This window comes from Oncorhynchus tshawytscha, linkage group LG24 (genome assembly GCF_018296145.1).
Source record: "Oncorhynchus tshawytscha isolate Ot180627B linkage group LG24, Otsh_v2.0, whole genome shotgun sequence".
NCBI classification, from domain to species: Eukaryota; Metazoa; Chordata; class Actinopteri; order Salmoniformes; family Salmonidae; genus Oncorhynchus; species Oncorhynchus tshawytscha.
In genome coordinates, this window is record NC_056452.1 from 10,302,870 (window position 1) to 10,428,171 (window position 125,302).

Below are 125,302 nucleotides of genomic sequence, written 5' to 3' on the forward strand. Positions count from 1 at the left end.
TTTTAGTTGGCCAAACTGCTTTGAGACTGGAAAGACTCTTGGCAATTTCTTCAATAAATTACTTTGCCTATTGGTCTTGGGTTAAATACAGTGGGGCAAAAAAGTATTTAGTCAGCCACCAATTGTGCAAGTTCTCCCACTTAAAAAGATGAGAGGCCTGTAATTTTCATCATAGGTACACTTAAACTATGACAGACAAAATGAGAAAAAAAATCCAGAAACTCACATTGTAGGATTTTTAATGAATCTATTTGCAAATTATGGTGGAAAATAAGTATTTGGTCACCTACAAACAAGATTTCTGGCTCTCACAGACCTGTAACTTCGTCTTTAAGAGGCTCCTCTGTCCTCCACTCGTTACCTGTATTAATGGCACCTGTTTGAACTTGTTATCAGTATAAAAGACACCTGTCCACAACCTCAAACAGTCACACTCCAAACTCTACTATCGCCAAGACCAAAGAGCTGTCAAAGGACACCAGAAACAAAATTGTAGACCTGCACCAGGCTGGGAAGACTGAATCTGCAATAGGTAAGCAGCTTGGTTTGAATAAATCAACTGTGGGAGCAATTATTAGGAAATGGAAGACATACAAGACCACTGATAATCTCCCTCGATCTGGGGCTCCAAGCAAGATCTCACCCCGTGGGGTCAAAATGATCACAAGAACGGTGAGCAAAAATCCCAGAACCACACGGGGGGACCTAGTGAATGACCTGCAGAGAGCTGGGACCAAAGTAACAAAGCCTAACATCATGCTTTGGGGCTGTTTTTCTGCAAAGGGACCAGGATGACTGATCCGTGTAAAGGAAAGAATGAATGGGGCCATGTATTGTGAGATTTTGAGTGAAAACCTCCTTCCATCAGCAAGGGCATTGAAGATGAAACGTGGCTGGGTCTTTCAGCATGACAATGATCCCAAACACACCGCCCGGGGAACGAAGGAGTGGCTTCGTAAGAAGCATTTTAAGGTCCTGGAGTGGCCTAGCCAGTCTCCAGATCTCAACCCCATAGAAAATCTTTGGAGGGAGTTGAAAGTCCGTGATGCCCAGCAACAGCCTCAAAACATCACTGCTCTAGAGGAGATCTGCAAGGAGGAATGGGCCAAAATACCAGCAACAGGGTGTGAAAACCTTGTGAAGACTTACAGAAAACGTTTGCCCTCTGTCATTGCCAACAAAGGGTATATAAAAGTATTGAGAAACTTTTGTTATTGACCAAATTCTTATTTTCCACCATAATTTGCAAATAAATTCATTAAAAATCCTACGATGTGATTTTCTGATTTTTTTTCCCCCCTCATTTTGTCTGTGATAGTTGAAGTGTACCTATGATGAAAATGACAGGCCTCTCTCATCTTCTTAAGTGGGAGAACTTGCACAATTGGTGGCTGACTAAATACTTTTTTGCCCCACTGTATGGCTGTGGTATCTATCAGAGGTCACCTGTTTCTGACCTCATTTGAAAACAGTATAAAACAGGTGTCCCCTACAGAATGAGAGCCTGCATTCAAGAGCACAATACGTAGAAAAAGAGCAAAGCAGGGTTGTGTTAATTAGGACATGTAATGGATGTTTTAAATTATTTTGCAAAGGAAAAAACTAAAATTAGCATTTCTTATTGGATGCCGAGGTAGTTTCATCCCGTTTCGGTGTGCATTCTTCTGTGCCTAATGAAGACTACCCAGTTCTCAAGGCTCAAGAAGCCTCTGGTTGTCACAGTGACTGATAAATATAAAATCGACCACTTTCTCTGATGGTGCCAACCATAACCGGTGTGGTGTTAACGGTTTGCATTCCTAAGTACTGACCAACGTTAACCGCTCACATAGTTCTCTCCTCTGTGGACGACTGGATGTCTAAATCAGGGTTTTGTGTCTTGGCTGAACTCTCCTTGACTGATTGAATACGGGCTCGAGCTCCCGTGTGTTTTGACAGAGAAGACTGCCTTTCAATCCACCGTTGTATTCCCATTCCTCTCTGATCCAGTAACACTTGGGATCAAGTTGACTTCACAGAAGTTACTTGTTATTCAGCTGATGTTGATTCACAGTTTATCCATAATCAACAACCTTCTGCCTTTACCAATATTCACAAGGATTCCTAAGTGTGTTAGTGTGAGGGGGTTATCAAAGCCAGAATTTGCATCACTTGGAACAGACGAAACCCACAGCAGATTAGCAGTGGAATGCATTATAAAAAAAAAAGTGTTTGTGTACTGAAAAACAAATGTTTGTACTGGTGAATGCGCTAGTAAAGTACAGTGAGCTCCAAAAGTATTGGGACAGTGACACATTTTCAGTTTTGGCTTTGTACTCCAGCACCTTGGACTTGACATTATACAATGACTATGGGAGGTTAAAGTGCATTGGGACAAATTCACATGTTTTAAAGTAGTAAAAGGTGAAGTATTTGGTCACATTCCATTGACCACATCAAGCTTTTGACTCTATATATGTGTTGGATGCATTTGCTGTTTGTGTTTCAGATTATTTTGTACCCAAAATAAATGAATGGTAACTAATGTACAGTATGGTGTCACTTGTGTGTCTAACTTTCTCACCTATCATTATTCACGATTCATTCAGGGTTATCCGTAATCATGGTAGCATCCACGCTAAATGTAGAACTTTTTAGAAACCTTCTCTTATTTTCAATACAAGTGACTCCAAAATGACACAGTATATTATTAACCATTCATTTCTATTTATTGGGCACAAAATAATCAAAACACAACTGCAAATGCATCCAACAAGTTTGTAGTGTCACAAGCTTAATGTAATCATTGCGTGCTAGGAATATGGGACCAAATACTTTTACTACTTGAGTTTCTTCTTTTTTTTATTTCACCTTTATTTAACCAGGTAGGCAAGTTGAGAACAAGTTCTCATTTACAATTGTGACCTGGCCAAGACAAAGCAAAGCAGTTCGACACATACAACAACAGAGTTACACATGGAGTAAAACAAGCATACAGTCAATAATACAGTAGCAAAATAAGTCTATATACGATGTGAGCAAATGAGGAGAGATAAGGGAGGTAAAGGCAAAAAAAGGCCATGGTGGCGAAGTAAATACAATACAGCAAGTAAAAGAATGGAATGGTAGATTTGCAGTGGAAGAATGTGCAAAGTAGAAATAAAAATAATGGGGTGCAAAGGAGCAAAATAAATAAATACAGTAAGGGGAAGAGGTAGTTGTTTGGGCTAAATTCTAGATTGGCTATGTACAGGTGCAGTAATCTCTGAGCTGCTCTGACAGCTGGTGCTTAAAGCTAGTGATGGACATAAGTGTTTCCAGTTTGAGATTTTTGTAGTTTGTTCCAGTCATTGGCAGCAGAGAACTGGAAGGAGAGGCGGCCAAAGGAAGAATTGGTTTTGGTAGTGACCAGAGAGATATACCTGCTGGAGCTCGTGCTACAGGTGGGTGCTGCTCTGGTGACCAGCGAGCTGAGATAAGGGGGGACTTTACCTAGCAGGGTCTTGTAGATGACCTAGAGCCAGTGGGTTTGGCGACGAGTATGAAGCGAGGGCCAGCCAACGAGTGTACAGGTCGCAGTGGTGGGTAGTATATGTGGCTTTGGTGACAACAGATGGCACTGTGATAGACTGCATCCAATTTATTGAGAAGGGTATTTGGAGGAGGCTATTTTGTAAATGACATCGCCGAAGTCGAGGATCGGTAGGCTGGTCAGTTTTACAAGGGTATGTTTGGCAGCATGAGTGAAGGATGCTTTGTTGCGAAATAGGAAGCCAATTCTAGATTTAACTTTGGATTGGAGATGTTTGATGCGAGTCTGGAAGGAGAGTTTACAGTCTAACCAGACACCTAGGTATTTGTAGTTGTACACATATTCTAAGTCAGAACCGTCCAGAGTAGTGATGCTGGACGGGCGGGCAGGTGCGGGCAGCGATCGGTTGAAGAGCATGCATTTAGTTTTACTTGTATTAAGAGCCACGGAAGGAGAGTTGTATGGCATTGAAGCTCGTCTGGAGGGTTGTTAACACAGTGTCCAAAGAAGGGCCAGAAGTATACAGAATGGTGTCGTCTGTGTAGAGGTGGATCAGAGACTCACCAGCAGCAAGAGCGACATCATTGATGTATACAGAGAAGAGAGTCAGCCCAAGAATTGAACCCTGTGGCACCCCCATAGAGACTGCCAGAGGCCCGGAAAACAGGCCCTCCGATTTGACACACTGAACTCTATCAGAGAAGTAGTTGGTGAACCAGGCGAGGCAATCATTTGAGAAACAAAGGCTATCGAGTCTGCCGATGAGGATGTGGTTATTGACAGAGTCGAAAGCCTTGGCAAGGTCAATGAATACGGCTGAACAGTATTGTTTCTTATCGATGGCGGTTAAGATATCGTTTAGGACCTTGAGCGTGGCTGAGGTGCACCCATGACCAGCTCTGAAACCAGATTGCATAGCGGAGAAGGTGCAGCAGGATTCAAAATGGTCGGTAATCTTTTTGTCGACTTGGCTTTCAAAGACCTTAGAAAGGTAGGATAGATATAGGTCTGTAGCAGTTTGGGTCAAGAGTGTCCCCCCCCTTTGAAGAGGGTGATGACCGCAGCTGCTTTCCAATCTTTGCAATCTTTCCAATCTTTGGGAATCTCAGACGGACAATACGAAAGAGTTTGAACAGGCTGTAATAGGGGTTGCAACAATTTCGGCAGATCATTTTAGAAAGAAAGGGTCCAGATTGTCTAGCCCGGCTGATTTGTAGGGGTCCAGATTTTGCAGCTCTTTCAGAACATCAGCAAACTGGATTTGGGAAAAGGAGAAATGGGGAAGTCTTGGGGTACAGTGCTGTTGACCAGGGTAGGGGTAGCCAGGTGGAAAGCATGGCCAGCCGTAGAAAATTGCTTATTGAAATTCTCAATTATAATGGATTTATTGGTGTTGACAGAGTTTCCTATCCTCAGTGCATTGGGCAGCTGGGAGGAGATGTTCTTATTCTCCATGGACTTTACAGTGTCCCAGAACTTTTTTGAGTTTGTGTTGCAGGAGGCAAATTTCTGTTTGAAAAAGCTAGCCTTGGCTTTTCTAACTGCCTGTGTATATTGGTTTCTAACTTCCCTGAAAAGTTGCATATCACGGGGGCTGTTCGATGCTAATGCAGAACGGTTAAGGGCAGTCAGGAGAGAACCAAGGGCTATATCTGTTCCTGGTTCTAAATCTCTTGAATGGGGCATGCTTATTTAAAATGGTGAGGAAGGCATTGAAAAAAAATAACCAGGCATCCTCTACTGACGGGATGAGGTCAATATCCTTCCAGGATACCCGGGCCAGGTCGATTAGTGTTTCAGGGAGCGTTTGACAGTGATGAGTGGAGGTCGCTTGACCGCGGACAAATTACGGATGCAGGCAATGAGGCAGACATCCCTGAGATCTTGGTTGAAAACATCAGAGGTGTATTTAGAGGGCAAGTTGGTTAGGATGATATCTATGAGGGTGCCAGTGTTTTCGGCTTTGGGGTGGTACCTGGTAGGTTCATTGATAATTTGTGTGAGATTGAGGGCATCAAGCTTAGATTGTAGGATGGCTGGGGTGTTAAGCATGTTCCAGTTTAGGTCCACCTAGCAGCACGAGCTCTGAAGATAGATGGGGGGTAATCAGTTCACATATGGTGTCCAGAGCACAGCTGGGGGCAGAGGGTAGTCTATAGAAGGCCGCAACGGTGAGAGACTTGGATTTTTAAAAGTTCAAATTGTTTGGGTACAGACCTGGATAGTAGGACAGAACTCTGCAGGCTCTCTCTGCTGTAGATTGCAACACTGCCCTCTTTGGCTGTTCTATCTAGTCTGAAAATGTTGTAGTTAGGGATGGAGATTTCAGAGTTTTTGGTGGTCTTCCTAAGCCAGGATTCAGACACTGCTAGGACATCCGGGTTGACAGAGTGCTAAAGCAGTGAATAAAACAAACTTTGGGAGGAGGCTTCTAATGCTTCTAACATCCATGAAACCAAGGCTATTACGGTTACAGAAGTCATCAAAAGAGAGCGCCTGGGGAATATGAGTGGAGCTAGGCACTGCAGGGCCTGGATTCGCCTCTACATCACCAGAGGAGGAGTAGGATAACGGTACGGCTAAAAGCTATGAGAATTGGTAGTCTAGGACGTCTGGAACAGAGAGTAAAAGGAGGTTTCTGGGGGCGATAAAATAGCTTCAAGGTATAATGTACAGACAAAGGTATGGTAGGATGTGAATACAGTGGAGGTAAACCTAGGCATTGAGTGATGATGAAAGAGATATTGTCACTTGAAACATCATTGAAACCAGGTGATGTCATCGCATGTGTGGGTGGTGGAACTGAAGGGTTGGATAAGGTATAATGAGCAGGGCTAGAGGCTCTACAGTGAAATAAGCCAATAAACACGAACCAGAACAGCAATGGACAAGGCATATTGACATTAAGGAGAGGCATGCTTAGCCAAGTGATCGTAAGGGTCCAGTGTGTAGTGAGGTTGGTTGGGGTCACAGCTATTCAGACAGCTGACTGGGCCATCGGTATAAAGCTGGCAGAGGATGGAGGTCTGTTTTTAGCCACCTCGTGCATTTCCGCTGGTAAATTAGTGGGGTTCCATGTGGTAGAGGGGACCAATCCAATTGTCAAAATAGATATAGTTATAGTGACCCAAGAAAATTGTCTGATAGACCTATTCAGATAGCAGCCCGGTAAGACAGCTAACGATTAGCGGGCCACAGATGGGCGTTCAGGTAACGTCGCGATGGAGGGGCCAGTTCGATAACTCCCTCGGGCAGATAACGTCGGTAGTCCAGTCGTGAAGGGGCTCCGCGTCGGCAGTAAAACGGGTCCGGATATGTGATTGTGGCCCAGGAGTGGCTGATGGAACTCTTCAGCTGGCTAGCTCCGGAATAATTTATGTTTGCTCTGGGACCGACGTAAGCCAATAGTCACTTGGATAGCAGCTAGCAGGCTGCAAGATACAGGTGTAACTGTCCAGAGCTTGCGGTAGAAATCCGGGGATATGGTGAGAAAATAGGTCCGGTATGCTCTGGTCTGAGTTGTGTTGTACATAACTGGCGAAAGCATTTCAAGCTAAAGGATAGCTGATGACCACCAACCGTGGTTCGCTGGATACTAACGTTAGCCAGTAAACTGGCTAGCTTCTATTGTGGATTTCAGATTTGAGGTGAATAATACTTTTTTTTTAATTGGTGAGGCGGGTTGCAGGAAAGTGTTTTGAAGTTGAGATTTTTAGAAAAATATATATAAAAAGATATGCAAAGAAAATATGCAAATATATATACACTGCTCAAAAAAATAAAGGGAACACTTAAACAACACAATGTAACTCCAAGTCAATCACACTTCTGTGAAATCAAAACTGTCCACTTAGAAAGCAACACTGATTGACAATAAATTTCACATGCTGTTGTGCAAATGGAATAGACAACAGGTGGAAATTATAGGCAATTATCAAGACACCCCCAATAAAGGAGTGGTTCTGCAGGTGGTGACCACAGACCACTTCTCAGTTCCTATGCTTCCTGGCTGATGTTTTGGTCACTTTTGAATGCTGGTGGTGCTTTCACTCTAGTGGTAGCATGAGACGGAGTCTACAACCCACACAAGTGGCTCAGGTATTGCAGCTCATCCAGGATGGCACATCAATGCGAGCTGTGGCAAAAAGGTTTGCTGTGTCTGTCAGCGTAGTGGCCAGAGCATGGAGGCGCTATCAGGAGACAGGCCAGTACATCAGGAGACGTGGAGGAAGCCGTACGAGGGCAACAACCCAGCAGCAGGACCGCTACCTCTGCTTTTGTGCAAGGAGGAGCAGGAGGAGCACTGCCAGAGCCCTGCAAAATGACCTCCAGCTGGCCACAAATGTGCATGTGTCTGCTCAAACGGTCAGAAACAGACTCCATGAGGGCCCGACGTCCACAGGTGGGGGTTGTGCTTACAGCCCAACACCGTCCAGGACGTTTTTCATTTGCCAGAGAACACCAAGGGTGGCAAATTCGCCACTGGCGCCCTGTGCTCTTCACAGATAAAAGCAGGTTCACACTGAGCACACGTGACAGTCTGGAGACGCCGTGGAGAACGTTCTGCTGCCTGCAACATCCTCCAGCATGACCGGTTTGGCGGTGGGTCAGTCATGGTGTGGGGTGGCATTTCTTTGGGGGGCCGCACAGCCCTCCATGTGCTCGCCAGAGGTAGCCTAACTGCCATTAGGTACTGAGATGAGATCCTCAGACCCCTTGTGAGACCATATGCTGGTGCAGTTGGCCCTGGGTTCCTCCTAATGCAAGACAATGCTAGACCTCATGTGGCTGGAGTGTGTCAGCAGTTCCTGCAAGAGGAAGGCATTGATGCTATGGACTGGCCCGCCCGTTCCCCAGACTTGAATCCAATTGAGCACATCTGGGACATCATGTCTCGCTCCATCCACCAACGCCACGTTGCACCACAGACTGTCCAGGAGCTGACGGATGCTTTAGTCCAGGTCTGGGAGGAGATCCTTCAGGAGACCATCCACCACCTCATCAGGAGCATGCCCAGGCGTTGTAGGGAGGTCATACAGGCACGTGGAGGCCACACACACTACAGAGCCTCATTTTGACTTGTTTTAAGGACATTACATCAAAGTTGGATCAGCCTGTAGTGTGGTTTTCCACTTTAATTTTGAGTGTGACTCCAAATCCAGACCTCCGTGGGTTGATAAATTTGATTTCCATTGATCGATTTTGTCAGCACATTCAACTATGTAAAGAAAAAAGTATTTAATAGGAATATTTCATTCATTCAGATCTAGGATGTGTTATTTTAGTGTTCCCTTTATTTTTCTGAGCAGTGCATATACATGGGCCACGACAAGACGAGGACAAAGGACGTCTGACTGCTATGCCATCTTGGGGAAGAAGAAAAATGCACAATTAATACACCATTTTTCCCAATACTTGAGTCCCCTAACATGGGGGGGGTGGGGGGAATTTATGTACAAAAAGTACTGTAATTTCAAAACTGTTCACTCTATTTGGATTAAAATACCCTCAAATGAATGCTGAAAGTCTGCACTTTATCCTCAGTTATTGTATCACTTCATGTCCAAAGTGCTGGAGTACAGTCAAAACGACAACAAATGTGTCACTGTCCCAATAATTTTGGAACACACACAGCCATTCAAAAGTTTGGGGTCACTTAGAAATGTCATTTTTTTTAAAGAAAAGCACATTTTTTGTCCATTTAAAATAAATGTATCAGAAATACAGTGTAGACATTGTTAATGTTGTAAATGACTGTTGTAGCTGGAAACAGCAGATTTTTAAAATGGAATATCTACATAGGTGTACAGAGGCCCATTATCAGCAACCATCACTCCTGTGTTCCAATGGCATGTTGTGTTAGCTAATCCAAGTTTATCATTTTAAAAGGCTAATTGATCATTAGAAAACCCTTTTGCAATTATGTTAGCACAGCTGATAGCTGTTGTCCTGATTAAAGAAGCAATTAAACTGGCCTTCTTTAGACTAGTTTAGTATCTGGTGCATCAGCATTTATGGGTTTGATTACAGGCTCAAAATGGCCAGAAACAAGACCTTTCTTCTGAAACTCGTCAGCCTATTCTTGGTTTGAGAAATGAAGGCTATTCCATGTGAGAAATTGCCAAGAAACTGAAGATCTCATATAACACTGTGTACTACTCCCGTCAAAGAACAGTGTAAACTGGACCTAACCAGAATAGAAAAAGGAGTGGGAGGCCACGGTGCACAACTGAGCAAGAGGGCAAGTACATTAGAGTATCTAATTTGAGAAACAGACGCCTCACAAGTCCTTAACTGGCAGCTTCATTAAATAGTACCCGCAAAACACCAGTCTCAACGTCAACAGTGAAGAGGTGACTCCAGAATGCTGGCCTTCTAAACAGAGTTCCCCTGTCCAGCGTCTGTGTTCTTTAGCCCATCTTAATCTTTTATTTTTATTGGCCAGTCTGAGATATGGCTTTTTCCTTGCAACTCTGCCAAGAAGGCCAGCATCCCAGAGTCTCAAGAAATAGGACCTGATGGCTCTCTACTTGGTACTCAGCATAAGGCCCCGTAATAGACTAGTGTCTGGACCAGTGGGTGTACTTGTTCATCAAGCTGCTACAGGAGATAGGGGCCTTTCTGACTCCAACAAAGCTACTTACTCTTACAGCAATAAGAGATGTGTGCCACTTTCGTGTGTGTATTATATTTTCCCTCACAAAGGGTGGGCACACTTTATGTAGATGATGTAGGACACACCAATGTTTATTTTTTCACTCATAGAAAACATCCCATTACATTCAGTTGCCTTACATAGAAAAGCCCTGAGGAGTGTACACATATCAATTGTCAACGCGTTTTACATATGTAGTGCAAAAATGTTTGAGGATAACGTAGTCAACCACTCGCCAATAAACCCATTGTGAAAAAGTACTGGAAGCAAAACGGTGCAACGTTTTTTAAAAGTTATTTTTAACCTAATACAGTATCTAAGGGGGCTTTCACACCCAATTGTTTGAGCGTTTTTTCCCGATTCAATTTGTACCGTGGTGCGGTTCGCTGCAGGCGAGAACGCAGTCCAGACCAAACACAGGGAAATAACCAGAGTCGCGCAGTATTAATGGTTGTTTGACTGCGACCATTTGATGAAATCCACGCAGCATCATAACTTTGTATTTCTGAAACATTCTCTGAGTAGCAGCGCATCTGATGCAGATTAGTGGAGAGGGCTATACTATGGAACACCGTTTGGGTCTTTGCGTGTCAAAAAAAGAAAAAAAAGATGTCAAATAAGCTTGTTGACCAATCGGGACCTGAATGACTGCACGTCACATACATTTAACGCGTTCATAATTTTTGTACGTGGTTATTACACTATCACTCATCTGTCACAATGATTCATCGATACGTATGCTATGATGCTGGTAGAGTTGTCTCGCGCACCGACAGTGCTGGTCATAAAAAAGCTAGCTAGCTCATGGATGCAAACAATGTTCTTCCCCAAAAACATAGCAAAACGACAATCTGTTTCAGTAGCTAGAGTTAGCTAGCTAGCTTGGGGTCATCTAAAATAACCCTAATTTATAAGACCGTTCTTATTTGATTAACTGTGGTCAGACCCATCTATGTGAAGCTAGACACAATAGTGGACTTTGCGGTTAGCCTTCAAAATAAAAGTGTAATTGACAGTGATGCAAATGAATACAAATAGTAGAATTATGACATAATTGAATAGATCATGCTAAACGAGGTTGAAATGTTATAAAATCAACAAAAGACAATCTGTTTAATTCACACTGGATTTAGAATAGAATTGCAATTTAGAATTGCATTAGGGGCATACTTATTTCACTGTACAGCATAAAATTAAAAAAAAAAAATATATATAACCTTTATTTAACTAGGCAAGTCAGGATGGCCTAGGAACAGTGGGTTAACTGCCTTGTTCAGGGGCAGAACGACAGATTTTTTACCTTTGTAGCTTAGGGAATCGTTTACTGGCCCAACACTGTAACCACTAGGCTTACATATGGATCATTGACATGGAGTATCAGTCTACTCAGTGACACCCAGAGAACATTAGTGTCATTGGTCTTATTGTGGGACTCTGACAGAACTGTGAATTGAGCCACATTTATTGTCAACTTGTGTGTATTGAACACTATTCCAGAGGAAAAACAAGTCTGATAACTCTGAGGAGGACATTGGGGAAAAATATCTTGGGTATTGAGTAGACTGATACCCCATTTCATTGATCCTCACTCCTTAGGTAAAGCTGTACAGTGCAATATGAATGTCAATACACACAATAGGCTGACTGGGGAGGTGATTTCAGTCACAGTCCCACAATAAGAGCTACAATGCTAATATTTGTGTAAACTCTTCACAGTTGTGTTCTGTGGGTGTCACCAAGTAGACTGGTAACCCATTTCATTGCTTCACATTCCAACCTTGTTTGACATGATCTAGTCTAAATAAGGCAGGATTCCACCAATTGTAACCTTCTGCATCACTTTCAAAAAGGCAAACCGCAAATTCCACTATTGTGCCTAATCGTTGTTGTGGCTAGCTTCACAACACAACCCGGTCTGGTCGAGCATCATGAAGCTAGCTGGCTGCTTATAGCGTTAGCTTTGGGCAACAGGGTTTCAGTAGCTGGCTAGCTATTTCTTTTCATGAACTGAAGAATACCAGAAGTTGCGGTCCAACAGAACATTCTGCAATTAAACTGTGTTATTTGATGTAACAAATACTCAAACTCTGATTCGAACTGTAGATCAAAACTTTGTGAAAACACCCTTATTGGCAAGTAGCTCAAAGGGGATTGGCTACGGACCATGTTCCTTTGTTTGTTTAGTTAGATGCCTTGTAAGTCACTTGTCAGGACTTTCACTTGTGTCTTTCAGCAGCCCCAAATACCCCAGCTACATGCTGATGCTGTTGTATTTTGAATCATTTCTAATCAACCTGGTTATTCTTTTGTGGGTATGTGGCTCTCTGTAGGGACGTGTGGGTTCAGGCTACCGGACCTTAGACAGCAGTGATCGGAAGTTCTCCAACTCTCTGATGCTGGTTGAAATCCTGAAAAATAAAATGTAAACCTTTTATTTTACACAATGAAGTTCCTGTATGAAATGGGTTTGAGTAGAGTTAAGAGTGGTTGAAAGTTAAAATCTATATGACCCCCACTTCTTTTATGTTGATTTGAACTTTTCGAGTATATCTAATTCTATGCCAGGAACTATTGTACCTTCCAAAGGCATTGAGGAGAGACACTATCTCTTGGCGACTGAGCTGGAAAGTGAGCCGGGCGCTGCCGGATTTGGGCAGAGCCTCGATCTGTCGCTCGGAAAACAAGATCTTCAGGGCTGTGCCTAACCCCTGAGTCTGCATGGAGTGAGAGTGTATACTTAGCATTCAAAACGACCTAAGTCACCTCAATCCCTCTACATTGGTCAAGGTGTCTACAATACAATATTACCTCACTAACTAAAGTAGATCTTTGTATCACCAAAATAAAATGTCTGAGCAGTCAAATATCAGACACACAAAGAGTTAAGAGGACTCTCCTGTTCACTCGCCTGTAGTTTTCCCCAGAGCCTGCACTTAAAGCAGCCCACACAGTCCATGATCCTGGAGATGTTGCGGAAGGTCAGCCTGAAATCCTCCTGATGTCAATGAAAAGAAAGAGCAATTACAACAGAAAGAGAAGCACAGATAGTGGTTTAGTAGTTCAACAGACATGACTACATAACGTCCATAGAGTTCAATGTGTTCTAAGAGTACTATACTGTAGGCCTATAGCATACTTACCTTGAGATTGGCAGCTTCCTCCTTATTCCCAGCAAACAGAGACGTCTCGTCAAAGTGCAAAGGGAAAGACCTGAGGGGTGTTAAAGAGTTTTTCACTGCGATGATACAACACAAGCAGGTACCTTTTAGAGTACATCAGCTTTTATGCAGCACTTTGAAATATCAGCTGATGTAAGAAGGGCTATATAAATACATTTGATTTGATGTAATATGCATATACATTATTTATGAAGCATATATGGAGTGCTTATGAAGACTGCATGAATATAGTACATTTATCATCAACTAGATTCAGCTGCGGGCCGATTCTTTCTTGAGCACTTGTTCGGGGGGCCGGAAAATAATTTCTAGATTGCAAATTGACCGCAAGAAGCCAAACCGATATAATGTTTGACTAAAACAATCATTTCAAACCTTGCTTACATTTGTATATGATCATGTGTCTCAATTATGAGTGAGAACACTTGGGAACAGATTTCTTGAATGAAAATCACTTGAAACTGATTTCCTGTTGTTTTTACAGTCTTTTATGTCCAACAAAAATGTTCATTTTTCCTCAGAAAACTTGGGGGGCCAAATAAAACCACCCGTGGGCAAAATTCAGTCCACCAGATTTTTATTTTTCCTTTATTTTACTAGGCAAGTCAGTTAAGAACAAATTCTTATTTTCCATGACAGCCTAGGAACAGTGGGTTAACTGAACGACAGATTTTGTACCTTGTCAGCTCGGGGATTTGAACTTGCAACCTTTCGGTTACTAGTCCAATGCTCTAACCACTAGGCTACCCTGCCACCACTAGGCTACCCTGCCACCCCTGGTGAACCCTGCTATAGTATGACTTTGTTTGTTTAACATGGTGTATCAATATACTGTTAATTCATCTGGACCGTGACCAAATACATATTTATACATTCTGCTTAGTGTTTAACATAATTGGATTGACCCAGTAATTCTTTGCCTGCAGTACACTCACTTGGCCACCTGGAGGAGCTCTAGGAGCACGCGTTTGTGTTGTCGGTCCTGGGTGGGTTGGCCAGTGTACAGCTGGAAGGAGGGGCGCTGGAGAAGAGGCAGGACTTTGGCCAGGGCACGCAGCTCGATCAGGTAGAGGAAGTAGAGGTTGCGCAGCCTCTTTGGGCCCTCGCCGTTGGTCAGCTGGGCATCGAAACGTTGTTGGAACTCAGAGACATTGTGACCCCACTTCTTCTGGAACCAGTTGTCTGAGAGGGAGGAGGAAGGAGGTGAGACTTTGGCCCTGTCCAGAAACAACCACTGGCCCATACCCCTTGGACACTTGTAGAGATCTGAGAGGATTTGATTTAATGAGTATCTTGCCACCTTGCCCTCTGATAGGCTTGCTTACATCTTGTCCAATCCTCTCAGATCTATCTGTCTAGGGGGAGGGGGTTGGGGCTAGCAGATGTTTCTGTGCAGGTTCTTTGATACACCCCTCATCAATGGACATATTGTAATACATATTCCCATTGCAGATATAAAGAGGTGAAAAGTAAATATGGTATAGGCATAACAGTTCATCTGGGCAACATGCAACTCCATCAAACATCTTTGGGATGAATTGGAACACCGACTGCGAGCCAGGCTTAATCGCCCATCAGTGCACGACCTCACTAATGCTCGTGGCTGTGGAAGCAAGTCCCAGCAGCAATGTTCCAACATCTAGTGGAAAGTCTTCCAAGAAGAGCAGAGGCTGTTATAGCAGCAAAGGGGGGACCAACTCCATATTAATGCCCATGATTTTGTAATGAGATTCTCAACAAGCAGGTGTCCACATACTTTTGGTCATGTAGTGTACCAACCAGCTTCCTCTTTGTGTGTGTGTGTGAGAGAGAGAGAGAGACTCACCATCTAGGAGGTACCGGGCACTCAGGTGTATGTTGATGCTAGAGTGGAGCCCAGAGACGAGCCTAAAGAAAGCCCTCTTTTCCACACACTGGCCTGGGAGGATATCGGGGATGATAGACAACAGAGGCTCATTGGTCAGTCAACCTAGCAACCTGTGCTGGCTCCAATATTTTATTTTCTCATTGTCCTTTTCTAGCACGTTAACCAAGACAGCTCGGCACAGAACAATAGTGTGAAAGGGGTAAATATGTATCAGAACATTGTGCTTTAAGATATTCATAGGACAATGAGTGGACATCATTGATTTACATTTTAGTAATTTAGCAGACGCTCAGAGTAATTAGCGTTAAGTGCCTTGATCAGGGGCACATTAGCAGACTTTTCACCTTGTCGGCTCTGGGATTCGAACCTCTCTAACTGCTAGGCTACTTGGTCAATGTTACAAGTGTTTTACTGCTTACCATCCAGCCAACTGTAAAATGTCTTCCCTGCAAAGACATGATATTATTAATTTTATGGGATACTCATTGAGCTCAACGAACAAACATTCCATGGTCCAAAATAACTATAATTGTAAACATGATCCTTACCATCAGTTCCTGTGGGTGGAAAGAAACAATAAAAGATCAATGAAAATCTTTGGTTGCAACTTGCAATACAAAATATATACTGTATATTCTTGAAACTTAGATCAATTTGAATTTATTCTTTAAAGCTAATTATTGCATTTGAAGATTATGGAATTACTACAGTGGGTAAATCAGGTGGACTTACCACTGTAAGATGCCAGAGGATTTAGAGGTCGCTTCACAGTGTATGGTCTGAGGAAAATCATATTGTAGCCTACTGTTAACATCCAAAATCTAAAGTGGCAACTGATTCACATCCAAGGGAAGCATTTATGAACATTTATAAGCATTACAACTCATAAGCATGTATGACATGCATAAAGCATTTCTAATGACTTATTCATGAAAGTTATTATAAAGTGTAACCAAACCTTACTTGAAGCAGTTCTCCTCATAGATGCTGTTCCAGATTTGCCAGGCCTCGGGCCCCTTGTATCCAGTGAAGCGCTCTGGATTTAGCAGTAGATCCACGTACTGGGAATCAGGAGACTCCTCATCTTAGAATAAACAGCGTATGAATGAACCTTCATAAAGAGGATGAGTCTGTTGCATCTATTCTACCATACTGCAGCCTACTATAGGATACTGTAGCCTACAGCACAAGAGGATGCTAAGAGGATGGAAGATTTAACATCCCTCTTGAATGAAAGGCTGTTGCCTCAGGCACAAATAATGTTAAGTCTAGCTGTCCTTCACAGATATTTGGACGAGTTTAACATTCAAAATATTTAAATTCGACAAAATCCTTCACTGAGAAGAGAACATGTTTGGCTTACTTACCATCAATCACACAGAATCGCTCTGCCTCGTCATCATGCTTGTTCCATTCCAGGAGGGCCTGTCTGGTCTCCTTACTGCACAGAGAAACAACCACATGGATGTCAAGTTATTGATCCAACACAAGAGATGAAGTAGTATCAGGCCCAGTCCTGGCCGTTCTGCCGCCCTAGGAGAGACAAAACAAATAGCTGCTTTCCGCAAAACTACAATAGTCCCAACAAGCAAAATACATATTTTCCAGATGTTGAAATCAGGTTCCGTTTTGGTTCTGAATGAAAGTTGAAAAGATGATTGGGTCAGATTTGGTCCAGAATCTATGTTAAAACGATGTCGATCTGTGCTTACTGGGGTGTAGCCTACAGCGATGGCCCGCAATATAATTGTATGAATGCCCATCCATGTGGTAGGACTACCATTTGTAACAGGCAGTTGCATTGACTTAATTAGTCCTGATTACTGTGACTAATCACAATAACTATTTAAGCTCTGAATATCAGCTACCCAACTTTATCAGGAGTTATCCTGAGCGTATTTGCATTGAGAATCAATGTGTTTACACAGCAGGAAATGCAGAAGTTGATTCTTTTTCTCTCATCAAAAATGTGCAGATACAAACTTGAAACCCACTGGTCATGACAATTTGCCCACAGGATGAAACTCCTGGACAGCAGTTGTAAAGTAGCCTGATTGTCCATTCCATAGTCAATTTTACTTTGACCTGGTTTTAAAATATGTTGATTGTTAACATGTCAGCGCATTATTATTCTTTTTTTTGGTTGTATTTTACCCACTTTTCGCCCCAATTTTGTAATATCCAATTGCAATCCAATTACGATCTTGTCTCATAGCTGCAACTCCCTAATGGTCTCGGGAGAGACGAAGGTCGAGTCATGCGTCCTCCGAAACATGACCGCCAAACAGCGCTTCTTAACACCCGCCAGCTTAACCAGGAAGCCAGCTGCACCAATGTGCCGGAGGAAACACCGTTCAACTGATGACCGGAGGTCAGCCTGCAGGCGCCCAGCCCGCCACAAGGAGCTGCTAGAGCGCGATAAGGCAAGTAAAACCCCCTGGCCAAACCCTCCCCCAACCCAGACAACTCTGAGCCAATTGTGTGCTGCCCTAAGGGACTTCCGGTCACGGCCGGTTGTGACACATCCTGGGATCAAACCCAGGTCTGTATTGATGCCTCAAGCACTGCAATGCAGTGCCTGAGACCGCTACACCACTCGTAAGGCCCAGCGCATTTTTTATTTGATGAGCGCCATTTAGGTTAGGCTATCTGAACGAGAAACCTGATGCATGATGTAAAAAGTGTCCGTTTATTCACATTATCATACATTTTATATCCAGTCTGTAGGCTACAGAAAAGACCACATAGGACAGATTATATCTGCTACATGTTTTATGTTCGATTATATTTTTGATGAAACATTGGTAGAGTGCCGCAGCGATTAGTCTGTCCAACAGCACCCTGGAGTGGCACGCTGGGAATGGACAAGCAAAATATTTTGCGCCCCTGCCTTTGACAAAGTTGGCACTGTTTATCACAGAGCGTCATCAGTGCTCACCTTGAAAGCCCATATGCTTTTTGAGAGAAATTGTCATTGTTTTTGGGAAGAATTATGTGAGGTTTTATTTGTTGTTGGAGGTGCGTCTTGGTCAGTTTAGCTCAGAAAATGCCACCCTCGTCAATCTGCCGCCATGGGCGGCCGCCTAATGCTACATCAGACTTGGCATAGAACTCGTACCTTACCTGAGGGAGCTGTCCACTGCTCCAAGCGTCTCAGCCTTCTCACACTCCTGGTTGTTTGCTTCAGCCGAGTACTACACGCATACACACACAAACATAGTTCAAATGTTTTAGCACATTTACACTTGAAGTCCGAAGTTAACATGCATTTAAACTCAGTTTTTCACAATTCCTGACATTTAATCCTAGTAAAAAATCCCTGTCTTAGATCAGTTAGGCTCACAACTTCATTTTAAGAAAGTGAAATGTCAGAATAATAGTAGAGAGAATGATTTATTTCAGCATTTCTTTCTTTCATCATATTCCCAGTGGGTCAAAAGTTTACATACACTCAATTAGTATTTGGTAGCATTGCCTTTAAATTGTTTAACTTGGGTCAAACGTTTTGGGTAGCCTTCCACAAGCTTCCCACAATAAGTTGAGTGAATTTTGGCCCATTCCTCCTGACAGAGCTGGTGTAACTGAGTCCGCTTTGTAGGACTCCTTGCTCGCACACGCTTTTTCAGTTCTGCCCACAAATCTTCTATAGGATTGAGGTCAGGGCTTTGTGATGGCCACTCCAATACCTTGAATATGTTGTCCTTAAGCCATTTTGCCACAACTTTGGAAGTATGCTTGGGGTCATTGTCCATTTGGAAGACCCATTTGCAACCAAGCTTTAACTTTAACTGATGTCTTGAGATGTTGCTTCAATATATCCACATAATATTCGGTCCTCATGACGCCATCTATTTTGTGAAGTGCACCAGTCCCTCCTGCAGCAAATCACCCCCACAACATGATGCTGCCACCCCTATTCTTTACGGTTGGGATTGTGTTCTTCAGTTTGCAAGCCTCCCCCTTTTTCCTCTAAACAGTTATATTTTTGTTTCATCAGACCAGATGACATTTCTCCAAAAAGTACGATCTTTGTCCCCATGTGCAGTTGAAAACCGTAGTCTGGCTTTTTTATGGTGGTTTTGGAGCAGTGGCCTCTTCCTTGCTGAGCGGCCTTTCAGGTTATGTCGATATAGGACTCGTTTTACTGTGGATATACATACTGTAGATACTTTGTACCTGTTTCCTCCAGCATCTTCACCAGGTCCTTTGCTGTTGTTCTGGGATTGATTTGCACTTTTCGCACCAAAGTACGTTCATGTCTAGGAGACAGAACGCGTCTCCTTCCTGAACAGAGTGAATTTTCTGGAATTCTCCAAGCTGTTTAAAGGCAGTCAACTTAGTGTATGTAAACTTCTGACCCACAGGAATTGTGATACAGTGAAATCATTTGTCTGTAAACAATTGATGGAAAAATCACTTGTGTCATACACAAAGTAGATGTCCTGACCGACTTGCCAAAACTATAATTTGTTAACAAGACATTTGTGGAGTGTTTGAAAAATGAGTTTTAATGACTCTAACCTAAGTCTATGTAAACTTCCGACTTCAACTGTAAATGGCCTAAGTGCACTACAGTAGCTATGTGATATGACCCTCATTTCAAATAATTCCCCTTCATAAAGTTCTTAATCATATTACCTTATTGTGATGGCCATTTGTTTTGATTCCCTCTGGAACCTCATTCTGTGGAACATGAGTACAATCTTAAAAGGTCACCTATGTAGCTTTATGGGCGACCCGACCATATATATATATATATATGTGTGAGTTATAGAGCCGTCATTCTCATTGAAAGCAAGTCTAATAAGCAGTAGAGCCGTTCTATTGCTATGCACTTAACTTATATGAATCCTTATTTGATCAGTGACAGAGGTAGGCCAACGTTAGAAAGATACTCACTGGTGGACATGGGATCACGGCACAGTTCTTTTGCCCACAGAGGCCACTGTCTGTCCAGAATGGACATGGCTTATTCAGGTTCACCTAAAGAACGGCGTAGAGATTTACAGATAGAGATTTTATCATGATATACTGTAGTTGGGACACATGAAGTGACAGGTGTGAGAAGTCTGACTTGCCTTATAAAACCTGAAATAGTCGGACTCAAGCAGCTTCTGAAGTTTGGGGAAGAGTCGCTCATTGTTGAAGGCATCAATTGTCTCCACATCACAAGCGCAGTCATCCAAGCTACCGGTCACCTGTGATAACAAAAGAAAGTGTACTTCATGAACTGTAAGCCTACTTCAACTGTAGGGCCTATAATTCATAATTCAAACTTTGATCTGAAAACAGTTTGCCATAGGGTGGAGAGAAATGTTTGCATTTTTATGTATCTGATCGAGAGTGACTAACAAAAGCAATGGGGGCCCTCCTAGTCAGTAATTCGATCATGATTACTACAAGTTTAGTTAGCTGGCTAGACCAATCTAAAAACATTTTGCCTGACATGGGGTAATTGAGTGACTGTCAGTGACTGACCTAACAAGAGGAAAAACTGCTGATGCACAACCACATTAAAAAATTGCACCTTGTGTATTCTACAATTTCAAAGGAAAATTCTACCCAAAAATGATATTTTGGCATTTGTTTCATTAGTCCATTATTGACATAGTCCCGAAATGTTTAGCTTATCAGCAATAAAGTTTTCAAGATATTTAAGTTTCAAAATACAGAAATCATCCCCTTATTATGTATTTTGGAAAATGCATATGATGCAAAATAGTTTTTTGGGGTGGAGTTTCCCCTTTAACTCTTGATTGATCAGTTGCCCATCCCAGTCATAAACAAATGTGACCCGATTCAGGAAACTAGGCGTATGTCACAAGTCACGACTTCACAGGAGAGCCATTTGAAAGTAAAAAATATTGTTTTATCAAAATGTTTTTTGGCAGAAATGCCTTCTTGAACATGTGAACTTTCATGTTCCTTAATAACAAACATTTATGCCATCTGTAAATACGAATAAAGTTGTTTAAAATTACAAGCCTTGTTGGTTTAGCCAAAGAAAAAGTCAGGAACCTTCCGGTTAGCCATGATTGGCTGAGATAATGACTGGGCTGGACATGCCGAGAGATGAGTTTCAGATTGTTCTGCGATGTAGCATCTTGTGTCTATAAAAAGGAGCTGCTCGTTTAGTGTAGATAATATTTTCTACTCCAGTTTTTTTCTAAAGATATAATGTTAGTCATGGAGAACTGCAAATATATTGCTACTGCTCTCAATTACATTGCAGCCCTGAATTTCAGGCGCTAACGACAAAGGTCAGTTGGATAAAGTTGTGATGGACTACTTTCTGGAGGACGATCGTGCCTCTCTGAATCAGACGATGAGGAAATCCCCGATTTCGGTCAAAGCATTTTCATTGAAGAAGACATTGTAGAGTCTTCTGATGACGGCGATGGGGAAGAAACGGCGATCAACAGTGTTGTTGTTTCACGGAAGAAGTTGATCGAGTTTTGAAATCAGTGGAACACAACGGGCCAAACAAGCAGTGCAAACTAAATGAAAATGACACAGGACGTCTTATTTAATGAAAGTGGTTGCAGTGTGCTGTGAAGCTTTCATCCATGTATATGGGTAAGAATCTAGCTAAAGTTTCAGATAGTATACGTTTCTAATTTTGTCAGAAAGTTGCTGTTAGCTAGCCAGCTGTAGTTCGATAGCTGGCTTGCTAGCTAATGTTAACATTGAACCTAATTTATTTGGTAAACTTTAGCTATGACAATCGGTTTGTATTGCTAGTAACGTTACTCTATGGATTGGGATTAGAGTACATTTTTTAGCTTGCTGACGTGACATGTCGAAACAAAAGACCAAGTTAAAGCTTGCTGTTAGTGATGTTTTCTCAGAATGCCATTTCACATTACTAGTTATAGCCTAATGTCAGCTAGCTAACGTTAACATTGAACCTAATTTATTTGGTTAACTCTAGCTATGACAATCAGTTTCTATTGCTAGTAATGTTACTTTATGGGTTGGGATTATTATTTTTTAGCTAGCTAATGTTACATGTCTAAACAAAAGATCCCAAGTTAAAGCTTACTGTGAGCTAGCTAACGTTAGATGGCTGGCTTGCTAGCTAACATTCATTTACGTGTATGAAGTGTGTGTAACATTAGTGAGGTTATCTCAGAATGCCATTTCGCATCTATTGTATAATAATGCAAAAATATTTGTATCTGGAATTTGTCTTTCAACATCAGTAGAACACACCGGACTCTCCTCCACCAGTCATACAAGGAGAATGGTCTAATGCCTCCCATCATAAAGAGAGCTGGCCCAAGCAAGCAAAGGCAGCAGCGCAGTCATCAACTACATGCACCATTTCTTCACCAACTATTGAGTTGGGGAAACAAGTCTGGTCCTGAATTGTGATAACTGCAGTGGCCAAAACAAGAACAGGTTTGTGCTCGGATATTGAGCCTGGCGGACCATGCACAAACTCCACCAGTCTGGACCTTGACTTCCAGATCACAGGCCATACCAAGTTTGCCCCCGGCTGGTGCTTCGGCCTCATCAAGCAGCGCTTCTGAAAGACAAAAGTGAACACTTTGTCTGAGATTGCTGGTGTTGTGAAGAACAGCACTGTGACAGGGGTCAACATCCCACAGCTGGCTGGACTGGAGGATGCTACGGTGCTGGTGGAAAGCTATGACTTGTTACATGTGGTCTTACAGACGGTATAACACCTGACTCCGTGCTTCAGGCCGCTGCCACAGATCAAGCTGTACCAGCAATTCAGGTCAAAATAATTTTCATGGCATTGTATGAGGTTATTCTTCTTATTTAAACATGAGAGGTGAATTGATGTTGTGCAGGGTTGCAATGTTTTCTGATTTTTTGTTTGTTATTATTCCATTTTACAGCTTCGATGCTCTGGAGTCTGGTGTTGTCGCCAAGAAGCGTTCGGGAACTGTCAGGACCAGGTTTCAGCTGCTGCACAATGCTGATATCCTTCCTCACATAGATGGTCTGCCTGTACAAGCACCACCTGGACTGGACACAGCTAAACAAACTTATCTTTATGAGAAGATGAGGGAGTTTTGCGACAAAGAGGCTATGGACATCACATACCCTGCACCAAAGTCAAGGGCAGGACAGAAACAGGCTCTCCGAATATAGATTCCCTTGTTCATGCGTGGTTCAGACGGACCAGTCATCAGCACTATCTGCAGTTATTCTATTCAAATGACTCTCTCCTAACACACACACACACACGCCATACGTTGCTGCTACCATTTATTATCCTGCTGCTCAGCCATTTTACCCCTGATTGTATGCATATAACTAAACTCAGCAAAAAAAAACGACGGCCCTTTTTCAGGACCCGGTCTTTCAAAGATAATTTGTAAAAATCCAAATAACTTCACAGATCTTCATTGTTTAAAACACTGTTTCCCATGCTTGTTCAATGTTCAATGAACCATAAACAATTAATGAACATGCACCTGTGGAACAGTTAAGACACTAACAACATACAGACGGTAGGCAATTCATGTCACAGTTATGAAAACTTAGGACACTAAAGAAGCCTTTCTACTGACTCTGAAAAACACCAAAAGAAAGATGCCCAGGGTCCCTGCTCATCTGCGTGAACATGCCTTAGTGATGCTGCAAGGAGGCATGAGTACTGCAGATGTGGCCAGGGCAATAAATTGCAATGTTCATACTGTGAGATGCCTAAGACAGCGCTACAGGGAGACAGGACAGACAGCTGATCATCCTCGCAGTGGCAGACCACGTGTAACAACACCTGCACAGGGTCGGTACATCCAAACATCACACATGCGGGACAGGTACAGGATGGCAACAACAACGGCCTGAGTTACACCAGGAATGCATTATCCCTCCATCAGTGCTCAGACTGTCCACAATAGGCTGAGACAGGCTGGACTGAGGACTTGTAGGCCTGCTGTAAGGCATGTCCTCACCAGACATCACCGGCAACAATGCCGCCTATGGGCACAAACCCACCGTCGCTGGACCAGACAGGACTGGCAAAAAGTGCTCTTCACTGATGACTCGCGGTTTTGTCTCACCAGGGGTGATGGTCGGATTTGCGTTTATCGTCGAAGGAATGAGCATTACACCGAGGCCTGTACTCTAGAGCGGGATCGATTTGGAGGTGGAGGATCCTTCATGGTCTGGGGCGGTGTGTCACAGTATCATCGGACTGAGCTTGTTCTTATTGTAGGCAATCTCAACGCTGTGCGATACAGGGAAAACATCCTTCTCCCACATGTGGTACCCTTCCTGCATGCTCATCCTGACATGACCCTCCAGCATGACAGTGCCACCAGCCATACTGCTCGTTCTGTGCATGATTTCCTGCAAGACAGGAATGTTAGTGTTCTGCCATGGCCAGCGAACAGCCCGGATCTCAATCCCATTGAGCACGTCTGGGACCTGTTGGATCGGAGAGTGAGGGCTAGGGCCATTCCCCCCAGAAATGTCCGGGAACTTGCAGGTGCCTTGGTGGAAGAGTGGGGTAACATCTCACAGCAGGAACTGGCAAATCTGGTGAAGTCCACGAGGAGTAGATGCACTGCAGTACTCAATGCAGCTGTTGGCCACACCAGATACTGACTGTTAGTTTTGATTTTGACTCCCCCTTTGTTCAGGGACACAATATTCCATTTCTGTTAGTCACCATCTGTTGAACTTGTTCAGTTTATGTCTCAGTTATCGAATATTATGTTCATTCAAATATTTACACGTTAAGTTTGCTGAAAATAAACGCAGTTGACAGTGAGAGGACGATTCTTTTTTTGCTGAGTTTACATTGTCTATCACTGATATCGTTATTGATATTGTTCTTGTACATACTGTATATTATTTTAACACTATCTATTTCTGATTTTGCTACTATGCAAGTAAACATTTGGCTGTACCGTTTACACCTTCTGTAGAGACCCATCCACTTAGCAATATAATTGATGTGTGGTTGTAACATGATTTTGTGACATACCACAATATGTGACTGTATCAAGTATTCACCACATAAATATATGGCGCATCCATCTGTTTATGTACTGTACATGTGCACCTCGCTCAGTTTTCAATTCAGGTAGCCTGGCCTTAACTTTCAGCATGTATGAAATACTAAATGTGTGTGTATCAGTATATAAAGTATGCTAATGTACTGGTGTGAAGGCATTTGGGCAGTGGTCAAAAGTACTTAAGTAGTACTTTACAGTATTTTTACTTCAGTATTTTTGGGGGGGTATCTGTACATTACTTTACTATTTCTGGAAACTTTTACTTCACTGTCTGTTTGTTCCCACACTCGGGATTCTGACTCTCTATTGGTTACAAAGACTGTTGGCCTCCCATCCTATTCTAACCAACTCTCGCCGGCTTTATTCATGTTACCTGATGAAATTGCTGTACAATATGATCTTGTTGCCATCTGATGCACATTCAGATGTCATAAATCAACACTGCAGAGCTATACCTGTACTATGCCTTGATTGTATTACTGTTGATGATATCTGGAAATGTGCATGTACACTCTGGCCCATCTACTGTTGCTAGCCCCAATTCTGACTTGTGCTCTGATATCTGCTCCACTGATTTCTGCTCTCGAAAAAGCCTGGATTTTTTGCACATTAACACTAGAAGCTTATTACCTAAAATGGATCAATTGAAAGTGTGGGTTCACAGCTCCAATCCAGATGTGTTGGTCATTACTGAGATGTGGTTAAGGAAGCGTGTTTTGAATACTGATGTTAACCTTTCTGGTTATAACCTTTATTCGGCAAGACAGCTCTTCCAAAGGTGGGGGAGTGGCAATCTTTAGTGCTCGGTTGTCTCCAAGTCTGTCCCCAAACAATGTGATTTGCTGGTTTTAAACTTTAAACATTCAAAATACCTCTTTGTTGACTGTTGCTAGGTGCTATCGTTCTCCATCAGCACCGGCCTGTACCCTAAGCTCTCTCTTGGCCTCTTACACTAAGTCTGAATTTGTCCTGCTAGGTGACCTAAACTGGGATATGCTTAAACCTCCTGACCAAGTCCTAAAGCAATGGGACTCCCTAAATCTCTCAGATTATCACCAATCCCACAAGGTATGACTCCCAACAACCAGAAAAGGCTACTCTCCTCGATGTTATCCTCACAAATAATCCTGATAGGTATCAATCTGGTATTTTCTGTAATAACCTTAGTGATCACTATTTTAAATTGGTATAGAATCAGCTAAGTTTGTTTCACTCACTGCTTTAGCACACTCTGAATCCTGAATCCTGGCTGAATCCTGGCTTAGGAAAACCACCAAAAACCCTAAAATCTCCATGGCTAACTATAACATTTTCCGCCAAGATAGAACTGCCAAAGGGGGCGGTGTTGCAATCTACTGCAAAGATTGCCTGCAGAGTTCTGTATTACTATCCAAGTCTGTACCCAAACAATTCGAGCTTCTACTTCTAACAATTCACCTTTCCAGAAACAAGACTCTCACTGTTGCCACTTGCTATAGACCTCCCTCTGCCCCCAGCTGTGCCCTCGATACCATATGTGAATTGATTGCCCCCCATCTATCTTCAGAGCTCGTGCTACTAGGTGATCTAAACTGGGACATGCTTAACACCCCGGCCATCCTACAATCTAAGCTTGATGCCCTCAATCTCACACAAATTATCAATGAACCTACCAGGTACAACTCCAAATCCGGAAACACGGGCACCCTCATATATGTCATGCTAACTAACTCGCCCTCCAAATATACCTCTGCTGTTTTCAATCAAGATCACTGCCTCATTGCCTGCATTCGTAATGGGTCCGCGACCAAACGACCATGCCTCATAACTGTCAAACGCTCCCTAAAACACTCCTGCGAGCAGGCCTTTCTAATCGACCTGGCTGGGGTATCATGGAATGACATTGACCTCATCCCGTCAGTAGATGATGCCTGGCTATTCTTTAAAAGTGCCTTCCTCACCATCTTAAATAAGCGTGCCACAGTCAAAAAACTTAGAGCTAGGAATAGTCCTTGGTTCACTCCAGACCTGTCAGCCCTTGACCAGCACAAAAACATCCTGTGGCGTTCTGCATTAGCATCGAATAGCCCCCGTGATATGCAACTTTTCAGGGAAGTTAGGAACAAATATACACAGGCAGTTAGGAAAGCTAAGGCTAGCTTTATCAAACAGAATTTTGCATCCTGTAATACTAAATTCAAAAAAGTTCTGGGACACTGTAAAGTCCATGGAGAATAAGAGCACCTCCTCCCAGCTGCCCACTGCTCTGAGGCTAGGAAACACGGTCACCACCGATAAATCCACTATAACTGAGAATTTTAAAAAGCATTTCTCTACAGCTGGCCATGCTTTCCACCTGGCTACCCCAGTCAACTGCCCGGCATCCTCCACAGCAACCCGCCAAAGCCCCCACCATTTCTCCTTCACCCAAATAGCTGATGTTCTGAAAGAGCTGCAAAATCTGGACCTCTACAAATCAGCCGGGCTAGACAATCTGGACCCTCTCTTTCTAAATTTATCTGCAGAAATTGTTGCAACCCCTATTACTAGCCTGTTCAAACTCTTTTTCGTATCGTCTGAGATTCCCAAAGATTGGAAAGCTGCCGCGGTCATCCCCCTCTTCAAAGGGGGTGACACTCTAGACCCAAACTGCTACAGACCTAAATCTATCCTACCCTGTCTTTCTAAGGTCTTCGAAAGCCAAGTCAACAAACAGATTACCGACCATTTCGAATCCGACCGTACCTTCTCCGCTATGCAATCTGGTTTCAGAGCTGGTCATGGGTGCATCTCAGCCATGCTCAAGGTTCTAAATGACATCATAACCGCCATAGATAAGAGACACTACTGTGCAGCCGTATTCATCGACCTGGCCAAGGCTTTCGACTCTGTCAATCACCACATTCTTATTGGCAGACTCGACAGCCTTGGTTTCTCAAATGATTGCCTCGCCTGGTTTACCAACTACTTCTCAGACAGAGTTCAGTGTGTCAAATCGGAGGGCCTGTTGTCCAGGCCTCTGGCAGTTTCTATGGGGGTGCCACAGGATTCAATCCTCGGGCCGACTCTCTTCTCTGTATACATCAATGATGTTGCTCTTGCTGCTGGTGATTCTCTGATACTCCTCTATGCAGATGACACCATTCTGTATACTTCTGGCCCCTCTTTGGACACTGTGTTAACGAACCTCCAGACGACCTTCAATGCCATACAACTCTCCTTCCTTGGCCTCCAACTGCTCTTAAATGCAAGTAAAACTAAATGCATGTTATTCATCCGATCACTGCCCGCACCTACTCGCCCATCCAGCATCACTACTCTGGATGGCTCTGACTTAGAATACGTGGACAACTACAAATACCTAGGTGTCTGGTTAGACTGTAAACTCTCCTTCCAGACTCACATTAAGCATCTCCAATCCAAAATTCAATCTAGAATCGGCATCCTATATCGCAATAAAGCATCCATCACTCATGCTGCCAAACATACCCTCGTAAAACTGACCATCCTCGACTTCGGTGATGTCATCTATAAAATAGCCTCCAAGACTCTACTCAACAAACTGGATGCAGTCTATCACAGTGCCATTCGTTCTGTCACCAAAGCCCCATACACTACCCACCATTGCGCCCTGTACGCTCTCGTTGGTTGGCCCTCGCTTCATACTCGTCGCCAAACCCAACTGGCTACAGGTTATCTACAAATCTTTGCTAGGTAAAGCCCTGCCTTATTTCAGCTCACTGGTCACAATAGCAGCACCCACTCGTAGCACATGCTCCAGCAGGTATATCTCACTGGTCACCCCCAAAGCCAATTCCTCCTTTGGTTGTCTTTCCTCACAGTTCTCTGCTGCCAATGACTGGAACGAACTGCAAAAATCTCTGAAGCTGGAGACTCATATCTCCCTCACTAGCTTTAAGCGCCAGCTGTCAGAGCAGCTCACAGATCACTGCACCTGTACATAGCCCATCTGTAAACAGCCCATCTATCTACCTACCTCATCCCCATACTGTATTTATCTTGCTCCTTTGCACCCCAGTATCTCTTCTTGCACATTCATCTTCTGCACATCTACCATTCTAGTGTTTAATTGCTATATTGTAATTACTTCGCCACCACGGCCTATTTATTGCCTTAACTCCCTTATCTTACCTCATTTGCACTCACTGTAAATATACTTTTCGTTCTCTTTTGTTCTACTGTATATGTTTTGTTTAATCCATGTGTAACTCTGTTGTATGTGTCGAATTGCTATGCTTTATCTTGGCCAGGTCGCAGTTGCAAATGAGAACTTGCTCTCAACTAGCCTACCTGGTTAAATAAAGGTGAAATAAATTTAAAAAATTAAAAATTTCAAAGACTCAGTCATGGACACTCTTACTGACAGTTGTGGCTGCTTTGTGTGATGTATTGTTTTCTCTCGATCTTTGTGCTGTTGACTGTGCCCAATGTTTGTACCATGTTTTGTGCTGCTACCATGTTGTGTTGCTACCATGTTGTTGTTATGTTGCTGCCTTGCTATGTTGTTGCCTTAGGTCTCTCTTTATGTTGTGTTGTCTCTTGTTGGGATGTCTGTTTTGTCCTATATTTATATTGCATTTATTTATTTTAATCTTATGCCCTGGTCCCCGCAGGAGGCCTTTTGGTAGGCCGTCATTGTAAATATTAATTTGTTCTTAACTGACTTGCCTAGTTACATAATGGTTAAATAAATAATAATGTACTATTTACACCATACATTTTCCCTGACACCCAAAAGTACTCGACAGGAAAATTGTCTAATTCACACACATATCAAGAAAACATCCCTACTGCATCTGATCTGGCAAACTCACTAAACACAAACGCTTTGTTTGTAAATTATGTCTGAGTGCTGGAGTGTGCCCCTGAATACCTGTCAATAATTTATAAAAATAGAAAATTGTGCAGTCTGATTCAATAAGGAATTTCAAATGATTTATACATTTACTCAAGTATGACAATTTAGTACTTTTTCCACCACTGGATGTGGCTGGGGGTTATAGCATTTCTTTCACATGACCCATCAATTTAGACAAGAGTGTCTGGGTAAGTGTCATCTAATATTTTTATCTGGACACTGTTTACCTGGAATATTTTCTTATTGTAGGCTACTACCACTTTTAGACTTACCTACACTACACAATGTTTAGCACATGGCCTCATGTGAATCCTTAGAGAGATGGGTGGGGCTGGCTTAAGAGGGTGTGAACAATGCTGAATGGGTGTAGACAAAGGAGAGCTCTCCAGTAGGTACCAACAATTCTAAGGCCATTTTCTCAAAAGTGAGTTTATAAGTGTATCAACATACAAAGCACAATTACGTTCCCATTGTTTCTAAAAAAAAAAATGCTTTGTATGATACATTTTGTAGCTCTGAGTCTCTACTTTTATCCAATGTAAACAAACCAATTTCAAATGTTGCTACATAAGACCGAATCCAGGTGAGTCACATTTTAAAGTTAAACATTGTTTACAGCGACTCTGAACAACAAAACCTAATGGAGGCATAGAACCTATTTTAGGTTATTATATAGTAAGACAGTAGTTGTACCAGCTCATTGATAAGTTATATTCCTCAAGAATCAATGGGTAGGCTAGAAATTGAAAATATCCCAGAATGTGTTCTAAAAGTTTCCGAGGCATTCGTCATAGTGCAACAAATATCAAACCAATAGAAATGTCTAGTAGACCGCAGCAAAATATTAGTAGCCGAAGAGCATTGATTACCTGGCAGAAACACCCGTGCGCGGCAGAGCTCGAGCTTGACACCTGGAGGTAATACATCGAAAGAACACCCAGAAAAACATACCGCTTCATTTGGTTGCAAATAGTTGTAATTCAACACTTTTAAAAGTTAAGAGATTGAAGCCAAACGTTGCCGTTAATTCGGAGGAAAATGCTCCAGTCACACCGAGGTAAGGTTATGTATGATTCATCAAGAGATTTATCCCATGCTCATAAGCAGATATGTTTTATATAATGACGAGACGCTCATGTCTCCGCCCTAACAATGGGAGTCATTGTCCCAAAGGCTGAAAGGCACACTACAAGTTAAGTTCCAAAAAAAAGTTCCATTAGAAACGCATTGGGTTGATTTTGGCTAGAATTAAATATCTCACTTCGCCTCTTCCGCTCTGTTATGAGCAATTGACAGCGTTTGGTAGACGCTTTTAGCATTGGTTATCCGTGGAAGTTTGAATATTCACTCCATGCAATGGAAAAGGCTCACCTGAACATATATTCAGCAACCTCAGTTTATCTGACATTGTTTAAACTATCGTGGACCAAATGGTCACGTAATTCACGTAGTCGAGTGAGGCAACCGGAAGCCTGCTTGCCTCACTCGATTACGTGAATTACGTGACCATTTGTATAGGCGTTATATGTTCCGTATTGTCAATTGTGACGTACTATTCAACTGACAGCAATATAGTGATTATTAGAATAATCAAACCGCTCATGTAGCGAGAACCGGAAGCGCCGACTGCCAGGGGAGGAGAGTGGGCGACTACGTAGAAATATCTGCGCAAGCGTCTTTGAAAGACATAATGTGAGTTACAGCGCTAACTGCTATGGAAGGTTGAGTGGGTACGTATGTGGTCGAATGTCTAGCTAGTGTAGTCCGGGGGACAGAATGGAAAAGGTCGGATGTTGTGATAACATGCTAAAATTGCTTAATTGTTTTGGTTGGCTCAGCATTTTAATTAGTTGGTATTGCTAGGTAGCAAGCTAACTGTATGCCAATAGCAGCGAAGTAAACTAGCTATCTACATTAAATTCGACTGTATTGTGGCTAGCTCGCTCTCACCATCTAGCTAGGCAATCTCAACTCAAGTCTATCGTAAGTCATGTTTAGTTAGCTTGGCTAGTTAGCTGTTTTAGATACTGACCAGGCCACTTCGTGTTTCTAGCTAAACTAGGTAGCTAACCAGTTATCGCAAACAAGGGGCTCAATAACTCAACTTTCCCACATTGTTACGTTACAGCCTTATTCTAAAATGGATTTAAAAATAAATCCTAAACAATCTACACACATTACCCCATAATTACAAAGCGAAAATAGTTATGACATTTTTGCAAAAAATATTCAGACCATTTGCTTTGAGACTCGAGCCCAGGTGCGTCATGTTTCCAGTGAGCCCAGATGCGTCCTGTTTCCATTGATCATCCACGAGATGTTTCTACAACATGGAGTCCACCTGTGGTACATTCAATTGATTAGAGATGATTTGGAAAGGCGCACACCTGTCTATATAAGGTCCCACAAGTTGACAGTGCATGTCAGAGCAAAATCCAAGCCATGAGGTCAAAGGAATTGTCTGTAGAGCTCAGAGACAGGATTGTGTTGAGGCACAGGTCAGGGGAAGGGTACCAAAACATGTCTTCAGCATTGAAGGTCCCCAAGAACACCAGTGGCCTCCGTCATTCTTAAATTTAAGAAGTTTGGAACCACCAAGACTCTTCCTAGAGCTGGCTGCCCGTCCAAACTGAGTAATCGTGGGAGAAGGGCCTTGGTCAGGGAGGTGACCAAGAACCCGATGGTCACTCTGACAGAACTACAGAGTTCCTCTGTGGAGATGGGAGAGCCTTACTGAAGGACAACCATCTGTAAAGCACTCCACCAATCAGGTCTTAATGGTAGAGTGGCCAGACGGGAAGCCACTCCTCAGTAAAAGGCACATGGCCGCTGGCTTGAAGGCTGCCAAAAGGCACCTAAAGACTCAGACCACGAGAGACAAGATTCTCTGGTCTGAAGAAACCAATATTGAACTATTTTTGCCTGAATGCCAAGTGTCATGTCTGGAGGAAACCTGGCACCATCCCTACGGTGAAGCATGGTGGTGGCAACATCTTGCTGTGGGGATGTTTTTCAGCGGCAGGGACTGGGAGACTAGTCGGGGTCGAGGGAAAGATTTAATGGCGCAAAGTACAGACATAATTGAGGAAAACCTGCTCAGGACCTCAGACTGGGGTGAAGGTGCTCCTTCTAACAGGACAATGACCCTAAATCACAGCCAAGACAGAGAAGAATGGGATAAAATCCCCAGATACAGGCGTACCAAGCTTGTCGCGTCATACCCAAGATGGCTTAAGGCTGTCAATGCTGCCAAAAAATGCTAAAACAAACTACAGAGTAAAGGGTCTGTATACTTGTGTAAATGTGATTTTTTTTTTAAATATATATTTTATTTTTTATAAATGAGCAAACAATTCTAAACCTGTTTTTTGCTTTGAGATTATGGGGTATTGTTTAGATTGAGGAAAAAATCAAATGTAATCCATTTTAGAGAGCTTAACGTCACAAAATCTGTAAAAAGTCCATGGGTTTGATTAGGATTTTAACGCCGATACCGATTATTGGAGGACCAAAAAAGCCGATACCGGTATCGGATGATTTTATTTATAATAATGACAATTACAACAATACTGTATGAACACTTATTTTAGCTTTATATAATACATCAATAAAATCAATTTAGCCTCAAGTAAATAATGAAACATGTTCAATTTGGTTTAAATAATGCAAAAACAAAGTGTTGGAGAAGAACGTACAAGTGCAGTATGTGCTATGTAAGAAAGCTAACGTTTCAGTTCCTTGCTCAGAACATGGGAACATGTTCTGAGCAAGGGACTGAAACGTTAGCTTGAAAGCTGGTGGTTCCTTTTAACATGAGTCTTCAATATTCCCAGGTAAGAAGTTTTAGGTTGTTGTTATTATAGGACTATTGCCATCTATACCATTTGTATTTAATTAACCTTTGACTATTGATTTTCTTATAGGCACTTTAGAATTGCCAGTGTAACAGTATAGCTTCCATCCCTCTAGTTAGCGCGCGCTAACTAGCTAGCCATTTCACTTCGGTTACACCAGCCTCATCTCGGGAGTTGATAGGCTTGAAGTCATAAATCGCGCAATGCTTGACACACAACGAAGAGCTGCTGGCAAAACGCACGAAAGTGCTGTTTGAATGAATTTATGTGCCTGCTTCTGCCTACCACTGCTCAGTCAGATACTTAGATGCTTGTATGCTCAGTCAGATTATATGCAACGCAGGACACGCTAGATAATATCTAGTAATCATCTCCCATGTGTAGTTAACTAGTGATTATGATTGATTTGTTTTTTATAAGATAAGTTTAATGCTAGCTAGCAACTTACCTTGGCTTACTGCATTTGCGTAACAGGCAGTCTCCTTGTGGAGTGCAACGAGATGGGCAGGTCGTTATTGCATTGGACTAGTTAACTGTAAGGTTGCAAGATTGAATCCCCCGAGCTGACAAGGTGAAAATCTGTCGTTCTGCCCTTGAACAAGGCAGTTAACCCACCGTTTCTAGGCCGTCAATGAAAATAAGAATGTGTTCTTAACTGACTTGCCTAGTTAAATAACGGTATAAAAAAATATATATATCTGCAAATCCGCGCCCAAAAATACCTATTTCCGATTGTTATGAAAACTTGAAATCGGCCCTAATTAATCGCCCATTCCGATTTAATCGGTCGACCTCTAGTCTGAATACTTTCCAAAGGCACTGTATATACACTATACTTCTTGAAATACTTTCCTATCTCTCTCTCTTTGGGACAGTGTGGTGGACCGTTGTGATGACACTGTAGACATGTCACCTGTGCACCAGGTAGTCAATAGAAGCTGTCCCTGTGGTGACACGGGCTGGAGAACATCCTACTGAGGCTGCAGACAGGTCTGAGGGACAACCAGACCTCACAGGACAAACACTCACAGCCAAGGTGAGCATACAATAGGCCAGGGTAACAGGACAGGAAGGTGAATATCTTAAGGGAGGGGGAAAAAGTGGGCGGAACCCTTTTTGGTGCTAGGCAGAACCCTTTGAAAATGGTTCTACCTAGAACCCTCTATGTAGGGTTCTTCATATAAGCCTCTGTATATGGTTCTATGAAGTGTTTTACTGAGAACCATTTGATCTTTGGAGTGTTCTTCCTAGAACCATCTGAACGGTTCCACCAGCCTTATTATTTTTATTTATTTTATTTTACCTTTATTTAACCAGGTAGGCAAGTTGAGAACAAGTTCTCATTTACAACTATTTTTTATAAATTTGTGCAAAACATTGTGTTTACATAAGTATACAGACCCTTTACTCAGTATTTTGTTGAATCACCTTTGTCAGTGATTACAGCCTCAATCTTTCTTGTGTATAACGCTACAAGCTTGGCACACCTGTATTTGGGCAGTTTCTTGCATCCTTCTCTGCAGATCCTCACAAGCTGTCTGGTTGGATGGGAAGTGTTGCTGCACATCTATTTTCAGGTCTCTCGGAGATGTTTGATTAGGTTCAAGTCCAGGCTCTGGCTGGTCCACTCAAGGACATTGAGACTTGTCCCGAAGCCACTCCTGCGTTGTCTTTGCTGTGTGCATAGGTCGTTGTTCTGTTGGAAAGTGAACCTTCGCCCCAGTTGGAGGTCATGAGTGCTCTGGAGCAGGTTTTCATCAATGAGCTTGTTTCTCATTGTCTGAGTCCTTTAGATGCCTTTTAGCAAACCCCAAGCGGGCTGTCATGTGGTTCTTACTGAGGAGTGACTTTCGCCTGGCCACTCTACCATAAAGGCCTGATTAGTGGAGTGCTGCAGAGATGTTTGTCCTTCAGTAATGCTCTCCCATCTCCGCAGAGGGACTCTGAAGCTCTGCCAGTGACCATCGGGTTCTTGGTCACCTCCCTGACCAAGGCCCCTCCCCCCGATTCCGCAGTTTGGCCCGGGTGGACAGCTCTAGTAATAGTATTGGTGGTTTAAAACGTCTTCCATGTAAGAATGCTGGAGGCCACTGTGTTCTTGAGGATCTTCAATGCTGCAGACATTTTTTGGTTACCCTTCCCCAGATCTGTGCCTCGACACAATCCCGTCTCTGAGCTCTACAGACAACTCCTTCGACCTGATTGCTTGGTTTTTGCTCTGACATGCACCGTCAACTGTGGGACCTTTTATATAGACAGGTGTGTGCCTTTCCAAATCATGTCCAGTCAATTACATTTACCACAGGTGGACTCCAATCAGGTTGTAGAAACATCTCGTGGATGATCAATGGAATAGGATATACCTGAGCTAAATTGAGGATCATAACAAAGGGTCTGAATACTTATAGAAATACTTTATCTGTAATTTTTTTATACATTTGAAAAAAATTCTGATCCTGTTTTTGCTTTGTCCTTATGGGGTAGTGTTTGTGGATTATTTTCTCTCAATTTAATCAATTTTAGAACAAGGCTGTACCATAACAATGTGGGTAAGGGGTCTGAATACTTTCTAACTGCACAGTGTATATTAATGTAATGAAATTGGTCACATACACATCTAGCAGATTTTGTTGCAAAATGCTTGTGTTCCTAGCTCCAACAGTGCAATAGTATCTAAAAATGATTCACAACAATGCACAATCTAAAAATAGAAGAATGGCATTAAGAAATATATAAATATTAGATTGAGAAATGTCGGCTTGGCATCGACTAAAATACATTAGAATAGAATACAGTATATACATGAGATGAGTAAAGCAGTATGTAAACATTATTCAAGTGACAAGTGATTCTATGTGTATAGGGGGTGTTCCCTTTATTCCATACATCCTGCATGTTAATTCATGGCCTTGGAAATGTAAATACTAAAATAATGTTTGGCTTTTAAATTCTTTCTGTTCTGAGGCCTAATGGAATGGATGAACAGCCATGTAAATGCCAATTATTATTAAATGCCTTATTCTTATCATGTCTTTCCAAATCCATTTTGATTACAATATCCCTGAGATGAATGTTGTATAATGTTATGGTCCTTACGGCAATGTAACTTGCACTTTGTTTTCAGGTTTGAATGACAGTGTATTCCCCTAAACTTATTTCAATAAAGTTGTTACTTGTTTATATGTAAGACCAGTTACCATTTGTAATTTGTTTTGGTGCAGATGTGTTAAATATACAACCCATATAAGTGTCTGTTCATGGAACAATACATCAGCCACTTAAACAGCTGTAAATTATTTTCTACCACATTTTTATTCAAGAGCATAGACCATATACACATCTTTGCTGTCTTTTAAAAAAAGAGTGTAATTACATTCATGTTAAGGGTACATTTTTGCTGTATAGAGCAAATATTTCAAGAGTCTTAATAAGAATACAATTTGGATAGAGACACAGAAAAACAACCTCAAATTACAGAATAAGACCAGTACGATATATCAAGAACTCTGACCAGACACCTTCAAATCAAATGTTATTGGTCACGTACACATTGTTAGCAGATGTTATTGCGAGTGTAGCGAAATGCTTCTAGTTCTGACAGTGCAGTAATATCTAACAATTCCACAACTACCTAATACACACATCTAAGTAATGCAATATATGGATGAGCAATGACTGAGCAGTGTAGGTAAGATGCAATAAATTGTATAAAATACAGTTGAGATGTGAACATTAAAGTGGCCAATGATGTCATGTATGTAGGCAGCAGCCCCTGTGTTAGTGATGGCTGTTTAACAGTGATGGTCTTGAGAGAGCTCTTTTTCAATCTCTCTGTCCTAGCTTTGATGCACCTGTACTGACCTTGCCTTCTGGATGGTGTGTGATTGTTGCAAGATTGATGTAATTCTCTCCATGTCAGCAAGTTCCCCGCATAGACCTAACCACGTCTTTTGAGGGTGCATGTTCATTTTTCCTGCAGTTTGTTACACATTTCATTGCTGCTGCTTAAAGAATCTATCAATTTAAATGGAGTGTATCTACAGGAACAATACCTAGAAGGAGATGGCATGGGTCTGGTTGAATTACACATGGAGAACTTCACACCAAAATATGCAAGTATCCCTGGCTGCAATGTGGACTGAGTCAAATGTTTGACCCCGCCCACCTTTTTGTCCATCTGATATGACAGTCGCACACGTTTGCGCAAGGCACACATTGAATTCAAGCTTATTTAATATTTAAAGATCGTGAGAAATATTATAAAGTGGTACCAGCAGATGTGTTAACATGTTATGAGACAAGCTACTGATGTTGTTGTGAACAGACTTAAGTATGTCATGTACTGTTAACATTTATCAACAATTTTAACTTGGAATTATATTCCATTGAGCATATACAGTTACTACCTATCCTGATTTATAATGCTATTTACTTTCCTCATGAGAATGGAGACAGCCTATACCATATAGACATACTGACAAGCTGAATGTGCTTTGTACATTAAGTTATACCAGCTCCAGTAAAGAGATCAAAGACTCGGGTGACTTCTACATCTTTACTAAACAACATAACACAATTTACACAGCAGACAAAAACAAGGTTTGGCCACTACTCAAAAATGTCTTTACTCCTGCTCCTCAGAAGAGGAAAAGAGTCATTTTCTTGTCAACTGCCTCCACATAGAACATCTCAATCTTTCTGTAACATGAATGGTTCCTTGGAGAATATGTTCCTCTTCATCCAGGCCATCATACAACCGTAGTTCTTTAAGGGTTATAATGAGGTCTTCCACGTCCATCCCAATTACACTGAGGGAAACAGTGCCTTTAAATGTTTGTCGTTCGCACCACCTTACTGCCTCTAAAGTGTCCCTTAGAAGAACATCTGCTTCCTTGAAGAAAAAGGAAGAATAAATATTAAGAGTAGTGCCTCATTGGGTGATCAAGACATATTACACCCCACTTTCACAATACCACCATGCAAACAAAGCCACTATTACTAAAGGGGTTTTCAGTGATATCTATAACTACTCAACAAGTCATTGCAACTATTATATCTTGCCATGCATCAAGTATTCAGTATTACACACAGACTTCTTACCCAGCTCACAGTTCACCATGCTACAAGCCTTCAGTATTACACACAGACTACTTACCCAGTTCACCATGCTACAAGCCTTCAGTATTACACACATACTACTTACCCAGTTCACATCTCCCAGTTCACCATGCTACAAGCCTTCAGTATTACACACAGACTACTTACCCAGTTCACAGCTCCCAGTTCACCATGCTACAAGCCTTCAGTATTACACACAGACTACTTACCCAGTTCACAGCTCCCAGTTCACCGTGCTCCAAGGTTCCAGTATTACTCAGACTACTTACCCAGTTCACAGCTCCCAGTTCACCATGCTACAAGCCTTCAGTATTACACACAGACTACTTACCCAGTTCACAGCTCCCAGTTCACCATGCTACAAGCCTTCGGTATTACACACAGACTACTTATCCAGTTCACAGCTCCCAGTTCACCATGCTACAAGCCTTCAGTATTACACACAGACTACTTACCCAGTTCACAGCTCCCAGTTCACCATGCTACAAGCCTTCTGTATTACACACAGACTACTTACCCAGTTCACAGCGCATTTTATTTTCAGTATCGTCTCGAAAGAAAACAGATTGTGGTCATTAAGTAATGTAAGGGAACCTCTAGGGATGTGTGTACAGGAATGCACCTTACTTTAGCTAATAGCCTTATACAGTACCTGGTCCTGCAGAGCTGGATGCTGATGTGACTTCTTGGGGAGACATCTACATCATCCTGAAATATATTGGAGAGGGGGGGTTAAGTCTAAACATTGGTTTAAGACTAGTACCACTCATCATGACACCTACCTGTAGTGCGTTTTGATTTCACCGCCTTTTTCGATCTTTCAACCGCTCTTCTTCAGACCTTAGTGAGTGAATGGCACACATTCACTATGAACATATACTCAGGTCAGCCTGGCCACAGTGAAAATTATTAAGAATGCAAATGAAGTTTAATGTTCAAGACTTACGGCATGGGAAAGTTCTGCAGGAAAAGTAGGCACCACCGTCGCCTAATTTGCAGCATGTTTTCCTTTTAAAAGAAAATCACACAATCGGATGAGTATCCAAAAAAACATATCCACTAGTGATGAGAATTTCATAATTTATACATACCTCAGTGAAATCACACTGTGCTTCCATAGCAATGTACAGGGCATAATGTAAGTTATGTTAGTTATTATAACTAATAATAATAACTCCCCTCCAGGAATATATTTCAGGATGTAGAAGACACAGCATGTCACAGCATCCAGCTCTGCAGGAGTTTGATGTATGAATTGTGTATGTAGTGTAAAAACTGTAGGAAATAGGTCCCAAAAAATGTCAAGAATAATAAACAAGAAAGTATGAGCAATAAGTGTGCTTTGCATGCTGCAAGCACAGAAAATAACTTTTCAGATGTTATAACAGAAAATAGGACTTATAATAGAGTGAATAGCCAGCATCTTACCATCAAAACAAACACCCCACAGTTGTTTGAGCAACCTTGCTTTGGTAGGCCCTGTGGTGTGAACAAGGTACAATTTTCAATAAGGGATGACAATCAAATGGTACAGTTCAGTGGTATAATTGGAAGGAATATCTAACCTGATCATCCACACAAAGTCCTCAGGGGACAAGATCTGAACAATGTTTCTGAACACAGTGTATGTGAAAGTAAAGAAAAAGTACATTAACAGCTTTTTATACCTCAGCATGCATAACAGTTTTGAACACAGTTGGAACTGAATTTGCCAAAGTTTCTTTCACAACATGTATGGGTGTTGCTCGACCAGAAAATGTATTTGACTGCAAACACACCATTTCTCACATCAATGCACTCGCATACCAAAAATCTTTCCTTCGACACGGTTTCAAAACAATGTGTATGCTTTCTTCATAAATGTGTTTGGAAGTTTTTAAATTACTGTTTGCAGTGTGGACAAGTTACAATGGCTTTTCTTGACTTGCCATGTATGTTGGGACCAGGTGATTTCATTATTGTATATACTATGTGTAGGCTGTGTACATAACTGTACATGTAAACCTAGGCTTACTGCTCAAGTAGGTACATTTGTCCAAATAAGATTCCCTCATTGTGAGCAATTAGCTAGCTCACGTGCAAATGGGCTCCAATAATGACCATAAATCCAGGTAGTTTCAAGTCCTTAAGAAGGGGTCGCTTCAGTAGTCAATGTGGATTGGACAATGTTTCGCAGTAGATTTAGGCTACTGTTACTTCTTGGGCCTTGATTCCTTCGCTCTCACTCCTGGGCCCAACAATTTGCCACTTACATGCTGACCATACTGCTTGCGTCGCGTGAGCTGCAAAATAAATTGAAACATGTTATTTAATTATTGCACCAACGAGCGTCTGCGTTGCCAAGCCCTAAAATATAAGTCAGTTCTATTTGTGACGCTGAACGTTGTGCAAGTCCTGCCTCTCCCATCTCCTCATTGGTTATACCCACATGGGTGATTGAAAGATGAACTGAGTTAGATCTGTCATCGTGGTAACAATGAAAGTTAGATGCCATATAGTCCAAAGAAGAAAAAGCCCGGAAGGAGGAGAGATGACTAGAAATTATTCGGTTGACCATTTGTGTGGATTAATTGTCGGAGTAAAGGACCTTGTGCATTTCATGTAAAATAACAACTCAATGTTATATCCCAGGACAAATTAGCTAGCAACAGCAAGCTAGCTATATAGGACAAATTAGCTAGCTAGCTAAATTGGCATAAGTGTTTAATGCTTTTCGACCTGTCCCCAAATTAATATAATTGGTTCAGAGTTTGTTTTGATATTTCAACCAGTGTGTCGTGATCACGTTTGGTGTGGGGGAACAAAATCAATTTGCGCACATAGGCGCGCAGCCGGTTTGGGTACGGTGTTAGTCGGCGCATTTTTTTTGCCGTTCTGTGGGCTGTCTCCATGACCAAAGGTGTAGCAGCATTGATTTCCAAGAACTCTCTCAACATCTGGTCCACAAATGTAGACATTTTCTGCCCTCTTTCTGCATTGGTTGAGACCCCCAAAATGTGAATATATTATTATGACGCAAAAGGTTTTCCAACAATTCTCCCTTCTTTTGCAATTCCTCTACCTGGCCCGTTAAGTAGTTAATAGCCGGGTCTTGTTGTATTAGCGTTTCGCCATGATCCTCATTTTACTTTTCAATGTGGGTCATCCGGTTATAATTTGTCTCGAGAGTAGCCTTCATGCCATTGATAGGTTTACATTTTGCAGATTGAGGTGGCTGTTTGTCGTCAAAATAACTTCTGTTCTGGGCCTGGGAAACTAGGAAACCGAATGTCAATTGGACATTCGGTTTCCTAGTCCAATTGATGATACGGCACGTATAACGTCTCATAAATTTGGTCTACAAGAGTTTAAACAATGTCAGATATCCTGAGGTGGTTGACGATATGTACAGCGCTTTCCATTGCATGCATTAAATATTACAACTTCAATGGGTAACCAATGCAAAATACCACTTAGCCATTGTAAATAAGAATTTGTTCTTAACCGACTTGCCTAGTTAAATAAAGGTTACATTAAAAAAAATACAGAGTAAACTTCTGTTTCAATTGCCAGGACGAAGAGAAGTGAGAAACAGACTTCATGCTACTTCGATACAGCTACTAGAAGTGACTTTCATAGCAGGTTAGGAGACTGAGGTTAAGGTTAGGAAAGGGGTGAGTGAAAAAAAGCGGCAATAATACAGTTTGTCCCTCGAGTTGCCGTAGCAAGTGTGTACTTAATCAAAATAGTCTGAATTCATCTAACTCAAATCTAATTTACATTCTTAGGTCACATACAAAAAATCTTAAATTGCACCATCTAACCCTGCACTAATACACTATTCCCCCCCAAAAAAAAAAAAAACCACGATCCTACACCAGGCCATTGCCGATGGGAGGATGTAACCCCATTCTCTCAAAACTTCTTGAAGATTTTCTACACTAAAATCTCACCCAAAAATATTTATCTTTTGCTGCAACTACCACATACAGTATCTTCTGTGATTTCTGCTCCGCAGTGCAGTTGATCACCATGGCTATAAACGAAAGAAATCCAACCTTACTAAAACTCACCCTCTCTAGATCTCTCTCAGGCCTTCTCACTGGGGGGCTTCCAGTTGAATCACCCACCCTTGGGCTATCCTCTACTCTCTTCACTACCTCAGCATAGTAAACTTTCATTCCCACTCAAACTCTGGCAATCTCAGCCTGTCTTTCTCTCACAGGGCACTTCGGCCCCAGCTACATGGGCACCCCCACAGTTGACACACAGTGCATTCTCTATCCCAACTACACTCCCTCTGACTATGCCCTCCTGCACATTTCTACACACTGCTGCAACAGGTCTGAATCCTTGCCACGTAAAGCACAGTAGCGGGTTTGGAACATATGCCCTGACAGAATAGAAAATATAAAGTAATCAGGTAGACACTGTGTCAAAGCTCAATAAGACAGACAGGGTATTCTCAGATTTGCCATTGCCACCGGGTCCACGTCTCACTAAACGGCCTGCGTCACAAACACCAGGAACATTCTTTTTTAATTTGATCCACCTCTACACTCAACGCTACCCCTTTGAGCGGCGCTCTGTTCATTCTGGAGAGCAAAGCACGCCACAGGTTTCCTCTGGGTGGAGGATGCACAAAAAATAAACAAATCCACTTCTCAAAACTTTCGAGAAGTTTTCCCTTTACCCAGCTTGACACAACGTATGGGTCGGCCAGAAAGTAGCAATCCACTCTTTCCAAAAATCTCACTCCCACCATTCCAAAATCTTCTCCGGTAGGATTCACAGGGCAAACATTGGAAGTCTTTACCACACCGGTCGCTGCAGGTAGGCCCACTTCATCCTGGTCTGGCTCAAACTCAGAGAGCTCACCACTGCCAACCGACTCCATTTCCAGATACTCAAGAGAGCAAGAAGACCTAAAGTAAAATGACTTGGTTTGTATTTAGGAGACGAAGGTACAGTATACACTCTGGAGTCAACGGTCTGAACTTACCGCCATTCTTACGCTTTTGCGTCATCGCACCTCCTTTGCAACAATGTTGCAATGTGTCATCGTCTCTAGTTCAATGACAACCAACACTTCATTGAAGAATCCCTACTGCTGACCAATCACCGACGAATTTAACAGATAAGCACACAAAGACTACAAGCAACAAGTTTTTCTCCTGAATAAAAACATAGCCACAAAAAAAAAACATAGACTTTGGCTACCGAGGTTCGGCTTGCCTCATGTAAAAATCTTGTGTGCACGAACACCCGAAAAAATGCTTGCATAACACCAAAACAGTGACAAAAGGTAATCAATCTATGCACGCCATAAACTGTTTTGGATGAGAAGCATGCGGACGCCTTAATACCCACAAGGTGGCGTCCAAACCTCAGGCCTGCTGGAGTTCATCCATTGAGGAAAACAGCCTGTTTCCACCACATACTATTGCAATACTACTATCATTATTTCAAGTAAGAAGTAAAATTTTACTGGATATTATTCGCATGCTTTTTTGAAGGACTGGGCACCAAAAATATCTTCCAAAATGAACTGCACTGGGGAAAAGAAAAACAGAACAGGCGTAGGTCCAGGCCTGGGGATTGCATAGGCTTACTTGAGTAAATAGTTGTCATTTTAATCATTCAAAACATACTTTTCAGCAACCAATATCGTTGCATTAAATGAAAAATATATAGATTCTGCAACCTGCAACAAATACCTTTTTTATTATAAATCTGAACAAATGCATTCCATGATCCTAGAAGTATTCAATTCAAATGAATCTCAATCAATCAAATGTATTTATAAAGCCATTTTGCATCAGCTGATGTCTCAAAGTGCTGTACAGAAACCCAGTCTAAAACCCCAAACAGCAAAGCAATGCAGATTTAGAAGCATGGTGGCTAAGAAAAACTCCTTAGAAAGGAAGGAACCTAAGGAAGAAACCAAGAGAGCAACCAGGCTCTGAGGGGTGGCCAGTCCTCTTCTGGCTGTACCGGGTGGAGATATATAACAGAACATGGCCATTAAGGCCAGATTGTTATTCAAGATGTTCAAACATTCATAGATGACCAGCAGGGTCAAATAATAATCACAGCCATTGTAGGTGGGTGCAACAGGTCAGTACCTCAGGAGTAAATGTCCGTTGGCTTTTCATAGCCAAGCATTCAGATGTCGAGACAGCAAGTGTGGTAGAGAGGAGGAGAAGGTCGAAAAACAGTAGGTCCGGGACAAGGTAGCACATCCGGTGAACAGGTCAGGGTTCCCTAGCTGTAGGCAGAACAGTAGAAACTGGAGCAGCAGCACGACCAGGTGGACTGGGATAGCTAGGAGTCAAAGCCAGGTAGTCCTGAGTCATGATCCTAGGGCTCAGGTCCTCTGGGAGGGAGAGAGAGAGGGAGCATGCATAAATTCACACAGGACACCAGATAAGACAGGAAAATTACACCAGAGATAAGACTGACCCTAGCCCCCCCCGGCACAGACTATTGCAGGATAGATATTGGAGACGGGTGGATCGGGGGAAACTGTGGCTGACGATACCTCCAGACAGGGCCAACCTAGCAGGATATAACCCCACCCACTTTGTCAAAGCACAGCCCCCACGACTCTTAGGGAGATACAGACCACCAATTTACTACCCTGAGACAAGGCTGAGTATAGCTCCGGAAGATCTCCACCGCAGGAGCCCGAGGGGGCGCAAAATCAGACAGGAAGATCACGTTTATGACTCAACCCTCTGAAATGATACACCCCTTCTAGAGACCACTAGTAAGCTAGTGACTCAGCCCCCGTAATAGAGGCAGAGAATCCCAGTGGAGGGGAGCCGGCCAGGCAGAGACAGCAAGGGCGGTTCGTTGCTCCAGAGCCTTTCCATTCACATTCGTACCCCCTGGGCCAGACTACAATAAATCATAGGACCTACTGAAGAGATGAGTCTTCAATAAAGTCTTAAAGCTCGAGACCGAGTCTGCGTCTCTCACATGGATAGGCAGATCATTCCATAAAAATTGAGCTCTATAGGAGAAAGCCCTGCCTCCAGCTGTTTGCTTAGAAATTCTAGGGACAATAAGGAGGCCTGCATTTTGTGACCGTTTGGTCCTCGTAGATATGTACGGCAGGACCAAATCGGAGAGATAGGTAGGAGCAAGCCCATGTAATGTTTTGTAGGTTAGCAGTAAAACCTTGACATCAGCCCTAGCCTTAACAGGAAGCCAGTGTAGACAGGAGTAGTATGATCACATTTGTTGGTTCTAGTCAGGTTTCTAGCAGCAGTGTTTATCACTAACTGAAGTTTATTTAGTGCTTTATCCAGGTAGCCGGAGAGTAGAGCATTGCAGTAGTCTAATCTAGAAGTGACAAAAGCATGGATTTGTTTTTCTGCAGCTTTTTGGACAAAAAGTTTTAGATTTTTTCAATGTTCATGAGATGGAAAAAAATCTGTCCTTAATTTTCTTTATGCTCGTCAAGAGATCAGGGTCCAGAGTAACGAGGTCCTTCAGTTTTATTTGAGACGACTGTACAACTATCAAGATTAATTGTCAGATTCAACAGAAGATCTTTGTTTCTTGGTACCTAAAACTAGCATCTGTTTTATCCGAGTTTAAAAGTAAAACATTTGCCGCCATCCACTTCCTTATGTCTGAAACACAGGCTTCCAGGGTAGGCGATTTTGGGGCTTCGCCATGTTTCATCAAAATGTACACCTGTGTGTTGTCCGCATAGCAGTGAGTTGACAATGTGTTTCTGAATGACATCACCAAGAGGTAGAATATATAGTGAAAACAATAGTGATCCTAAAACAGAACCTTGAGAAACATTAACCTACAATTGATTTGTCAGAGGACAAACCGTCCACAGAGACAAACTGATATCTTTCAGAAAAATAAGATCTAAACCAGGCAAGAATTTGTCCGTGTAGACCAATTAGAGTTTCTAATCTCTTAAAGAATGTGGTGATCGATGGCGTCAAAAGCAGCACTTAGGTCTAGGAGCACGAGGACAGATGCAGAGCCTTAGTCTGACACCATTAAAAGGTCATTTCTAACCTTCGAGTGCAGTCTCAGTGCTATGAGGTCTAAAACCAGACTGAAGCATTTTATATACATTAAGTCTTTGAGGAGGCAGTGAGTTGCTGCGCAACAGCTTTTTCTAAAAAATTGAGAGGAATGGGAGAATGTGTACAGCCAATTGTTTTTTTTGTTTTTTTTTACATTGTCTGGGTCAAGGTTTGGCTTTTTCAAGAGAGGCTTTATTACTGCCACTTTTAGTGAGATTGGTACACATCCTGTGGATAGGGAGCCATTTATTATGTTCAACATAGGAAAGCCAAGCACAGGAAGTAGCTCTTTCAGTAGTTTAGTTGGAATTGGGTCCAATATGCAGCTTGACGGTTTAAATTATCTTCATGAATGTGTCAAGAGATACAGGATTAAAAAACATGAGTGTCTCAATTGATCCTAGGTCCTGGCAATTGTGTGCAGACTCAGGACAACTGAACTTTGGAGAAATGTGCAGATTCAAAGAGGAGTCTAATTCGCTTTCTAATGATCATGATCTTTTCATTGAAGAAGTTAATTAATTTATCACTGCTGAAGTGAAAGCTATCCTCTCGTTGAATGCTGCTTTTTAGTTAGCTTTGCGACAGTATCAAATACATTTTGGATTATTCCTATTCTCCTCAAATTAGGTTGGAGAAAAATAGGATGATCGAGCAGTAGTGAGGGCTCTTCGATATTGCACTGTACCATCTTTCCAAGCTAGTCGGAAGACTTCCAGTTTGGTGGAGTGCCATTTCCGTTCCAATTTTCTGGAAGAGAAATTGAAGACACATTTTTATTTTATTCTTTTTTTTATCGAAATTTGCTGTCGTAAATGTTAGCAACACCTCTGCCTTTGCGGGATACGGTCAATAGTGTAACCAGGAGGATAGGCCTAATTTAACATTCATCAGGCTTGAGCCATGTTTCAGTCAGGCCAATCACATCAAGATTATGATCAGTCAGTGGTGACCTGAAATTCAGGTCACCTGTTTTGAGCCCAACATTTTTTGCCAAAAAAACAGTCACATCAGTTTGTAAACAATTAAAAATATATATATCATTGAGTTAATGAAGCCACATACAAACATGGTCTCTTTAGTTGAGTAAGGCAGCTCCAAAATGCAGATAGCCAAGTGTAGTGGTGGTAAGGATGCACTCCATGGTGCTGAATAGAAAGCTCTGCTGTTGGGACAGCTTTATGTAGGCCCAGTTTATTTGTCATGTGCGCCGAATACAACAGGTGTAGACCTTACAGTGAAATGCTTACTTACAGGCTCTAACCAATAGTGCAAAAAAGGTGTTAGGTGAACAATAGGTAAGTGAAGAAATAAAACAACTGTAAAAAGACAGGCTATATGCAGTAGCAAGGCTACATACACACACCGGTTAGTCAGGCTAATTGAGGTAGTATGTACATGTAGATATGGTTAAAGTGACTATGCATATATGATGAACAGAGAGTAGCAGTAGCGTAAAAGAGGGGTTGGCGGGTGGTGGGTGGCAGAACCAGCGATTGAGTTGTGAGACTGCTGTAGAGCTCATCACTCCCCCTTACTGGCAGGGGGCCAGAGACAAATACTCAATGCTGACATCTTTCTAGCTGATTTACACGCTGAAGCTATGTTGCCCTTGGTGACCTCTGACTGTTTCATCCTAACATTGTTGGTGCCGACGTGAATAACAATATCCCTATACTCTCTAAACTCGCCAGTTTTAGCCTTAGACAGTATCATCTTCAGATGAACCTTTACGTCGGTGGCCCTGCCCCCTGGTAAACAGTGTATCGTTGGATGATTATTTTTAAGTCTATTGCAGGTAATGGAGTCGCTGTTGACTAGGGTTTTCAATTTGTCAGAGCTAATGGTGGGAGTCTTCGGTGGCTCAGACCCCGTAACCTGATAAGGCTCGGCCTCTGACTCGTTGCTTAATGGGGAGACCCGGTTGAAAGTTTCTGTCGGCTGAATGAGCGATACTGGTTGAGCATGCCGACATAATTTCTTTCCAGAAGCCTTGAGAAAATTGTCCGGCTGCGGGGATTGTGCGGGGGATTTATACTACTATCTGTACTTACTGGTGGCACAGACACGGTTTCATCCTTTTCTACACTTAAAATTGCCCTTGCATAACGATTGCATCTGAAGCTGGGCTTGCAGCACAGCTATCCTCACCATAAGGCAATAGTACTCCTGTATATTATGAGTACAGCAACTGCAATTAGATGGCATAGTGTTAATGTTACTACTTAGCTTTTTTGGCTGGTTGAGGTCCTGTAGAACAATGGCCAGATAAAGCGTGGAAAAAGTTGAAGGAAAAAAGTAGAGCGAGGGGAAAAAAGACATTGGTAAATGTATTAAAAGCAAAAACCGAAAAGTTTGGCAGATAGCCAAGTAGCAACAAACAGCACATAATTTAGGACCCTAAAAATATAAGTTGATATAGTTTTCATGCTATAATATCTCAATGCAGAGGTCAACTGTAGGCCAATTGTCACCTTGTCAGATATCAATCCAATTTGTGAAGGCTTGAGCTTTTGACTGATTCAAGAGAACTGTCCACGTCCCCACTGGTAAAACGTCTATTCCTTCCCCTCCCTCCACTTCTTTTAGTCAATATTGAGCACACTCAGCTGAAGGCAGTAAGGGTGCATTGTGTGACCGAAAAGGACACTGCTATCAAACAATGGCCCAAGAATGCATTTCATGTATCTGTACAAGTGGTGGTCCTCGCCAGTCAAATCAGCCTTCCCTATGGAGGCCCAATTTAGGATTATTTTCCCCCATTCATAACCCAAAAATGTTTATTGTTTGACCTTTGTTCAAATGTAACATGTGCTCATGTAAAATCAATAAATAAATGAATGAATGAGGAATAAATGGATGTAGTCAAACCATCAAAGAACTGGCAGTATGGAACTGGAACTGGTTAAAAACATCAAGGTTTTACACACACACAAATAAATGATATTTCAGGAGACCGATAAATATAATGTATGACCAGAGCATTTAATGTCTTTATTTTGCTCACTGCTACTGTAACTCGACACATTGTATCAGCTGCTGCATTGCTGTAACTCGATACTATCATTGAAACAATGTATGAAATATATTTTTTGGCTTTCAATTAAACCAAACGGTTGGGTGGAGGGTGAGGCCCTCTGCTGGATGGAATGCACACATCGGAGCTAAACATTTACAATGAAGAACTTCATGAATAGGGAGGCACCACTCTTCTTTAATTGATATCACCTCTCTTCATACTGTATGTGTAGTAACTACTGCTTAATGATCAACCCCGACAAAAAATATCACCGTGTATTGGGCTTTTTTTGGACCCGATATTATTTAATGTGTACAAATGTAGTTGAAGGTATTGTACAGATAAGTGAAAGGGCCAAATTGAGGCAACTCCCGCCCTGTTTTACATTCGTACACATCGTCACTTTTGTTTAGATGTTGTCCACTTTGCTATGGAAACCTTGTTTTTTCTAAAAATGTGCTAGTCCTTGTCAGTTGTCTCGGTTGCTGTTAGGCTACGTGATCTGTCCCTAACTCCATTCTCTATTTGTGTGCTTCCTTGTGCTGCCAAGCCCCTGACGTAATGCTTCGTGTTAATTATTCGCATGTGGAAAGCAATGCCGAGACTCGCCTCTGGTAAAACAAGAGGAGCCTAACTGTAGGGAGAATAGTTAGTCAAGATGGCAAAACACACAGATCCGGAGTGAAGGGGCACCGCTCCCCGTCCTGCGACCAACACAACCGATACAACTGTGCCTAGAAGTGAGTAGCCTAACGTTTTAACTATTTTCTTTGCAACTTTTTAACAAGCTTCTGGAAAAATTTCGGAGACTCTTGTTTGAGCTGCTCTCTTGCTGGCTGTCCAGTAGGACACCTGCAATATAGAAAATGTGCTACTAAGCACCAACCTTTAAAAAAAAAACGTGATACAATAACATTTTTTCTCTCGGAGAATACAAATGTATCCAGCTGGACATTTATTTTGTAGACATTGACGGTTGATATTTACGCGTTTAAATAAGCGTCGGAATGGTTAACGCGCGGTTGTTGATCTCAGGAGTTTATGGAAACTAGTATGAATATGTGTAGAAATACAGTGTAGCATAGCTATGCATCGGCCACATTTTGGGAATGTTCTAGACTCCGCATTTGAACTCAATTATTTAATGTAGAGCCAAGTATTAATTTTCCTCGCTCCGAATCGCATCACCTCCACATTTTACAAACGATCTAGCCTATCCCCGGCGCTTATGTAGGGCTATGATTGCCCCAAATGCTGATGATGCAAAGTGGCCGTTTTTGAGACCCGTTAGTGCTGACACTGGGACTTTATTTTAAGGTACGACATTGAATACGAATGCGGTCTTTTCATGCGAGGTTATTTGCGTCGACGTTGGCAGTCCACAGATTATACAGTCTACAGGCTATTTTCGAAACCATGTGTGGTGGAATTGAGTCATATTTATGCTTCATCATATAGTACAGCACACCGATGCTTTGAACAGAACTCATCCATAGACGCTAACTACCTTTAGCGCCTTTTTGCTGATCGGCTTCGATCTACTGTTCTGAACGTTAAAACACATTACTTGCGGTAAAGTTTTTTGGGAAAAAGGGACAAATTTCATATCGGTGAGAAATAATTCTCAATTCAAATGGTGACATGACTACACACCTTTTTTATAGGGTTAGTGTTCCCACACGGCCATATCTCCATGTGACAGCGCTTGTTTCTGGAAGACCGCTACCTAAGCTTGCTCCTGACACCTGTGTGTGACGGTGTCCACATACATGGGTTCAGTTTGCTCCTGGGCTACTCCCAAAATACCGTCGCTTGACAAATTAGAAAACCGTTTGTCCCTCTTGAGCCAGAAACACTTCCTCAAAATAGTTTGAATGAGCTAAGATAAATAAAGAAATCTGTCATTACTTTTGAGGGTTTTGCCAATGAGGTCTTGGGGTATTTTCACACAGTCCGTTTTAAAGGAACCGATCATAGTTCTCTGGTGGAAAAAAATAAAATGAGGACTCAACTCTTCTGCCAGTTCACGTAACCCATTTTGTTTTTTTAGGCAAGTCCGTTAAGAACAAATTCTTATTTACATTGACAGCATTGACTGCCATGTTCAGGGGCAGAGCAACATATTTTTACCTTGTCAGCTCTGGGATTCGATCTAGTAACCTTTACTGGCCCAACGCTCCAACCACTAGGCTACCTGCCGCCCCCGTTGTGGTCCGAGTCCTCTTTGCATTCATATTGCTATGTTTGAAAGGAACCAAGGTCGTTTTCCAACATTCTCTCAATGTACTCTGGGACAAGACATTTCATCAAAATGTGTTTTTTGGACAGCTAGATATGCCTCCTTTCATTTTGTTGAATGATGAGATGTAATAATTGTAATCAGCAGATACAGAAGACATGTAAATATGATTGGTAACAGAATAAATAGCAGAATAAATAATGCTGTAATTGAAAATTGTACAGCCAATGTAGGCTACTACCTCTCCTAAAAGCTAGAATTGATTTTGTATGCTACAGTATTTTGTGATTCTTACCAAATATGTTGTCTTCTCACAACATTCAAACCCCACAATCAAATAAACAGCTTACGAAGCTCTCTTATAGATCAGATATTGCAAACAAATAATTGGAACTAAAAACTAGACACATATTTTGTCATTTCTGTGCGTCTTTGACAATCGCTAATCAATATAAAAAAATGGCACGTGTTTTTCCCGCAAAACTGCACATCAAAATGTTCTCTCTTGTGGCACCAATGTGCGAGGTTATGGCAGGGGCAACGGTGTGTGTAATTACAAGCAAATCCTGGGGAGCTTTGTGTTCTTATTGCCCTAAAAAAAAAGAACTGGTCGATGGAATTCAAGCGAATGGAACTGACCACCTCTCGATTGTCTCAGTTCTGTTTGCTTCGGGAGCTCTTTTGTGGGGTCTGAGTTCCTTTTGGAATGTTAACCATTCACCAAAAATTAAGAGAACCGCACAGAGTTCATAACAATTGTGTGAAAACACCCTTAATTGTGCAATTTTACATCGAGCTAAGATGTTTGGTGCAGTATTTTTGAATCTTTCGTTGAATGATGATAAACACTTAATGTTCCCACACCTACTAGAAGAAGTACTGTTGATCAATCACTGATGAAGGGGAGTAGACTTCGGCTAACAAACTTTGACTTGCCTCAAGAAAATGTGCTCGAACAGCCCGAAGGAAAAACCTTCCGAACACCGAAACTAACAAAAACATCATAAAAATGTGTCCTAATATATGCACTAACTGCTTTGACTGGGAAGCATGTGACAGGCTTTAGCGTAACTGGGGAGGAAATGTAGTTCGTCAACTTGGGGGCACACACAGTGTATGTCTCTGTGCAAAACTGCTACAGATGCTGTTTTTATTTGAAAGATTATTTTTTGCTGATATGCCCTTTATCTTTCATATGTTTCGCAAACAATAGTTATTTCTAAACATTTAAACACCTTGTCGGAATTGTAGTTCACATTCAGCCTACCATGGGCGACGCGAACCACTGAAAAGCCTACGGAGAAGGGTTTTCGAGAGCTACTTTAAACATAGCAGTCTGTAACATTAAAACATCAGGGACCAGCGCCCTTCTCTTTAGAAATACCATTCGGGATGTTGCTCCAATTACTGACAATCATATTTTTTTGTCCCGGTGGTGAATGCCACAGCCTCGCATCTATACGGTAGAGCGCAACTACTTTTAGATGAAAAGTATGATACATACAGGCTTTGTTGCTGTAAGGAATTGGTGTCACTAATATTGTGGTATTCAATGGAGAACAGTTTCTTTAAATAATCGTCTATTTCAAGTCTGCGGAGAGCAATGTTTGCTGAAGCAACGGGCACTGTCACATTTCCTCAGTGTTTGGTATTCACGGTCAGTAAAGACTGCTGGATGGGTTTTGGGACGCCGTGTGTGTGTGAGCGTGTGTGAGCGTGTGTGACCATGTCTCTCAACCATTTATTTCCATAATTTCAGGTCTAAGGGGGATCCCTGTGGAAAATGGCAACAAGGGTAACACTGGTGTGACAGTGCAGGAAGAAAGCTGACTCTCCCGTCTGTTAACCCCCGCCCTTTGGCAGATGCACCTAGGAGAGCACCTTGCTCCCCTCAAGCTGAAGCTACACTTGCAATGCTAAAAGCCCGGATGATGATATGCCACTTGAACTGAGCACACCTACTGCTGTCTACTCAACATCAACAACAGAAACAGGCAAAGGGAAGAGCACAACCAACCCGAGAAAGCGAGAGGAACACAACACAAGCTTTGACCAAAGTTGAACCAACACAGCACCAAGACCTCCGTTAACCTAATTCTCTTGTGACACCAGGGGGGGGGGGTCACTCTAACTGGTTTCCCCATTCTGCTTAGTGCCTGTCCCCCAGACCATGATGTTTCGCGACCAGGTGGGTGTCCTGGGAAGCTGGTTTAAGGGATGGAATGAGTGTGAGCAGACGGTGGCTCTGCTGTCGCTGCTGAAGCGGGTGTCGCGGACCCAGGCCCGTTTCCTGCAGCTGTGTCTGGAGCACAGCCTGGCCGAATGCACCGAGCTCCACGTGTTGGAGGGGGAGGCCAATAACCCAGGTAGGCACACCGACACACATTATCTCCATCTTGACTGTCCATTGAAGTTGATGATTACCAATGGCTCTGCTCTGTTGACGATTGGGAAGGGTTGGTGCTTCTGGTACCGATGCCACTTCACAAACACACACACAAATTTGAAGGTATGTCATTCCCTATAACAGCCTTACGCACTTCTACAGACAGCGAAGGGTTAACCGTGCCCATTGCCCAGTCAGTGTATTGTGGCATGGCAACGATGAGGTCATTGCACTAGCTGGCCTCGCACCATCTTTGAATTGGACACCAGATCATACACGACTCCAGTGCTCTGCTGTGGGGATAAATCAGTTGGGGGGGCTGGTTTGTTGCATCAGGCTGGTACGTGGCTATGGAAACACCCTGGCAACCAAACTGACTCATGAAAAATAGAGTGAGCTCTGGCTGGTGTGCTGTGATGATGAGAAAAAACACTGTGTGTGTGTACTGATCTGATGTCTACAGCTGTATAGCTGGTACCACCACTGTCTGTCTGCACTGCCTTAATACACATCGATGAGAAACCGTCTGTTAAGTTAAGATGGATACGTTATCATTTTCCCCTACACACACACACACACATAAATGCACAGCATGCACACACACACACACACACACACAGAAACATGGGATTCCCATCAGAGTTCATAGTTGGCAGTGGCTGCCTCTCTTAGCCTTACCAACACCTTGTGTTGCCATAGACTTCCAGTCATTGCGCTAACGCGAGTAAGCAATTAGTAGCTTTCTTCAAACTGCACATAGAGACATAAAAATGGTATCTACTAGATGCATCTTATTCTGGGGAAATAGGTAAAGAGCTTCTTTGGCAAAATCCCCAAATATCTCCTTAAGGGGGTCACTCCCAAGCCCTAGTCGGGTGTTCACTGTCAGAGATCAGAGGAGGCAGAGAAGACTCAGCGAGGATGGGTTCAAATCATCAACTCGTGGGTTTATAGGAATAGTTTAGCTCCATTTGGGATCATACTGCTTTAACGAGCTTGTTTTAATAGTAGGTTGGTCCCATATCTGTTTGGCCAACTCTTATGGTCATTGTCATGCTGAACAGATCTGGGACCAGGCTAGTACTTGTACAGTGGTGGTGAACTGGACATGAATGTGACTGTATGGATCTTGATGCTACGAAGTGTAGCAAATCGGCTGCTCAATGGGTACATCCCAGTACCTCTGAATATCTGCCTTCCTTGTTTCTCTTACGTCATGAAAATTGATGTGTAAATGGACTGGGTATATTTTCTCATTGCTGTTTTCACCCACTGTATTAAAACCATTCAGATTAGCAGTCCTGTAGGAGAATGTATGAGCAAATAAAAATGCAACCTAAGACTATAGGAACACCGTTTATAGCTACTTAGCCATTTGTCTGGGTCTTGCCACGCCTGTCAGCCTGCGGTCAACCCTGCTTCCGTTGGCTCAACAAGTTGAGAGTGACAGTCGGCAATGCCCCCAGCAACGGACCATTGTTTCAGTGCTGCTGTAATGTTGTCTATGGATCAATTATGTGGCTATACATAGTCTTTCTGGAATGTAATGACTACTGACTGTCTTTGCTCTCTGTCTACACTGATATCAAGTGTATGCCAGTTGTTTGAATCGTATCTATTGTCATCTCTTCAGACACAGAAGTCTGGATGGCAAGGAACAATTTTTAAAATCATCTCAACCTAATAAGCTTATTGGCTCAGACAGATTTTAGATGTGTAAGTTCAACACTTGTTGTGATTGTTGTCCATTTTTTATTGTCGTGAGAAAGTTGGAAAAATATCCATCTTTGTGGTAGAAATGGAAGCCTGTGTCCCTCACAGGGTTAATTTGCAGCTGGAAGCTCCAAGTTGAGTCGAAAGGCGCAACTATTTGGAAAGTACTGTACTAATGAAAGGAATCCACAGTGACCTACTTATTTCACTGCGTGAAGAGGCTGCCTTGTTCCCCTGAACAGAGTGATGCAACTTATTTTCTGCTTGTCACAGCATCAAGTCAAGACTATAATATGTATGTGTGTGAGAAAGAGACTGGGGAGAGGGATTTATTTTAGTCACTCGACGATATCACATTTTCAGATTTGGCAGAGAGATTTGGGATTTTGACTAGGTTGAAGTAATTTGATTTGCTATTTTGAGCACCTAAAATAGAGAAAGATATAAGCACATACACTACTGTTTAAAAGTTGGGGTCTCTTAGAAATGTCCTTGTTTTTGAAGAAAAAACACTTTTGTCCATTAAATAACATCAAATTGATCAGAAATACTGTGTAGACATTGGTAATGTTTTAAATGACTATTGTAGCTGAAAACGGCAGATTATTTTAATGGAATATCTACATACAGAGGCCCATTATCAGCAACCATCACTCCTTTGTTCCAATGGCATGTTGTGTTAGCTAATCCAAGTTTGTCATTTTAAAAGGCTAATTCCTCATTATAAAACCCTTTTGCAATTTGTTAGCACAGCTGAAAACTGTTGTCCTGATTTAAAGAAGCAATAAAACTGGCCTTCAGACTCATTGAGTATCTGGAGCATCATTTGTGGGTTTGATTACAGGCTCAAAATGGCTAGAAACAAAGCCCTTTCTTCTGAAACTTGTCAATATAATCTTGTTCTGTGAAATGAAGGCTATTCCATGCGAGAAATTGCCAATAAACTGAATATCTCATACAACGCTGTGTACTACTCCCTTCACAGAACAGCGCAAACTAGCTCTAATCACAATGGAAAGAGTGGGAGGCCCCGGTGCACAACTGAGCAAGAGGACAATTACATTAGTGTCTAGTTTGAGAAACGGATGCCTCACAAGTCCTCAACTGGCAGCTCATTAAACAGTACCTTCAAAACACCAGTCTCAACATCAACAGTGAAGAGGCGACTCCGGGATGCTGGCCTTCTAAACAGAGTTCCCCTGTCCAGTGACTGTTCTTTTGTCCATATTAATCTATTATTTTTATTGGCCAGTCTGAGATATGGATTTTTCTTTGCAACTCTATCTTAGACTGGCCAATAAAAATAAAAGATTAAGATGGGTAAAAGAACACAGACACTGGACAGAGGAACTCTGTCTAGAAGGCCAGCATCCCAGAGTCGCCTCTGCACTGTTGACGTTGAGACTGGTGTTTTGAAGGTACTGTTTAATGAAGCTGGCAGTTGAGGACTTGTGAGGCGTCTGTTTCTCAAACTAGACACTGTAATGTACCTTTCCTCTTGCTCAGTTGTGCACCGGGGCCTCCCACTCCTCTTTCTATTCTGGTTAGAGCCGGTTTGCGATATTCTGTGAAGGGAGTTTTACACAGCGTTGTACGAGATCTTCAATTTCTCTCATGGAATAGCCTTCATTTCTCAGAACAAGAATAGACTTACAAGTTTCAGAAGAAAGGTCTTTGTTTCTAGCCATTTTGAGCCTGTAATCGAACCCACAAATGCTGATTCACCAGATACTCAACTGGTCTAAAGAAGGACAGTTTTATTGCTTTAATCAGGACAACAGTTTTCAGCTGTGCTAACATAATTACCAAAAAGTTTTCTATTGATCAATTAGCCTTTTAAAATTATAAACTTGGATTAACTAACACAACATGCCATTGGAACACAGGAGTGATGGTTGCTGATAATGTGCCTCTGTAGCTCTATGAAGATATTCCATAAAGTCTGCAGTTTTCAGCTACAATAGTCATTTACAACATTAATCATGTCTACACTGTATTTCTAATCAATTTTATGTTATTTTAAATGTACTTTTCTTTAAAAAAAACATGGACATTTCTAAGAGACTCCAAACTTTTTTAAACGTTAGTGTATGTATGTGTGTGTATATATGTATCTCATTGGGTTTCTACATAAGAGCATTATCAGACCTACTGCTGTGCTGATCGAATCTGAAAGTTGAAGGTCAGTGCAAGTCATTTAATCTAAATCTAGTATTTCTTTCTTTCAAACATGGCTGTTTGGGGTATGTAACATCTCCACCCCGATATAAAATAAATCTTTAGGCCAAACCTGCGAGGGGCAATCGAATCAAGTTTGAAGTGGCTGAGCATTGTCCTGTCTAAACAGGGGTGTTTAGGCTGCCCGAGTGGGGCAGCGGTCTAAGGCACTGCAGTGCTTGAGGTTTCACTACAGATCCGGGTTTGATCCCGGGCTGTGTTGCAGCCGGCCGTGACCGGGAGAACAATTTGGCCCAGCGTCCTCCGGGTTATGGGAGGGTTTGGCCGGCCTGGAAGTCCTTGTCCCATCGCGCTCTAGCGACTTCTGTGACGGGCTGGGCGCATGCATGCTGACACGGTCACCAGTTGTACGGTGTTTCCTCCGACACATTGGTGCGCCTAGCTTCCGGGTTAAGATGGCATTGTGTCAAGAAGCAGTGCAGCTTGGCAGGTCGTGTTTCTGAAGACGAATGTCTCTCGACTAGAGGTCAACCGATTTATGATTTTTCAATGCCGATACCGATTAATCAGCCAATTTCTTTTGTCACTTTATATATATATATATATATATATATATATATATATATATATTTTGTAATCTTGCCAATTACAACAATACTGAATGAACAATTAACACTTTTTATTTTAACTTAATAGATAAATAAAATCTATTTAGTCTTAAATCATGAAGATTGCTCAATTTGGTTTAAATAATGCAAACTGCACAGTGTTGGAGAAGTAAAAGTGCAATATGTGCCATGTAAAAAAGCTAACGTTTAAGTTCCTTGCTCAGAACATATGATAGCTGGTGGTTCAATATTCCCATTTAAGAAGTTTTAGGTTGTAGTTATTATAGGAATTATGACGTGTTGACTATTTCTCTCTTTGATTCGATGATAAATTAACAGGCACCGCATTGATAATATGCAGCGCAGGAGAAGCTAGTTAACCTGGTAATATCAACCATGTGTAGTTAACTAGTGATTTATTTGAAGATATTTTTTTAAAGTTTAATGCTAGCCAACAACTTACCTTGGCTCCATGCTGCACTCGTGTAACAGGTGGTCAGCCTGCCACGCAGTTTCCTCGTGGAATGCAATGTAATCGGCGTCCAAAAATGCCGATTACCGATTGTTATGACAACTTGAAATCGGCCATGCGGATGAATCGGTCGACCTCTGCACTCGACCGTCGCCTCTCCTGAGTCCGTACAGGTGTTGCAGCGACGGGACAAGACCGTATCTACCAACTGGATATCTTAAAATTGGTGAGAAAAAGAGGGGTGTTTACTAGAGGTCTTCACACAGATCCACCTGCTACAGTCATAGAGCCTCCGTGTGTGGCAAAATTTAAGATCTATCTAATCAATGGAAGATGGAATTAAAGTTATAGAATTATATGTTTAAAGGAGAAGGATATACAACGACCAAGAGTCAACAGGTAGGCTGCTACTTAATATTCTGAATGGAGTTGTTACTTTATTTGTAGCTGTAGGATGAGAAAGTGCATGCACTACATCCTCAATTAGCCGAGCTAGCATAACTAGCTTCTCCCGGTTTGATACAGTCAAGACGGGTACTATGTAGTCATATGATAAATGACCTAGCTATGGCAGCAATTAGTCTACTGTAGCGCGAGTCTGATTAGTTGGTTGCTGTCTCTTCCTGCCTGCTTCCTGTGTCACTCAAATGTGGTGTAATTGCAGATGACAATTTGGGGCAATTTCTTGATATGGATGTTGCCATTGGTCAGATCTGAAGTCGAGGCTGAAGATTTCTCGACACAGATGAATTGTTTACATAGCAGGTTAGGATAACTAGCGTGGCAGGTAATGTGAATTAGCGTGGCAGGTAATGTTAATTGGCGAGGCAGGTTAGGAGACTGAGTTTAAGGTTGGGAAAAGTGTTCGGGTTAGCTACAATGCTACTGTTGTTAACTGTTGTCCCTGACACACAAGAAACTGCTACAGACCATTGAGTATAACTTGATATCAAGAAACACCTATATCAGAAAACGCCCCAAATCGTGGTCTGCAATTACACCCTTCTTGTGTCACTCGCTCACATTACGGCCCCTCTCCCGCCTGCTAGAGCGGCACCGCTCTCTCCCTCCTCTCGCGCTTTATCAGCTTTGGTTAATAAAGTAGCTTAAAAAATGACTTCTCTGTTGCTTCCCTCTCTAGAATCGACTCAGACCGGGTCTGGATCCAACCAGGTCTATACTGAACTAGTCTAGTTGTCGTCGGGTCTGTTCGGAAGTGGTCTCCTATATTTAACAAAAATATTTATGCATATTGGGTCCGGGTGGGAAAGCCCCAGGTCCATTTCGGAATAGGTCCAACTTTTTGGACCTGTAAAGACCTCTAGTGTTTACCCCTCTCTTCCCCCTCCCACCTCTGTCCCAGAGGCGGACTGCAGAGCAGGACAGGGTAGGGGGGTGGGGTTGGGCGAGGACAGGGGGGCTACTGTTATCAATGACTGACTTCATTGGAGCGTTTTTCACTGTGGACTGACTGGTAAAGGGGAGGCAGGAAGGGCGGGTGGCTAACATACAGGCAGCTATTCTGTGGCACTCACCGCTCAGGCATGTGTGTGTTTCTCTATTCCTTTCTATTTATTTCTACTAATCCTTTTCCCTCTCTCATACTCAGAATCTCTCCCGTTTTCACCATCTCCATATGTCTTAAGCACAGCAAACCTAGTTTTCTCTTGGAAAAAGAGAGATGATGCAACACCTACATGTCCTATTATCCTCCACTGTCATGTTCAGCCTATTAATATTTAGGCTACTATCTATATCTATATGTCCAGGAATATCCACTTCAAACTGAACAGGTGCTTTGTTGGTCCGGACTAAGAAGCAATGGCACTCTTGTCCAGTTCTATCTAAGAGCATCTTCTTTTATGGACAGAATGGAGGGCTGTCTGCAGTGCCATCGCACACATTCTCCAATGTAGTACCGCAGGGGACATCTAGCTGGATTGGTCAAGTGTTGGTAGCGCCGCTTGCTCATTGAGAAGTGGTGGAGGCAAGGATAATTCAGTGTGGCAAAGACATAATGGCATCGTCACCTCAGGGAGCTGTAACATTAGGAGGACCTGGCTGTCAGAGCAGCCTTTGTGAGCACCACACTGTCCCTATAGAAGGACTCCTCAGGAAGTGGTCATGTCTGATCTTTTTTTTTTTTTTTTTTTTGCCTGGTTCTGTATGTGCTGTTTTGCCAAGTCCTGTGGTCATTGTGATCCCAACTAAGGGATGGCGCAAACAGACCTGGCACCAGGCTTATCGCTTACCACCTTTCCCAATTGTTTGGTTCACTGCATGTTGTAGCCTATAATCATCTGCTGTTGGTCACCTCATTTCAGACGTCATACTCCCCCTGCCTTCACTTGGCCTACTACCGCTGATGGAAAAAGCATGGACGGAAAACAGCATTCCTTGCTGACGTTGTAAATGGGTTCCGGTGATGGGGATATTGTCTAGGAATGTGGACATGGAACATAGTTGGGAAGTAAGAGCATGAACGCAGGGGATATAATAGGGCTTTCCAAATGGAATAAAAAAAAGTCATGGTTTAGGAAATTATGATGAAGGAAAAATAATAGGGAGTTATGTTAAGACAGCTTCAATATCTTGTTGTATTTTGTGGGGTGCCATTTTCTTCTACCAGGGCAAAGTGTATTGAAAAGTCAGTGCACCAGTGACCAGCATCAAATCATTACTAATGCAAAACCATGAAGTTCTGGTTACCATATTGGACTTTTATAAAAGTAATTTTTATATAATACATTGCCTTCAGAAATTATTCATACCCTGTGACTTATTCCACATTTTGTTGTTACAGCCTGAATTTAAAATGAAATAAAGAAAAACGTTTCTCACCCATCTACACACAACACCCCATGATGACAAAGTGAAACATGTTATTAGAAATGTTAGCAAATGTATTGAAAATTAAATATATGAAGATCTCATTTACATAAGTAACCACACACCCCTGATTCAATACATGTTAGAATCAGCTTTGGCAGCGATTACAGCTGAATCTTTCTGGGAAAGTGTAAGAGCTTTGCACATCTGGATTGTACAATATTTGCACATTTATAAAAATATATATATATATTCTTCAAGCTGGTTGGTTGTTGATCATTGCTAGAAAGCCATTTTCAAGTCTTGCCATAGATTTTCAAGACGATTTAAGTCAAAACTGTAACTAAGCCACTCGGGAATATTCAATGTCATCTTGGTAAGCAATTCCAGTGTATATTTGGCCTTGTGTTTTAGGTTATTGTCATGCTGAAAGGTGAATTTGTCTACCAGTGTCTATTGGAAATCAGAGTGAACCAGGTTATCCTCTAGGATTTAAAAAAATATATCCTTAGTCCTTGCCCGATGATAAGCATACCCATAACATAATGCAGTGTGAACATATGAAGTGGTACTCAGTGATGTGTTGTGTTGGATTTGCCCCAAACATAACACTTTGTATTCAGGACAAACTTAATTTCTTTGTCACGTTTTTAGCACTTTTACTTTAGTGTCTTATTGTAGACAAGATTCATGATTTGGAATATTTGTATTCTGTACAGGCTGTTTTAGGTTTGTATTGTGGAGTAACTACCATGTTGTTGATCAAGTTTTCTGCTATCACAGCCATTACTTTGTAAATGTTTTAAAATCCCTGAGCAGTTGCCTTCCTCTCCGGCAAATTAGTTAGGAAGGACGCATGTATCTTTGTAGTGACCGAGGGCTATTCAAGGTCTACCAATAGGTGCCTTTCTTTGCGAGGCATTGGAAAACCTCCCTGGTCTTTGTGGTTTAGTCTGTGTTTAGAAACTCACTGTTTGACTGAGGGACCTTAGTTATCTGCATGTGTGGGTTACAGAGATGAGGTAGTAATTCAAAAATCATGTTAAAGCACTGTTATTGCACACAGTGAGTCCATGCAACTTATTATGTGACTTGTTAAGCACATTTTTACTCCTGAACATATTTAGGCTTGCCACAAGGAAGCGGTTGAATTTATGTATTTTATTTTTTATTTCACCTTTATTTAGGTAGGCCAGTTGAGCACAAGTTCTCATTTAAAACTGTGACCTGGCCAAGATGAAGCAAAGCAGTGCGACACAAACAACAACACGAGTTAAACATGGAATAAACAAACGTACAGTCAAAGGAATATCAGAAAAAGGAATATACAGTGTGTGCAAATGTTGTAAGATTAGGGAGGTAAGTAAATAAATGGGCCATAGTGGCAAAATAATTACAATTTAGCATTAACACTGGAGTGATAGATGTGTAGATGATAATGTGCAAGTAGAGATATTGGGGTGCAAAAGAGCAAAAATAAATAACAATATGGGGATGAGGCAGTTGGGTGGGCTATTTACAGATGGGCTGTGTACAGGTGCAATGATCGGTAAGCTGCTCTGACAGCTGATGCTTAAAGTTAGTGAGTGAGCCATAAGACACCAACTTCAGTGATTTTTGCAATTCGTTCCAGTCATTGGCAGCAGAGAACTGGAAGGAAAGGAGGAGTTGGCTTTGGGGATGACCAGTGAAATATACCTGCTGGAGCGGGTGCTACTGGTGGGTGTTGCTATGGTGACCAGTGAGCTGAGATAAGGTGAGGCTTTACCTAGCAAAGACTTATAGATGACCTGGAGCCAGTGGGTTTGGCAACGAATATGTAGCGAGGGCCAGCCAACGAGAGCATACAGGTTACAGTGGTGGGTAGTATATGGGGCTTTGGTGACAAAACGGATGGCACTATGATAGACTGCATCCAATTTGCTTAGTGGAGTGTTTGAGGCTATTTTGTAAATGACATCGCCAAAGTCAACGATCGGTAGGATAGTCAGTTTTACGAGGGTATGTTTTGCAGCATGAGTGAAGGATGCTTTGTTATGAAATAGGAATCCGATTCTAGATTTAATTTCAGATTGGAGATGCTTAATGTGAGTCTGGAAGAAGATTTTAGTCTAACCAGACACCTAGAATATGTGGACAAATACGTATGTCGGAACCGTACAGAGTATTGATGCTAGTCGGGCGGGATCAGGCTGCGATCGGTTGAAGAGCATGCATTTAGTTTTACTAGCATTTTTTTTAAAGCAGTTGGAAGCTAGGCAATGCAGTCATTTGAGAAACCAAGGCTGTTGAGTCTGCCGATTGACAGAGTCGAAAGCCTTTGCCAGGTCGATGAATACGGCTGCACAGTACTGTCTTTTATCGATGGCAGTTATATCGTTTAGGACCTTGAGCGTGGCTGAGGTGCACCCATGACCAGCTCAGAAATCAGATTGCATATTGGAGATGGTACGGTGGGATTCTAAATGGTCGGGGAGATGTTTTGTTAACTTGACTTTCGAAGACTTCAGAAAGGCAGGGTAGGATAGATATAGATCTGTAACAGTTTGGGTCTAGAGTGTCTCCCCCTTTTGAAGAGGGGGATGACCGCGGCAGCTTTCCAATCTTTGGGGATCTCAGATGATACGAAAGAGAGGTTGAACAGGCTAGTAATAGGGGTTGCAACAATTGCGACAGATCATTTTAGAAAGAGAGGGTCCAGATTGTCTAGCCCAGCTGATTTGTAGGGGTCCAGATTTTGCAGCTCTGTCAGAACATCTGGATTTGGGTGAAGGAGAAGTGGGGGAAGCTTTGGCAATTTGCTGTTTGGGGTGCAGAGCTGTTGACCGGGGTAGCCAGGTGGGAAGCTTAGCCAGCCGTAGAAAAATGCTTATTCTTGATTATCGTAGATTTATCGGTGATGAGTGTTTCCTAGCCTCAGAGCAGTGGGCACCTAGGAGGAGGTGCTCTTATTCTCCATGGACTTTACAGTGTCCCAAAACTTTTTGGAATTTGTGCTACAGGATGCAAATTTCTGTTTGAAAAAGCTAGCCTTTGCTTTCCTAACTGCCTGTATATATATTGGTTCCTAAGTTCCCTGAGAAGTTGCATATCGCGGGGACTATTCAATGCGAATGAATACTTATTGACTGAAGACCTTTCAGCTTTATAGTTTTAAATAGTTAGGAAACAATTCTAAAGTATAATTCCACTTTGACATAATGGGGATTGTGTGTTAGCCATCAATTTAATCCATTTTAAATCCTGACTGTAACAGAACAAAATGTGAAATTCAAGGGGTGTGAATACTTTCGGAAGGCACTGTATATGTAAACTATATGTCCTCCAGGATGGAGCCACATATAACTTTAGAGATTAGTGAAATAGTAGTAGTGGGTGAAGTGGAATTTGAAGCTGAACCTCCAACCCCAGAAACTACTATTACCACCGCTTTCCCAGACAACCCCGTTCTACAGTGGCTAACACCCCAGACTTGCTCTCCCCGGCCTCAACCCTCCTCTTCACCTTCCTCCTCCTTCCAGCTGCTCTTCTGAAGAACAAATAAATCTCACCTTCCAGTCATCTAGCTGGAGAGAAGAGTGTGCTTGTCTCACGTTTGGGTGCCGAACTATTTCATTGCACCCACTCATGAGCAAACAGTTTATTTCTGGCCACTCGGCTCCATGTTCTGTGAACTCATACTGAACCTCTGAAATGGTGGGTCAGAGGACCTGCAAAACAAAATCCCTTCTAGTCTCATCTCTGAACAGTCAGAATCAAACATCACATTTTTCCCCTTCCCAACTCTCACGGCAGCCCAAAATCTTGACTTCACCGAAAGAAAGAAATGGTGACTGAGGAAGCTCTTCTTTGTAGCTCTTCCGAATGACTATTGGGAACCACACTGCCACTAATGCCCTCAAAGTATTCATTCCCCTTCAATTATTCCCCATTTTGTTGTTTAAAGCCTGAAACCCATCTACACAATGCCCCATAATGACATTTGTTAAAATTTTGGGAAAATGAAATACAAGTACTGTATCTCATTTACATAAGTATACACACCTCTTTACTATGACACTCCAAATTGAACTCGGGTGCATCCGATTTCCTTGGATCATCCTTGATGTCACTACAACTTGGAGTCCACCTGTAGCCAATTCAATTCTTTGGACATTTAGTTAGAAACACACCTGTCTATATAAGGTCCCACAGTTGACAGTGCATGTCAGAGCAAAAACTACACCATGAACTCCAAGGAACTGTCTGTAGATCTCCAAGATAATTGTGGTGAGGCATATATCTGGGGAAGGGTATAAAATAATTTCTAGAATGTTGAAAGTTTCCAACAAATGGAATTACCCAGACTCTGCCTAGAGCTGGCCGTATAACCAAACTGGGCAAGAAGGACATTGGTCGGGGAGGTGACTAAGAACTGACAGGATTACAGGATTAGTTATTTTAGCTGAGATGGGAGAACCTACCAGGACAACCATTTCTACAGTACTTCACCAAGTCCTGAGAAAAAGACACATGACAGCACACCTGGAGTTTGCAAAAAGGCACGTGAATGACTGAGATCCTAATGCAAAAGATTCTGTGGTGTATTGAGACAAAAATGTAACTATTTGGCCGGCATGCAAAGCGCTATCTCTTGAATCGCATTGAAGTCTGTGGAAAGACCTGAAGATTGCTGTTCACTACTGCTCCCCATCTAACTTAACAGAGCTTGAGAAAATCTACAAGGAAGAATTTGAAAAAATCCTGAAATCCAGATGTGAAAGGCTGATACAGCCAAGACGATTCAAAGCTGTAATCGTCACCAAAGGTGCTTCTACAAAGTATTGACTCAGGTGTGAATACTTGTGTAAATGAGATTTCTGTATTTCATCTTCAATAAATTTGCTAACATTTCTAAAAACACTGTCATTATGGGTTTTTACTGTCATTATGGGATATTGTGTGTAGGTCAGAGAAATGATCCATTTTCAATTCCTTCTGTAACACAAAATGTGGATTAAGTCAAGGGGTATGGATACTTTTTGAAGTTACTGTAGTGTGAGTCAAGCCTGAATGAAAGTACTGACGTCAAGTCAGACACCATTTTCTTGACCTGGAAACATTTTTGTATAAAAGATGTGATTTTGATTTATCTACTTGAGGAATAGGTTTACACATGGATCAATATTTTGTCTGTGGTCATATGATTAATTCACTTCTTGATTCCAACTTGTGGTAAAAATTTTAGATTGGGAGTTCAATCCACGCACGGCCGAGTCATTACAAATCAAATTTATTTATATAGCCCTTTTTACATCAGCTGATATCTCAAAGTGCTGTTCAGAAACCCAGCCTAAAACCCCAAACAGCAAGCAATGCAGGTGTAGAAGCACGGTGGCTAGGAAAAACTCCCTAGAAAGGCCAAAACCTAGGAAGAAACCTAGAGAGGAACCAGGCTATGTGGGGTGGCCAGTCCTCTTCTGGCTGTGCCGGGTGGAGATTATAACAGAACATGGCCAAGATGTTCAAATGTTCATAAATGACCAGCATGGTCAAATAATAATAATCACAGTAGTTGTCGAGGATGCAACAAGTCAGCACCTCAGGAGTAGATGTCAGTTGGCTTTTCATAGCCGATCATTGAGAGTATCTCTACCGCTCCTGCTGTCTCTATAGAGTTGAAAACAGCAGGTCTGGGACAGGTAGCACATCCGGTGAACAGGTCAGGGTTCCTTAGCCACAGACAGAACAGTTGAAACTGGAGCAGCAGCACGGCCAGGTGAACTGGGGACAGCAAGGAGTCATCATGCCAGGTGGTTCTGAGGCATGGTCCTAGGGCTCAGGTCCTCCTAGAGAAAGAGGGAATTAGAGAGATCATACTTAAATTCACACAGGACACCGGATAAGACTGGAGAAGTACTCCAGATATAACAGACTGACCCTAGCCCCACGACACAAACTACTGCAGCATAAATACTGGAGGCTGAGACAGGAGCGGTCAGTAGACACTGACTATGAACCTGATGCATCTCTGCTTAGCATTCAGGGGAGAGATTAAGGGTAAGGCCCTGCGATAAACTAGCAGTCCTGTCCAGGGGGTGTAGTTGTACCTTAAACTGCCTCATGCTACAGAAACACGAGTTTTATTGCATGGTTTATGCAGCCAAATGTTGTTCCAAGTGAAGCAGAGCTTAGTGCTTTGGACTATTTTGATGCGTTACCAGTGGACTGGTATGGATTTCGGGAAACTAATTTCTGTTGAGCATTCTGCATGGAGGGGTGTGTTAAGATATTGTAGACCATCTGCTGCCAAATGGAGCTATGTGATCTCCCTCCCCGTAGATTTGATTTGGTTCGACCCAAACCTGTTGAAATTAAACCGCTATATGCTGGAACACAGCTTCTAGGTTGAGACCAATGGAACAACGGAAGGGGTGCCCCACCTATGCAACGACGGCTGAAACCTTGCTTCTATTGGTCGCTCTAACCATTTTTAGCAGCTGTGTGGTTTGACTGAAGGTGTGAACGTATCAGCACTTGGTGTCCGAGACTCCGCATGTAATATCGTTCAGTCTCCACCCTCTGTCCGACAGGTGAAACACATTGGCTACACCCATTGATGAATAAGCAGCAGACACAGAGCATTTGATGTTTCCCTATATAGCCCCTAGCCCTGCCCTTTCTCCTGAGGCAGCTGGACATTCTTGGTGGCATTAAACAGTGCGTTTCATTGTATACAGAAGCTAGGCTTGGGCGCCATCCAGAACCCAACTAACTATGTGTGCACTCACTGCAAGCACTGCTGAGACATCAAGAGGACAAGCTGGGAACACAGAGCACCAAGCATGGGGTTGGCCTGGGACAGGACTGACTGTCCGCTACAGGCCGATATAACAGCCTTTATGTAGCATACTGTATGTGATGGAGACAATAGAGCCATTGATGTACAGTACCAGTCAAAAGTTTGGACACACCTTTTCTTTATTTTTACTATGTTCTACATTGTAGAAGACATCAAAATGATCAAATAACACCACATAGTAACCAAAAAAGTGGAGATATATATTGGAGATTCTTCAAAGCTGCCACCCTTTGCCTTGACAGCTTTGCACACTCTTGACATTCTCTTAACCAGCTTCATGAGGAATGCATTTACCATTTACTTTACCTGGAATGCATTTCAATTAACAGGTGTGCCATGTTAAAATGTAATTTGTGAAATGTCTTTCCTTCTTAATGTGTTTGAGCCAATCAGTTGTGTTGTGACAAGGGAGGGGTATTATATAGAAGATAACCCTATTTGGTAAAAGACCAAGTCTATATTATGGCAAGAACAGTTCAAATATGCAAAGAGCAGCGACAGTCCATTACTTTAAGACATGAAGGTCAGTCAATACGGAACATTTAAAGAAGTTTTAAGGTTTCTTCAAGTGCAGTCACAAAAACCATCAAGCGCTATAATGAAACTGTCTCTCATGCGGACCACCACAGGAAAGGAAGACCCAGAGTTACCTCTGCTACAGAGGATAAGTCCATTAGAATTAACTGCACCTCATATTGCAGCCCAAATAATGCTTCACGGAGTTCAAATAACAGACACATCTCATTAACAACTGTTCAGAGGAGACTGTCGGGTATCAGGCCTTCATGGTTTAATTTGCTGCATAGAAACCACTATTAAAATAAGTCAACAAGAAGAAGAAGAAGAGACTTGTTTGGGCCAAGAAACACGAGCAATGGACATTAGACCGTTGGAAATCTGTCCTTTGGTCTAATGAGTCCAAATTTGAGGGGGGTCCTCTACCCCTTGTTCTGGAGCTCAGGGAAGAAGGACTGAGAAGATCAGTTCAGACTTTTCCTCCTCCAAAATTCTTCCTCCAAAATGAATGAATGTGCTGACACCATCAAAAATCTAATTTCCACCTCCAGAAATGAGCCCAATAGCATTTTGGTAAACTATTGTTAACATTTTTACATATTTGGACCATGCATATATTCTATGCATGGACCATATTATCAGTTATGCAATAAGCATGATCACCTGTAAGCCCAACTGATGCAGCATTGTGGCTATAAATAATGGCTGAAGGTTACCTATCTTACCTATCGGCATTTACCCTATTGGGGTAATCATTAGCTTGATCCCAAATGTAATCTTTTAACTAGTTAGCATCCTATTGATGAATGTTATGTCCCAAGAAATTAATTACATAAACACTGAATATAATGTACCCAACGTATTAGGGTAACTTGAGGTAACCTGTCATCCGGGGTAATATGGCCCCTGCCTGTACTTCTCACTAAAACCACTTCATGTCACCATTTTTACCTCAAGCACTACTCTTGCCACTACTCTTGCTAAAAAAAAAATGTCATGACTCATCACAATTTAAATCACTCCAAATAAATTGAGGTAGGTTGGTGTCTTACCCCTAAATTACCCTACAATTCACCTGTTACATTTAGCCCCACTCTCCCCTATGCACTCACAGCTAATTGAAGAGCAGTAATATGTTTAACCATGTCACTGCTAAAACTCTGGGTTTGATATGGTGCATTTCATGCAGATTTAGGAGTTGAGAAATGAATAAAGTAGGAATGGAATGCTGGGATCCCCCTCTTTTTAACAAACACCATTTAAAACTGCTGTTTTTGGGCATTAACAGCTTGTCAGCAATGCATGTTGTTGGGCATTAACAGCTTGAATGCACCTCGAGAATGCATGTTTCCCTCCCTATGGCAATCGTATATATATATATATATATATATATATATATCTAATGCACTATATCTATATCGATATCTATATCTACATATACATATATGTATATATATATATATATATATATATATATATATATATCTCTCTCTCATAGAACACTATTCTATTATGAGGTTGTCTGAGTTTTCTATTCATTACTTGTTTTGTTTGCAGAGGAAAAGTAAATGTGGATTGTTCTAGCATCTTCAAACTATGTTCCATATTTATTTGCCGTGGCAGCAATGATTTTGCCTTGCGTGGCACAACGCCACAGTTAAATGACTGCAGCGGAAACACTGGGGGACTTTGACTCTGGTGGGCTGGGATTGACCTCACTCCTCCAGTCTCTTGAACGAATCAGTGTTCGGGTCTTAGAGGTGTGTGTGTCCGGGAGCGTTATGCTGAAAGGTGACACTTGTTAGGGTCTATCTGATTGTCGAGTGACTAGTCTTTGCAATGTTCAAAAGTTTTTTTAAAGTACCCTTTTGCTCTGTTATTGTATTCTCAACGGCTATTAGTACTGCTGCAAGATCAAAGGCTCTTTACAAACTGCAACTAGGTTGTGTATTTTACCTTTGGCGAATATGACTGTCCTGTGAATGACAAGCACCTAACTGAATGTATTCGCTCTTGGTTATGCTAATATTTACCTTTTATAGTAGCCTATGACTGTGCAATTAATCTGAGGCCTGTAGTTTCTTGTTGGAGACTGAGGGAGAAGAGGGCAGACTTGTGTGTAGAGTTGTTTTTTCTCCTCAATGGGCCACTGAGTGCTGCCGTGATGTGGTCTCAGCCGGATGCTTCCTTTGTCGTCACACATACTCGCCACTCTGCCAGGCCTGCTCAGGAACTATACTGAGAGCACTTCCCGCCCTGACACACACCAACCTTCCTTCCCCACATTTTTTTAATGTATTTTTTTATTTCACCTTTATTTAACCAGGTAGGCCAGTTGAGAACAGGTTCTCATTTACAATTGCGACCTGGCCAAGAGAAAGCAAAGCAGTGTGACACAAACAACACAGAGTTACACGTGGAATAAACAAACATACAGTCAATAACACAATAGAAAAGTCTATATACAGTGTGTGCAAATGAGGTAAGATAAGGGAGGTAAGGCAAATAAATAGGCCATAGTGGTGAAATAATTACAGTTTAGCAATTAAACACTAGAGTGAAAGATGTGCAGAAGATGAATGTGCAAGTAGGGATACTGGGGTGCAAAGGAGCAAAAAAATAACAGTATCAGATGAGGTAGTTGGATGGGCTATGGTACAGGTGCAATGAGCTGCTCTTGACAGCTGGTGCTTAAAGTTAGAGAGAGAGATATGAGTCTCCAGCTTCAGTTATTTTTGCAATTCTTTCCAGTCATTGGCAGCAGAGAACTGGAAGGAAAGACGACCAAAGGAGGAATTGGCTTTGGGGGTGACCAGTGAGACATACCTGCTGGAGCGTGTGCTACAGCTGGGTGCTGCTATGGTGACCAGTGAGCTGAGATAAGGCGGGGCTTTACCTAGCAAGACTTATAGAAGACCTGGAGCCAGTGGGTTTGGTAACGAATATGAAATGAGGGGGGCCAGCCAACGAGAGCATAAAGGTCGCAGTGGTGGATAGTATATGGGGCTTTGGTGACAAAACAGATGGCACTATGATAGACTCCACTAAGCAAATTGGATGCAGTGTTGGAGGCTATTTTGTAAATGACATCGCCGAAGTCAAGGATCAGTTGGATAGTCAGTTTTACGAGGGTATGTTTGGCAGCATGAGTGAAGGATGCTTTGTTTGCGAAATAGGAAGCCGATTCTAGATTTCACTTTGGATTGGAGATGCTTAATGTGAGTCTGGAAGCAGAGTTTATAAACTAACCAGACACCTAGAATATGTGGACAACTCCAAATACCTAAGTCTGAACCGTCCAGAGTAGTGATGCTGGACTGGTGGGCAGGTGCGGGCAGCGATCGGTTGAAGTGCATGCATTCAGTTTTACTTGCATTTAAGAGCAGTTGGAGGCCACGGAATGAGAGTTGTATGGCATTGAAGCTCATCTGGAGGTTAGTTCACACAGTGTCCAAAGAAGGGCCAGAGGTATACAGAATGGTGTCTGTGTAGAGGTGGATCAGAGAATCACCAGCAGCAAGAGCGACATCATTGATGTATACAGAGAAAAGAGCCTAAGAAATTAATAGAGACTGCCAGAGAGACTGCCAGAGGCTGCACACATAGAGACTGCCAGAGGTCTGGACAACAGGCCCTCCAATTTGACACACTGAACTCTTATCAGAGAAGTAGTTGGTGAACCAGGCGAGGCAGTCATTTGAGAAACCAAGGCTGTTGAGTCGGCCGATAATGCGGTGATTGACAGAGTCGAAAACCTTGACCAGGTCGATGAATACAGCTGCACAGTATTGTCTCTTATCGATGGCGGTTATGATATTGTTTAGGACCTTGAGCGTGGCTGAGGTGCACCCATGACCAGCTCGGAAACCAGAGTGCATATCAGAGAAGGTACGGTGGGATTTGAAATGGTCGGTAATCTGTTTTAACTTGGCTTTTAAAGACCTTAGAAAGACAGGGTAGGATAGATATAGATCTGTAGCAGTTTGGGTCTTGAGTGTCACCCCCTTTGAAGAGGGGGTTGACCGCGGCAGCTTTCCAATCTTTGGGAATCTCAGACGATACGAAAAAGAGGTTGAACAGGCTTAGTAATAGGGGTTGCAACAATTGTGGCAGATAATTTTAGAAAGAGAGGGTCCAGATTGTCTAGCCCAACAGATTTATAGGTTTCTAGATTTTGCAGCTCTTTCAGAACATCATGGGTGGAGACATGGGGAGGCTTGGGCAAGTTGCTGTGGGGGGTGCAGGGCTGTTGACCGGGGTAGGGGTAGCCAGTGGAAAGCATGGCCAGCCGTAGAAAATTACTTCTTGAAATGATCATTTATTTTGGATTTATCGGTGGTGACAGTGTTTCCTTATCTCAGTGCAGTGGGAAGCTGGGAAGAGGTGCTCTTATTCTCCATGGACTTTATTGTCCCAGAACTTTTTGAGTTTGGTACAGGATGCAAATTTCTGTTTGAAAAAGCTAGACTTTGCTTTCCTAACTGCTTGTGTATATTGGTTCCTAACTTCGCTGAAAGGTTTCATATCGCGGGGGCTATTCGATGTTTTTGTGCTTGTAAAGGGCATTCAGGTCTGGAGTGAACCAAGGGTTGTTCCTTGTTCAATTTTCTTTTGAATGGGCATTCTTATTTAAGATGGTGAGGAAAGCACCTTTGAAGAATAGCCAGGCATCCTCTACTGACGGAATGAGGTCAATATCCTTCCAGAATACCCGGGCCAGGTCGATATGAAAAGCCTTCTCGCTGAAGTGTTTTAGGGAGTGTTAGACAGCGATGAGGGGTGGTCGTTTGACCGCAGAACTATTACTGACGCAGGCAATGAGGCAGTGATCGCTGAGATCCTGGTTGAAGACCACAGAGGTATATTTGGAGGGCAGGTTGGTTAGGATGATATCTATGAGAGTGCCCCGGTTTACAGATTTGGGGTTGTACCTGGTAGGTTCATTTGATAATTTCTGTGAGATTGAGGGCATCTAGCTTAGATTGTAGGACGGCCGGGGTGGTAAGCATGTCCCAGTTTAGGTTGCCTAACAGTACAAGCTCTGACGATAGATGGGCGGCAATCATTTCACATATGGTGTCCAGGGCTCAGCTAGGGGTTTATAGCAAGCGGCAACGGTGAGAGACTTGTTTCTGAAAAGGTGGATTTTAAAATCTCAAATTGTTTAGGCACAGACCTGGATAGTAAGCCTGCAGAGTTCTGTCTATCTCTGCAGTAGATTGCAACTCCACCCCCTTTTGGCAGTTCTCTTTTCGGAAAATGTTATAGTTTGGGATTGAAATTTCTGGGTTTTTGGTGGCCTTAAGCCAGGATTCAGACTCAGCTAGGACATCTGGTTGTGGCAGAGTGTGCTAAAGCAGTGAATAAAACAAACTTAGGGAGGAGGCTTCTAATGTTAACATGCATGAAACCAAGGCTTTTACGGTTACAGAGGTCAACAAATGAGAGCGCCTGGGGAGTGGGAGTGGAGCTAGGCACTGCAGGTCCTGGATTAATCTCTACATCACCAGAGGAACAGAGGAGGAGGAGTAGGATCAGGGTACGGCTAAAGGCTAAAAGAGCCGGTCGTCTCGTGCATTCGGAACAGAGAGTAGAAGGAGCAGGTTTCTGGTCAGAGAAGAATAGATTCAAGGCATAATGTACAGACAAGGGTATGGTAGGATGTGGAGGTAAACCTAGGCATTGAGTGACGATGAGAGAGGTATTGTCTCTAGAGACACCATTTAAACCAGGTGAGCTCACCGCATGTGTGAGAGGTGGAACAAATGGGTTAGCTAAGGCATGTTGAGCAGGGCTGGAGGCTCTGCAGTGAAATTTGACAATCACTAACCAAAACAGCAATGGACAAGTGATCATGGTGTCTAGAGAGTAGCTAGGAGGGCTGGAGACACGGCGATTCAGACAGCTAGCGGGCCAGGGCTAGCAGAAGGGCCTTAGGGGGACGTCACGATGGAGGAGTCAATTGTAGCCCCCTCGGCCGGTTACGCCGGCAGACCGGTCGTGATGGACCGGCAGGGCTCCGTGTAGTAAAAGGGTCCAGGCCAATTGTCAAAATTTTTATTTTAGCCCAAGAAAATTGGCTGATGGACATCTTCAGCTAACAGTCAGATATGCTCTAGACAGCTAGCGGGCTGCGGCTAGCAGATAGGCATTCAGGGGAAGTCGCGACTGAGGAGCCTGTTGAAAACCCCCTTGGGCGGATTACGTCAGTAGACCAGTCGTGAAGGATTGGTGGGGCTCCGTATTGGCAGTAAAAGGGATCCAGGCCAATTGGCAAAATAGATATTGTAGCCCAGAGAAGTGGCTGATGGACCTCTTCAGCTAGCTTGGTGATGAGCATAGGCTAGCTCCAGGCTAATTTATGCTTGCTTCGGGACAGAGACGTTAGCCAGGAGTAGCCACTTGGATAGCAGCTCATGTTCTGAGAGGCTTTCCTGCAACTAACATCCATAAAGTTAGAGTTGACTTAAAAAATATTCTGTTATAGCCAACAATGTACTTGTTTTAGTAAAAAAAAAATAGTCAGGTAGTGGTACTGTACTCAGGCGATGACAATGGTACCAGACTGACCAATGAACGGTCTAGTCTTTGACTGTTCCTTTGTCCGCAGTGAACAGTGAATGGCCATATTGTACTGTAGGTTTGTCCTATGCTCAGGCTGGTTCCTGGGTTCATGCCATGTTTTCAGGTCTGTGCAGTGTGCAGGAACTCTCAACCTCACATTCCTGCTGGAATCTGCACTGAGTGGACTCTATTAGACTCACACACAGCTACACACAGACATGCACATGAACACGAATGCAGTTCAACCGATTTGGTCACTGCAGCGTTCTAGATGAGCTGTTACAGCACGCTCACCGTTGCTCTGTGCTTTACACACTTCTAGAAGGTTGTGCGTGTCCACCCTCTGTGTCTCACTGTATTTCTGTGTGGTTGGTCTGATATGTGCCACTCTACAGTTCTAAACTAATTTTTTTTTAAACGTCCCTTTTTCAGGACCCTGTCTTTCAACGATAATTTGTAAAAATCCAAATAACTTCACAGATCTTCATTGAAAAGGGTTTAAACACTTTCTCATGTTTGTTCAATGAACCAAAAACAATTAATGAACATGCACCTGTGGTGCGGTCGTTAAGACACTAACAGCTTACAGACGGTAGGCAATTAAGGTCACAGTTATGAAAACATAGGACACTAAAGGAGGCCTTTCTACTGACTCTGGAAAAACACCAAAAGAAAGATGCCCAGGCTCCCTGTCATCTACGTGAACATGCCTTAGGCATGCTGCAAGGAGGCATGAGTACTGCAGATGTGGCCAGGGCAATAAATTGCAATGTCCGTACTGTGAGACACCTAAGACAGCGGTACAGGGAGACAGGACGGACAGCTGGCAGACCACGTGTAACAACATCTGCACAGGATCGGTACATACGAACATCACACCTGCGGGACAGGTACAGGATGGCAACAACAACTGCCCGAGTTACACCAGGAACGCACAATCCCTCCATCAGTGCATGATACTGTCCGCAATATGCTGAGAGAGGCTGGACTGAGGGCTTGTCGGCCTGTTGTAGTAAGGCAAGTCCTCACCAGACATCACCGGCAACAGCGTCGCCCATGAGCACAAACCCACCGTCGCTGGACCAGACAGGACTGGCAAAAACTGACGAGTCGCGGTTTTGTCTCACCAGAGGTGATGGTTGGATTTGCGTTTATCGTCGAAGGAATGAGCGTTACACCGAGGCCTGTACTCTGGAGATGGAGGCTCCGTTATGGTCTGGGGCGGTTTGTCACAGCATCATCGGACTGAGCTTGTTGTCACTGTAGGCAATCTCAACGCTGTGCGTTACAGGGAAGACATCCTCCCTCATGTGGTACCCTTCCTGCAGGCTCATCCTGACATGACCCTCCAGCATGACAATGCCACCAACGATACTGCTCGTTCTGTGCATGATTTCCTGCAAGACAGGAATGTCAGTGTTCTGCCATGGCCAGCGAAGAGCCTGGATCTCAATCCCATTGAGCGTCTCTGGGACCTGTTGGATGTGAGGGCTAGGGCCATTCCCACCGGAAATTTCCGGGAACTCGAAGTGCTTTGGTGGAAGAGTGGGCTAACATCTCACAGCAAGAACTGCCAAATCTGGTGCAGTCCATGAGGAGGAGATCAAAAAAATAAAAAAATTTAAATGGCGATGCACTGCAGTACTTAATGCACCTGGTGGCCACACCAGATACTGACTATTACTTTTGATTTTGACCCCCGTTTGTTCAGGGACACATTATTCCATTTCTGTTAGTCACATGTCTGTGGAACTTGTTCAGTTTATGTCTGTTGTTGAATCTTATGTTCATACAAATATTTACACATGTTAAGTTTGCTGAAAATAAATAGAGTTGACATTGAGGACGTTTCTTTTTTTTTTTGCTGAGTTTATATAGACATTCACTGGTTCACCTCTGTTTGAGCCCACTGCGCTGTCCAGTGGTGTGCTGTGAAGTGCCAGTTCCACTATTATTACAGTATTATACTACTACACTATACAGTACATTGCTGTACTTCATATAGCCTTGCCATTCAACTGACGTCTTGACTGGGTCATTTTGGGGATCCTATTCCTTTTTGCTCCTGGTTGACCCATCCTGGTAATGCCACATTAGCCAGCCCTTGAGAGGGCACATCTGTGGGAAAAGAACGTATGCATGAGAGTGTGCGCGCGCGCTTGACCTGTGTGGGTATCTAACCTATCCAACTACTTCTTTTTTTTCTCCCTCCGTTCTCAGCAGTTACGGAAATCAAGCTTTCTTCCAGAGAGGAAAATAATTATCATACCTCTCCAAATGAGTCTGGGTCGAGAGTGGGGCGGAATGGGCCCCAGCCATTTCCTTAAATAGAGCTCTGGGGCTTCTCCAATTGGGCTGGACTTGAGGCTCGCATTCCGGGCATAGCTAGGACTGCGACATTTTGAGCCACACAACAAAGTAGTCCACTACAGCCACAGCAGCCGTTTCCAACAGGTAGACTGGAATTGCAGTCACTGAGTGCAGCCGGCTCCCCCTGTTCTCATTGCTTTTACAGCCACCTTCCAGACTTGTCTGGGTAATACTGCTCAGTTCTAGACCCGCCTCCTCCTCATTGCCAGGGGTGACGGGAGAGCAGAGGAGGGTATGTGTTGACTTGGGTTTCCGTTGAGATGGTAAGGATATCAATGAACGACTCAATTACTTCTAGAAATTGACTTGATGTCATTAGGAAGCGAATAGTTATTTTGTGCTTTATTGCTACATTACTTGATACATACCATGTCTGTCTGATGAAGCAGGTTGGTTTGCTATCAATTAAATTATTTTTAATACACCTCCTATACAGGTCTCGGTAGGGACATGTGCATTGTCACTCCCTGGAAAGCACTTGTCAGAAACGTGAAAGGAGAAAGGAATATAGCACACTTATGTACTTTTAGGTAGCAGTGATGCGTTTCCTTTTCCTCTTCCTCGTGGAAGAGGAAGTGGAGTGTCCTGAAAGCGTGTAGCTCATCGTCACTGGCTCAATAATAAGTGACCACAAACGCACACAGAGAGAACGCGTGCACACACACAGACAGAGGACGCTGGCCTGCTGGATCTGGGGCTAGTGACAGAAGCAGGTGTTTCCCAATTTGTTGTCCTTCCAGCTGAGCTCAATAGATAGTTAGCTCCTGCGCGGCTACGCTACTATTTCCAATGCTCGGAACAGGATTGGAGGTCATAAATATAAATTAAACTTTGAGGGAAACACACATGCACTTGCAGATAGGAGTTAAGTTGACTTGATCCTGGTAACACTTCATTTTAAGTTGGCCTTATTGCAGTGTAGTTAAATATGTAGTTTCTCTGGAACAAGTGTTGTAGTTATAATTCATAGTTACGCTAATTGCATTCTGTAATTACTGGGGTGTAACAGCGAATGCCTGTTACCATGCTTGTTACAAATGTTAGTTTCTGATAGCATTCCAACGAACCATATTTCAGCCTGCCCAAAGCACATACGTTTTGGCAAATTGAAAACATACCACCTCATTGACACAACTCTGCAATAAAGGGCTCTGGAGTCTGATGCCCAGGCCCAATAGCAAAAACGGGTTCACAAATGGTTAACATCAAATAAATACATTTTAAATTGTTAAATCATTAAATGGTGCATTTTACAATGAGTCAATTAACTTAACCATCAATAATAATAATAATAATAAAAAAGATGAAACAATAAAAAGTAAAATTGTGAGTTATTCGTGCTTGTCATTCGTGCTTGTCATTGTAAGCCTATTAAGCTTGGTTGAATCATGTAACCTTAAGGGTTTCACTGTTGAGGAACATTCTCACTTTTGGATGGGATGTGCAATTATTTATTCATCCCAGGAATTAAGGCATCATGCCATGATCTACGCTCTAAATAAGGACAACCTCAAACGTGCCCACATGTTGACACTGATGTCATGTAACAGCGCACAAAGAATGGGGTCAGTGTTCAAAATCCAGACAGCAAAGATTGTTTCTTTAGCGACAAAGTGTTGTAAGTCAAAAACATCAACACAGGAGAGAGAAAGTAAGTTTTCCATGCAATTAGTTTTCTTTTTCTGAATAAATTAATTCTGCTGGATGATTTAGCGCTGTTTTCTAGTTGGATAGCAAACGTTAGCTGGTGTTTTTGTTGGGCCTACCAACTAGGCTAGCTAGCTACTTACCATCTACAGAATAGACTTTCCATGCAATCTGTTTTTTTTGGATTAGAAAACTAGCTAGCGTTCTAGCTAAAGCTGGCAAATATGCTATGGTAGCTTCCCCAATGTGTCTGTGTCCTAACCTATACAGCAGGCAGACAAGTTTAATATTTGATCTATCATAGTAGCAGGCTAACAAGAGGCAGCAGCAATCGGATGAAATTATGAAGCGAGTGGACAGAAATATATATATATATATATATAGCTTCACTCTATCCAATCTGAACACTTCTCTTTGCAGACAGGCAGACTAGCCAGTTGAGTTATTTAGACCACGTAACACCTCACTTGACTGACTGACATGATGAAGAATCATGCAAGCACGAATAACTCACAATTTTACTAGAACGCTAACCTTGACTAGCTAAAGCTGGCAAATATGCTATGGTAGCTACTAAACGAGTATCGTAACAGAAATGGGCAATTTTCTGGAGACGATTATGACTTTTTTTGTGTGTAATTATCCGTGATCGGAGAAAAACATATTTTGGGGGGCTAGCATGATTCTTAGTCGCATCATGCAGCCTTAGAATTGCATGAAATTAAAATTGCATGAATAACTCTAAATTAAGCATAAAGGAGGACCCGTTTCTTTTGTTAACCGCTCAACACAGAATGCGCACCCCCTTGGAAATCGTTTGGGGAATAATATCCTTTCTATTTTATTCAGCCATGTTAAATTGTATTGTTCTTACTATAAAATAGTACAAACAATTATCTTCCTATTCTGTCTCACAATGTCTTCCTCTTTCACACATGGTCTCACTCTCCTCCCTCTCTCCCCCTCCTTTTTCCTTCCCTCTCCTCTCTGTGTGAGCTCGAGACAGGGCCCTGTCTGTCTGCTCATTACCTCTGTGTCAGTGGGTCAGTCAGGGGCTGAAGCCTTCAGATTAGCCTAGCAAGGGATCCTGGTCACTAAAGTACAGTTCTTCCTGCCTAGCTGGCTGGCTCTTTAGAAGTGCTGCAGGCCAGGTCTTTAAGTCTTTTCTCGCTCTGTTTTACTCTCTCTTCCTCTTTCTTTCACTCACTTTTTTTCTTGCTTTGTTGTTCACTCTCTTTCCATCCCTCCTGCTTCCTTTCTCTCTCCGGCCCTTTTTTAACCTCTTTCAATGTGTTTTTTTGCCCTCTTCACGTCTCCTATCTCTCTCACTCTCACACATTCTCCTACCTCACCTTTCACCCGGATCCGAGTCGATGCAAGTCTCTGGGTTTTGGGCCTGTGGGTGCCTGTCGACCCAGCCCTGCAGCGTACCGCCACCGCTTGTGGAGAGGGTGGGCCAGGCGGGAGGCCTACGATGAGCTCACTCCTACACACACACTGTCTCTCCCTGCCTCCCTCCCTCAGCCCTGGTCTTTCTTAGGAGAAACCTCACCCCCAAGTTAGCGTGTCAGCTCAGTATACTTTCGTGAAGCCAGCCCTGTCTGCTGCTATACTTAGAAACGGAGTCAGCCCAGTCCATTTGCGCTGGTGTCTCCTCTCCGCTCTCTCTCTCTCTGTCTCTCTCGAACTGAACTATCAGGGGCTCACAGCTGGATGATAGCTAAACTAAATAACCCTTACAGAAGGACTTTGAGGGACAGCCAGAGCTTACTACATGATTCCATATGTGTTATTTCATCATTTTGATGTCTTCACTATTATTCTACAATGTAGAAAATGGTACAAAAATAAAGAAAAACCCTTGAATGAGTAGGTGTGTCCAAACTTTTGACTGGTACTGTACATTGGCTTTGTCCCTACATACTGGTGTATGTTAGTTTCCCTCCCTTGTCCCTTTTCCTCCCAACAACCACTGATATGGAACAAACTTTCTGGTGGAAGTTAGATTGTAGTGACTTATCCAGTCTTTTCAGGTACATGTGTCAATGGTGGAGAATGAGAGGAAGCCTTCTATTTGTATTGGGACACGGGTAGTACCTCAACTTTTTCCTTCCCCATAGCCTACTCTCTCTCTCCCCCACTTTTCTTCTTTCTTTCCCTCTCCATTCTGTGGAACATATTATAAGTTGTTTGGTTGTTTGTTATGGTAGGGGCTGGGGCTACAGAGGGCTGGAGCAAGTGTATGTGTGTGGGGGGTGGGGGGGGGACCTCTGTCTAATCAGCTCCGGTTTGGGGATGTTAGCATCAGCTCTGGCCCCGCTCGGAAACTGCATTCTTCAGCTAGGACCTGTGGTATGCCAGCGCATTCCTCACTGCTGAGCTGGAGAGTCCATTCGGGAAGGGAGGGATATGGGTGGGAAACCTTTTTCCCTATTTTCTTCTTTCATTCCCCTCTCTTGTCTTTCTTTCCTTCTTTTGTAGAAGGCTTCCAACCCCCCTTCTTGGTCTTTCGTCTCATTCTGAATGGCCTTTTCCAAAGTTGACATTTTGTAAGTTTTACCCTCCTTCGTCCCGTTACTTTTCCACTCCTGGAAATTCCTGTTGAGTTGTTGGTCGTGGGTGTAGGTGGCGCAGTGGGTCTCTTGCCATGGCCCAACACAGTATTGTTTTTTTTTCTCTGTGTGGGTAAAAGTACAGACCAACCCATTTGGCCGTTACCCCACTCTGCGAGGGTGTCTCAGGCAGAGTTGGTATATGAAAAAAATAAATAATAATGTTTTGTGAAATAGGACAAATATATATGCACCCACCAAATTATTAGGACTATTTTTCTTTCTGGGCCACTATCCATTGCTTTTCCCCCTTTCTCTCAGTCTGTTGGCTCGATTAAACTTCCAAACTCTTAGTCTTTTGAGCAAGCTTTTCTGAGGGAGCTTCTCTACATGACAAAAGTATGTGGACAACTGCTCGTCAAACATCTCATTCCAAAATCATTGGCATTAATATGGAGCTGGTTCCCCCCCCTTGCTGCTATAACAGCCTCCACTCTCCTGGGAAGGCTTTCCACTAGAACATTGCTGCAGTGACTTGCTTCCATTCAGCCACAAGAGCATTAGTGATGTTGGCCACTGATGTTGGGCGATTAGGCCTGGCTCGCAGTCGGCGTTCCAAATCATCCCAAAGGCGTTTGATTGGGTTGAGGTCAGGGCTCTGTGCAAGCCAGTCAAGTTCTTCCACACCGATCTCGAAACAAACCATTTTTGTATGGACCTCGCTTTGTGCACTGGTGCATTGTCATGCTGAAACAGGAAAGGGCTTTCCTCAAACTATTGCCACAAAGTTGGAAGCACAGAATCATTTACAATGTTATTGTATGCTGTAGCATTAAGATTTCCCATCATTGGATCTAAAAGGCCTAGCCCGAACTATGAAAAACAGCCCCAGACCATTATTCCTCCTGCACTAAACTTTGCAGTTGGCACTATGCATCGGGGCAGGTTGCGTTCTCCTGGCATCCGCCAAACCCAGATGGTGAAGCATGATACATCTCTCCAGATAGCTGCTCCAGAGTCCAATGGTGGTGAGCTTTACACCACTCCAGCCGACACTTGGCGTTGCGCATGGTGGTCTTAGGCTTTGTGTACGGCTGCTCGGCCATGGAAACTCATTTCATGAAGCTCCAGACGAACCGTTCTTTCCCGATGTTGCTTCCAGAGGCAGTTTGGAGCTCTGTAGTGAGTGTTGCAACCGAGGACAGACAATTTTTACATGCTTCATCACTTGGCGGTCCCGTTCTGTGAGCTTGTGTGGCCTACCACTTCGCAGTTGAGCTGTTGTTAGTCCTAGACGTTTCCACTTCACAATAACCGCACTTACAGTTGACCCGGGGCAGCTCTAGCAGGGCAAAAATCTGACGAACTGACTTGTTGGAAAAGTGACATTCTATGACAGTGCCATGTTGAAAGTCACTGAGCTCGTCGGTACGGGCCATTCTGCTACTAATGTTTGTCTATGGAGATTGCCTGGCGGTGTGCTCTATTTTATCCACCTTTCAGCAACAGGTGTGGCTGAAAAAGAAGAATCCATTAATATGAAAGTTTGTCCATATACTTTTGGCCATGTAGTGTAACTGCGGCTAAAGGCTAAACTGAGACCCATCCAGCTGTTGACTCTTGTTCTTTCCAACCCCCGGGGGTGCATCTCTAGTGGTATTTGAGTCTCGTCTTCTTACCTTTGTACTGTAACTGTAATGATGATCTGTAAGCAAATTCCCCGAGGGAGGTTTCCATATTGCTTTTCACCTGTCCTGTGTTTTCAGATCAGTGTAGATGCAGGAGAGGAGACGAGGAGAGTATGTGAGCGTGCGAGCACACTCAGGACTTTTGTATTCTACATTGTTGATTGTGTGTGTGTCTCACAGCACAAGATGAATGGATACCCGTTCAAAGATGCACGTAACATAATCACATTTCAATAAAGTGTGATCAATGTCGCTCTTCTTCCCGGACAGGCAAGGAATAGATGAATAAAAGTGACACTTAGAGGGAGGAAGACTTGTGGTCTCAAGCTGTTTTTGGATGTCATCTATATGTGAATACAGGGAGGAAGTGAAGGGGGAGAGGAGGGAGGGAGGAAGTGAGAATCCCAGAGTTGTAAAAGCGGCATCCTATGACAGTGCCACGTTGAAAGTCACTGAGCTCTTCGGTACGGGCCATTCTGTTACTTATGTTGGTCTGTGGAGATTGCCTGGTGGTGTGCTCAGTTTTATACACCTGTCAGCAACGGGTGTGGCTGAAAAAAGCAGAATCCATTCATTTGAAGGTTTGTCCATATACTTTTGGCCATGTAGTGTAACTGCGGCTAAAGGTTAAACCTCACGTTGTGAAGGCAAATGTTACAGGAATACGCTGTGTTGAATGGAACGAGTCGCCCCCTATTGACTCAACACTCTAAAAATGCCCCGGTAGTGCGGCGGGCACGGAGAGGGCCCCGGGACCTGTTTGTTTTGCTGACAGGATAAATACAGGACAGTAGGGTTAGGCCCCATAAACCTGGCTCTAAACTCAGCCATGAGGTAAACTTCAGACGGAAAACAGGCAGCGCTGGGTGGATGGTGGCCCAAAGCATTGTGGTGGGGGAGTGGCGGGCTAATAATGGCATTTTTGGGGGCCGTATGGAGTGTTTGGTGTGCACGCAATGTGTGGTGGCTGGCTGGGTGTTTTTCGGGTTGATGTGCTCTTCTGGTCTCGTATAAATAGGGTGTTATCTCTCTCCCACCCGGCGTTGTTGGGACTGTGTGTAATGTTGACCAGAACTATTTTTAGAACAAGGGGAATCATGTGTCTGACAGTCTCTCCCTGTGTGTGTCATCTCAGCCAATTATAAAAATCACTTGTGTAACTAATTTTCCACGGTGACTCTACATAATTCCACACCTGGATGGACAATAGATGAAGAAGTGGTTGTCTGTCTTGTATCTGTACAGAAGTTATGCTTCCCGAGCTGCTGGATTTGCATCCAACCCTCTGTCATTTGATGTCTCAAAGTTTGATTTAATTCAAAGGGGACACTTCTTGTGAACAGGTAGTTGGCTATGTAATGGGTTTGGCATGGACCCAGTGACCACCTCTCTCTCTCTCGATGTTATTCCTCTCCCTGTGTCTTTCTCGTGTGTATGTGTGTGCCCTATGTCTGTCTCTGTGTGAGTTCACAAACCAAAGCTGTGGCTTGTCTATGAAGGACAGCCAACCACTGCAAGATGTGTCATTTGCCACAGCTCAGGCAGCTTGAGCGAAGTTGGACCATGTGATGGTGAAGCCAGGTCAGACTGACATACAGTGCGGGATGTTTTTTTTGTTTTGTTGTGACGTAGCCTAGCCTACAACCTGGCTTACCACTGCCATGACGACCATTTGAAAACTCCTAAGTTCATTTTTGTAATCCTTCTTAAAGCAGAGACCTCCCTATCTATAGGCATCCATTTATTTTGGAGTGGGCTTGAAGAGTCTATTTTGTTTAGAGTTGTCTGTCTCTTTGTCATTTCTACTCTGCCGGCAAGTAAAATGATCTACGGTGTTGGTGGTGATGACAAACCTTTTCCTTCCTGTGGTGACCTGTATGAGGGCTTGGTTTCATAGGAATCTAATCCAAAGAAAGAGCTTGGAACCTCTAACCCTGAATTTTTTTATTTCTATGGTTGATAACTGTCTTTTCTGTATCATCCGTGGGGTTTGTGGCACCAGACTTGCAGGGAGACAGTTGGGCTGAGCTCAGGAAGTGCGAGAACCACATGCCTCTGCAAAGTGACCCAAGTGGAAAAACACGGCTGTATTTATACACTGAGCGAAGGACGCACCCTCTTTGATGAGTGCCATGGCTGCTGGTCCAAATGACACCCTGTTCCCAGTGTTTCCCCTATGTTCATTTAGCATCATTTTTGTATTACAATTCTGTTATTGTATTTTGGGGAGAAAATGTGGTTTCTTTCTGAAGAGAAAGAAACCAAATATGGCCCAATGCAGGAATTTTAGAAAGCCACACCCTCTGCGACAGCGGAAAAAGTGTTTTGTTTGCTGGGCCGGGGTGCCACGTGGAGTTCACCAGGCAACACTGCATTGTCTAGTTGAGAGAACAGGCCCAAGTCCGGCTGACTGAAGGAGGGTCATCCTTTGACTGGACGGGGGGGCTTGGAGATACTGTGAATGTGATCCACGCATTCCCAGAAATGACCTCTCCCTCTGTTAAGGCCAGTCACCATACCCTCAGAGTTAGGTTGGGAAGGACAGAGGGAGCTATTAGAGAGTGAGAAACTCAGAGACTGACATCTTTCAGCGGGAGACAAAAATGACTAGGAATGGGAGAGACTGAGGGAGCGATGACTCAGGCCCAGTGAGGGGAGGTAAGGAGCGGCATCTCACTGTTTCCTTTCTACTTCTACAGCCCCTCAACAGTGTCTGCTCTGCTTTCTAATTAATTTTTTCTTCTCTCTCCCTTTTTCTGCTGGACTTGGATGAGGTTAACACTACCCTGAGGGGTCAGCGAGGGTGGGGATAGAGGGAGGAGGAAAGCAGAAGAGAAGTCTGCCACAGACTTCAAAACTCTCCCTCCTTGTTTGCATTCCTCTGGGTTCACTCGTGGCTTGTTTCCCTAGCCTAGTGACCACACTTTGACCTCTGAACGCTGTAAACTGACCTCTTGACAGGCAATGTGGGCAGGTTTCTCTTTTTCCTTATTTCCCCCTCTTTTATAAAGGAAGCGTTCTCATCCACTGAGACTCGTCCAGCTGTTGTTGACTCTTGTTCTTTCCAACCCCCGGGGGTGCATCTCTAGTGGTATTTGAGTCTCGTCTTCTTACCTTTTGTACTGTAACTGTAATGATGATCTGTAAGCAAATTCCCCGAGGGAGGTTTCCATATTGCTTTTCACCTGTCCTGTGTTTTCAGATCAGTGTAGATGCAGGAGAGGAGACGAGGAGAGTATGTGAGCGTGCGAGCGCACTCAGGACTTTTGTATTCTACATTTTTGATTGTGTGTGTGTCTCACAGCACAAGATGAATGGATACCCGTTCAAAGATGCACGTAACATAATCCCATTTCAATAAAGTGTGATCAATGTCGCTCTTCTTCCCGGACAGGCAAGGAATAGATTAATAAAAGTGACACTTAGAGGGAGGAAGACTTGTGGTCTCAAGCTGTTTTGGGATGTCATCTGTATGTGAATGCAGGGAGGAAGTGAGGGGGGAGTGAGGAAGTGAGAATCCCAGAGATGAGTAGGCTATTGTGTTAGCTGCCTGCTGCTCTCATGCACAACTAACCCCTTAGAGAGAAAGCGAGAGAGGGGGGAGTGGATGAGAAAGGGAAGGTGGAGGGAGAGGAAGGCCAAGTAAAGAAGGATGAAAAGAGAGGGAGTGGAGGAGCATAGTAGACTGATATAGCGACTGTAGGATTGGAGAGTCAGTGGATAGTGAAAGCAATAAAGGGAGAGGGGGAGCTCAGGCCAAGTCAAGTGCACACTCACTCAAGTGAGGGGCATTACAGGGGGTCATGAGGACTTGATTACGAGATAAACTGGGCCTTTAGTCCAGCCATAGGCAGTAGGTACAGTACTGGGGCACCACTCTATGGGAAAATACACCTACATCTTCTCATTCCCTGGTTATTTATATATTTTTGATCCAGCAACCTTTTGGTTACTAGTCCAACACTCTAACCACTAGACTACTTGCCGCCCCCTGCCCTTTTGTTGACACCTGCAGATACTGTAGATGGTCTTGAATACATGCTGGTGCTCCTTCTTCCAGAGATAACATCCCTATATTTCGACTCTGTCAATCACCATATTCTTATCGGCAGACTCGGTAGCCTCGGTTTTTCTAATGACTGCCTTGCCTGGTTCACCAACTACTTTGCAGACAGAGTTCAGTGTGTCAAATCGGAGAGGCATGTTGTCCGGTCCTCTGGCAGTCTCTATGGGGGTGCCACAGGGTTCAATTCTCGGGCCGACTCTTTTCTCTGTATATATCAATGATGTTGCTCTTGCTGCGGGTGATTCCCTGATCCACCTCTACGCAGACGACACCATTCTGTATACTTCTGGCTCTTCCTTGGACACTGCTATCTAACCTCCAAATGAGCTTATATGCCATACAACACTCCTTCCGTGGCCTCCAACTGCTCTTAAACGCTAGTAAAACCAAATGCATGCTTTTCAAACATTCGCTGCCTGCACCCTGACTAGCATCACCACCCTGGATGGTTCTGACCTAGAATATGTGGACATCTATAAGTACCTAGGTGTCTGGCTAGACTGTAAGCTCTCCTTCCAGACTTATATCAAACATCTCCAATCCAAAATCAAATCTAGAATCTGCTTTCTATTTCGTAACAAAGCCTCCTTCACTCACGCCGCCAAACTTACCCTCGTAAAACTGACTATCCTACCGATCCTCGACTTCGGCGATGTCATCTACAAAATAGCTTCCAATACTCTACTCAGCAAACTGAATGCAGTTTATCACAGTGCCATCCGTTTTGTTACTAAAGCACCTTGTACCTCCCACCACTGCGACCTGTATGCTCTAGTCGGCTGGCCCTTGCTACATATTCGTCGCCAGACCCACTGGCTCCAGGTCATCTACAAGTCCATGCTAGGTAAAGCTCCGCCTTATCTCAGTTCACTGGTCACAATGGCAACACCCACCCGTAGCACGCGCTCCAGCGGGTGTATCTCAATGATCATCCCTAAAGCCAATACCTAATTTGGCCGCCTTTCCTTCCAGTTCTCTGCTGCCTGCGACTGGAACGAATTGCAAAAATCGTTGAAGTTGGAGACTTATCTCCCTCACCAACTTTAAACATCTGCTATCTGAGCAGCTAACTGATCGCTGCAGCTTTACATAGTCTATTGGTAAATAGCCCACCCAATTTGCCTACCTCATCCCCATACTGTTTTTATTTATGTACTTTTCTGCTCTTTTGCATACCAGTATCTCTACCTGCACATGACCTTCTGATCTTTTATCACTCGTGTTAATCTGCTAAATTGTAATTCTTCGTCTACCTCATGCCTTTTGCACACAATGTATATAGACTCTTTTTTTCTTTTTTTTCTTTTTTTCTACTGTGTTATTGACTTGTTTATTGTTTACTCCATGTGTAACTCTGTGTTGTCTGTTCACACTGCTATGCTTTATCTTGGCCAGGTCGCAGTTGTAAATGAGAACTTGTTCTCAACTAGCCTACCCGGTTAAATAAAGGTGAAATTAAAATAAAATAAAAAATAAAATAAATATCATCTTTACTTGGTCCTGAAGCAAGCAGTGTAGACTCAGGTTTGAGTGTTTTATCCCTGGGCATGTTTGTAGCGTACATGTGTTCTGATTGAAAAGATCACATCGTCCTCTCACGCTCACTCCCTCTCTCTTTCCCACTATTTTGTTGCTCTCTTTTTCTCTTGCACACACTCTCCTTTCCTTACACTGCCTCCCTTTCTCCTCTTTTCCTCTCTTCTTCCTTCTCGCTCCCTTTCTACCTCCTCTCTCTCTTGCCGTCAGGGCTCGTGAACTTTAAAAATGGCAGTGCCAAAAAAAAGCCCTAGCTACTGAAGGGGACACTTAAACATAGGCCAGCCACAGAGCCGCCCGCCTGTGGTCCCCATTAGGTGACATCTGTGTGCTTTCTAAACAAGGAGTTAGCCTTGCCTCGTTCCTCAACAAGCCTCTGTACTCAGGACGTGTCCCAAATGGCACCCTACTCCCTATATAGTGCTCTACTTTTGACCTATGGGCCCTAGTCAAAAGTAATACACTATATAGGGAATAGAGTGCCATGTGGGACAGAACCTTTGTTTCTGTGACAAAGCTGTGACCTCTGGAGAATACTGTGTACTGTAGTATTATTCTATCATTTATTATTTAGATATATATTTAGTATTTATCTATTCCCTTTCGTCATGTATCAGAATTAGAGATGAGGACTACAGTAGCCTACATCTGCCCGGCCTGTTATGTTTGACCAATGACGTAAAGGGTCACACAAACATGCACACATCCCAATCCCTAAACAGGAAGTTAACCCCTGGGCTGACTGCAGTATCCTCTACTCTTACAATACAGTCTCCTCTATTCTCGGTGGCGGTCAGGCCTGAGCCCCACAGCTTCGACCCGGACGTATGTATAGCCTCTGTCCCAATCTGATAGGAATGACGCAATGTTTCTGAGACGCATGCTTCTCACGGCTGCAGTGCTGAGACAACAATAGGCTCCACGACCTCACAGGATAGGTATAGCAACCACACTGCCTAGGGCTCAACTAACTACCTACCCACCCACACTAGACTTCTAGATATTCCTTTTATTGTCCATTCTTCCTTGATGTTACCACTGATTTAGGCATGATTGGACAAGTGAACTCCACATGGCTTTCACCTGTCCATTCATTTCTAACCCGTGATTACTTAGAGGAAGGAGGGGATGCACTTTTAAAGAATTTGAACGTGGCGATTTTAACAAAAGAGGAAAATAAAAAGCGGCCCCTCGTAATCGATCTTGTCCTTTATTGCCTCTCGTTCTTCCATCCACCCCTTGCTTTCTCCGTCTGCCCACCACCATGTGTGGTTGTAAACAGGTTATTGATTATTTTATGTTCCTGTCAAGTCCTGTTTAAGGGTGAGGAAGGCATCTGGATTTCCTACAAGCAAGAGCTCCCACAACATAATTGTTTGGGAATACCTGAAGTACTTAGTTTTCTTCCAGCTCCCATAATATGTTGGGGATAAGTTGAGAATCTGTTGGAATGTGAAGAGAGTGGCTTTGCCTGGAGTTCTGTCGAACCGAAGGCCAAATCCACCCTGCCTCTTTCCTTAGAGAGAACAAGCTAATACAAACACCCATGGGTCTATCCCGGGCTTCACTCAGCCCAGTGCGAAGGCAATTACAGAACATTTCTACTGAAAGATATTGTGTGGAACAGAATTGATGTTCTGACTTGCTGGATAAGGGATCGTCTCCCACACATTGCTATATGCAAAGTGTTGCACCATCCTGAATAAGCCACGGTTATGTTGTACTGTAGATTTTTGTACTAACCCTTCCTCTCTCTTTTTTTTTCTCTCTCCACTCCCCTCCTCTCTTCCTCCCCCAGTGGTGATCAGCCAGTGGCAGGGCGAGCCCAAGGAGCGCGTCATCTCCCTGGTCCTCACCCACCTGCCCCTGCTCAAGCCAGGCAACGTCGAAGCCAAGGGCGAGTACATGCGCCTCCTCCCACGCATCCTGGCGCACACCATCGACCATGGCCGCCACCTCGAAGAGTCACGGCAGCTCCTCTCCTACGCCCTCATCCACCCGGCCACCTCGCTGGACGACCGCGCCGCCCTCGCCCTCTGGCTCAACCATCTGGAGGAGCGCGCCGCTGCCCGGGGTGACTCGTTGGAACGGCCACCCCCCGCCCCGGCCTCACTCCATCAGACGACCCCCTCGACACACTCCTTGTCGGGGTCCAGTTGGAGTTCCTCAGGGAGCCACCTGGGTCAGCTGTACCACCACCAGCGCTACGGCTCGGATGATAGGCTCAACGGCTGGCAGGGGTCCAGGGACTCGGGATTGGGCAGTGGTTGGCACCAACAGCAGCAGGGGCATGGAGGGTGTGAGAATGGCGGGCACCTGGCACTCTACCCGTCCTCCTCGGTGCCTGGGAGTATCAACACGGTTGGCACGGGCGGCAGCAGTGAGTGGCTCTTTTTCGATTTCCTGCTTTTTGTAGGTTACGTCCCAAAAGTCTGACATAGCTTCCTTTCCTCGTGTCTTCTCCTGGTTTACGTTCTTTCTGGATCAGCACTGATCTGAAAGCAGTCCAATAAATCAATCAAATTGAATTCATAAAGACCTATTTACACCCTGTTTGCATTACAGTAGTAATCTGGCTTATCCTGCAAAGAGCAAGTCGTTAAGTTTGAAAAGCTACCCAGGCTTTTCACCGTCAGTTGTGGTGAATGAAAGGAGACGAGGAAAGGAAGCCGTGTCGAGCCGTGGCCTTCTCCACCACTTATGGTTGTTTTTGTATTTGAAGACTCACACTCTTAGCAGCATGCTCAGCAGTTGCATGTGCTTAATCAGGGTTCATGAATGCTACTGACAAGAGGGTGGTCTTTATTAAAGGGATTTAACTCATCTCCGGACTGTTTGAAATTAAAGTTTAGTGGGATTTACAATTACATTTTACACCTCTTTAGTGTATTAGCAACCGTTTCAAATAAAGGGTCTTCCCGTTTGACCAGACCTGGGCTAAAATACTATTTGAAATATTTCTAATACTCTTTGTTTTTTCTTTATCCTGTCTGGAGTGCCAGGTGGCCGGGTTTTGCAGTTTTGTGACTTCTGAACTATTTGAATGAATGTTCAGATAGAAATATCATGCTTCTCTGATATGGAGAATAAGGAATCGTGTCAGCTGTATTTGTGATATTTCTATCTGCAACGATTTCTAATAGGACTTAAACCCAAGCCTGACCCTAACCCAATACTATAGGTCTGAAGGTGCCATTATCTGTCATCATCCAGGCTATTCTTCCCTAGCTTCTCATGTTATTATTTTTCGACAACTTTTTCTCTCTGCGTTAGTCTACACCTATTGTTTACTAAGCACATGACAAAATCAGATTTGATTTTTAGTACGAGAACATTCTAGATGAGGTCAGGCCGTCACATAGGTAAACAGACTCCAAACAAACCAACCCAGCCAGCCACTAGCCACTGACAAAGGAAAGAAAAATGTCTGCCCGCTGTGTGGAAGTCTAAAGCGGTAGGTGGGTGTGTAGGCCCTACTGTGCTCCAGCACCCCAAAGCCAGTCAGATTGAACATATCTGTGGTTAGAGCAGGATATTTCCAGCCGAAGAATGCATTGGTATTTTTTTTTTCTCCAATGAAGGAGACAGCTGAGGATATAAATAAGGACACATTTAAAGCTCTGGGCCAAGCACAAGATCCTCTTATTTTTGACTAGGCTTGGGAGTTTCAGCAGTATGTCCATCGCACAAAGGAACGATTTCACAACTCTAACCTAGAGTTGCCCTTCTTTTAGCCAATGGTAGGTCCCTGTGGGATTAGCCAGCCAATCAGCCAGGATGTCTAAATTGCTGAAAGCAATTTGGGTTTGGCACAACTTTGTAGAACGTTCGGATAGAGATATCTCACGTACAACAAACATGCCTGATATGTAGAATCATGTCCGCTCTATTCATGATATATATTTGCAACAATCCACAACGTTTGCTTACTGAATGTGGCCCTAGTAATCCTCACCCCAACGCAAGTAAATTTACTGTCAGCCAAAGTGGTTAGGTTAGAAAGAATTTTAGCTTATACCCACATTAAGTAATTTTCTCTAGTTTGATTTTATATTCAACCATTTCAACCAGTGAAGTCATTGGACTGTTCTAGACTACCCAAGAAGTGTTTAGGAATCCCCATCTAGATCTGATAAGTATTTTTGCGGCTCCCGAGTGGCGCAGGGGTCTAAGGCACTGCAGCTCAGTGCTAGAGGCGTCACTACAGACCCTGGTTCGATCCTGGGCTGTATCCCATGGGGCAGCGCACAATTGGCCCAGTGTTGTCCAGGTTAGGGGAGTGTTTGGCCGGGGTAGGCTGTCATTGTAAATAAGAATTTGTTAACTGACTTGCCTAGTTAGATAGGGGCTTTTAAGCTTAAATTATTCTTCCCCCACAATGAAATTGGGTGGGAGGGACTATGGATCTGTCTCCATATGTTCATACGTATGTTAGTATGTACAGTCGTGGCCAAAAGTTTTGAGAATGACACAAATATTAATTTTCACAAAGTCTGCTGCCTCAGTGTCTTTAGATATTTTTGTCAGATGTTACTATGGAATACTGAAGTATAATTACAAGCATTTCATAAGTGTCAAAGGCTTTTATTGACAATTACATGAAGTTGATGCAAAGAGTCAATATTTGCAGTGTTGACCCTTCTTTTTCAAGACCTCTGCAATCCACCCTGGCATGCTGTCAATTAACTTCTGGGCCACATCCTGACTGATGGCAGCCCATTCTTGCATAATCAATGCTTGGAGTTTGTCAGAATTTGTGGGTTTTTGTTTGTCCACCTGCCTATTGAGGATTGACCACAAGTTCTCAATGGGATTAAGGTCTGGGGAGTTTCCTGGCCATGGACCCAAAAATATCAATGTTTTGTTCCCCGAGCCACTTAATTATCACTTTTTCCTTATGGAAAGGTGCTCCATCATGCTGGAAAAAGCAGAGGATGTGTTGGTACCATTCTTTATTCATGGCTGTGTTCTTAGGCAAAATTGTGAGTGAACCCACTCCCTTGGCTGAAAAGCAACCCCACACATGAATGGTCTCAGGATGCTTTACTGTTGGCATGACACAGGACTGATGGTAGCGCTCACCTTGTCTTCTCCAGAGAAGCTTTTTTCCAGATGCCCCAAACAATCGGAAAGGGGATTCATCAGCGAAAATGACTGTACCCTAGTCCTCAGCAGTCCAATCCCTGTACCTTTTGAAGAAAATCAGTCTGTCCCTGATGTTTTTCCTGGAGAGAAGTGGCTTCTTTGCTGCCCTTCTTGACACCAGGTCATCCTCCAAAAGTCTTTGCCTCACTGTGCATGCAGATGCACTCACACCTGCCTGCTGCCATTCCTGAGCAAGCTCTGTACTGGTGGTGCCCCGATCCCGCAGCTGAATCAACTTTAGGAGATGGTCCTGGCACTTGCTGGTCTTTCTTGGGCGCCCTGAAGCCTTCTTCACAAGAATTGAACCGCTCTCCTTGAAGTTCTTGATGATCCAATAAATGGTTGATTTAGGTGCAATCTTACTGGCGGCGATATCCTTGCCTGTGAAGCCCTTTTTGTGCAAAGCAATGATGACTGCATGTGTTTCCTTGCAGGTAACCATGGTTGATAGAGGAAGAACATTGTTTCCAAGCACCACCCTCCTTTTGAAGCTTCCAGTCTGTTATTCAAACTCAATCAGCATGACAGAGTGATCTCCAGCCTTGTCCTCATCAACACACACACCTGTGTTAACGAGAGAATCACTGACATGTCAGCTGGTCCTTTTGTGGCAGGGCTGAAATGCAGTGGAAATGTTTTTGGGGGATTCAGTTCCTTTGCATGGCAAAGAGGGACTTTGCAATTCATCTGATCACTCTTCATAACATTCTGGAGTATATGCAAATTGCCATCATACAAACTGAGGCAGCAGACTTTGAAAATGTATATTTGTGTCATTCTCAAAACTTTTGGCCACGACTGTACATTAAGCCAGGTGTACACAACATGATTTTGGCCCTTATTTACCTGTCCCAGACAACTTTTTGAATCGGAGACAAAATACCCATGTCGTTGACTACTCAGGGTGCGCGGTCTTCATCGACGCTTGTTTAATGTGAGCAGGTTAGAGCTGCAATCTGAGGGTTACCAGTCCCGTCTTTGAGCAGTCCCAGAAGTCCGGATATTTTCAAACATGGTTGATTTTTTTATTTAGACCTGTCTAAAATAAACAATGGATTTATTGTAAAGGTGTAGGCTATATTACATAGATTTATTATACTTTTAAAAATGTAGTTGTTCCAAAGGTCAGCATCAGTGGCTTGTGTGGAAGCCAGGAGATGCTAAATGTGTGGCGCAGTGGTCTATGGCTCTGTCGTGACCGGGAGGTCCATGGGGCGACGCACAATTGGCCTAGCGTCGTCCGGGTTAGGGAGGGTTTGGCTGGTAGGGATATCCTTGTCTCATCGTGCACTAGCGACTCCTGTGGTGGGCCAGGCGCAGTGTACGCTGACCAGGTCGCTAGGTGTACAGTGTTTGCTCGGACACATTGGTGCGGCTGGCTTCCGGGTTGGAGGCGCGCTATTAAGAAACAGTGCGGCTTGGTTGGGATGTGTTTCGGAGGGCGCATGGCTCTCGACCTTTGTCTCTCCCGAGCCCGTACGGGAGTTGTAGCGATGAGACAAGACAGTAACTACTAACAATTGGATCCCATGAAATTAGGGAGAAAAGGGGGTAAAAAAAAAAAGACTGACAGTAATTTGCAATCACCGACTGACACAATTTTGTGACCGCTACAGCCCTAGCCATTACCAACCTTGCAAAGCATTTCATGGCTACAGATGTAAGTGCAATAGGGCAATTTAGTCAGTATCTTGGCGTTCTTGGGCACAGGGACTATGGTGGTGTGCTTGAAACATGTACAGTGGGCTCCAAAATTACCAGTCACCCCTGACTGGCAATGCACAAACAATAATGAAAAAAATATAAACATTATAATTATAGAGAGAAACTCAAAATACCAACATGTGAGAAATACTGTACTTTATTAATGTTTCAATGGAACCAACCAAAATCATTCAATTATTTAATACAAAATAAATTTAACCAACATCAAGGTTTCATAATTATTGGCACTACTCATTTAGTACTTAGTGCAACCACCTCTGGCAAGAATAACAGCATGGAGTCTTTTCCTGTAATGTTTGACAAGGTTAAGGAACACATTTGGAAGGATTTTGGACCATTCCTCTATGCAGATCCTTCACTTTCTTGGGTTTGTGCTTATCAACTGCCCTCTTCCACTCAGCCCACAGGTTTTCGATTGGATTGAGGTCCAGCGACTGAGATGGCCATGGCAAAACATTGATTTTGTTGTCACAGAACCATTTCTGTGTGGATCTTGAGGTATGTTTCGGGTCATTGTCTTGTTGGAAAGTCCACCTACGGCCAAGTCCCAGCCATCTGGCAGAGGCAACCAGATTGTCAGCCAAAATTGCATGATACTTGGTAGAATTCATTTTGCCATCAATCTTAACCAGTGCCCCTGGACCTCTGGAATTAAAACAGCCCCAAAACATCACTGACCCCCTTCCATATTACACCGTCGGTATGAGGTGCCTCTCCTTGTATGCATCTCTGTTTCCACGCCAAACATGCCGATGCTGTATCTGACCAAAATGGTCAATTTTGGTCTCATCTGACCAGAGCACCTTTTTCCAGTCATAATTTAAATGACGTTTGGCAAACTCCAAGCGCTTGCGTCTGTGTCTTGGGGTCAGAAAGGGCTTTCTTCTGGCAACCCTTCCAAAGAGCCTGTGGATGTGGAGGTGGCTTCTGATGGTGCTTTTTGAAACCTGGTGACCCCAAGATGCCACCAAGGCCTGCAATTCTTTCAGTATTTAATTGGGGATTTTGTTGCTTCTCTCACCATCCTCCTCCCTATCCTTGGGGGAAAAATGCATTTGCGTCCTCTACCCGTGAGGTTTTCAACTGTTCCCATATCTTTTGAATTTTCTAATAATTTCCCTGACAGTGCTCAGTGGTATATTCAATTGTTTGTGGATCTTCTTGAAGCCATTGCCAGATTTATGAAGGTCTAAGACCATCTGTCTCTTTTGAACTGCCAGTTTGTTTGTTTTCTTCATGGTGTTGGATGACAAAAGGATATTGCATGTGTGTTACCTCATTTTTATACCCTAGTGAAACAGGAAGTGATGTAATGGCTCAATATGGTTCCTTGAGACTAGATACACTTAAATAAGTGGAATTTAATTTGGTTTAATTTTGGTAGATGTTATTTACAATAATCTTCAAGGGCGCCATTAATTGTAAAACCTTGATTTGGAGGACATTGATTTTTAATTAAATCAAATTATTTTGTTTGGTTCCATTGAAACATTAATAAAGTACAGTTTTTCTCACATGTTGGTATTTTGAGTTTATCTCTAACTATATTGTTTATATATGTTTAAGCATTGTTTGTGCGTTGCCAGTCAGGGGTGCCAGTAGGTATTACAGATGGGATCAGGGAGAGTTTGAAAATGTCAATGAAGACACTTGCCAGCTGGTTAGCGCATGCTCTGATTATGGGTTCTGTTAGTCCCTCGGGCACTGTGGCCTTGTGAATATTAACCTGTTTAAGTCTTACATTGGCTACAGAGAGTGATCACACAGTCGTCCGGAACAGCTGGTGCTCTTCATTGTGGCACATGCACCTGAATGCACTCGTGACTCCTTTTTATGGTCACCAAAATTATGATCCGTTTCCCTGAATTGCATAGTTTATAATTTAGCTAGTCATAGTGGCAATATAACAGGCTTTCAAATGATGCTCATCTGACCCAGATTGAGATTTACAGTGGACCATTTTTGGATTGTGTAAACAACAACCGTAAAATGTTATGGCGGGGATGCAGGTTTGTGTTTCAAACCAAAAAACTGTGTGTTCGCTCTAGTTTCTCAACGGCACAGCTAGGACAGCTCAAAAAGCACCTTTCTAGTTGAAGACTCTTCTTTGAGTTATTAAAAACTTTCCAATTATTCGCCTACCTCCTCATGCCTTTTGCACACAATCTATATAAACTCCCTTTTTTTCTACTGTGTTATTGACTTGTTAATTGTTTACTCCATGTGTTACTCTGTGTTGTCTGTTCACACTGCTATGCTTTATCTTGGCCAGGTCGCAATTGCAAATGAGAACTTGTTCTCAACTAGCCTACCTGGTTAAATAAAGGTGAAATAAATTAAAAAAAATTAAAGTGCTTTGACATTTCTTAGGAACTGTGCCCACTTTGGAGAGGTGTATGTGGCCACTTGGAGACACCAGTAAGTCCTCTCACTCAAACCCTTGTCATTATTTTTATGATGTTGTGCCTACCCCACATTTTTGACCAACCACCTGGATTTGGTCCTATATAGCAACATTTGAAATGTTGTTTTATACATTGGATAAAAGTCTCAGAGCTAGAAAATGGTATATCATACACTACAGTTGAGGAACAAAGGGAAAGTAATTCCGCTTTGAAAGTTAATCAACTTGTAACCCCACTTTTGAGAAGATCGCCCTTTAATGTTTTGGTACACGTGCTGGAGAGCTCTTTTTTTTTTGTCTACACCCATTCAGCATCGTTCACACCCTCTAAAGCCCCACCCATCTCTGTCATGTTCCAAGATGGGGTAGCAGTCAGATGTGTTTTTGTCTTGTCCCTTCCTGTCCCTTGTAAACATTGTTTTTCCTTGGGGTTTTTTCATATATATTTTAATATCACTTTCCATCTACGGACTAAATATACTCTCCTGCCTCCTCACCCAATGTGGTACGGATCTGCTATTTTAATACTTAAGAACCAGAACTCCCATCAAAAGCTAGCCAGCTAACTGGCTACCAGCTAACTGGCTACTAGCTAGCTGCGGCCCGCTAGCTTTCTGTAGCACGTCGAACTGTTAGCTTAAGAGGCCCATCGGACATATTCTTTGGCCACTATACCTAATTTGCCAATTGGCCTGGTTTTTCCACATGGAGCCCCGCTTATCTGTCTGCCAACGTAATAGCACGGGGGGGCCACAACAGACTTTCGTTCATCGCAACATCCCTCCAAGGTCTCTCTGCTAACTTGCTAGCTACCCGAAGACACTCACTGGACTCGGCTACGCATGCCTCCCGCTAACGTCAATATGCCTTGTCCATTGCTGTTTTGGTTAGTGAATATTGCCTTATTTCACTGTAGAGCCTGTAGCCCTGCTCAATATGCCTTAATTAACACTTTTTAGTTCCACCTACCACACATGCGATGACATCACCTGGTTTAAATGATATTTCTAGAGACTATCTCTTTCGTCGTCACTCTATGCACAGGTTTACTCCCACTGTATTCACATCCTACCATACCTTTGTCTGTACATTATGCCTTAAATCTACTCTACCGTGCCCAGAAATCTGCTCCTTTTACTCTGTTCCGAACGTACTAGCCAACCAGTTCTTTTAGCCTTTAGCCGTACCCTTCTCCTTCTCCTCCTTTGTTCCTCTGGTGATGTGGAGGTTAATCCAGGCCCTGCAGTGCCTAGCTCCACTCCCATTTCCCAGGCGCCATCTTTTGTTGACTTCTGTAACCGTAAAAGCCTTGGTTTTATGCATGTTAACATTAGAAGCCTCCTCCCTAAGTTTGTTTTATTCACTGCTTTAGCACACTCTGCCAACCCGGATGCCCTAGCCATGTCTGAATCCTGGCTCAGGAAGACTACCAAAAACCCTGAAATTTCACCAACTATAACATTTTCCAACAATATAGATCTGCCAAAGGTGGCGGTGTTGCAATCTACTACAGAGAGAGCCTGCAGAGTTCTGTCATACTATCTAGGTCTGTGCCTAAACAATGCAAGTTTCTACTTTTAAAAATCCACCTTTCCAGAAACAAGTCTCTCTCCGTTGCTGCTTGCTATAGACCACCCTCTGCCCCCAGCTGTGCCCTGGACACCATATGTGAACTGATTTCCCCCCCCATCCATCTTCAGAGCTCGTGCTGCTAGGTGACCTAAACTGGGACTTGCTTAACACCCCGGCCATCCTGCGATCTAAGCTTGATGCCCTCAATCTCACACAAATTATCAATGAACCCACCAGGTACAACCCCAAATCCGTAAACACGGGTACACGACCACCCCTCATCACTGTCTAACGCTCCCTAAAACACTTCTGCGAGCAGGCCTTTCTAATCAAACTGGCCCAGGTATCCTGGAAGGATATTGACCTCATCCTGTCAGTAGAGGATGCCTGGTCATTCTTTAAAAATGCCCTCCTCACCATCTTAAATAATGCCCCTTTCAAAAAATGTACAACCAGGAACAGATATAGCCCTTGGTTCTCTGCAGACCTGACTGCCCGTGACCAGCACAAAAACATCCTGTGGCGTTATGCATTAGCATCGAATAGCCCCCGTGATATGCAACTTTTCAGGGAAGTTAGGAACCAATATACACAGGCAGTTAAGGCTAGCTTTTTCAAGCAGAAATGTGCATCCTGTAGCAAACTCCAAAAAGTTCTGGGACACTGTAAAGTCCATGGAGAATAAGAGCACCTCCTCCCAGCTGCCCACGGCACTGAGGCTAGGAAACACTGTCACCACCGATAAATCCATGATAATGGAGAATTTCAACAAGCAATTTTCTACATCTGGCCATGCTTTCCACCTGGCTACCCCTACCCAGGTCAACAGCCCTGCACTCCCCACAGCAACTCGCCCAAGCCTCCCCATTTCTCCTTCACCAAGGCTTTCGACTCTGTCAATCATCACATTCTTATCAGCAGACTCAACAGCCTTGGTTTCTCAAATGATTGCCTCGCCTGGTTCAGCAACTACTTCTCTGATAGAGTTCAGTGTGTCAAATCTCTATGGGGGTGCCACAGGGTTCAATTCTCGGGCCGACTCTCTTCTCTGTATACATCAATGATGTCGCTCTTGCTGCTGATGATTCTCTGATCCACCTCTACGCAGACTACACCATTCTGTATACTTCTGGCCCTTCTTTGGACACTGTGTTAACTAACCTCCAGACAAGCTTCAATGCCGTACAACTCTCCTTCCATTGCCTCCAACTGGTCTTAAATGCAAGTAAAACTAAATGCATGCTCTTCAACCGATCACTGCCCGCACCTGCCTGCCCGTCCAGCATCACTACTCTGGACGGCTCCGACTTAGAATATGTGGATAACTACAAATACTTAGGTGTCTGGTTAGACTGTAAACTCTCCTTCCAGACTCACATTAAGCATCTCCAATCCAAAATGAAATCTAGAATCGGATTCCTATTTCGCAACAAAGCATCCTTCACTCATGTTGCCAAACATACCATCCTACCGATCCTCGACTTCGGCGATGTCATTTATAAGATAGCCTCCAACACTCTACTCAACAAATTAGATGCAGTCTATCACAGTGCCATCCGTTTTGTCACTAAAGGTCCATATACTACCCACTGCTGCGACCTGTACGCTCTCGTTGGCTGGCCCTCGCTTCATGCTTGTTGCCAAACCCACTGGCTCCAGGTCATCTACAAGTCTCTGCTAGATAAAGCCCCGCCTTATCTCATCTTACTGGTCACCATAGCAGCACCCACTCGTAGCACGCGCTCCAGCAGGTATATCTCACTGGTCACCCCCAAAGCCAATTCCGCCTGTCCTTCCAGTTCTCTGCTGCCAATGACTGGAACGAACTGCAAAGATCACTGAGCTGGAGACTCATATCTCCTTCACTAGCTTTAAGCATCAGCTGTCAGAGCAGCTCACAGATCACTGCAACGGTACACAGCACATCTGTAATATAGCCCATCCAACTACCTCATCCCCATATTGATTGATTTATATATCTTGCTCCTTTGTACCCCAGTATCTCTACTTGCATAATCTACTTCCTCACATCTACCAATCTAGTGTTTAATTGTAATTACTTTGCCATCATGGCCTATTTATTGCCTTATAACTTCCTTATCTTACCTCATTTGCGCTCACTGTATAAAGACTTTTTTTCCTACTGTATTATTGACTATGTTTTGTTTATTCCATGTGTAACTCTGTGGTGTTGTATGTGTCGAATTGCTATGCTTTATCTTGGCTAGGTTGCAGTTGCAAATGAGAACTTGTTCTCAACTAGCCTACCTGGCTAAATAAAGTTGAAATAAATATATTTTTTAAAAGGATTCACATGTGAGACCATGTACTAAACGACCAAAAGTTTCAGACTAAAGGCTGGTTTATACTACTTCTATTGACATGTTTGAAGACAGTTGTCTTCATGACATCTGCAGCATGGTGTCAACAAGCCCATTCGCTTAAAAATGTATTTAGGATATGTCAATCTAGAAAACCAGGCCACTAAAAGCAACTCACTAAACAATGTTTTTGTTAGTTTCCAGATTGTTAGCTAGCTAGCTAATGTTAAGTTCATGTTAACTTGTGAGTGTGACGAAATAAAAGCAGGGCATTCTACCGCATGATTTTAGAACTTGGACACTAGTTGGCCTAACGTTATATCCTAATTTGACTTTGGTGCTGGTCATGTTGTTCTTCGCATTACTGTCTCTGGTAAACACACACTATATTAAATATAGTCAACGTTTATTTGTCACATGCCCAGGTTACAGAAGGTGTAAATAGTACAGTGAAATAGTGCCGCCTTGTTTAGACATGTAGCTAGTTAGCTAAAAACTGAACCATAATCCCAACTCATAATGTTACTACCATGCATGAATCTACGGATAACTAAAGTTAACCAACTAGGTTCAATGTTAGCTAGCTAGCTAACATTAGGCTATAACTACCAATGCAAATTGCTTTCTGAGATACAAATAATATTACTACACAGATTATACACGTAACGTTAGCAAGTGTCAGCCGGCTAACGTTACCTGGCTAGCTAACTGTACGCTATAACTTGCAATAAATTATTTTCTGACAAAATTAGAAACATGTAAGATCTGAAAATGTAGCTAGCTAGACTCTTACCCGTATACATGGATGAACGCTACTCCCTCTCTGTCACGGATGCCATGGTTGCCCTTAGTTTGAAGATGTAATCCATTTTATACAACAGCCTTCTGTATTTTCCCTTTTCGACTCCCACCCCATATTTGCAATTAAACGCCAGAATTTCCTTAACTATCATACTCTGCTTCCACCGGGCATTCCGCTGATTTCAAAACTCGATCAACTTCTTCATTGCAGTTCTTCGTATCTTTCAAAAAAGCTGCAGTTGAATGGATTGTCTACTCACGCTGAGCAGCTCATGTTATAGACCGAAGCATGCTACATGGCAGACCAATCCATTGTGTGTGTCTTGCAATCCAACTCATCTCTCGGGATGTCCAGCCCATCTATCTCAGCCAATTATGGATAGCGTGAAGGTTTCTGACTTTTTCTGTGGCTACCAACTAGGCTTGTAAGTTAATAATTGTATTTGTATTTACAGGTGGCATACTTTTCTGTGGCTAAACCAACTAGGCTTGTAAGTTAATAATTGTATCTGTATTTACAAATGGCATTACAAGTTTGTTATTAAGGCACGTGAAAGTTCACATGTTCCAAAAGGCATTTCTGCCACACAAAAAAACGCTTTCAAATACCTCTCATGTGAAGTAGTGACGTGCGACACATGACTAGTTTCCTGAAACGAGTCACATTTTCCAGGAATATTCTTGTCATGGTATTTTTCAGATATAGTTATCAACAAATGCGGCGAAAAGTACAGTAAATGTAAAATCAACAGAGTAATGTTTGGATTCAGTCTTGTCAGGTGAATTGTTGTCCTCACCTTTTGGTATAATAATTTTCACATAAAATCATTCCTCCCCATCTTTTACCGCACTGTACCTCCCTAGCCCCAACCCTTACCCATGTAAGGTAGCCTTTGTGGAGAGTCTGTATGTAAGGAAAATGGCTAATATTTAGGGACTGGAGCATGTAATGTTAGCTGGGAACCTATTTTAAATCAGCCCGTGAAGTCCTATACATAGCCAGGCCAACACAGTTAGTGGTGCCGCATATAGGGATAGGAAGAGACTGGCGGGCGGCACAAAGTGCTCTCCTGTACATCATCTCATTTGCCTTCTCAGCCAGTGTGCCCGCTCTAGCTTCTTCTGGAAGGTCTGTGACACATATATATATCTCACTCACTCACAAATGGGACAGGTTTTGTGTGACCTGGCTTCTTTTTTTTTATTTAACTAGGCAAGTCAGTTAAGAACAAATTCTTATTTACAATGACGGCCTAGGAACAGAACAACAGATTTTTTACCTTGTCAGCTTGGGGATTCAGTCTAGCAACCTTCCGGTTACTGGCCCAACACTCTAACCACTAGGCTACCTGCCACCCCTTTGCCCAGCGGCCTCTTTTTCCATGTAGTTCCACAGAGGCCTGGGAACAGTTTATTAAATGCGAAAGCTGAAGTTTTAAAGCCAGCTGCCCTCGGATCAGTTTTTAGAAGGGAACGTTTGTTTTAATCGAGAGTGATTCTCTAGGTCTCCGTCTTAACTACAGAAATGTTGTTAGAAGGTAGACAACCGTTTGAACACAAGGCAGGTTGTGTCGACTCGAAGCGGGATTCTAATTATCGTAATACAACACCCTACTCCACCACCACCCCACCCGCAGTAGCTAGCCCCCTAACCACACAACTTTGAGTATGCAGCATGCTTATTTTTTTGTTTATTTGTCAGGGACCATGTACAACATGCCATTGCACCAGATTTAGCTATAGCAAAAGTTAATCTGTAGTCCCTGGGCGGAGAACCATCAACATCAGTACATCAATACAATGCTACAATGTAACACACTATTAAAATATCTATGTATAAAACAAGCATTAGTGAGGTCGAGCACTGATGTTGGGCGATTAGGCCTGGCTCACAGTCGGCGTTCCAATTCATCCCAAAGGTTTTCGATGGGGTAGAGGTCAGGGCTCTGTGCAGGCCAGTCAAGTTCTTCCACACCGATCTCGACAAACCATTTCTGTATGGACCTCGCTTTGTGTGCGGGGGCATTGTCATGTTGAAACAGGAAAGGGCCTTCCCCAAACTGTTGCCACAAAGTTGGAAGCACAGAATCGTCCACAATGTCAGTGAATGCTTATAGCATTAAGATTTCCCTTCACGTGAACTAAGGGGCCTAGCTCGAACCATGAAAAACAGTCCCAGACTATTATTCCTCCTCCACCAAACTTTACCGTTGGCACTATGCATTCGGGCAAGTAGCGTTCTCATGGCATCCGCCAAACCCAGATTTGTCCGTCGGACTGCCAGATGGTGAAGCGTGATTCAATAATCCAGAGAACGCGTTTCAACTGCTCCAGAGTCCAATGACGGTGAGCTTTACACCATTCTAGCTGACGCTTGGCGTTGCGCATGGTGATCTTAGGCTTGTTTGTGGCTTCTCGGTCATGGACATCCATTTCATGAAGCTCCTAACGAACAGTTATTGTGTTGAAGTTGCTTCCAGAGGCAGTTTGGAACTCGGTAGTGAGTGATGCACCCGAGAACATAGTTTTACGCGCTAAATGCTTCAGCACTCGGCAGTCCTTTTCTGTAAGCTTGTGTGGCCTCCTTGCTGCTGAGCCGTTGTTGCTCCTAGACATTTCCACCTCACAATAACAGCACTTACAGTTGACCGGGGCAGCTCTAGCAGGGCAGAAACTTGATGTTGGCAACCTATGATTGTGCCACGTTGAAAGTCATTTGCATGGCTGTGTGCTCGATTTTTATTTTTTATATATACACCTGTCAGCAACGAATCCACTAATTTGAAAGGGGTTTTCACATCATTTTGTATCTTTCTCTCTCTCTCATATATATATATATATATATATATATATATCACACACACACAGTTGAAGTCGGAAGTTTACATACACTGAGGTTGGAGTCATTATAACTAGTTTTTCAACCAATCCACAAATGTATTGTTAACAAACTATAGTTTTGGCAAGTCGGTTAGGACATCTGCTTTGTGAAGATGCTGGAGGAAACAGGTACAAATGTATCTATATCCACAGTGAAACGAGTCCTATATAGACATAACCTGGAAGGCCGCTCAGCAAGGAAGAAGCCACTGCTCCTAAACCGCCATAAAAAAGCCAGACTACAGTTTGCAACTGCACATGGACACAAAGATCATAGTTTTTGTAGAAATGTCCTCTGGTCTGATGAAACAAAAATAGAACTGTTTGGACATAATGACCATTGTTTTGTTTGGAGGAAAAAGGGGGAGGGTTCCAAGCCGAAGACCACCATCCCAAACGTGAAGCACGGGGGTAGCAGCATCATGTTGTGGGGTGCTTTGCTGCAGGAGGGACTAGTGCACTTCACAAAATAGATGGCATCATGAGGCAGGAAAAGTAGGTTGCTTCAATAAATCTACATCTCAAGACATCAGTCAGGAAGTTAAAGCTTAGTCACAAATGGGTCTTCCAAATGGACAATGACCGCAAGCATACTTCTAAAGTTGTGGCAAAATGGCTTAAGAACAACAAAGTCAAGGTATTGGAGTGGCCATCACAAAGTCCTGACCTCAATCCTATAGAAAGTTTGTGGGCAGAACTGAAAAAGCGTGTGCGAGCAAGGAAGCCTACAAAGCGGACTCACCAGCTCTGTCAGGAGGAATGGACCAAAATTCACCCAACTTATTGTGGGAAGCTTGTGGACGTCCTACTGTAATGTTTGACCCAAGTTAAACCATTTAAAGGCAATGCTACCAAATACTAATTGAGTGTATGTAAACTTCTGACCCACTGGGAATGTGATGAAATAAATAAAAGCTGAAATAAATCATTCTCTCTACTATTATTCTGACATTTTCACATTCTTAAAATAAAGTGGTGATCCTAACTGACCTAAGACAGGGAATTTTTACTCAGGATTTTAGGATTAAATGTCAGGAATTGTGAAAAACCTGAGTTTAAATGTATGTAAGGTGTATGTAAACTTCCGACTTCAACTGTATATCTCTCTCACAAACACACACACACACACACACACACAATAGACTATGTAATTATAATATTACATCAGTGTTTAAATGTCGCTTGGTCCTACAGTATCTGAAATCTTGAGTCGAAGTGTCTTCGTGTTCACATGACTGGTTTGCCTTTAGCCACTTTGTCAGGTGTTCCTGAAAGCTAGCAAGGGTACTGTACTCTCTCACACTGATTGGCTGTGTGTTCCATAATCCAGACACTCTGACTGAAAAGCTGCTTTCACTTCTAACTAGAGCTCCATCACCAACTAGCCTACTTCCCTCTGGTGCAGACAGAGACTTCTGGCTGGAGAACCGTGTGTTGTGAATGGGTGTTGTCATCACTACATTGATTACAGTATCAAAGTTGAGCAGGGGGCTAAGGCTCATGTCTGGTCTGGGCCTCACCATGCCCATCTGTCCATATGTCCCTACTAGTTCTCTAGCTAACACAGTGTGTTGTTGTAGTAGTGTCATGGTAAACAGACCGCTGAGCCCCTTTCTAACAGTCTGGGCCTCCCCCTGTCTCTTGTGTGTATCTTGCAGTCCTGTCCGGCGGTGGCGGCGGGCAGCACAGTCCCCTGAAGCGCTCGGTGTCCCTCACCCCCCCGATGAGCGGCTGCTCCTTGGCCAGTTCCTCCTCCTCGTCGGGCGGCCAAGCCCTGGGCCTGGGTCATGGTTGGATCTCCCAGGAGGACCTGCGCGGTCCCCGAGGAGGAGGGCTGGGGCTGGCCCCCACCGACCCTCACCACGCTCCCCTCTCCCCTCAGAGCAGCGTAGCGTCGTCGGGCAGCGGCGGCAGTGAGCACCTGGAGGATGGAGGAGGCTTGCACCGCAGCAGCACATTCCACGAGGAGGGCAGCTGCATGAGGGGTGAGTTCGGTACTCCACCGCTTTCATGCGTAGCTTAGGCACAGTGGACAGAGTAGCATGGAGGAGGGCAACCAAACCAACCAATCAATCAATCAACAATTGATCCAGAGGTTACCAGGGGTCATGAGTGTTCTTTCACCAAAAAAAACTGGCCAAACAAAACAGATCGCTTCACCCTGCGAGAAACCACATCTCCCTCCTTGCTCTTCCTGGAAAACATTAAGGGAGAATATCAATTCTCAATTTATAGTGTAGTGATCAAACAAGCAACTTGCTTTTCTCCAGGTGTTCACAAGCCACCCCTTCCCCCAGCTTCCCTTTCATAGAAATTAACATCCCATCTGTTGTCAGATAATTCTGAATGTAGCCTACAGAAAAGCACAACATTGGTCACATCAATGGTACTTTGTGGATTTTATTTTAATTTTTTTGTACATAGTTCAAAATATCACATTCTATGGTTTCATCACTTATTAGACCTATCTCTGATGTCTTGTCTGTGCACATATTTGAGTGAACGTGGCAACAGGAAACGAGACACCTGTCGCATGGTATTTTAAGTTGTTATGCACCACTGCCGCTCATGTTAAGGGCTCGGATAAGTCTTGACTACAGTAGCAACGGCGGGGTTATTTGGTTTTGAGAAAAGTGTGTGTGTGAGGAAAGGTGTATGGGGTGATATTAGTGCCAACAGAAATGTTATCCGAATTTAATCATTTTAGAATTTGTATTTAATATTTTTTTACTTTGCGTTGCACAAGTTGATTCAATTTATGAATACAAATTCAAAATGAATGAATTCAGATCAAATGTATGTTGGAATTAATATCACTCCATAAATGGTGTGTGTGACCTGATCACTTAACATCAGTCGGGGACTTTATAGTTGATGCCGGCTGAAGCATTTTCACAAGTTTCCCCACTTCTTTACCCCAGTCTTTCCCTTAGATTATTGTCCAGGCGTGGCGCAAAGGCCCCCAAAGCAACATCCAGGCCCTCTGGGAACCAACAGAGTTGGGCAGGGGGGCCTGCCCCAGCTTTACAATGGTAGGGGAAACACTGCTTGACCCTCACTACCATTGACACGTATTAGTTCAGCAAATGCCCCTTATCCAGACTGACATTCAAATCGGAACAGTCCCTGCCTGCCTGCATACAGTACAGTAACGTTTCTTGGCACCACATCCCTCTCTGACAAGTAAAATTCTCGAAAGATAACCGACAGAGCGTCTAAGTCGTCTTCTGGGTCATGTTCATTCGGGCACACAATGTTTGAAAATGTTTTGCAACTGAAATGGAACATTTTGTGTTTCGTAGTCCAGGTAGTTCCCTCCCTGTTTCAGTCCATTTTCTTCCATTGGGTGCCTAATGAACATGACCCTGAACTTAACTTCACCGTAGCTATCTACAGGAAGAGTGAGATGACTCGCCTGTTTGTGGTTGTTGGGGGGAGTTAATAAAAAACCACCAGTATATTTACAGTCCCGCCAGAGTTCTTTGAGTAGAGATTACTAGATTACTAAACATTAGTTCCCCGAAGCGTTCCATCCATCACCTATATTCCAGACGTGTCTCAGCGTAGGTGTGCTGATTTAAGGATCAGGTCCGTCGTCCTGTCCGTATACTCTTATTCATTACGATATAAAACGCAAACTGATCGTATATCAGCACTCCTACGCCAAGACACTTTAAATACGGGTCCTGAACGGTCCATCCTGCTAACAGTGGCGGTTTCTAGATTTGTACGTCTTGGCTTAGGGTTAAAGATTTTGAAAGAAAGGCCATTTTATTCTTTGTTTAGAGCCTATCGTTTGCATCCAGGTGTGAAGTACACTGTTAAAATTCAATGTTACCAATTATGAAGTGGCAATGAAACATGATTTTTTTAAAGCAGTAAAGTGAAAGACCGCTAAGTGAATTGACATTTGCACTCTCACCACACAACAACCATAGCGAGCGGTATAATTTTCCTTTTTACGCTTCTAGTCAGCTAATGGTCATAGAACCAAAACTCTCTCAGATAGCGACCAAAATATGAGGTGGTCTCTTGTATCAATGTTTACGTCACAGCCTTGACAGGAAAGGTTAGACTTGCAGGGTTCCAAAATGCCACATTATATAGTGCACTACTTTTGACCAGAGCTCTATGGGCCCTCTATGGGACATGTGACATTGGTCTGATGTGTGTGTGTGTGTGTGTGTGTGTGTGTGTGTGTGTGTGTGTGTGTGTGTGCCTACAGATGTGCCAGCCTGGCTGAAAAGCCTCCGTCTCCACAAATATGCGGCGCTCTTCTCCACCATGACTTATGACGAGATGATGTCACTGACCGAACAGCAGCTGGAATCACAGGTCAGTGGTAACCAGAGCATCTAACTATGGGAATACCTAAGGAAAATGTACTAGGAATGCAACAGCAAATGTTAGGGCATTGAAAGTCACTGCCTTCAAAGAGCTGATAGACATGAATTGGTATTTTAAGCATTACAAATAAGACATTATAGCGGCTCATTCGTGCTTATAACAAGTTAAAAATCTTTGGGGCGGCAGGGTAGCCTAGTGGTTAGAGCGTTGGACTAGTAACCGAAAGGTTGCAAGTTCAAATCTCCGAGCTGACAAGGTACAAATCTGTCGTTCTGCCCCTGAACAGGCAGTTAACCCACTGTTCCTAGGCCGTCATTGAAAATAAGAATGTGTTAACTGACTTGCCTAGTTAAATAAAGGTCAAATAAAAAATAAAAATGATAACCGCAGGCTTTAAGTAAAATTATAGACATTTTCAGTTTCAACACTTAGAGTTATTCATTATTAGTTTCACTGTGTATTTAACATGTCGTTGTGTTTTTCTTCTGCAGAATGTCACCAAAGGGGCACGGCACAAGATAGTGATCAGCATTCAGAAGCTGAAGGAGCGTCAGAAAATGCTGCGTTGCCTAGAGAAGGTCAGCGGTGCAAGTTGTCAACTTTTAGGTTGAGTGAATTGTCACAAAGCTTCTACAATGTCTGGAGGCCCAATCCCAAATCAACCTCTAAAACCCTACACCCTGTGCACTTGTGGCAATCTAAGAGGATTTGATAGGTACAGTATAAGCAATATCGTTGTGAACAAGTGGAGCTGTTACCATATTGCTTACACCAGTCAAACCCTCTCAGATCTGTGAGTGCGTAGGGTCTAGGGGTTGATTTTTGGGATTGGGATTGAGCGGAATAGGCGGACAAATGGGGTCAGCTTTTGACTTCCTTTCTAAAGGGTCAGTCAACTGAAGTTAGGACAGTTGCTCGTTCTCTTATTCCTCTGTTCGACTTCTTCCTTCCCTCTGCACGTAGTGGGAAAGACTGGTGAAAACAATACTAGGAAGATGTCCAAGTGAGGGCCCTTGGAAGCTCTCCTTTCACGTTGAGAAGCAGACAGGATAGGAGCGAAACGTGTGTGTATTTTTGGAACCACTTTCCCTCGTCATCTCATGGCTGGTATCCCGTCGCCCACCTGACAGCTGCTGGTGTAGAGAGGACTCTGACATAGACTTCTAGAATGCTTCTCCTCTGAATAGGAATATGCATATTTGCCTCCCTTACTGTAACGGTCCGGAACTGTTTTGGTGTCATCTAGGGCTGTGGTGGCCATGACATTTTGTATGCCGGTTAATGTCATGCAAAAGACTGCCGGTCTCACGGTAATTGACCGTTAATTAGCATAAACACATTTAGCGTCTTGCAGGCCTCCACGCGTACCAGCCGCTGATGTGCGTCTTCGATGTTAAAGAAGCGCCTTCATATGAATCATGCTGATTTGACATCCTCCCTGCTATACCTACCTTCTCCTTTCTTTTCACTCCTCTCTTTTCCCTCTTCTTTGTGACCTCTCTTTCCTTTCTCATTCCTTTATTCTCTCTTGTCACTCTCAACTTTCTCTCTCTATCACTTTCTTGAATTCTTTTTTTCCCCTTCACTCTCTCCCTCTCTCTCCCAGGATGTGTTGGAGGGCGGTAACCTGCGTGGCCCTCTCGCCGAGCTCCACCAGATGATCCTGACGCCCATCAAGGCGGTGGCCAGCGATGAGTCGTCCCCCAGCTCGCCCTCCTCGACTGCACACAGGCCCCTGTTGAGCCCAGAGGGGAAGAGCAGCACCGCCCCGGGAGGAGGGGAGGGGGAGACGGGTACCACACTCATCGCCGAGGGGGACATCCCTGGCCAGTTCACCCGCGTCATGGGCAAAGGTACAGAGGATCTAGTCCCGTAGGTTGGGAAGTGAAGTTGACGTAACGTTGTCCTACGCACAACACATTTGCTGTAGTTGCTGCTGAGAGACATGCACTGAAAGAAACCGAACACCTGGGATCACAATGTGGTCAAAATAAAAGGGGTATTTAAATTTTTAAAAACCATTTTCATATGTTGCTCACCAGTCCACCATCGATGTGGTCTCAAAATATCATTATTTTGCACATGAGAGCGTCAGAGCTAGCCTGACAGAATGCCTGTGTCTACTTCCTGGAAAAGTCTGATGACGCAAAAGACAACATTATAGGCTTTTTGCGTTTACTTCATTTTGGGCATCAGGAGACTGAAAGCGATATATCTTGAAAACTTTAATGCTGATATTCACACTTTTTGGGACTGCATCAAAAGTGGACTAATGAAAAACATTTGGAGTAAATTGCCCCTTTAAGGGTGGTATAAGGAACATTCTAATAGGGGGCTTTTTGGTTTCTTGACTTCCCTTCCTCTCCATTACCATGTCAGTGTTATGTGCTGAGCAAACAGTGGCCATATCAGAACAAATGTGGAAGATGGAAATCAGTGGGGCCAGGTTTCCCCTGAGCTTTCCTCTTTGCTCAAACCCCCGCTTTGTCATCAAAGTCCCCCTGCCTCACTTTCTCCTCTCATTCTCTCTCTAGTTTGCACACAGCTCCTGGTGTCCAGGCCCGACGAAGAGAACATCAGCTCCTACCTGCAGCTCATAGACAAGTGCCTTCTTCACGAGGTATACACACACAGACACACCTGACTGACAAGACTTTTCTTTATACACTTTTTCGGACCTTTATTTAGCTCCAGGGTGAAATGTATCCCATTAGAACGTCTCTATGTTCTGACCCTGAGTCATGCTCTCTCCTTCTCTTTGGCCCTGCAACCCCTCCTTCCCCCTCTCACCCCCCTCTCCAACCGCAGGCATTCACAGAGACGCAGAAGAAGCGACTGTTGTCCTGGAAACAACAGGTGCAGAAGCTGATCCGCTCCTTCCCCAGGAAGACCCTCTTGGACATGGCCGGCTACCGGGCACAGAGGAGGTAGGTTATAGACCACGTGCACACACACAGGCACAGAGAGAGAGGGTGAGGCGGTCGCAGAGAGAGAGAAGGTGAAACACGCGCACACACGCACGGAGAGAGATGGTGACACACACACACGAACAGAGGGAGAGGGTGACACACACACACGAACAGAGGGAGAGGGTGACACACACACACGAACAGAGGGAGAGGGTGACACACTCACACGAACAGAGGGAGAGGGTGACACACACACACACATGAACAGAGGGAGAGGGTGACACACTCACACGAACAGAGGGAGAGGGTGACACACACACGAACAGAGGGAGAGGGTGACACACACACGAACAGAGGGAGAGGGTGACACACACACACATGAACAGAGGGAGAGGGTGACACACACACACACATGAACAGAGGGAGAGGGTGACACACACACATGAACAGAGGGAGAGGGTGACACACACACACGAACAGAGGGAGAGGGTGACACACACACACGAACAGAGGGAGAGGGTGACACACACACACGAACAGAGGGAGAGGGTGACACACACACACACACGAACAGAGGGAGAGGGTGACACACACACACACACGAACAGAGGGAGAGGGTGACACACACACACACGAACAGAGAGAGAGGGTGACACACACACACACACGAACAGGGAGAGAGGGTGACACACACACACACGAACAGAACAGAGAGAGGGTGACACACACACACACGAACAGAGAGAGAGGGTGACACACACACGAACAGAGAGAGAGGGTGACACACACACACACACGAACAGGGAGAGAGGGTGACACACACACACACGAACAGAGAGAGAGGGTGACACACACACAACAGAACAGAGAGAGGGTGACACACACACACGCACGAACAGAGAGAGAGGGTGACACACACACACACACACACACGAACAGAGAGAGAGGGTGACACACACACACACGCACGAACAGAGAGAGAGGGTGACACGCGCACACGAACAGAGAGAGGGTCACACGCACACGAACAGAGAGAGAGGGTGACACACACACACACACGAACAGAGAGAGAGGGTGACACACACACACGAACAGAGAGAGGGTCACACACGCACACGAACAGAGAGAGAGGGTGACACACACATACACACACACACACACGAACAGAGAGAGAGAGGGTGACACACACACACACACACACAAACAGAGAGAGAGGGTGCCACACACACACACACACACGAACAGAGAGAGAGGGTGACACACACACACACACACAGACACACACACACACACACACACACGAACAGAGAGAGAGGGTGACACACACACACACACGAACAGAGAGAGAGGGTGACACACACACACACAACAGAACAGAGAGAGGGGTGACACACACACACACACGAACAGAGAGAGAGGGTGACACACACACACACACACACGAACAGAGAGAGAGGGTGACACACACACACACACACACGAACAGAGAGAGGGTGCCACACACACACACACACACACGAACAGAGAGAGAGGGTGACACACACACACACACACACGAACAGAGAGAGAGGGTGACACACACACACACACGAACAGAGAGAGAGGGTGACACACACACACACACACACACACACACACACAGAACAGAGAGAGAGGGTGACACACACACACACACACAACAGAACAGAGAGAGAGGGTGACACACACACACACACACACAAACAGAGAGAGAGGGTGACACACACACACACACACGAACAGAGGAGAGAGGGTGACACACACACACACGAACAGAGAGAGAGGGTGACACACACACACACGAACAGAGAGAGGGTGACACACACACACACACACAACAGAGAGAGAGGGTGACACACACACACACACACACGAACAGAGAGAGAGGGTGACACACACACACACACAGAGAGAGAGGGTGAACAGAGAGAGAGGGGTGACACACACACACACACACGAACAGAGAGAGAGGGTGACACACACACACACACGAACAGAGAGAGAGGGTGACACACACACACACACACACGAACAGAGAGAGAGGGTGACACACACACACACACAACAGAGAGAGAGGGTGACACACACACACACGAACAGAGAGAGAGGGTGACACACACACACACACACGAACAGAGAGAGAGGGTGACACACACACACACACACGAACAGAGAGAGGGGTGACACACACACACACACACGAACAGAGAGAGAGGGTGACACACACACACACACACGAACAGAGAGAGAGGGTGACACACACACGCACACACACAGAACAGAGAGAGAGGGTGACACACACACACACACACGAACAGAGAGAGGGACACACACACACACACACACACACACACACAGAGAGAGAGGGTGACACACACACACACACGAACAGAGAGAGAGGGTGACACACACACACACACGAACAGAGAGAGAGGGTGACACACACACACACACACGAACAGAGAGAGAGGGTGACACACACACACACACGAACAGAGAGAGAGGGTGACACACACACACACACACAACAGAGAGAGAGGGTGACACACACACACACACACAAACAGAGAGAGAGGGTGACACACACAAACACACAAACAGAGAGAGAGGGTGACACACACAAACACACAAACAGAGAGAGAGGGTGACACACACACAAACACACAAACAGAGAGAGAGGGTGACACACACACACACACGAACAGAGAGAGAGGGTGACACACACACACACACGAACAGAGAGAGAGGGTGACACACACACACACACAACAGAGAGAGAGGGTGACACACACACACACGAACAGAGAGAGAGGGTGACACACACACACACACACGAACAGAGAGAGAGGGTGACACACACACACACACACGAACAGAGAGAGAGGGTGACACACACACACACACACGAACAGAGAGAGAGGGTGACACACACACACACACACGAACAGAGAGAGGGGTGACACACATACACACACACGAACAGAGAGAGAGGGTGACACACACACACACACACGAACAGAGAGAGGGGTGACACACACACACACACACACGAACAGAGAGAGGGTGACACACACACACACACACGAACAGAGAGAGAGGGTGACACACACACACACACACACAGAACAGAGAGAGAGGGTGACACACACAAACACACACGAACAGAGAGAGAGGGTGACACACATACAAACACACAAACAGAACAGAGAGAGGGTGACACACACAAACACACGAACAGAGAGAGAGGGTGACACACACACACACACACGAACAGAGAGAGAGGGTGACACACACACACACACAACAGAGAGAGAGGGTGACACACACACACACGAACAGAGAGAGAGGGTGACACACACACACACACACACGAACAGAGAGAGAGGGTGACACACACACACACACACAGAACAGAGAGGGGTGACACACACACACACACGAACAGAGAGAGAGGTGACACACATACACACACACACGAACAGAGAGAGAGGGTGACACACATACACACACACGAACAGAGAGAGAGGGTGACACACATACACACACACACGAACAGAGAGAGAGGGTGACACACACACACACACACGAACAGAGAGAGAGGGTGACACACACACACACACGAACAGAGAGAGAGGGTGACACACACACACACACACGAACAGAGAGAGGGGTGACACACACACACACACACACGAACAGAGAGAGAGGGTGACACACACACAACAGAGAGAGAGGGTGACACACACACACACACACACACGAACAGAGAGAGAGGGTGACACACACACACACACGAACAGAGAGAGAGGGTGACACACACACACACGAACAGAGAGAGGGGTGACACACACACACACACAGACACACACACACACACACGAACAGAGAGAGAGGGTGACACACACACACACACACACACGAACAGAGAGAGAGGGTGACACACACACACACACGAACAGAGAGAGAGGGTGACACACACACACACACGAACAGAGAGAGAGGTGACACACACACACACACACACGAACAGAGAGAGAGGGTGACACACACACACACACACAACAGAGAGAGAGGGTGACACACACACACACACACACGAACAGAGAGAGAGGGTGACACACACACACACACACGAACAGAGAGAGAGGGTGACACACACACACACACGAACAGAGAGAGGGGGTGACACACACACACACGAACAGAGAGAGAGGGTGACACACACACACACACGAACAGAGAGAGAGGGTGACACACACACACACAGAACAGAGACACACACACACACGAACAGAGAGAGAGGGTGACACACACACACACACGAACAGAGAGAGGGGTGACACACACACACACACACACGAACAGAGAGAGGGGTGACACACACACACACACACACACGAACAGAGAGAGAGGGTGACACACACACACACACACGAACAGAGAGAGAGGGTGACACACACACACAACAGAACAGAGAGAGGGTGACACACACACACACACACACACACACGACAGAGAGAGAGGGGTGACACACACACACACACGAACAGAGAGAGAGGGGTGACACACACACACACGAACAGAGAGAGGGGTGACACACACACACACACGAACAGAACAGAGAGGGGGTGACACACACACACACACACGAACAGAGAGAGAGGGTGACACACACACACACACACACGAACAGAGAGAGAGGGTGACACACACACACGAACAGAGAGAGAGGGTGACACACACACACACACACGAACAGAGAGAGAGGGGTGACACACACACACACACACACAACAGAGAGAGAGGTGACACACACACACACACGAACAGAGAGAGAGGGTGACACACACACACACACACGAACAGAGGAGAGGGTGACACACACACACACACACGAACAGAGAGAGAGGGTGACACACACACACACACAACAGAGAGAGAGGGTGACACACACACACACACGAACAGAGAGAGAGGGTGACACACACACACACACACACACGAACAGAGAGAGAGGGTGACACACACACACACACACGAACAGAGAGAGAGGGTGACACACACACACACACGAACAGAGAGAGGGGTGACACACACACACACACACGAACAGAGAGAGAGGGTGACACACACACACACGAACAGAGAGAGAGGGTGACACACACACACACACAACAGAGAGAGAGGGTGACACACACACACGAACAGAGAGAGAGGTGACACACACACACGAACAGAACAGAGAGAGGGGTGACACACACACACACGAACAGAGAGAGAGGGTGACACACACACACACACACAACAGAGAACAGAACAGAGAGAGGGGTGACACACACACACACGAACAGAGAGAGGGGTGACACACACACACACACACACGAACAGAGAGAGAGGGTGACACACACACACACACACACACGAACAGAGAGAGAGGGTGACACACACACACACACAACAGAGAGAGAGGGGTGACACACACACACACACACACACACACACACACGAACAGAGAGAGGGGTGACACACACACACACACACGAACAGAGAGAGAGGGTGACACACACACACACGAACAGAGAGAGAGGGTGACACACACACACACACAAACAGAGAGAGAGGGTGACACACACACACACACACACACACAGAGAGAGAGGGTGACACACACACACACACGAACAGAGAGAGAGGGTGACACACACACACACACACACAACAGAGAGAGAGGGTGACACACACACACACACACACGAACAGAGAGAGAGGGTGACACACACACACACACGAACAGAGAGAGAGGGTGACACACACACGAACAGAGAGAGAGGGTGACACACACACACACACACGAACAGAGAGAGAGGGTGACACACACACACACACGAACAGAGAGAGAGGGTGACACACACACACACGAACAGAGAGAGAGGGTGACACACACACACACACGAACAGAGAGAGAGGGTGACACACACACACACACACGAACAGAGAGAGAGGGTGACACACACACACACACGAACAGAGAGAGAGGGGGTGACACACACACACACACACACACAACAGAGAGAGAGGGGGACAGACACACACACACACGAACAGAGAGAGAGGGTGACACACACACACACACGAACAGAGAGAGGGGTGACACACACACACACACACGAACAGAGAGAGGGGTGACACACACACACACACACACGAACAGAGAGAGAGGGTGACACACACACACACACACACGAACAGAGAGAGAGGGTGACACACACACACACACGAACAGAGAGAGGGGTGACACACACACACACACACACGAACAGAGAGAGAGGGTGACACACACACACACACACACACACGAACAGAGAGAGAGGGTGACACACACACACACACGAACAGAGAGAGAGGGTGACACACACACACACGAACAGAGAGAGAGGGTGACACACACACACACACACACACACGAACAGAGAGAGAGGGTGACACACACACACACACAACAGAGAGAGAGGGTGACACACACACACACACACACACGAACAGAGAGAGAGGGTGACACACACACACACACAACAGAGAGAGAGGGTGACACACACACACACGAACAGAGAGAGAGGGTGACACACACACACACACACGAACAGAGAGAGAGGGTGACACACACACACGAACAGAGAGAGAGGGTGACACACACACACACGAACAGAGAGAGAGGGTGACACACACACACACACACACGAACAGAGAGAGAGGGTGACACACACACACACACAACAGAGAACACACACAACACGAACAGAGAGGGGTGACACACACACACACACGAACAGAGAGAGAGGGTGACACACACACACACACACGAACAGAGAGAGAGGGTGACACACACACACACACACACACGACAGAGAGAGAGGGTGACACACACACACACACACACGAACAGAGAGAGAGGGTGACACACACACACACACACACACACGAACAGAGAGAGAGGGTGACACACACACACACGAACAGAGAGAGAGGGTGACACACACACACACACACGAACAGAGAGAGAGGGTGACACACACACACACACACGAACAGAGAGAGAGGGTGACACACACAACAGAGAGAGAGGGTGACACACACACACACACGAACAGACAGAGAGAGGGTGACACACACACACACACACACAACAGAGAGAGAGGGTGACACACACACACACACACACACACGAACAGAGAGAGAGGGTGACACACACACACACACGAACAGAGAGAGGGTGACACACAGAACAGAGAGGAGGGTGACACACACACACACACACGAACAGAGAGAGAGGGTGACACACACACACACACACGAACAGAGAGAGAGGGTGACACACACACACACACACACGAACAGAGAGAGAGGGTGACACACACACACACACGAACAGAGAGAGAGGGTGACACACACACACACACAACAGAGAGAGAGGGTGACACACACACACACACGAACAGAGAGAGAGGGTGACACACACACACACACGAACAGAGAGAGAGGGTGACACACACACACACACACGAACAGAGAGAGAGGGTGACACACACACACACACGAACAGAGAGAGAGGGTGACACACACACACACACGAACAGAGAGAGGGTGACACACACACACACACACGAACAGAGAGAGAGGGTGACACACACACACACACACGAACAGAGAGAGAGGGTGACACACACACACACACACACGAACAGAGAGAGAGAGGGTGACACACACACACACACACACGAACAGAGAGAGAGGGTGACACACACACACACACACACACGAACAGAGAGAGAGGGTGACACACACACACACAACAGAGAGAGAGGGTGACACACACACACACACACAGAGAGAGAGGGTGACACACACACACACACGAACAGAGAGAGAGGGTGACACACACACACACACAACAGAGAGAGAGAGGGTGACACACACACACACACACGAACAGAGAGAGAGGGTGACACACACACACACGAACAGAGAGAGAGGGTGACACACACACACACGAACAGAGAGAGAGGGTGACACACACACACACACGAACAGAGAGAGAGGGTGACACACACACACACACAACAGAGAGAGAGGGGTGACACACACACACACACGAACAGAGAGAGAGGGTGACACACACACACACACACGAACAGAGAGAGAGGGTGACACACACACACACACACACGAACAGAGAGAGAGGGTGACACACACACACACACGAACAGAGAGAGAGGGTGACACACACACACACACGAACAGAGAGAGAGGGTGACACACACACACACACACACGAACAGAGAGAGAGGGTGACACACACACACACACGAACAGAGAGAGAGGGTGACACACACACACACACGAACAGAGAGAGAGGGTGACACACACACACACACACGAACAGAGAGAGAGGGTGACACACACACACACACACACAACAGAGAGAGAGGGTGACACACACACACACACGAACAGAGAGAGAGGGTGACACACACACACACACACGAACAGAGAGAGGGGTGACACACACACACACACACGAACAGAGAGAGAGGTGACACACACACACACACACGAACAGAGAGAGAGGGTGACACACACACACACACACGAACAGAGAGAGGGGTGACACACACACACACGAACAGAGAGAGAGGGTGACACACACACACACACGAACAGAGAGAGAGGGTGACACACACACACACACACACAACAGAGAGAGAGGGTGACACACACACACACACACACAGAGAGGGGTGACACACACAGAACAGAGAGGGTGACACACACACACACACACGAACAGAGAGAGAGGGTGACACACACACACACACACACGAACAGAGAGAGAGGGTGACACACACACACACACACACACGAACAGAGAGAGAGGGTGACACACACACACACACACGAACAGAGAGAGAGGGTGACACACACACACACACACGAACAGAGAGAGAGGGTGACACACACACACACAACACACACACAGAGAGAGGGTGACACACACACACACACACACGAACAGAGAGAGAGGGTGACACACACACACACACGAACAGAGAGAGAGGGTGACACACACACACACACACGAACAGAGAGAGAGGGGGTGACACACACACACACACACGAACAGAGAGAGAGGGTGACACACACACACGAACAGAGAGAGAGGGTGACACACACACACACACACACGAACAGAGAGAGAGGGTGACACACACACACACACACACACACACACGAACAGAGAGAGAGGGTGACACACACACACACACGAACAGAGAGAGAGGGTGACACACACACACACGAACAGAGAGAGGGTGACACACACACACACACACACGAACAGAGAGAGAGGGTGACACACACACACACACGAACAGAGAGAGAGGGTGACACACACACACACACACACAACAGAGAGAGAGGGGTGACACACACACACACACACGAACAGAGAGAGAGGGTGACACACACACACACACACGAACAGAGAGAGAGGGTGACACACACACACACACACGAACAGAGAGAGAGGGTGACACACACACACACAACAGAACAGAGAGAGGGTGACACACACACACACGAACAGAGAGAGGGTGACACACACACACACACGAACAGAGAGAGAGGGTGACACACACACACACGAACAGAGAGAGAGGGTGACACACACACACACACGAACAGAGAGAGAGGGTGACACACACACACACACGAACAGAGAGAGAGGGTGACACACACACACACACACACGAACAGAGAGAGAGGGTGACACACACACACACACAGAACAGAGAGAGGGGTGACACACACACACACACACGAACAGAGAGAGAGGGTGACACACACACACACACACACGAACAGAGAGAGAGGGTGACACACACACACACGAACAGAGAGAGAGGGTGACACACACACACACACGAACAGAGAGAGAGGGTGACACACACACACACACACAACAGAGAGAGAGGGTGACACACACACACACACACGAACAGAGAGAGAGGGTGACACACACACACACACGAACAGAGAGAGAGGGTGACGACACACACACACACACGAACAGAGAGAGAGGGTGACACACACACACACACACGAACAGAGAGAGAGGGTGACACACACACACACACACACACGAACAGAGAGAGGGGTGACACACACACACACAACAACAGAGAGAGGGTGACACACACACACACACACACGAACAGAGAGAGAGGGTGACACACACACACACACACGAACAGAACAGAGAGAGAGGGTGACACACACACACACACACGAACAGAGAGAGAGGGTGACACACACACACACACGAACAGAGAGAGAGGGTGACACACACACACACACGAACAGAGAGAGAGGGTGACACACACACACACAACAGAACAGAGAGAGGGTGACACACACACACACACACACACGAACAGAGAGAGAGGGTGACACACACACACACACACAACAGAGAGAGAGGGTGACACACACACACACACACGAACAGAGAGAGAGGGTGACACACACACACACACACGAACAGAGAGAGAGGGTGACACACACACACACACACGAACAGAGAGAGAGGGTGACACACACACACACACAACAACAGAGAGAGAGGGTGACACACACACACACACACGAACAGAGAGAGAGGGTGACACACACACACACACGAACAGAGAGAGAGGGTGACACACACACACAGAGAGAGGGTGACACACGAACAGAGAGAGGGTGACACACACACACACACGAACAGAGAGAGAGGGTGACACACACACACACACGAACAGACACACACACGAACAGAGAGGGTGACA

At 44.1% G+C, this 125,302-nt stretch overlaps 2 protein-coding genes across 7 annotated transcripts; one reads left to right on the forward strand and one right to left on the reverse strand.

The window, feature by feature from the left end:
• Positions 1-12,125: 12,125 nt before the first annotated feature.
• ero1a (endoplasmic reticulum oxidoreductase 1 alpha) lies at positions 12,126-31,426 on the reverse strand. Its single transcript, XM_024429671.2, has 16 exons — positions 30,938-31,426; positions 20,291-20,410; positions 20,112-20,195; positions 19,851-19,895; positions 18,336-18,406; positions 16,580-16,653; positions 16,176-16,296; positions 15,945-15,991; positions 15,761-15,769; positions 15,632-15,658; positions 15,171-15,263; positions 14,281-14,527; positions 13,307-13,376; positions 13,075-13,161; positions 12,744-12,880; positions 12,126-12,574 (listed from the first exon to the last, which is right to left on the reverse strand). The coding sequence occupies exons 1-16, from the start codon at positions 31,025-31,027 to the stop codon at positions 12,514-12,516; spliced, it is 1,383 nt and encodes a 460-aa protein (XP_024285439.1). The 5' UTR covers positions 31,028-31,426; the 3' UTR covers positions 12,126-12,513.
• Positions 31,427-31,562: 136 nt separating this feature from the next.
• Positions 31,563-114,495, forward strand: LOC112256418 (protein Smaug homolog 1). Of its 6 annotated transcripts, none has more exons than XM_042305291.1 (11): positions 31,563-31,798; positions 34,798-34,958; positions 54,094-54,700; positions 92,099-92,680; positions 108,807-109,133; positions 110,070-110,180; positions 111,374-111,483; positions 111,987-112,073; positions 113,102-113,348; positions 114,030-114,115; positions 114,304-114,495. In XM_042305291.1, exons 3-11 carry the CDS (start codon positions 54,505-54,507, stop codon positions 114,424-114,426), a joined length of 1,869 nt encoding a protein of 622 aa, XP_042161225.1. In that variant the 5' UTR covers positions 31,563-31,798; positions 34,798-34,958; positions 54,094-54,504; the 3' UTR covers positions 114,427-114,495. The 6 variants fall into 6 exon arrangements, with proteins under 6 accessions (XP_042161225.1, XP_042161226.1, XP_042161224.1 ...); XM_042305292.1 differs by having other exon boundaries at positions 31,563-31,760; XM_042305290.1 differs by lacking the exons at positions 31,563-31,798; positions 34,798-34,958 and adding an exon at positions 50,600-50,835.
• Positions 114,496-125,302: the final 10,807 nt, after the last annotated feature.

What these genes read in the sequence shown, in the direction of transcription:
- ero1a (XM_024429671.2), bottom strand. Translation starts at nt 31,027, where the DNA reads ATGAAGCGGTATGTTTTTCTGGGTGTTCTTTCGATGTATTACCTCCAG. An exon ending in GAGCTCCTCCAGGTGGCCAA is followed by an intron (nt 13,377 to 14,280) that starts GTGAGTGTACTG and finishes AACACCCCTCAG; the next exon opens with GTCTTTCCCTTTGCACTTTG. An exon ending in GGCTCTGGGGAAAACTACAG is followed by an intron (nt 12,881 to 13,074) that starts GCGAGTGAACAG and finishes CACTCCATGCAG; the next exon opens with ACTCAGGGGTTAGGCACAGC.
- LOC112256418 (XM_042305291.1), top strand. Translation starts at nt 54,505, where the DNA reads ATGATGTTTCGCGACCAGGTGGGTGTCCTGGGAAGCTGGTTTAAGGGA. An exon ending in GGGGGAGGCCAATAACCCAG is followed by an intron (nt 54,701 to 92,098) that starts GTAGGCACACCG and finishes TTCCTCCCCCAG; the next exon opens with TGGTGATCAGCCAGTGGCAG. An exon ending in GGTTGGCACGGGCGGCAGCA is followed by an intron (nt 92,681 to 108,806) that starts GTGAGTGGCTCT and finishes TGTATCTTGCAG; the next exon opens with TCCTGTCCGGCGGTGGCGGC.